This window comes from Mobula hypostoma, chromosome 11, assembly GCF_963921235.1.
Source record: "Mobula hypostoma chromosome 11, sMobHyp1.1, whole genome shotgun sequence".
Classification (NCBI taxonomy): Eukaryota; Metazoa; Chordata; class Chondrichthyes; order Myliobatiformes; family Myliobatidae; genus Mobula; species Mobula hypostoma.
Genome location: NC_086107.1, coordinates 113,448,102 through 113,550,954, shown reverse-complemented (window position 1 = coordinate 113,550,954; position 102,853 = coordinate 113,448,102). Strand labels below are relative to the sequence as shown.

The following is a 102,853-nucleotide window of genomic DNA, read 5'->3' as shown; positions in this document are numbered from 1 at the left end:
TTTCCCCTTCCCCTCACCTCACTCATTCGTAAGGCCGGTGATGTTGTGGGGATGGAACTGAACTCTCTGGCGGTGGTGTCTGAAAAGAGGATGCTGTCCAAGTTGCATGCCATCTTGGACAATGTCTCCCATCCACTACATAATGTACTGGGTGGGCACAGGAGTACATTCAGCCAGAGACTCATTCCACCGAGATGCAACACTAAGCGTCATAAGAAGTCATTCCTGCCTGTGGCCATCAAACTTTACACTCCTCCCTTGGAGGGTCAGACAACCTGAGCCAATAGGCTGGTCCCGGACTTATTTCCTGGCATAATTTACATGTTACTATTTAATTATGTATGGTTTTAGTACTATTTAATTATTTATGGTGCAACTGTAACGAAAACCAATTTCCCTCGGGATCAATAAAGTATGACTATGACTGTCCATCCCATCTCCTATCAAATTCCTTCTTGTACGGCATTTTATTTCTTCTACTTATCACCTCCCCTTGTCACCTCATCTCCCCTTTCTCTCTCACCTACCTTCCCCCTCAACAGGTCTTGCCTATCACCTTTCTCCCTACCTTCTTAATTGGCATTCTGCCCCCCTTGTTTCCAGTCTTGATGAAGGGTCTTGAATTATTCACTGTTTATTCCCCTCCATAGATGCTGCCTGACCTGCCGATTTCTCCAGCATTTTGTGTGTGTTACCCTCATAGGTCACCACAGGTATCTAATGCTAACTGAATCTGGTGGTTTTATCAATCGTTTATCACTGTAATTTTTGTTTTCTCTTGCCTCAGTTTGAGACGACCACAGAACATGTCTTTTCTTTCGTTCTCTTGGCTTGTCTTTCTTGATCGTTTTCCTCTCTTGTCACACTGAGTAAGCTACAAGTTTTATGCCTCTTTCTCGAACCTTCAGGTCCAATTTCTCGTTGTTGGACGAGTTTGGGTCGCACCCGTTACACTTCTGCAGAGTGATACACCAGCTTCAGGTCCAATTTCTCGTTGTTGGACGAGATTACATTACACTACTGCGGAGTGATACACCAGCTGCTGGGAGAACCCAGCGGGTCAAGCAGCATCTACGTGAGGAAAGGAACCATTGATGTTTCTGCTTGAAACTGTGTACCAAGACCCAAAATATTCCCCTGCCCAAACACAAAGCTCCTCCAGCAGATTGTTCTTTGCTGCAGATTCCAGCATCTGACATGTCTCGTGCCTTGAACTTACTGCGGAGAGCATAAACAGAGATCACTGTGTGTTCCATTCTCTCTGAAACATGTAATTCCCTGGTTAATATTCCAATGCGATGCTGTGAGGTAGTTTATATTAGCAGTTTTCCGTAAAAGCTGTGTGCCATGCTGGGAAGAATGTTTCGGCTTCGGCTAAAGATAAGGAGCCATGTTGTCCAACTTAGAACATGAGTCAGCCAATCAGGATCCTCCCCTCTTGGAAGTTTCTCTGAGACAGCGAAGCGCTAGATTGCTCAGTCAATCTCCAAACTGCAAATTGCAGGCTCCAACAGTTTCAGAAACACATTGCAAATGAAAAGAAGACATCGAAGAAGTGAAAAAGAGAGTTTTGTGGACTACCTGGAGATGTCGCCTGAGGAAGCGTTATTCACCGGCACCATCTTGACCGGCTATCTCAGACAAATCTCGGGATTGTATAATGCATACATTCTTTGTCAATAAATGTACTTTGAATCTTTGAACCTTTGAAAAACCAGCACACAAATATGGTCACAGATTCTGGTGCCAACATAGCATGTTCACCATGTTCACAGAACAAAACTCCCCTTCCTCCCTCCCAACCACCCACACAGTCCTTCAGCCCCACGACAGGCCGCAGATCCTCGAGTCTCCAGTGGACATTGGACTCATAGACCCAAGGCCTCGGTCAACAGGCTTCACCTTCTGGTCTTTTTATTTCATTTATTTAAAGATACAGAACAGGCCCTTCTGGCCCTATAAGCCGTGCCGCCCAGCAAATCCCAACTACCCTGATTTTACCCTAACCTAACAATGGGACAAGTTACAATGACCTGTTAACCTACATCTTTGGACTGTGGGAGGACACACACGCATTCCACAGGGAGGACGTACAGAGACTCCTTACAGATTCAAAGATTTGAAGTACATTTCTTATCGAAGTATGTATGTAGTATACAACCCTGAGATTTGTCGTCCTCACAGACAGTCACAAAATAAGAACCATGGAACCTGCCCAAAGAAAAACATCAACCACCAAAACCTCCTCCTCCCCATCACGAGCAAATTGCGACGAAAAAGAGCGAAAACACAGAATATAAAACACAAAATCAAAAGGCAAAGAGCCCCGTGGAAGGGTTTCAGCCTAAAATATCGACTGTGCTCTTGCCAGATGCTGCCTGGCCTGCTGAGTTCCTCCAGCATTTTGTGTGTGTCGCTGGGATTTCCAGCGTCTGCAGATTTTCTCTTGTTTGTGGAGGCCTAGTTCAGCTCCGTGTTCATTATCTGCGCAGGCTGCCTCGATTCAAATATCGCCCAAAGGTAGTAACAAGAAAGAGAGACCAGAACTAGAGCACATCATAAATCTGAATTAGAGTCCAAATCTACAATCTACTTTAACTAACTCTTGCTCTGGCACCAGAACTGAACTCTGAACTCTGAACTCTGATGCCCCGAACTGTAAACACGCTAGTGTAGCACCCATCACCTCTGATCAAATTTCGGGCTTTGATTTTCGGTATTAACCCCCACACTAGGCCATTTTATTGTTTCTATATAATACTTTGAACTAAGTTGTCCTTTATAATTATTTCATGAAGATATTGTATTATTGTAACTAAATTCTTGTAGGGTGTGGCATGGTGGTGCGGGATGTTGGGGTCAGTGTTCTGAGCTGGGAGAGAGGAAATGTTCGAAACTGGAGATGGGATGTTATGTTGAAGTTGTACAAGACATTGGTGAGGCCTAATTTGGGGTATTGTGTACAGTTTTGGTCACCTACCTACAGGAAAGATGTAAACAAGGTTGAAAGAGTACATCGAAAATTACAAGGATGTTGCTGGGCCTAGAGGACCTGAGTTATAAGGAAAGACTGAACAGGTTAGGACTTTATTCTTTGGAATGTAGAAGACTGAGAGGAGATTTGATAGAGATATACAAGATTATGAGGGACAAATCTAGATAAGGTAAATGAGATTTTCACTGCGGTTGGGTGGGTCTACAACTAGAGGTCATGGGTTAAGAGTGAAAGGTGAGAAGTTTAAGGGGAACATGAGGGAAACTTCTTCACTCAGAGGTTCATGAGAGTGTGGAATGAGCTGCCAGCACAAGTGGTGGATGTGAGCTCGATTTCAACATTTAAGAGAAGTTTGGATAGGTACATGGATGGTAGGGGTATGGAGGGCTCTGGTCCCAGTGCAGTTTAAATGGATCAGTGTGGATTTGATGGGCCAAAGGGCATGTTTCTGTCCTGTACTTTTCTATGATTCTAGACAGTTTGTTATTTCATCAGTTAAGAAGGCTGATGACTGGTTGTACTTCCACATCTTTCCTGACAGTGGTGGTGTTGAGCTGTTAAAGCAACAAACAATCTGCCTGAGGAACTCAGTCAGGGCAACTGCATCTGTGGGAGAACAGGAATTGTTGATATTTCAGGTCAATGCAGAGTTTCAACCCAAAACATCAACAATTAGATTAGATTATGAGGACACGTAGTCCTCTTTTATTGTCATTTAGTAATGCATGCATTAAGAAATGATACAATATTTCCTCCGGTGTGATATCACAAAACACAGGACAGACCAAGACTGAAAAAACTGACAAAAACCACATAATTATAACATATAGTTACAACAGTGCAACAATACCATAACTTGATGAAGAAGTCCATGAGCACAGTAAAGTTCAAAGTCTCTCAAATGTCCCACATCTCATGCAGACGGGAGAAGGAAGAAAAACTCTCCCTGCCATACCTGACCACGGTCCGACTCTGAGTCATCCGAAAACTTTGAGCCTCTGATCAGTTCTCCAACACCGAGTACCAAGCGCCATCTCTGTCTGAATGATTCGACCTCAATCTCGGTAGCCAACAGCAGGCAAAGCCTGGGATTTTGAGGCCTTCCCTCTGGAAGATTCCCAACCGCGCAGTAATGACAGCAGCGAACCGATGTTTCAGAAATTTCTCCAGATGTTCCTCTGTGCTTTCACGTCCGTCTCCATCAAATCAGAATTGTCCACGGCCCCTATTTAATGGATACGATATCATTTTTCACCGGAGAGCTGCGCACGCGCCAACCTGCCAAGATTCCTTTCCCCCCACAGATGCTGCTCAACCTGCTAAATTCCTCCACCAGATTATAAACACAAGGGATTCTGCAGACCCTGGAATTCTTGAGTAACACAGACAAAATGCTGGAGGAACTCAGCAAGTCAGGTGGCATGTATGGTAGAGGTTCCTAACCTGGGGTCCGTAGACCCCTCAGTTAATGGTAGGAGTCCTTAGCATAAAAAAGATTGGGAACCCCTGATCTATGAAAATGAATGAACAGTTGATGTTCTGGGCCAAGACCCTTCGTCAGGATTGGAAAGGAAGGACGAAGAAGTCGGAATGGAGGGAGGGGAAGTGTGCAGGTTGGTGGGTGATAGGTGAAACAGGTGAGGGGGAAGGTAAGTGGATGGGGGAGAGGGGATAGAGTAAGCTGGGAGGAGATAGGTGGAAGATGTATAGGGCTGAAGAAGAAGGAATTGGATAGATAGATAGATAGTCATACTTTATTGATCCCGAAGGAAATTGGTTTTCGTTACAGTTGCATAAATGATTAAACAGTAATAAAACCATAAATAATTAAATAGTTAAATGTAAATTATGCCAGGAAATAAGTCCAGGACCAGCCTATTAGCTCAGGGTGTCTGACCCTCCAAGGGAGGAGTTGTAAAGTTTGATGGCCACAGGCAGGAATGACTTCCTATGACACTCAGTGTTGCATCTCGGTGGAATGAGTCTCTGGCTGAATGTACTCCTGTGCCCACCCAGTACATTATGTAGTGGATGGGAGACATTGTCCAAGATGGCATGCAACTTAGACAGCATCCTCTTTTCAGACACCACCGTCAGAGAGTCCAGTTCCATCCCCACAACATCACCGGCCTTACGAATAAGTTTGTTGATTCTGTTGGTGTCTGCTACCCTCAGCCCGCTGTCCCAGCACACAACAGCAAACATGATAGCACTGGCCACCACAGACTCGTAGAACATCCTCAGCATCGTCCGACAGATGTTAAAGGTCCTCAGTCTCCTCAGGAAATAGAGGCAGCTCTGACCCTTCTTGTAGACAGCCTCAGTGTTCTTTGACCAGTCCAGTTTATTGTCAATTCGTATCCCCAGGTATTTGTAATCCTCCACCATGTCCACACTGACCCCCTGGATGGAAACAGGAGTCACCGGTACCTTAGCTCTCCTCAGGTCTACCACCAGCTCCTTAGTCTTTTTCACATTAAGCTGCAGATAATTCTGCTCACACCATGTGACAAAGTTTCCTACCGTAGCCCTGTACTCAGCCTCATCTCCCTTGCTGATGCATCCAACTATGGCAGAGTCATCAGAAAACTTATGAAGATGACAAGACTCTGTGCAGTAGTTGAAGTCCGAGGTGTAAATGGTGAAGAGAAAGGGAGAGGACAATGGACCATGGAAGAAAGGAAGGAGAAGAGGAACCAAAGGGAAGTGGTGGGCTAGTGAGAAGAAGAGAAGAGGTGAGAGGTAACCAGAATGGGGAATGGGAAAAAAAAGGCGGCGGGAGGGGCAGCCATTATTGGAAGTTAGAGTAATTGATGTTCATGCCATCAGGTTGGAGGCTACCCAGACTGAATATAGGGTGTTGTTCCTCCAACTTGAGTTTAGCCTCATCATGATAGTAGAGGAGGCCATGGACAGACATGTCAGAATGGGAATGGGAAGTCGAATTGAAATGGGTGGACACTGAATGATCATCACCCATTACCATCAGGTGGAGGTATAGAAGCCAGAAGTCCTTCACCAACAGGTTCAGCAACAGCTACCTTCCTGCAATCATCAGCTTCTTGAAATGGCATGCACAAACATGAGCCTACCACAGTAACGCAATACTACAGACCATCTCTTCCACCATCATGGACTTGTCTCTGATTGGCTCTTTATTTTTGCATTAATGTCTGGTTTTAGCCGTCTTCTTTTTCTCTTCACTGTCTTGTTGGGGCCCCATGGAAGTGTGGCAGTTAGCGCAATGCTATTACAGCTTGGGATGTTCCAGAGTTCAGAGTTCAGAGGTCAATTCCAGCGTCCTCTATAAGAAGACTTTATGTCCTCCCCGTGGAATGCGTGAGTTTCCTCCCTCAGTTCAAACACATCCCGGGCAGGTTAGCTAGTTATTGTAAATTGTCCCATGATCCGGGTGGGCTAAAATCGGGGCTGTGGGCTTGCTAGGGTGGTGCAGCTTGAAGGGCCCAGAGGTTTTACTTTGTGCTGCATTGCTCAAAAAATGAAAAAATAATTTAGGCATAATTTAGATTATAGAGTCATAGAGTCATAATTTCGATTATAGAGTTATAGAGTTATAATTTAGATTATAGAGCCATAGAGTCCTACAGCCTAGAAACAGACCATTCGACCCAACAAGTCCATGCCGAATGAGATGTCTCAATCAGTCTAGTCTTCTGGACCCTACTGGAGGCAACTGCTGAAATTGCCAGGGCCTCAGCAGAGATATGTAAAACATCCTTAGCGACAGGAGAGGTACCAGAGGACTGGAGGATAACCAAGTTGTTCTGCTGTTTAAAAAGACTTTAAACATGAACCTGGAAATTATAGGCTGGTGAGGCTGACGTCAGTTGTGGGAAGGTTCCTGGACAGACTTGGACCGATTACAGGTAGTCAGCTTGACTTTGTGCACGATAGCTCATGTCTAATCAATCTTATGGAGTTTTTCAGAGACATTATCAGGAAAGTGGATGGAGGCAAGGCAGTGTATGTTGTCTACATGGACATCAATATGGTCCCTGCTGTGTGGGAGGCTGGTCAGGAAGTTTCAGGATGAGGGAGTAAATTGGATTAGACATTGGCTTTGTGGGAGAAGCCAGAGAGTGGTAGTGGAGGGTTGCCTCTCTGACTGGAGGCCTGTGACTAGTGAAGTGCCACAGGAATCGGCGCTGGGTCCGATGTTATTTGCCATCCATATCAACGATCTGAATGATTGTAGGGTGACATCAAGATTGGGGACAGTGAGGAAGATTATTGTAGTTTGCAGAAGGAATGGCAGATGGATTTAAGGCAGACAAGTGGAAGGTTTTGTACTTTGATAGGACCAACCAGGGTAGGTCTTACACAGTGAACAGAAAGGCACTGAGAAGTGTGGTAGAACAAAGGTATCTGGGAATACTGGTACATAATTCATTGAAATTGACGTCACAGGTAAAGAAAGCTTTTGGCACATTGGTCTTCATAAATCAATGTATTGAGTACAGGAAACAACAGGAATTCTGCAGATGCTGGAAATTCAAGCAACACACATCAAAGTTGCTGGTGAACACAGCAGGCCAGGCAGCATCTGTAGGAAGAGGTACAGTCGACGTTTCAGGCCGAGACACTTCGTCAGGACTAGTCGAAGGGTCTCGGCCTGAAACGTCGACTGCACCTCTTCCTAGAGATGCTGCCTGGCCTGCTGTGTTCACCAACAACTTTGATGTGTGTTGTTTATTGTGTACAGGAGATGGGATCTTATATTGAAGTTGTATAAGACATTGGTGAGGCCTCATTTGGATTCTTGTGTGCAGGTTTGGTCACCTACCTACAGGAAAGATGTAAACAAGATTGAAAGAGTACAGAGAAAATTCACAAGGATGTTGCTGGATCTGGAGGACCTGAGTTATAAGGTAAGATTGAATAGGTTAGGACTGTATTCCTTGGAATGTAGAAGATTGAGGGGAATTCTGATAGAGGTATACAAAATTATGAGGGGTATAGTTTGGCTAAACTTCAAGCAGGCTTTTCCCATTGAGTTTGGGTGGGGCTACAACCAGAGGTCATGAGTTAAGGGTGAAAGGTGAGAAATTTGAGGGGAACATAGGGAAAACTTCTTCACCCAAAGGGTCATGATACTGTGGAATGAGATGCCAACACAAATGGTGCATTCAAACTCGTTTTCAACATTTAAGAGAAGTTTGGATAGAGACTTGGATTGTGGGGATATGGAGGGCTATGGTCTCAGTGCAGGTTAATGGGAATAGGAAGTTTAAATGGTTTAGGCATGGATTAGATGGGCCAAAGGGCCTGATTCTGTGCTGTACTTCACTATGACTCAACTTGCCAAAATTTGGCCCATAACCTTCCAAGTCAGGGGTTCCCAACCTGGATCCCTTGCTTACTGGCATTGGTCCATGGCACAAAAAAGGTTGGGAACCCTTCTTGTAAACCTTTCCGACATACGTCTCTGTCCAGCTGTCTTTTATAAGTTGTTATTGTACCTACCTCAACCACTTCCTCTGGCAGCTCATTGCACATTGACACCACCCATAGTGTGTAAAAAATATTTGTCCCCGGGGTTTCTATTGAGTCGCTCCCTGGTCAATGGCACCGTATTAGCATTACGCTAATTGTGCCATCACTTTTTTGATGTTCCTAACGCGGGAGATGAAAAATGAGAGTGGATCTTATAGAAATGTATAAAATTATGGAAGAGAATGGAGGCAGCAAGGTTGTTTTTTTTCTGATTGGTGAGACGAAATTAGGGGACACAGCCTCAGGATTTGGGGGAATAGATTTAGGATGGAAATGAGAAGGATATTTTTCCAGAGAATAGTTAAACTGTGGAATTCTCTGCCCAGGAAAAGGTAGAGGCTGCCTGATCAGATATATTTCAAAAGTTCAAAGTGCATTTTATTACCAAGGTACACATATGTCACCACATACAACCCCGAGTTTCATTTTCCTGTGGGCATACTCAGCAGATCTATGGAATAGTAACTATAACAGGATCAATGAAAGATCAACCAGAGTGCAGAAGACAACAAACTGTGCAAATGCAAATATAAATAAATAGCAATAAATAACGAGAATATGAGATAATGAGATAAAGTGTCCTTAAAGTGAGATCATTGGTTGTGGAAACACTTCAATGATGGGCGAGTGGGTGTAATTATCCCTTTTGTTCAAGAGCCTGATGGTTGAGGAGAAGTAACTCATTATTATATTTAAGACACAGTTAGGTTTTTACATAGCAGGGGGATTTATGGATTATAGGAAAAAGCAGGTACATGCCCTGATCAGCCATGATCTTATTGAATGATGGACCAGGCTCAACGGGCAAGATGGCCAACACCCGCTCCTATTTCTTGTGTCCTTCTAACAGGTTCTGTGTGCCTATGATGAAGATCTAACAGATGCTGTGAATCTAACAAATTGCTGGAAATACTCAGTTGTTCTGGCAGCTTCTGTGGAGAGAGAATATCACCCTGTATACCGTATGATAGCAACACAGTCCTCATAAGGACTGGAGAGGAAGGGGAGAAGAAGCCTATCTTGTTATACTGGCTTCTGCCTCTTTCCTTTTCAGCCCATCGACTGTTTAGTCTCCCCCATAGACATTGCCTGACCTGCTGAGTTCCTCCATTTGTTAGTGTGTGTTCTGTCAAAAGGAAATGCTACCTTTCACCTTCCTGATCAGCGCAGTACCACCTACAAATGATTTTTAGCCACTCCATCCACAATGCTTTTACTACACATCTCTGTCATACGGGAGGTGGCTTCTCTGAGAGACACCACAGACTGAGGTTATGCGCTCTCTGCCTGACATCCTGTGAGGCTTCTGTCTGAGTTGCCTCAGGTCTCAGGCAGTACTCAGTTCATCCTCTGCCTCCTGTCACACGCCTCGCTGCTGGGTCCGCTGACGAGTTCCAGGAGGTGACTATGCATTTCTCCTTTTGTTTGCTTAAGACGGGCTGCATTTCTGAAGGCTGCTTGCCGTGTCGCAGAGGTGTAGCTGGAGAGTCAGATGCCGAGCTGACAGCCACTGAAGCTTGCTTGCTTGTCGGTGTGGGTCATTAATAACTGCGTGGGTATAATTCGTAGATGTGTTTCTAATGAAGGTAGAGGTTACAGTTGGTCCTCAGCTACAGGCTCAAGACCTATCAGATGTTTATGTTATTCCTCTCATATACTGTTAATTTTTTTTTAACTTATAGCATCATTTATGTCCTGTCCTGCACTGTTACTGCAACACATCAGACACTTACAATTGATTAATCGTTGATTATTAGGTGCACCTGTACACACTCACTCACACTCACACTCACTCACACTCACACACACACCCTCACACAAAGACGTGTACAAACACGTGCAGGTCTGAGGTGTGGGATGCACAGACTGTCCCAGGACTGGAGTAGGATGTGTCTGACAACTGATCTAGCACGTCGTTGCTGAGCTGGTGTGCTCCTACTGGCATTCACGTAGCGCAGTGCCCTCGTACTCTGTTGGAAGGGGATCCTTCTCCAGATGCCTTTGCTCAGTCCTCGACCAGGAGTATCTGGGCATCTGGGGTAGAGTGCCTCCTCTGGGCGCCCAACGTCGATGGTGGGGGTGATGCCAAAGATCTGAAGTAAAATCAGAAAATGCTGCAGACACTCCCCATAGATGCTGCCTGACCTGCTGAGTTCCTCCAGCATTTTATGTGTCCCTTTGGATAGATAGACAGACTGGCAGGCAGGTATAAAGATAGATAGATGGATAGACAGATGCGAGATTCTGCAGATGCAGATGCAGAGAAAGAGGAACATGCAAAGAACACGGGATGTACTCAGCAGGTCAGTCCTGATGAAGGGTCTCAGGTAAAATGTCGACTCCTTAGTTCTCTCCATAGATCCTGCCTGACCTGCTCAGTCCCTCCACCATTTTGTGTATGCTCCTTTAGCTGGATAGATAGATAAACAGACAACACTCACAACACGCTGGAGGAACTCAGCAGGTCGGGCAGCATCCGTGGAAAAGATCGGTCGACGTTTCAGGCCAGAACCCTTCGTCAGGATGAAGTATTTTGTGTTTAGATAAACAGACAGGCAGGCATATAGACATGAAGACAGACAGACAGACGGATGGATGGATAGATAGATAGATAGACAGAGACAGACAGACAGACACAAGCGCTTCTGCAGATGCTGGGAATCCAGAGAAGCACCCACAAAATGCTGGAGGAACTCAACAGGTCAGGAGCTGATGAAGGGTCTCAGCTGAAATATCAACAGTTTATTCCTCTCCAAAGATGCTGCCTGACCTGCTGAGTTCCTCCAGCATTTTTTCGTGTGTTTCTTTAGACCAGGGGTTCCCAACCTGTGGTCCACTGGTCCCTTGCTTAATGACATTGGTTCAAAGCATAAAAAAGGTTGGGAACCCCTGTTTTTCATGGATAGATGGACAGAGAGATGGGCATGCAGGCAGATATAGAGACAGAGAGATACTGTAAGTATCTGGTGCAATAGAGGAATAGTGAGATAGTGTTCATGGGCTGTTCAGAAATCTGATGGCGGAGGGTAAGAAGCTATTCCTAAAACACCGGTTCTTCAGGCGTTTGTTCCCAGCATCTCCTGGATCATTTGACCTTGTCCCAAATCCCCTTTGACCTCCAGCTGGGGACAGGCTGACAAGCTTATCCTCGAAGGGCAATCAGATTCAGATCCGGACCAGTTTAGTGTCCGGTACACTGCGGTGCGGTGAAATTCCTTGCTCGCATGAAACTCGCAGAGTGCGCTGTGTGCACGATGATAGTAAATACGGTGACAAGTGCAGAAGAGCAGAACCGTGTGAAAATTGTACTAAAGACCGAAGAGTTGCAGAGTCAAAATGGAAACATGACAGTAGCGGAAAGACAAGAAGGAGTAGATTGACGAGACCAAGGGCCACTGGGAAGGGGACGTGGAAAAGGCAAATGGATCAGGAGCCCAATAGCAATCAGGGAGAAGCTGTTCCTTATCAATCCATCCCAGTACTGATTGGTCTTCCGAGGGAAACTTCCGATCAATCAGCGCGCCGCATTTTCTGGACGTATTTCAGCTGACTACGCAAACTGAAACTGACACAGGAGTTTGCAGTGTTGTGAAATATTAAAACATAGTTATAAAAAAACCCCGTTGGAAGCAAATGCAACCACAACAATGTCCTGACGAACCACAGTGCACACCAGAAGATCCGGTAAATTAGTAATTTTTCTTCTAAATTGAATGAAAGGGGTTATAACTTTTTAACAGCTTGTTGGCTGGATGTAATTCTGACCCAGATTTAGCTTCTTCTCTCGGCTGCCTGGATCCTGACTTTAACCTGACGCCAAACTAGAGCATAGAACAGAGCCCACTACAGCAAAGTGCAGGCCCTTCGGCCCATCATGTTGTGCCAGCTTTATAACCTACTCCAAGACCAGTCGAACCCTTCCCTGCTACATAACCCTCCATTTTTCTTTCATCCATCTGATTGAACATCCTGAGCAACACACACAAAATACTGGAGGAACTCAGCAGGTCAGGCAGCATCTACGGAAATGAATATACACTTTCAGGTCGAGACCTTCACTGAGACTGAAAGGGAAGGGAGGAAGATGCCTGAATAAAATAAGGTGGGGGGTGGGGAAGGAGGCTACCTATAAGGTGATAGGTGAAGCCAGGTGTGTGGGAAAGGTAAAGGGCTGGAGGACGAGGAATCCGATTGGAGAGGAGCGTGGATTACGGGAGAAAGGGAAGGAGGACAGGGACCAGAGGGAGATGATAGCAGGTGAGAATACAAGGAGGCTAAGTAGATGGAATATGAGGTATTCTGATGAAGGGTCTCGGCCCGAAACGTCCACTGTACTTCTTCCTAGAGATGCTGCCTGGCCTGCTGCATTCACCAGCAATTTTTATGTGTGTTGCTTGAAATTCCAGCCTCTGCAGACTTCATCATGTTTGCGTTTTCATATTCTGCTTGACATGTTGAGTTCCTCCATGTTGTGTGTAGCTCTGGATTTTCAGAATCTCTTGCGATAATGAGATCCAGAAAGCCATCCTGGGCTTCTCTAAGGGGTAATTCATTGGAAAGGAGCTGGGAGAGAGTCTCACATTTACGCTTTGCACTTCTGGCCTCAAATACTCGATATTCATTCAAAGTTCAAAGTAAATTTAAAATCAAAGTGAATATATGTCACCATATACAACCCTGAGATTTATTTTCTTGTTCAATACGCAGTAGCTCTATTGAATAATAACCATAACAGAATCAATGAAAATTGATCGCTCAATTAGAGTGCAAAAGACAACAAACTGCGCAAAAACAAATATATATTGCTTATTTATTTATTATTAGTATGAGATGAAGTGTCCTTGAAAGTGAGTCCATTGGTTGTGGGAACATTTCAATGATGGGGCAAGTGAAGTTAAGTGAAGTTATCCCCTTTGGTTCAAGAGCCTGATGGTTGACGGGTAGTTGCTGTTCCTGAACCTGGTGGTGTGAGTCCTGAGGCTCCTGTACCTTCTTCCTGATGGCAGCAGCGAGAAGAGAGCATGGCCTGGGTGGTGGGGGTCTCTGATGATAGACGCAGCTTTCCTGCGACAGCGTTTCATGTAGATGTGCTGAATGGTGAGGAGGGCTTTACAATGATGGCTAGGCCATATCCACTATTTTTTTGCAGGATATTCTGTTCAAGGACATTGTTATTTCCAAGCCAGACTGTGGTGCAGGCAGTCAATATACTCTCCAGTACACATATATAGACGTTTGTCAAAGTGCCCTTCCTTACTTAGAGACCCAAGGGCACAGCTACCCAATTCCCTGAAAGTGGAGACTCAGGTATATAGAGGGTGAAGAAGTCATGTTACAGGTTCTCCAGTCATGGTAAGACAGCACTTTGTGAGCATCTCCGGTGACCCGGGAAAAGCCAGGATGTCACTAAACGGAAGAGTCACAGAAAAGATTCTCGAGCTGTTACTGGCAGTAGAGATCTTGAGTTTGAATGAAAACCTGGATAGGTCGGAGTGTAGGAGGCTGAGGGATGAACGTATAGAGGTGTATAAATTCATAGGGGAGGGCATAGATAATCACAGTCTTTATCCCAGGGTGGGGGAGGGGTGGGAGTCTAAAACTAGAAGACACTGGTATAAGGTGAGAAGGGAAAGAAAGATTTCAAGGAGACCTGAGAGGCAGGTTTTTCAAAGTTCAGAGTTCAAAGTAAATTTTATTCATGTCACCAAAAATACATTCATGTCACCATATACAACCCTGAGACTCATTTTCCTGTGGGCTTACTCAGCAAATCTGTAGAATATTAACTGTAACAGGATCAATGAAAGATCAACCAGAGTGCAGAAGACAACAAACTGTGCAAATGCAAATAGAAATAAATAGAAATAAATAATGAGAACGAGATAATGAGATAAAGAGTCCCTAAAGTGAGTTCACTGTTTGTGGGAACGTCTCAATGATGGGGCAAGTGAGTGTAGTTATCCCCTTTTGTTCAAGAGCCTGATGGTTGAGGGGTAGTAACTGTTCTTGAACCTGGTGGTGCGAGTCCTGAGGCTCCTGTACCTTCTACCCAATGGCAGCAGTGAGAAAAGAGCATGGCCTGGGTGTGGGAATCTCTGATGATGGACGCTGCTTTCCTATGACAGCATTTCATGTAGATGTGCTCAATGGTTGGGAGGGCTTTACCCATGATGTACTGGGCTGAATCCACTACCTTTTGTAGGATTTTTCGTTGAAAAGCACGGGTGTTTCCATCCCAGCCATGAGGAGGCCACTAAACAAAAGAGAACTAATCTTAAACGTGACAAAGCAACAAGGTAACTGAAGGCTCGGAGTAAGACTGGCTGGTTCGATGAGGGAAAGTGGGTTGTGGATGACAGCTGGGTTTAAATAGGCTGCAGGTGATGAGCTGGAAACGAGTGGCAGGTAGCTCCAGTTAGCTGGGCGGAGACTGGGAGATGCCTACCTGTGCAGGCTTGACAGGTGTGTAAAATCATAGGGGCGTAGACAGGTTGAAAACACAGTGTCATTTTCCAAGGGTTGGGGAATCCAGAACCAGAGGGTTTGAAATGAGGGGGAAAAGACCAGAGGGGCAATTTTCATACAAAGGGTGGTCTGCAGATGAAACAAGGAAGATGTTGAGGCAGGTACGTTAACAACACTTAAAAGACATTTGGAGAGGTACATGATAGGAAAGAGCAAAAAAAGGTTATGGATCAAAGACAGGCAAATAGGACCAGCTTTAGCGGTCATCTTGGCCAGCATGGGTGAGTTGGGCCAAATAGCCTGTTCTTGTGCTGCAAGGCTCTAGTTCTAGCACTCTAATTGCCAACATTTTGGGTCGAAACCCTACATGAGCACCAAGAGTGGAGATGGGTGACGATCAGTATGAAGAGGAAGAGGGGGCTGTGATGAGGCAGGAGGTGATTGGTGGACTGAGGAGGGGTGAAAGGTGTTGGGCAGGTCGGGGAAGGGAGAGCAGTGAGTCAGCAGACAGAAAGGGACATGGGAGGCAGATGGAGCAAGTTGGAATGGAGGGGGCAGGACGGAGGTTGGAGACAACTGCTGCGGGGGGGGAGAGAAGTTCAAAATGCAAAGTAAATTTATTATCAAAGTAGATATAGTGTATATCTCCATACACAATCCTGAGATTTCTTTTCTTGCAGGTGTTCACAATACATACAAGAAACACAGCAGAATCAACAAAACACTGCACCCATCAGGATGGACAAACAACCCGCGTGTAAAATACAACAAACCGTGCAAATACAAAGCTAGAAAAACTCAAAATAAAAACAAATAATAATAATCAATATGTAATAGGCAAATGTGTTTACGAGTCCTTGAAAATGTGCCTATTGCTTGTGGGAACAGTTCAGCGGCTGTGAAGGCCAAGTCATGAAGTGTATTTAAAGTGGAGGTTGATGGATTCTCAATTAGTCAGGGCATCAAAGGTTATGGGATTGAGAGGGATAGTAAATCAGCCATGATGGAATGGCAGAGCAGATGCGATAGGCTGTTCCTATGCCTTGTGGTCTTACCATCTTCAGTGATGTGACAAATGTAGCTGAGTGAGGTTATCTCCTCTGGTTCAGGAGCCGGATGGTTGAAGGGTAATAACTGTTCCTGAAACTAATGGTGTTGGGACATTAGGGTCCTGCACCTTTGTCCTGATGATAGCAGTGAGGAGAGAGCATGGCCTGGGTGGTGGGGGTCTCTGATGATGATGAGCCTCTAGGTTGTGGGCACGTGGCCAAGTGGTTAAGGCATTGGGCTCGCGATCTGAAGGTCGTGAGTTCGATCCTCAGCCAAGGCAGTGTGTTGTGTGAAAGGAAAATCATGTCTGACGAATCTCATAGAATTTTTTGAGGATGTAACCAGTAGAGTGGATAGGGGAGAACCAGTGGATGTGGTATATTTGGATTTTCAAAAGGCTTTTGACAAGGTCCCACACAAGAGATTAGTGTGCAAATTTAAAGCACATGGTATTGGGGATAAGGTATTGATGTGGATGGAGAATTGGTTAGCAGACAGGAAGCAAAGAGTGGGAATAAACGGGACCTTTTCAGAATGGCAGGCGGTGACTAGTGGGGTACCGCAAGGCTCAGTGCTGGGACCCCAGTTGTTTATAATATATATTAATGACTTGGATGAGGGAATTAAATGCAGCATCTCCAAGTTTGCGGATGACACGAAGCTGGGTGGCAGTGTTAGCTGTGAGGAGGATGCTAAGAGGATGCAGAGTGACTTGGATAGGTTGGGTGAGCGGGCAAATTCATGGCAGATGCAATTTAATGTGGATAAATGTGAAGTTATCCACTTTGGTGGCAAAAATAGGAAAACAGATTATTATCTGAATGGTGGCCGATTAGGAAAAGGGGAGGTGCAACGAGACCTGGGTGTCATTATACACCAGTCATTGAAAGTGGGCATGCAGGTACAGCAGGCGGCGAAAAAGGCGAATGGTATGCTGGCATTTATAGCGAGAGGATTTGAGCACAGGAGCAGGGAAGTACTACTGCAGTTGTACAAGGCCTTGGTGAGACCACACCTGGAGTATTGTGTGCAGTTTTGGTCCCCTAATCTGAGGAAAGACATCCTTGCCATAGAGGGAGTACAAAGAAGGTTCACCAGATTGATTCCTGGGATGGCAGGACTTTCATATGAAGAAAGACGGGATGAATTGGGCTTGTACTCGTTGGAATTTAGAAGATTGAGGGGGGATCTGATTGAAACGTATAAAATCCTAAAGGGATTGGACAGGCTAGATGCAGGGAGATTGTTCCCGATGTTGGGGAAGTCCAGAACAAGGGGTCACAGTTTGAGGATAAAGGGGAAGCCTTTTAGGACCGAGATTAGGAAAAACTTCTTCACACAGAGAGTGGTGAATCTGTGGAATTCTCTGCCACAGGAAACAGTTGAGGCCAGTTCATTAGTTATATTTAAGAGGGAGTTAGATATGGCCCTTGTGGCTACGGGGATCAGGGGGTATGGAGGGAAGGCTGGTGCAGGGTTCTGAGTTGGATGATCAGCCATGATCATAATAAATGGCGGTGCAGGCTCGAAGGGCCGAATGGCCTACTCCTGCATCTATTTTCTATGTTTCTATGTTGTGTCCTTGAGCAAGGCAATTAACCACACAGTGCTCTGCGACGACACTGGTGCCAAGCTGTATTGGCCTTTGCCCTTCCCTTGGACAACATCAGTGTCGTGGAGAGGGGAGACTTGCAGCAGGGGCCAACTGCAGGTCTTCCATACAACCTTGCCCAGGCCTGCGCCCTGGAGAGTGAAGACTTTCCAGGCACAGATCCATGGTCTCGCAAGACTAACAGTTGCCTTAAGGTTGTGAGAACAGTTCAGAGTTGAGGGAAGTTATCCCCTCTGGTTCAGGAAGAAGCCTGATGGTTGAGGTGTAATATCTGTTCTTGACCCTGAGGCTTCTGTACCTCCTTGCTGATGGCAACTGTGAGAAGAGAGCACAGCCTGGATGGTGGGGGAAGCAGGAATACCAGGACCTACCAGAGTCTGATTCCAATAAAGCATAATCTAGCCAGGATAGAGCAGAAGTGGTAGGGAGAAAGAACTGCCAAAATGCTAAGATCTCCAAGGGTCTAATGCTGGGGGAGATCCCAGAGGCTGGGATGGTGGGAGAGGGCATCCATGGAGCAACCAGACAGAAGGGTGACATTTTATAACTGAAGACAGTAGAATACAACAGAGATATCAGTAAGATTGAAGGAGTACAGAGAAAATTTACAAAGATGATGCCGGGACTTGAGGGTCTGAGTTATAGAGAAAGGTTGTATAGGTAAGAGTTTTATTTCCCGGAGGGTAGGAGAGTGAGGGGAGATCTGATAGAGGCATACAAAATTATGAGGGGTATAGACAGGGTAAATGCTAGCAGCTTTTTTTTTAAAACTGAGGTTGGATGAGACGAAAGCTAGAGGTCATAGATTATGTGTGAAAGGTGAAATGTTTAAGGGGAACCTGAGGAGGAACTTCTCTCAGAGGGTGGTGCGAGTGTGGAACGAGCTGCCAGTGGCAGTGATGGATGCGGGTTCCATTTCCATATTTAGGAAAGATTTGGATAGCTACATGGATGGGAAGGGCATGGAGGGCTATGGACTGGGTGCGGATCGACAGGACTAGGCCGAGTAACAAGCTTGGCATGGACTAGATGGGCTGAAGGGCCTGTTTCTGTGCTGCGGTGTTCTATGAATCTTTGACTCCAATACAGAGTCGTTTTCCCTAAGCAAGAACTGGAGGGTAGAGGTTGAAGGTGAGAGAGGGGAGACCTGAGGAGGAATTTGTTCACACACAGGGTGGTGGGTAAACGGAGCTGGCGGCCAGAGGATGTGGCTGAAGTAGAGATAACAACAACATTTAAAAGACACTTGGATTAGAGGTACAACATGGTTACAGGCCCTTCTGGCCCGACGAGCCCGTGCTGACCGATCACACCCATGTGACCAACTAATCTACCAACCGCTACGTCTTTGGACTGTGGCAGGAAACCGGAGCACCCATAGGAGCCCCACGCGGTCACAGGGAGAACGTACAAACTCCTCGCAGGCAGCAGCGGGAATTGAACCCGAGCCGCTGGGGCCGTAATGCGTTGTACTGACCGCTATGATGCTTGGAGGAACCTCAGCCAAATGCGGGCGAGGGGAACTAGCCGAGGAGGGGAGGTTGGAGGTCGGAGATGGTTGCTGGGAGGCCACGGTAGCGTAGCGGTCAATGTGACATTACTACAGCTCTGGGCATTGGAGTTCGGAGTTCAGTCCTACATTAACTGTATGGAATGTCTGGGCCTCCTCCGGGTGTTCCCATCTCCTCCCACGGTCCAAAGACAGTTAGCAGGCTAATTGGTCATTCTAAATTGTCCATGATTAGGCTAGGGTTAAAGAGAGGGCTGCCAGGTTGTTTGGCTTGAAGGACTGCACCGTATCTCAAGAAATAAATAAGCAAACACAAAGGGTTGGCATGGTTGAGATGGGCCGAAGAGTCCATCTCCACTCGATATTGCTCTTATGGTACTCAACCATGGTTCTGCTCCTACCCAGGGCAGGAGGGTGGAGCTGGTTCTGGCGTGGTACTCGCTCTGGGATGGGGCAAAAGATTCCTCTGCTGAAGGGTCAGTCAGCGTCTGTGGAGGGGGAAGCGGACGGGCCGGTTCGTTTCTGGGACACAGAAGCATTCTGTGAGGGGTGGGGAGGATGGGGATTTGATGGGGGGGGTGCAGAGAGCCGGGGAGCCAGTCCTTGCACTGACCCGCCCCTGTTACCCCGAATCACAGTATCTCATCGGCCCCTTTTCCACGCGGATGTGAGACCCCGCTCTCGGTACCCCGATTCGGAGCAGAGTCGAGATACCGAGCGTCTGTTGCTGTAGCCCTTCTGGCGAGACTGAATCCTCTGTAATGATCGGGTTTTTTTTTCTGACCTTTCTGAGTGGAAATTACTCGGTGATTCTAATAGCGTTAGCCACATCCTTCCCCTTGAATTGCGTAAATTCTGACGCAACCGGTACCTGGTTCCCTAAAAGCTGCGAATATGAACTCCGCGGTAACGATGGACATGGAATTTGTCACTCATAGTTCCGACCGCAGATTTCACTGAAAAACCAGGTTAGCTATCAGGTTAGGTGGCAGCCTGCGGGATTTAGACGGCACTCGAGATCCCGAGAATGTCATTCCGCAATTTCTCTCCCCTTCGCGTTTAACTCGTTGCCTGCGGAGACCCCCCTTCACCTGGCCTGCTGAGTTCCTCCAGCATTTTGCCCGTGTTGCTCTGGATTTCCAGCGTCTGCAGGCTTTTCCTGTGTTTATGGTCTGCGAATAATTGTCCCATGTTGCCGCCCACCGTAGTCACGGTGCTATCTTGCACCGGCCAGCCTCCTGGGTCAGAGTTAGTCCAATCGAAGACGTGCACCCAACGTAAGAATTAGGGTAAGGACTAGACCAGGACCCCCCCCCCCAGACTCTTTCCCCATTCCGAACTTCTCTGCACTGATTCAGAGCATCAGAAACACAATTCCCCGGTCTCGGCTCCAAAATCTTTTATTTTAGTTTAGTTTAGTTTTACTTAGCCGGTACAGCACCGAATAAGCCCTTTAAGCCGAGACGCCCAGCAACCCCCAACAACCCCGATTTGGCCCCAACCTAATCACGGGACACTTTACAATGACCAATTACCCTATTAAGCAGTACAGCTTTGGAGTGTGGGAGGAAAACGGAGTATCCGGAGGAAATCCGCACATTCCACAAGGAGGACGTGCATATGGACTGTTTATTGATGATGCCTGGCCTGCTGATTTCCCCCAGCATTTGTGTGTGTGTCTGTGTGTTTGTGTGGCTGTGTGTGTGAGTGAGTGTCTGTGCGTGTGTGAGTGAGTGTGTGTGTGAGTGAGAGTGTGTCTGTGTGTATGTGTGAGTGAGTGTGTCTGTGTGTCAGATGCTCTGGTTTCCCCCCACAGTCCAAAATAATCAACCACTGTGAAGTCGTAACACGAGCTTCTGCAGCGTCTCGGCCTGACACGTTGACTGTTTATTTCCCTCATAAACACCAGGGACTCTGCGGGTGCTGAAACCCAGGGCAACACGCATACGCACACACACAATGCTGAAGGAACTCGGCAGCTCAGGCAGTGTCTATGGAAAGGAATAAACAGTTAAAGTTTCAGGCTGAGAAACATCAGGTCATCTCAGCCCAAAAAGTCAGCTGTTTATTCCATGTTTTCATTTCCATAGATGCCACCTGACCTGTTGGGTTCCTCCTGCATTTTGCATGTTGTGTAGGTTATAAATTAGGTTGGAGGCAGCAGAGCCTGTTGTGATGGGTGTGTGTGTGTGAGAGAGAATAGGGTGCAGGGGAGTAGGATGATGAGAATCCTCAGTGAGCCGGTATAGATTTGAAAGACCGAATGGCCTCTTCCAGGTCTCAAAGAAATGTGAGGCTATGCCATTCCCAATTTAAGAGCTGTGTCAACTCCCCCACAACACCAGGTGTAACTCACAGTCTAATGGAGCAGAGAGTACATCCCACCTTCACCAACTCCCCACCTTCCAGCTATGTCCATTGGTCAGCTGTGCAGACTGAACACTGTTCTGAGCAGGAAATACTCACACAGCCTGAAAACCGTGTGACACCTTAAATGTTTTTTTTGTAATATGCATAGTATGAACACACTTTTGATTATAATGATTAATTGAAGGCTAAAATGAAATACATTACAAAAATCTTTCATGTTTCATAAACCTTTAAACTTAGTATTGGCAGTCAGCAGACTGGCAGTCTATTAACAATGAGCTACCGAATTCCATTCTGTGTTTATTGTTGAAATTTTTAACAGTGCTGTAAATTGAAACTTTGATAATGTAAGTATGTTGAAGCTCTAAATTTTTTGAAAGTAAAGGTTATGGTATGTTTATTATTTATACAATTTATGGATTATATTCATTAATTCATAATCAATTAGAGGGTATTTCACAATTAACATATGAAAGAAAATTTTAGCTGTGTGGCAGCATATGCTATGTGTGCGGGAGCATTTCAGCTACCAGGCAGCTCAGAGGGAACAGTGGTGACCAAGTATAGGAGGTGAACCTACAGCCCTTATACCCATTCTGTCATCCAACCAAATCTCTAGCTGATCTTCACACCAGGTCTCACCAACTGCTGATAAGATGCCACAAAATCAGTGATGTTAACAGAAGGTAGTTTTAGCGAGCAAAGGCTGTTCTCTTTGGAGTGAAGGAAGATGAGAGGTGGCTTGGGGTACGTGGTGTGTTGGCCTTCATTAGTTGGGGGATTGAGTGCAAGAGCCCCAAGGTAATGCTACAGCTCTATAAAACCCTGGTTAGAGCACACCTGGAACTTTGTGTACAGTTCCAGTCACCTCATTATAGGAAAGATGTGGGAGATTTAAAGATGGTGCAGAGGAGATTTACCAGGATTCTCCCTGGATTAGAAACTTTCTGTTCTACGGGAAGGCTGCGTGAGCTAGGGCTGTTCTGTTTGGAGCAAAGGAGGATGAGAGGTGTCTTGATAGAGGTGTGCAAGATGCTAGGAGGCACAGAAAAAGTGGACAGCCAGAGACTTTTTCCCAGGGTGGTAATGCCTAATACCAGAGGACGTCCTTTTAAGGTGAGCGGAGGAAAATTTAGGGGAGATGTCAGAGGCAGATTTTTAACACAGACAGTGGTAAATGCTTAGAATGCACTCCCAGGGGTGGTGGTGGAGTCTGATACTTTTGGGAGCAGGTGGTGGATGGTCGTATGAGCAGCTGGTGCAGATCGCAAGTCCTGGCTATGCAACCACTGACACCAATCAGACAATCTCTGAAGAGTATTGATAATGGCTCGGGTCACCCATCTTGTTAAGACACTGCCCAGAAGAAGGCAATGGCAAGCCACTTCTGTAGAAAACTTATGGTCAGGGAAAGACCATGATTGCCTACATCATATGACACGGCATATGGATGAAGAAAAAATTGAGGGCTATGGGGGAGGAAAGGGTTAGTAGGCTAAATATTCAGCACAACTTTGTGGGCCAAAGAGCCTGTATTGTTCTGCAATGTTCAATGTTCTAGGAACATCAAAAGCATGAGTACCAAATGACAGACAATATGGAGTCAAGTTAAGTAGTCAAGTTTAGAATGGGGAAAGTGGTATTCCTTAGAGATAAGGGTACTTTTCTGATCAATATTAGTGATTATATTTTTTCTGTCTTTTTTTCCTCTTCCATGTCTTGTATTATTAATGTACCATTTATACTCAGTGCCCTTATTATGAGGAACCTCCTGTATCTAATGAAGTGGCCATTAAGTGTATGTTTGTGGTCTTTTCCTGCTGTAGCCTGTCCACCAAGATTCGATTCGGCGTGTTGTGCATTCAGAGATGCTCTTCTGCACACCACTGTTGTAACGTGTGGTTATGTGAGTTACTGACGCCTTCCCGTCAGCTTGAACCAGTCTGGCCATTCTCCTCTGACCTCTCTCATTAACAAGGGGTTTTCACCCACAGAACTGTTGCTCACTGGATTTTTTTTGTTTCTCGCACCATTCTCTGTAAACTCTAGAGACTGCTGTGCATGAAAATCCCAGGAGATCAGCAGTTTCTGAGATACTCAAACCACCCCATCTGGCACCAACAATCATTCCACGGTCAAAATCACTTAGATAACGTTTCTTTCCCATTCTGATGTTTGGCCTGAACAACAACTGAACCTCTTCACCAATTCTGAATGCCTTTATGCATTGAGTTACTGGCACATGATTGGCTGATTAGGTATTTTCAGTAATGAGCTGGCATACAGGTGTACCTAATAAAGCGGCCACTGAGTGCAGATTATGTGTGTTACCTGCACATAATATCTTTGACGAGGTACTGCACATGAGGCTGCTTAACAAGATAAGAGCCCATTGTATTACAGGAACAAATCCAGCATGGATAGAGGATTGACTGACTGGCAGAGGCAAAGAGTGGGAATAAATTGGGCCTTTTCTGGTTGGCTGCTGGTGACTAGTGGTGTTCCGCAGGGGTCTGTGTTGGGTTATACAGTATGTCAATTATTTGAATGACGGAATAATGGCTTTGTGGCCATATTTGCGGATGATGCAAAGGTAAATGGAGGGACGAATCGTATTGAGGAAGCATGGAGACTTCAGAAAGACAAATTGGGGCAATGGACAAAGAAGTGACAGATGGAATATAGTATAGGAAAGTGTATGGTCATGCACATTGGTAGAAGGAATAAAGGCATAGACTATTTTCTAAACGGGGAGAAAATTTAGGGAATTCCCTAGAGGTTAATTTGTAGTTGAGTCAGTGGTAAGAGAGGTTAATGCAACGTTGGCATTCATTTTGAGAGGACTAGAACCTTAGAGTTGTATTCTGTATACATTGATAATAAATGTACTTTGAATCTTTGAAGAGCAAGGATGAAAGCTTTATAAGGCGTTGGTCAGACCGCACTTGTCGAATTGTTGGTGAACAATTAGTTTTTGTTGCACTGCAGATGGTAGTCTCTCTCTGGGGGCTTTGCTATTGCTTGCTTGTTTGGTGGGCGGTGGGAATACTGATGCTTCTTGCTGAAGTAAATGACAGGGGAGGGGGGAAGGCAGATCCTTTGCTGCTGTTTCTGCGTGGGGGGGCTTTGGGGTTCTGAAGTTTCACATTCATTCACTCTTAGGGAGTACTCTTCTGTTTTCATGGATGGCTGTGAAAGGTTGTACACTGTATCCTCTCTCTGATATTAAATGGAACCATTGAAGGAGAGGGAAGGGAGGGGTGGGGCAGCCAGTTTGTATGCGTGCAAAGGTCCCACAAGCCGAAACAAGTTCTTTTAGCTTTAGCAGTCTTGGGCTGGGGAGAGGAAGAGGTGACCACTGTCCAATCTGCAGCCTGCTCTCCTGGAAACCCCGGCCATCAGCGTGGTCTTGCAGATAGATACGAACGCTTAGCAAGTGGAGTGTGTGCAGGACATGGGTCACCGGTAAAAATAGAAGCCACATTCGTACCCCTAGGGCAAGCACAACTGAGAAACGTAAAGGTCAACTACCCACAGAAGGTGGGAAGCGTCCGTGTGCCACACTCTCACTGGCTTGCGATGCCATACGCTTAGACAATACATTTTCCATGACCGTTTGTCGGCTTATCAATAAGAGGCAGGGAACTTGCTGCAATATGCAGGAGGAACTCAGTGGGACAGGCAGCAACTGTGAAGAGAAATGGACAGTCAACATTTTGGGCCAAGATCCTTCATCAGGACTGATAGATGGAGGTGGAGGCATAGTGGAGGACCAAGAGGTGGTTATCCGGGTGACTGACAGATGGAGGAGCTCAGCAGGTCAGGCAGCATCTGTGGAGAGGAATAGTCAGTCGACGTTTCAGGCTGAGACCTTTTTCAACAGGGTCTTCATAATTCTGATTTATGTTTCTTCAGAAGTCCTCATGAAGGGTCCCGACTGTTTATTTCCCTCCTTAGATGCTGCCTGACCCTGAGTTCCTCCAGCATTTTATCAGAATCAGAACGAGAATTGGGTTTAATATCACTGGCATATGTCGTGAGATTTGTGAAGTTTACAGCAGCAGTACAATGCAATGGTGATAAACATAGGAAAAAAAACTGAATTACAGTAATTATATATATGTCTATGAAGTAGTTAAGTTAAAATAAGTACTGTAAACAAACAGAAATACAAAAAAGTAGTGGGGTAGTGTCCATGGGTTCAATGTCCATTCAGAAATTGGATGGCAGAGGGGAAGAAGCTGTTCCTGAATCGTTGTGCATGTGTGTGTGTTTAGGCTTCTGTGCCTCCTCCCTGATGGTGGCAATGAGAAGAGGACACGTCCTGGGTGTTGGGGGTCGTTAATGACAGACACTGCCTCCCAGAGGCACTGCTCCTTGAAGGTATGGAGGCTGGTGCCCATGACGGAGCAGACTAATTATCTTGTCAGCTCCTTCATCCCGTGCAGTAGCTCCCCCCACCCCCCACCATCTCTGCTGGTGATGCAGCCAGTCAGAATGCTCTCCACGGTACGTGTGCAGAAGTTTTCGAGTGTCGCTCAACATTTCCAGCCTCTCTCGAGGCGGGGCTGGGAGGTGGTAGGTGGAGGTGAAGTCTCGTTGGAGAGGGCAATGGAGCACAGAATCAAATAAGGGAGGGAGGGAGGTAGATGAGAACAGTGGGAGGATGGGGGGGCCAAGTAGGAGGAGTCTCTGGGCGATAGGCAGGTGAAGTGGGGGAAGAAACGGGGTGAGGGGGTCTGTAGGAGGAACAGGGTAGATCTGGAGGAGAGAGTAAAGGAACAGAGGCAATTACCTGAAGCTAGACAATGTAGTGTTCACGCCGTCGGGTTGTAATCACCCAAGCAGAGTACGAGGTGTTTCTCTAGTGAGTAGAATGCGCTGCCGGTAACGGTGGTGGAGGCGGATACAATAGGGTCTTTTAAGAGACTTTTGGATAGGTACATGGAGCTTAGAAAACTAGAGGGCTATGGGTAACACTAGTAATTTCTAAAGTAGGGATATGTTTGGCACAACTTTGTGGGCCGAAGGGCCCGTATTGTGTTGTAGATTTTCTATATTTCTATGTTTCTAGTCTGCATCTTACTTCCTGCTCCAACGCACTTCCTACTTCATCTTCACCCCACTCCCCAACAAAGCTCGAAGCTGGACCAAGCTTTTGTGGAGAGTGTAACAGGAGTTAGCAAGTAGCAAACCCATCAATGGGATGTAAACAGGGTGCCTTGCTAGCCTGGCAGCTAGTGCAATGTGACTACAACCCGGGGCATCAGAGTTCGGAGTTCAACTCCTGTGTCCTTCACAAGGAGTCTGTACGTCCTCCCCGTGTCCACGGGTGATCCATTTCCTCCCACAGTCAAAGGACGTACTGGTTAGTAGCTTAATTGGTCATCGTAAATGTTCCCGGAGATTTCTGCGTGGTGCAGTTTGAAAGGCGAGAAGGACCTATTCCACACTGTATTGCAATAAATAAATAAGGCATACTCTGTAATCCAGGCAGCATCCTGGTGAATCTCCTCTGCACCCTCTCTAATCCAGGCAGCATCCTGGTGGATCTCCTCTGCACCCTCTCTAACCCAGGCAGCATCCTGGTAAATCTCCTCTGCACCCTCTCTAATCCAGGCAGCATCCTGGGAAATCTCCTCTGCACCCTCTCTAATCCTGGCAGCATCCTGGTAAATCTCCTCTGCACCCTCTCTAATCCAGGCAGCATCCTGGGAAATCTCCTCTGCACACTCTCTGATCCAGACAGCATCCTGGTGAATCTCCTCTGCACCCTCTCTGATCCAGGCAGCATCCTGGTAAATCTCCTCTGCACCCTCTCTAACCCAGGCAGCATCCTGGGAAATCTCCTCTGCACACTCTCTGATCCAGACAGCATCCTGGTGAATCTCCTCTGCACCCTCTCTGATCCAGGCAGCATCCTGGTAAATCTCCTCTGCACCCTCTCTAATCCAGGCAGTATCCTGGTAAATCTCCTCTGCACCCTCTCTAATCCAGGCAGCATCCTGGTAAATCTCCTCTGCACACTCTCTGATCCAGACAGCATCCTGGTGAATCTCTTCTGCACCCTCTCTGATCCAGGCAGCATCCTGGTAAATCTCCTCTGCACCCTCTCTAATCCAGGCAGCATCCTGGTAAATCTCCTCTGCACACTCTCTGATCCAGACAGCATCCTGGTAAATCTCCTCTGCACACTCTCTGATCCAGACAGCATCCTGGTGAATCTCCTCTGCACCCTCTCTGATCCAGGCAGCATCCTGGTAAATCTCCTCTGCACCCTCTCTAATCCAGGCAGTATCCTGGTAAATCTCCTCTGCACCCTCTCTAATCCAGGCAGCATCCTGGTGAATCTCCTCTGCACCCTCTCTAATCCAGGCAGCATCCTGGTAAATCTCCTCTGCACCCTCTCTAAACCAGGCAGCATCCTGGTAAATATCCTCTGCACCCTCTCTAATCCAGGCAGCATCCTGGTGAATCTCCTCTGCACCCTCTCTAATCCAGGCAGCATCCTGATGAATCTCCTCTGCACCCTCTCTAATCCAGGCAGCATCCTGGTAAATCTCCTCTGCACCCTCTCTCTAATCCAGGCAGCATCCTGATAAATCTTCTCTGCATCCTCTCTCTAATCCAGGCAGCATCCTGGTGAATCTCCTCTGCACCCTCTCTAACCCAGGCAGCATCCTGGTGAATCTCCTCTGCACCCTCTCTCTAATCCAGGCAGCATCCTGGTGAATCTCCTCTGCACCTCCTCTGAAGCTTCTGCATCTTTCCGATAACGAGGTGACCAGAAATGAACACAGTACTCCAAAAGTGGTCTAACCACAATTTTATAGAATGTAACATCACCACACGGTTCTTGAACTCAATTCCCCGAATAATGAAGGCCAACACACCATACGCCTTCTTCACCGCCCTGTCAGTTTGTGCCGCAACTCCGAGGGAACTATTGACGTGGACCCCAAGATCTGTCTGTTCCTGCACACAGCAGGGCATTCTGCCATTGACCCTGTATTCTGCCTTCAAATTTACCCTTCCTTCAGATAATTTTCCCTGAGCAACCTGGATTACAGAGTGAAATGTTACTGCCATTTCTCTTGCCTCTTCTTTTTGCACCTTCGTTGTTTATCTATTTATTGAGATACAGTGCGGGACCAGCCCTGCAAGCCACACAGGCCAGAATCCTCCGATTTAGCCCTAGCCTAATCGTGGGACAATTTACAATGATCAATTAGCCTTCTAACTGGAACGTCTCTGGAAATCAGAGAGCCCGGAGGAAACTCACCTGGTCACAGGGAGAAGACACAAACTCCTTACAGGAACCAGGGAGCTTTCACTCTCTGACTGTTCCCACTCACTCACTAACCAGATAGCCTTGCTTACAGCTCATCCCCATCAACACCTCTGCTTTTACACGATGAGAGGCATATGCCTTCTTCACACACACCCCACCTCAGGCTTAACAGGCTTCTAAACACAAAGGATTCTGCAGATGCCGGAAATCCAGAGCAACACACACGAAACGCTGGAGGAACTCAGCAGGTCAGGCAGCTTCTGTGGAAATGAATACTCAGTCGACCTTTCATGCCGAGACCCCTCATCAGAACTGGAAAGGAAAGGGTAAGACATCTGAATAGAAAGGCGGCGGGAGGGGAAGGAGGATAGTTAGAAGGTGATAGGTGAAACCGGGCGGGTTGGAAAGATAGAGAGAGGGCTGGAGAAAAAGGAATCTGATAAGAGCGGAGAATGGACCATAGGAGAAAGGGAAGGGGAAGAGAACCCCTGAGTACGTGATAGGCAGGAGAGTAGGTGTGAGAGGCCAGAGTGGGGAAGTGGAGGAGAAGTTTTTTAATAGGATGGAGAAATCCATATTCATGCCATCAAGTTGGAAGCTACCCAGACAAAATATACAGTGTTGCTCCTCCACCCAGAGGGTGGGCTCATCTTGGCAGAAGAGGAGGCCATAGACCGACATGTCGGAACAAGAACGGGAATCGGAATTAAAACACTTGACCACTGGGAAGTCCCACTTCTGGCGGATGGAGCGGACGGGTTTACAAGCTTCTTTTGTCTCAGGATTGTTGGCTCTGTTTCTCTTAGTCAGTGAGTGATGCTGCAGAGATGTACAGCTTGGAAACAGGCCACTCTGTCCTCCATGGATATACTGACCAGTGGGTCCCCTTCTGCATAAACTACATCCCCCAGCACTTGGCCTTTACCCCTCTACACAGAAGTGATAGAACTGTGCATTGGAAGACATTTTAAAGTTAATGACTCTGCTCACCTGTTCCCTTCGGCAGTGTGTTCCAGCTACTCTGAGTGGGAAAAGGTCGGCCTCCGATCCCCTCTTCCTCCAGCCTAAATCTGTGTCTTCTTATTTTGTCTGACTTTAATATAGATTCATCCAACAGGGAAAGGACCTTCAGCCCGTACATGTGCATGCTGACCAAGATAGTCCATCAAGCTAATTCCACCCCCCAACACTTGGCCCACGTCCCTCTAATCCAGGGATTCCCAACTCTACAATGCTGAGGGTCCTTGCCTCCGAGAGGATCACAGCCTTGTTGCTGGGTTTGAAGGCTTGCACGTCTCAATGACCCGGAGAACAATGTTGGCTGGAGTCAGGGCTTTGTGCTTTGGCTCTTGGTAGGGTCACCCATGCCAAACAGGTCAAAGGGTAGAGGCCGGACTAAGAGTGGTCCACCAGTCCTCCAGGTTCAGGGGTTCATCTCAGGGTTAACAACCCTGACTGGCTGAACAAAATTGTTAAGGAAACGGCAAAGAAGAATCCTTCCGTATATGTGTGTGGCGATGTTGACAGACGGAGCTGGGGGGCCTACGTTGCTGGCCTATAAGCCAGTGGCGTAACGGGCAGTAAGTAGGTTAAGTAAAGGGGTCCATGGACCCCAGGTTGGGATTCCCTGCTTGAATCTCATCTCATCCATATATCTGTCCACATGCCTCTTCAATGTGTCTTATGGACCAGCCTCCACCGTTTCCACTGACAGCTGGATTCACGTATATAGGAATTCCATAACATTGCAATAATGGCCAGTGACACAGTTCCAAAATATATGAAAATGACCAGATTATCACACAGAGCCATTGATAGAGGGGGATAGGGTAAAGAAACAGGCCATTCAGCCCATTGAGTCTGCGCCAATCTTCAAGCATCCAGTTACAGCAAGTCCACAAATTATCAGCACACATTCCATTTAACATTTATTGAAGGAACGTTGACATTTTATTGAAGGAATTTTCAGTGAGCAAATTCAAAAAATGCCTGCTGCAAGATTCTTCAACACCATGATGGACTTATCCAATCTCGTTCCCTCTGTCTACACCGTCCATGCCATCTACAGCATCGCCACCGCCTACACCATCCTCACCGCCTACACAGTCCTCACTGCCTACACCGTCCTCGCTGCCTACACCGTCCTCGCTGCCTGCACCATCCTCATGTCTATACCGTCCCCACCTTGTCCTCAGTGACTGTGCCTGAGAATTTGCTTCCGTGTTTCCCAATCTCCAGAAGTATTTAATTAGTTACAAAGTTCTCTGGCTTTTCTTGAGGCTGAGTTGTTGGTGTAGAAATATGAGCCTTTAGTCTGTGGCTTCTCTGAACTGCAATTGAGTGAAAAGCTGATAAAGACCAACCACTTCCTGCTTGTTTAGTAGTACTGTATTTGGGTTACAAATCTTTCTATCCGTGTGTAGAAGAACCTGCACCTCAACATGGAGATATCAGATAATGTTTCATATTTATATCAGCTTACCCATATTGGTGTGCTTTTTCATCTTTGACTCTGGGTCTAAACATAGCCCAAGTGAGCACAAGTGCAAGCAGGGGCCGAACATTTTCATCTTCACACTTCAGAATAATCATACGCTGAGTTCCAGGTGGTACACATAGGAGGCAGGCGTGCAGTGTGCCCTAGCAACAGCTATATGGGACCCCACTACTGTACCCATATTCAGCCTGGGTCCGCACTAGTGGGGCTACACAAAGAGTGACCTATTTCCCTCTGTCCTTTCTCTCTCTTCTTTCTCCTCCTGATCTCCCCTCTCTTCTTTCTTTCCTCTCTTCTTTCTTTCCTCTCTTCTCTGATCCCCCTCAGCCCCTTCGCTCATCTCTCTCTCCTCCACATCACCCTTTCTATTCTCCCCCAGCCTCTCCATCCACTTACTCCTCCCACTGGCTCCCCCTCCCCACCTCCTTCCTTTTAGTCCATGCGTCTATCTGATAACACCATCTTCAACTCTTTATCACCGTCATCTATCACCTCCCGCTTCTGAGAACCTTCCCACTATCCCCCTCCCTCATAGTTTTTTTTAATATGTAGAGATGCTCGGGATATATCAGTAGCATTCAAATCATTAGAATGGTTCGACAGTCAGTTAAGCGGGAGAGGCCGTCAGAGGAGCTTTCTGATTGTTTTGTGGGCAGGACTTGTTCAACCTGACCTTGGAAAAGTAAGGCACTGCCACCCCACAGAGAATAAAAACAAAGAGGGGTGTGAAAACATAAGGTAAAAGAGCAGCTGTCTACCTGCTCACTGATTCGATCGGATTATGGCTGATTTTCTATCTCAGCACCACTGCCTGTAGGGACCCATATTCCTTGATTCCCTGAATATTTATTGAAATACAGCGTGCAGTAGGCCTTTCCGGCCCTTCAAGCCTCGTTGCCCATCAACCCCCCGATTTAACTGTAACGCCCCGAGCTGTAATGACGTCACACTAACCGCTACGCTACTGTGGTACCCAAGGGAAAGGAAGGTCTCTGATGGGATTCTGTAGACCAATTGATGCAGGAGCAGTCGAAGGATAGGAAATAATAGTAAGAGATGTGTAAGGGGTACTGAAGGTGGAAGGAGGCAAATGAAATCCAAACCTACCAGAACAGTGGACCCAGTGGACACCACACCACCAGGCTCAGGAACAGTTATTACCCCTCAACCATCAGGTTCCTGAACCAGAGGGGATAACGTCACTCACCCCATCATTTAACTGTTCCCACAACCTATGGTCTCACTTTCAAGGACTGTTCATCTCATATTCCATATCCCTCCATACCCCTCCTATCCAGACTCCTCTTAAATGGATACGATTGGTCTTGCATCTGCCGCTTTTGTCGGCAGCTTGTTTTCCTCTGAGTGGAGACGTTTCACCTCAGATTCCCCTTCAATACTTCACCTTTCACCCCAAGCCTATGGCCTTGATTTCTAGTCTCGCCCAACCTGAAGGGAAAAGACCTGTATGTGTTCTCCTTATTGATAGTCCTGGTAATTTTGTAGGCCTCCATAGAGAGGCAGAGAGAGAAACAGGTCACAAATGCTATCAAGATCTCTTCTCGTTCTCCTGCACCCCAGGTAATAAAGTCCTGACCTATTCAACCTTTCCCTGTAATTGAACTCCTCAAGTGCCAGCAGCACCCTTGTAAATTTTCTCTGCACTCTTTCAACTTTATTTACATCTTTCCTGCAGGTAGGTGAACAGAACTGCACATGATACTCCAAATTCAGCCTATTTGATGTGGAAGATTGAGGGGAGATTTGATAGAGGCATTCAAAATTATGAGGGATATAGATAGGGTAAATGCAAGCAGCCTTTTTTTCCATGAGGTTGAGTGGGACTACGATAAAGTCACAGGTTAAGGGTGAAAGGTGAAAGAACATGAGGGGAAACTTCTTCACCCAGAGGGTGATGAGAGTGTGGAACGAGCTGCCAGTGCAAGTGGTGCATGCGAGCTCGATTTCAACGTTGAGAGAAGCTTAGGTAGGTATGTGGATGGAAGGGTATGCATGGCTATGGTCCTGGTGCAGGTCAATGGGACTAAGCTGTTTAAATGGTTCAGAATGGGATAGATGGGCCAAAGGGCCTGTTTCTGTGCTGTATTTTTCTATGACTCCATGATTCTATCATCTTCTAGCTACCCTCCTTCCCCTCTCCCCACATTCTTATTCTGGCATCTTCTCCCTTCCTTTCAAGTCCCGATGAAGGGTCTCGGCCCAAATCATTGACTTCTTACTCATTTCCATCGACGCTGCCTGACCTGCTGTGTTCCTCCAGCACTTTGTGTGCGTTGCTCTGGATTTCCAGCATCTGCAGAATCCCTCGGAAATGTGTTAAGTTTGAGGTTGGGTGTGTGTGTGAACAGGGCGAGTGTCTCTCATCGTGCAAAAACAGGGGTGATGCGGAGGATAAACAGTGAATAAGGTTTTCTGTTTACTGAGAGAGTGGGAGCCCACTGCTGTCTATGAGGAGTTTGTACGTTCTCCCTGTGACCGCGTGGGTTTCCTCCGGGTGCTCCCGTTTCCTCCCACAGTCCAAAGACTTCGGGGTTGGTGGGTCCATTGGTCACTGTAATTAGAGGAGAGTTAATTTGGAGTTTGCTGGGCTCGAAGGGCCAGAAGAGCTTATTCCGCACTCTCTTCCAATAAATAAATAAAAATCTATAACTTTAGGACCTGTTGAAATTCACGAGATGACTGATTCAGGCAAGCAGCTTCAAACGTCTCTCAGCAGTCTGAATTTACAGCTGTCCTCTCTTTACCGTCCTGCTCAAGTAGTTTCTTTCTGTGGCTGGGCCGGCTTTCCGCTATTGAGTTGTGTTCAGGAGATCGTAGAACGTCATTCGGTCCCCCCGCCCCATTTGATCATTCAAGAGGATGGGTACTCAGGGGTGCATTTCCAGGGTGGAAATGTCAAATAGCTGCAAGGTGAGAGGGGGGGAGGTTTAAAGGTGCTCTATGAGGCAAGTTGTTACACGCAGAGGGTGGTGGGTGCTCCCAGCCCTTTGAACTCCACCGCCCCAGCAACCTCTGACAAACCCAGCTAACCCTAACCTCATCCCGGGGCAATTTACAATCACCGATGAACCTGCCCGGTATATCTTTGGACTGTGGGAGGAATTCGGGGTGGGGGTTGTGGGGGAACCTGGAGAAAATCGACGCGTTCCACGGGGAAGATGGAGAGCGACTACTCACAGTACGGCACCGGGACTGAACTCTGAACGCTGGAACGCGCCAAGCTGTGGCTAACAGGAGGGAGCATAGTTTTAAGGTGCCTGGAAATAGGTACCGAGGGGATATCAGGGTTAAGTTTTCCACACAGAGAGTGGTGGGTGTGTGGAATGCACTGCCAGCGGCGGTGGTGGAAGCGGATACAACAGGGTCTTTTAACAGCATCTTAGATAGGTTCATATTTTAGGCATCCGTTAGTCTTGTGAGACCATGGATCTGTGCCTGGAAAGTCTTCGCTCTCCAGGGCGCAGGCCTGGGCAAGGTTGTACGGAAGACCAGCAGGTGCCCATGCTGCAAATCTCCCCTCTCCACGACACCGATGTTGTCCAAGGGAAGGGCAAGGGCCGATACAGCTTGGCACCAGTGTCGTCGCAGAGCACTGTGTGATTAAGTGCCTTGCTCAAGGACACAACACGTTGCCTCTGCTGGGGCTCGAGCTCACGAAGGCTAGTCGAATGCCTTAACCACCTGGCCACGTGCCCACACGTGATAAGTAAATGGAGCTTAGAAAAATAGAGGGAAATTCTAGGCAGTTTCTAGAGTAGGATACATAGTCGGCAGAACATTGTGGGCTAAAGGGCCTGTAATGTGCTGTAAATTGCTATGTTCTATGTTAACCGCCACACTACTGTTGTGTCCTGTTAATTATTAATACAACCCTATTAACCAGTATCTGGGCTATCATTGAAGATCTTGCATGGAACTTCCCACCAGATGAAGTTCTTTATTTTTATTTATCCTATCCGGTTCTTTGATCAGCTTAACTGCATCAGGCAAATCGCAGCTTAATCTTCTGCATTCTTGTGAATCGCTTTATCTCTTCTGGATCTGTGCTTAGAACCAGAGTTGATAGTAATGGCTGCTGTTTGGAAACACCCAATGTTTCTGAAAGAAAAAAACGAAGGAAAACGGTTCAAAATTTCTCAGAAGTAACTTTGAGAGTAGAGTTCCAAGACCACTGATTTCATCAAGATTTGACAGAGCGCAGCAGGTTGATTACCAAATAGTGAGCACAAGAGACGCTGTAGATGCTGGAGATCTTGAGCAACGCACACAAGATTCTGAAGGAACTCAGCAGGTCAGGCAGCAAATATGGAAATGATGAATCGATTCAGAATCAGGTTGGATGTCACTGGCATATGTTATGACATTCGTTGTTTTGTGGCAGCAGTACAGTGCAATACATAATTATAGAGAAAATACTGTCAGTTACAGTAATAGTTAAATTAAATAAGCAGAGCAAAAGAAAAAGTGGTGAAATAATGTCAAATACGTGAGAAACCTGCAGGTGCTGGAAATCCGATGTAACTCACACAGAATGCTGGAGGAACTGAGAAGGCCAGGCAGCATCTGTGGAGAAGAATGAAGCATCCATGGTCAACAGTTGACGTTTCAGGCTGAGATCCTTCATCAGCACTGGAAAGGAAGGGGGAAGATTCCAGAATAAAAAAACATGGGGGGAAGAGGAAGGATGACAAGCTGCAAGGCGATAGGTGAAGCCAGGTGGGCGGGAAAGCTCAAGGGCTGGAGAAGGAGGGATTTGATAGGGGAGGAGGGTGGACCACAGGAGAAAGGGAAGGAGGAGGGATCGCAGGGGGAGGTGATAGGCAGGTGAGGTGAAGAGGTAAGAGGCCAGCGCGGGGAATAGATGAAGAGGCAGTTGTGGGGGCTAAGTCATTGAGTAAATTTAAGGCAGGGGTTGAGAGATTCTTAATTAGTCAGGCATGAAGGGATAGGGAAGAAGGCAGGTGATTGGAACTGAGATGAAATGGCAGAGCAGGCTCGATGGGCCAAATGGCTTAATTGTGCTCCTTTTTCTTATGGTATTATAAGGGGGAAAGGAAAAGGAAAAAGGAGAAAAAGAGAGATAGAAATTACTGGATGGAAAAATCAACAAGCATGTCATCAGATTGGAGGCCACGTAGACAGAATATGAGATGTTGCTCCTCCATCCTGAGACTGGCCTCATCTTGGCAGAGGATAGACATATTGGAATGGGAACGGGCATAGGAATTACCCAACTACTGGAGACACAAGCGACTGCAGCTACTGGATTCCAAAGCAACAAGCAAGATGTTGCAGCATTTTGATTGTTGACTTGGTTCCTGGTGGAGCTCTCCCAGGCCTGGCCTGCGGATTTCTACTCCAGCTGGGAAACGTGCATTCAAATGGGCTTGCAAGGAGAACATGCTCTCAGTGACGGCAGCCATGAGAACAACCGAGAACAGGAGACCAATCTGGTGTGGACAGTCTGTGATTCCAGGTCAACCTCTCTGGCTGATGTTTAGCAGGATCAGCGATGGCACTCGCAGTGCTCTTCCAGTGATTTTAGGTGACATTAATGTCCTTGGAGAAATCCATAAAAATCCTGGAAATTTCAGCTGGATTTTAACACCCACCCAGAGGAGTATAGAACATAGATCATTGCAGCACAGAACAGTCCCTTCAGCCCATGATGTTGTCCCAACCTTTTAATCAACTCTAAGATCAATCTAACACTTCCTTCTCACATATCCTCCACTTATCGTTCATTCATGTGTTTCTTAAATGTCCCTAATGTATCTGCTTCTACCTGCACTCCCTGACCCACACACCCACTACTTTCTGTGTAAAAAACCCACCTCTGACATACCCTCCTCTACTTTCCTGCAGTCACCTTAAAATTATGTCCCCTGGTATTAGCCATTTCCACCCTGGGAAAAAGTCTCCGGCTGTCAACTCGGTCTATTCTTCTTATCATCCTGTACACCTCTATCAAGTCTCCTCTCATACGCCTTTACTCTAAAGAGAAAAACCCTAGCTCGCTCAACCTATCCTCATAAGATGTGCCTTCAAGATCTCATAATAATCTCACACTCTGTGCTTTTGCGAAATCATTTGCTAACTGAGTTGGTGCACTTGAATAACATCCATGGAGCAGGTAATTTCTGGGTACTCCACTTTGGTTTCACTCCACCCCTGGGTCCCCTCCTATACCTTTCAGATGAAAATCTCTAATGTTGCTACTGAGTTTTGTCTACTAATGATGGTTTATTATTTTCATTCTGAGAATGACTGGTAATAGATAAGATACCAGAGTTGATAAATAAACCAGTGTACATGGATGACATTATCAGTTTCTGAGGCTTCAGATCATAAATTGATTCCAATTCATGACTAACCAAAAGACCGAGATAAAAACAGCGCTCTCATTTTTCTTATTCACAGCCGTTCGGTCTTCTGCTGCTCTTCGTATCTTTAGTCCAAAAGTGATTTTCAGCCAATTAAGTTCTTCCGAAGTGCTGTTGTAACGAAAGTTTTTTTTTAACCGCTGTATCGCAGTTCACATGACCGTAATAATCCAATTACTGATGACAGCAGCCAGCGTGTAGTGAGCTGACAGAAAGCAGCAGAGTGGTAATGCCCAGATGAGCCCTGATCAGTCCACACTGAATGAGCAGTGCAGAAATCAGCGGAGGAATTCAGCCGGTCAGGCGGTGTCTATGGAGGGAACTGGAACATCGTCACTTCTGGCCAAGACCCTCCATCAAGACTGTCTACCATCCTGTTAAAGTGTCCCGACCCGAAACATCGCGATCCCTCATGTCGGGCAACACCTGAGGAGGGAGGAGAGTCTTGAAGAAGGATCTTGGTGCCAAACGTTGACTGTCCGCTCATTTCCACAGGTGCTGTCTGATCTCCTGAGTTCCTCCAGCATCTCATGTGTGTTACTAAGGAGAGTAAACGTTTCACACTGACGTCATTTCATCAGAATTAAGCAGAACGGTAAAGAAGAGTGTTGGACGTTAAATTTAACTTGATGACTCCAACCCCATCACCCAGGTTATGCTCTCTTCTTGCTGCTGCCATTGGGAAGAAGGTCCAGGAGTCTCAAGACCCACACCACCAGGTTCAGGAACAACCTGTTACCCCTCAAACATTAGGCTCTTGAGTGGTTATCTCCTCTCATCAGATGCGATAACTTTACTCAACCTCACTCACCCAATCACCGAACTGTTCCCACAACCTATGGACTCACCTTCAAGGACCCTTCATCTCATGTTCTCAGTATTTGTTGTTGTTTTAAAATTTATTTTATTGTTATTATTTTGATAATTTTTTTCTCATTTTGCTGTCTTTTGCAATTTGTTTTCCGTCTGCCCTGTTGGGTGTGGTCTTTCATTGATTCTATTGTGTTTCTTGTATTTACTGAGAATGCTCATTTTCACAATTTTAATGTGAGAATGAATCTCGTGGTTGTATATGGTGACATATATGTATTTTGATACATATCTTTTTTTTCAAGTTGAGTATGCATCTTTACTCACTAATTTGAATTATGTTACTTGCTATTTTGAATGTTTGTGCCTTGGCCTGAGAGAAAGGCTGAATTGTTCAGCTGTATCTAAGTATGGAGGAATGATAAACAAACTTGCTTTGATTATAAATTTACATTGAACTTTGGAATTCCTTCCCTTCACATTTTTGTCCCATTTGCTCCTCTAAATAGCATCTTTGAATGATTAATCACCCTCTCTTATGTCCAGGAGACACAAGAGAAACTGCAGAACAAAGCAGACAGCTGGAGGAACTTGGCAGGTCAGGTGGAGGGAGATGAAACCCTTTATCTTATTCCAGATCAGCAGAGGTACATTTCCATGAGTAGGTGCTGCCCGGCCCACTGAGCTCCTCCAGCATTTTGTTTCAAGATTCAAAGTTCAAAGTAGGTTTATTCTCAAACTACAAACATGTCACCACATACAACCCTGAGGTTTTTTTCCTTGCGGGCATACACAGCAGATGCAAGAATCAGTGAAAGACTGCACCCAACAGGACAGACAGCCGACGTGCGTAAGACAACAAACTGTGCAAATACAAAAAGAAGAACAAAGGAAATAATAATAATAATAAATAAGCAATAACTATCTAGAACATGAGGTAAAGAGTCCTCGAAAGTGAGCCCATAGGCTGTGGGAAGAGTTCAGTGACGGGGCGAGTGAAGGTAAGTGAAGTTATCCCCTTTGGTTCGAGATTTAGGTTATTTATCGTCATTTTTCAGTACAAAGGCGGAAAGGAGAACAAAATGATTGTCACGCCAGATCCAATCCCCTATAAAAACACAATTTAAAAAACAATAAATATAAATATAAGAGTAATTTTATAAAACACAATATATAAGTAACTGTGATATACAGTAGGCAGCTATCGATCCTGGGGATCATGGGTTTGCGCCTCTGGTGGACTGTGTCCTCTCCAGGGCACAAGCCTGGGCAGGAAGATTTGAAGAACCGGCTGTTGCCCGTGCAGCGGGTTCCCCCTCTCCACGTCACTGATGTAGTCCAAGGGAAGGACAAGCGCCGATATAGCTTGGCACCAGTGTCATCGCAGAGGTTGCCAGAGTGAAGCTGTAAACAACATCAAACTGCCTTAGGGACCCTGGCTCCGGACTTCTTCCTTGGGGTTTCCTCCGAAGCCTTTCCCATGGGTGGGTATGGCCGCAAAGCAGCAGAGGTTTAAAATCAGAGTTTTCCTTCTCCTAGGCGGGCTGCTGTCCGAGGCCAACGAGCCCCACCTGCTGGAAGCAAATGATTTTGAGGCACCAGTGGTCCGCCTTTACCCCTTCTCTTGTCAGTAGAAACAGTTCCGCTGGGCCCAGTAGCTCGTCGTCGTGGCTATCCGTCGAGGTTGAGGATGATGGTCTTCGTTCTGTTGATCTACTTATGGACTCTCAAGTGGTTTATGAGTCCAATCTTGGCTTTGGAAGTTCTTCCGCATTCAGGACAGGTAGTTCCAGATGGCAGATCGGGCTTTGGTTGTTGCTGCCTCTCTTTCCATTTTCTTCTCTTTTCTTCTAATTCTGCACATCTGTTGGCTTCGAAAGTTGCTGTTCCTTCTCAGATGATGGCTTGCCAGAGCTTTCTGTCCTTGGCATTGGTTTCCCAATTGTTGATGTCGATGTTACATTTCTTCATGTTGGCTTTTAAGATGTCTTTGAATCTCTTCTGTTGTCTGCCTCTTTTACGTTTGCCTTCTTTAAGCTGGGAGTAGAAGATTTGTTTCGGCAGATGTTCGTCTTTCATCCGAACAACATGACCGCCCCATCTTAGTTGGTTCTTGATGACATAGGCTTCAATGCTTGTTGATTTTGCTTCATTTAGCACACTGACGTTGGTTCTTCTATCTTCCCAGCTGATATTTAAGATGTTTCGAAGGCACTTGAAAAGTTCCATCAACGCCCAGTAGCTAAGCCACATGTGAAGGCCAAGATTTGGACTTGGTTGTCAGAGGCTGTTAGAGTTGCACACCATCTGGAGAACTTTATACCTATTGGGTTATATTGGATAGTGGGAATATAGCTTATTCCCACTACTACCCCCAGCTATGACAACTTTAGGAACCTGTGATATACATAGGCATATTGTATATACATAAAATGATGCTAGATGATGTGTATGTAGTGGTGCTGAGATGTTGAACAGCTTGTGGGAAGCAGCTATCGATGGGAATGGGACAAACAATCCATGAGCAGGGTGGGTGGGATCCTTCATGATGTTACTGGCCTTCCTCTGGCACCTTTCTGTACACACGTCCCTGATGGTGGGTAGGCTGGTGCCCATGATGTGTTGGGCAGTTCTAGCTACCTGCTGTAGAGCCTTCTTGTCCGCTGCAGTGCATTTTTCGTGCCACACTGTGATGCTGTGATACTTCCCATCTGTAAAAGGTCGTATCGGTGTGCATAGTCCAGCTCTCCCCAGAAAGCAGAGGCATTGCTGAACTTTCCTGACTGTGGAGGATGTGACCTGGGACCATGAGAGGTTGCGTGAGATGCACACTCCCGGGACTTTGAAACTGCTCGCAGTTTCCACTCCTTTCTGATGTGAAGAGGGATGTTGAGTGGCGCAAGTTCTCCTGGCCAATAACCATCTCCTTTGAGTCCTGATGAAGGATCTTGGCCTGAAATGCCAACTGTTTACCCTTTTCCAGAGATGCTGCCCGGCCTGCTGAGTTCCTCTAGCATTTTGTGTGCATTGCTTGGATTTCCAGCGTCTGCAGATCCTCTCATGCTTGCAACCATCTCCTTTATCTTGCTGACGTTGAGGAAGAGGTTATTTGCGTGGCACCAGGCCTTCAGCCCTTCCATTTCCTCGACTTGTTGCCTTGCTCCAATTACAGCATCTGTTGTCGCTCGTGTCGGCTATTATCCTCTTGCAGGCATGTACAATGATCCTTGAATGTGGGAAAGAGCACCAAGACTTGTCACAGCTAGTACAGGTCAAGTTGTGAAATGCCTTTCTGCACATTCCTAAACTCAATCCAGACCATGAATGCCGAGGAAGTGTTCATGGAGTCAATGTCCAGTCAGTAATCTGATGGCAGAGGGGGAAGAAACTGTTCTTGAAACGTTGAGTGTGTGTCTTCAGGCTCCTGTACCTCCTCCCTGATGGTAGCAATGAGAAGAGAGGATGCAGCGTTAAATACCAGATGAGAGCATGTGATGGGCATCCTTCATCATAGATGCTGCCTTTTCGAGACATTGCCCTTTGAAGGGGACCTGGTAAGGTGAGGCTAGTACCCATGATGGAACTGGCTGAGTTTAAAACTTTCTGCAGCTTTTTCTGATCCTGTGTAGTGCCCCTAGCCCACCACCCACCCCCCACCATACCAGATGGTGATGCAACGAGTTAGAATGTTCTCCAAGGTACATCTGTAGAAATTTGTGAGCAACTTTGGTGACAAACCAAATCTCCTCAAACTCCTAATGAAATAAAACTGCTGCTGTGCCTTCTTTGTAGTTGCATCAACGTGTTGAGCCCGGGGCGGGGGGTGGGGGGGATCCTCAGCGACGTTGATACCCAGGAACTTGAATTTAGATTAGATTATTTGTGTGTGTTGCTGAATTTGTGTGACATTCAGAGTTGGTTAAAGGAAGATATAGTTAATGTGTGTGACAAATGAGGTGGCGTTAGCGTATTTAGCAGTGCGTGTTATTAGTCATACTGCTGGTTTGTATTGTGTGGTTACGCACAACAGAAATAAACTCAGCCGGCCAGAGCTGATTCACACATTTTGTAATCAGGGAAGGAAATTTGCATTGTGCAAATCCAAAAGAGCTCGCTGCTGGGGTTTGGCTGGGATGGCGAGGCTGCGTTAAGAACCTTGCTTTTAGCTTGCGGCCTATCGCAATGTGTTGTCCACTTGTCCATCTTGAAGTGTGTAGGCGTATGTGTGAGCTTCACCAGGCTGGTCACCAGACAAGCCACAGTCCTGTTTTTGAGTTGTCAGGCACACACTTGTCCTTTTAACCCATTCCTTACAATCGTGGCGGAAAGAGACTGTCGAGCTGGCCCCGTGGATTTGCCCCTGATTCTCTGGGAATTAATCGCTGGATCACCTCCACATGCCTCGTCCAGGGGGGATAAATTGTAGCATCATTAACAAACGCTCACGAATTTTTTTTTCCATAAACAAAAATTCTTCAGCATCACACACAAAGTGGAAGAGGAACTCGGCAAGTCTGGAAATTCTAAATTGGCCCACCTTGGAGGAAAGGTTAACATGGGCGGGGGGTGAGGAGAGGATGCAGAGGAGAGAATTGGAGGCACAAGAACCAAGGTTATTTGTGACATAAAGGAGGTTGTACATAGAGCTGTATAGCACAGAAATGAACCATTCAGCCCATCACATTCATGCTAAGCCCTTTTGTTCTTCTACATTTGCCCACATTTCAACAGCATTTCTTTACGGCTTTTATATTTAAACGTCTATTTAAATGCCTCTGAAATGCAATGGTTGTAACTCAGCAGGACTAGATCAGGGAAAGGCTTGAAAACAAGGGTAAAAATCTTAAGGTGTTGCTGGTCTGGGGGCCAGAGAAATTAACAATAAGTACCAGCTCCACCACCGAATTTTGCAATTGAATTCCCCTTGGGTGCCTGGTGCATTGGAAGAGTTAATCAGTCTGCAGAGGGAGAACTTGATAAAAATGTGATCCTTTAATGGGGGTGAGTTAAATAGTTTGTGGTCTGCGGTAGCCTGCTGGTAAGAAAACAGGAAATAATAAGTGTTGATTGGAAGTGGCATAAGAAAGTTAACTAGTGCCTCACCTTTCCTTTGCAGTTCCCTCCTCTCTCAAATCTTCTCTTTGGCTCATAATCCTCAGCATGAAGCAACAGAAATTAATTCCACACCCATGAATGCAACAGTGCACTTGAGAATTCTCACCCCCCTTTTTATCCTCATGGGCTGGACGCATCGTGGGTCTCACCCCCTGAGATCCTGGGTCACATCCTGGGTCTCGCCCCCTGAGATCCTGGGTCACATCGTGGGTCTCGCCCCCTGAGATCCTGGGTCACATCGTGGGTCTCGCCCCCTGAGATCCTGGGTCACATCCTGGGTCTCACCCCAAAGATCCTGGGTCACATCCTGGGTCTCGCCCCCTGAGATCCTGGGTCACATCCTGGGTCTCACCCCCTGAGATCCTGGGTCACATCGTGGGTCTCACCCCCTGAGATCCTGGGTCACATCCTGGGTCTCACCCCCTGAGATCCTGGGTCACATCATGGGTCTCGCCCCCTGAGATCCTGGGTCACATCGTGGGTCTCGCCCCCTGAGATCCTGGGTCACATCCTGGGTCTCACCCCAAAGATCCTGGGTCACATCCTGGGTCTCGCCCCCTGAGATCCTGGGTCACATCCTGGGTCTCACCCCCTGAGATCCTGGGTCACATCGTGGGTCTCACCCCCTGAGATCCTGGGTCACATCCTGGGTCTCACCCCCTGAGATCCTGGGTCACATCATGGGTCTTGCCCCCTGAGATCCTGGGTCACATCGTGGGTCTCGCCCCCTGAGATCCTGGGTCACATCCTGGGTCTCACCCCAAAGATCCTGGGTCACATCCTGGGTCTCACCCCCTGAGATCCTGGGTCACATCGTGGGTCTCACCCCCTGAGATCCTGGGTCACATCGTGGGTCTCACCCCCTGATATCCTGGGTCACATCGTGGGTCTCACCCCCTGAGATCCCGGGTCATATCCTGGGTCTTGCCCCCTGAGATCCTGGGTCTCACCCCCTGAGATCCTGGGTGACGCCCCAGAACTCTCAACCCTCACCTTTCCACCCTGATTGGCTGGACGCATCCTGGGTCTCCCCTCTGAGATCCCGGACCACACCCTGGGTCTCACCCTCTGAGATTCTGGTCTCCCCCTCCACCCCCCAAATTGTCATCCCTTTCCATCCTGATTGGCTGGACGCATCCTGGGTCTCCTTCATAGAGTTTGATTGAAATCTCCAGATTATAGACTATTAATTGGTTCCCTAGCATGATAAGATGGACTCTTGACCTCACGATCTACCTGACTATGTTCTTGCACCTTATTGTTTACCTGCACTGCACTTTCTCTCAAACTCTACTCTGCGTTGTTATTGTGTTACCACGGTAGCATAGTGGTTAGCATAGCCCTGTAACTACTTGGGGTATCGGAGTTAGGAGTTCGATTCTGGGGTCCTCTGTGAGGATTCTCTGAACGTCCCTCCTGTGGAATGCATGGCTTTTCCCAGTTGCCCCAGTTTCTTTCCGTGTTCCTAAGAGGTACCGGATTGGCTAATTGGTCATTGTAAATTGTCCCATGATCAGGTCAGGGTTAAATCGGAGTTGTCGGGGGTCGTTGGAGTGCTGTGGCTTGAAGTGCTGGAAGGGCCTATTCCATGCTGTATCACCAAATAAATAAATAAATAAGGAATAATGATCTGATCTGGATGAACGGTATTGCAAGCTTTTCACTGTATCCCAGTACACGCAACAATAATAAACCAATTCTATTTTCTATTTATGATTTATAATTTAAATTTTTAATATTTACTATCGATTTGTAATCCAGGGAGCACGAAGCACAGAATCAAATATCGCTGTGATGATTTACGCTCTAGTATCAATTGTTTGGCGACAATAAAGTGAAGTAATTCCAGTTCTTGCTTTGTCAACCTAACACAGGATGAGCAGCAAGGGTAGCTCTACTCTGACCCCAGAAACTGAGGCAACAGCTAGTTTCATTCTCTGGGTGATAACACCATAGAGCAGCTGGCCATTCAGTCCATCAACAATAGACAATAGACAATAGACATTAGGTGCAGGAGTAGGCCATTCGGCCCTTCGAGCCAGCACCGCCATTCACTCTGATCATGGCTGATCATCCACAATCAGTATCCAGTTCCTGCCTTATCTCCATAACCTTTGATTCCGCTATCTTTAAGAGCTCTATCGATCTCTTTCTTGAAAGCATCCAGAGACTTGGCCTCCACAGCCTTCTGGGGCAGAGCATTCCATATATCCACCACTCTCTGGGTGAAAAAGTTTTTCCTCAACTCTGTTCTAAATGGCCTACCCCTTATTCTTAAACTGTGGCCTCTGGTTCTGGACTCACCCATCAGTGGGAACATGCTTCCTGCCTCCAGCGTGTCCAATCCCTTAATAATCATATATGTTTCAATAAGATCCCCTCTCAGCCTTCTAAATTCCAGAGTATACAAGCCCAGACACTCCAATCTTTTGACATATGACAGTCCCGCCATCCCAGGAATTAACCTTGTGAACCTACGCTGCACTCTCTCAATAGCAAGAATGTCCTTCCTCAAATCTGGAGACCTCTCTGTGGGAGTAACCACTCAGTCCCATTTCCCAACACTTCAGCTCTTACCCGATCAAGATCCTATCCCAGTCCTTCCCTGCTCTCTTCGCCCTCTAATAAATTGCAGATTGAGAGCCCACACTGTTTTATCACTTCCCCCCCAGTTCCTTCACCAGCAACCTCCACCTTCTGAGTCCTTGCACCGATGGGGACTCTCCCACTTTGCCCAAAACTTGGATGACGTCCGATCAACTTGCTGCACAAGTTACGAAGGCGAACAGCGTGTTGCTTGTTTAATGATATTTCCTGCACACAAATGTAAGGAGGGCGTTACTCCGGATCTGATGCAACACAAAAAAAACACAAAAGAAAAAGAACACAATAATAATAATAATAAAAAACACACGATTAATATAAATAAGATCGCTTCTATGCATAGATTGTCCATAAAGTGACACTGGGCTGTACATAAGGTGACTGATGGGAAATAATAAAGTGGTGGTGGAGTCAGTGGGTGGAGGTGTTGATCAGCCTTACTGCTTGGGGGAAGGAACTGTTTTTGAGTCTGGTGGTCCTGGCGTGGGTGCTACATAGCCTCCTCCCTGATGGGAGTGGGACAGACAGTCCATGAGCAGGGTGGGTGGGCCCCTTCATGATGTTACTGGCTCCTTTTCTAGCTCCTTTCTCTATATACTGTATGTTGATGGGGGGGGGGTTAGGTGGTAGACTAGTGGGGTGATGCACTGGGCAGTCTTGACTACCCTTTGTAGAGCCCTGATTAGTCAGGGAACTGAGTTCAAGAGCCACGAGGTAAGGTTGCAACTATAAATGTCTGGTTAGACCACACTTGGAATATTATGTTCCGTTCTGACACCTCATTATAGAAAGGATGAGGAAATAACAGATAGGGTAGACATAGGAGAGTTGGTGGATGTTGTTTACTTGGATTTCCAGAAGGCTTTTGACAAGGTACCGCACGTGAGACTGCTAAACAACGATAGGAGCCCATGGTATTACAGGAAAGATACTAGCATGGATAGAAGATTGGCTGACTGGCAGGAGGCAAAGAGTGGGGATAAAGGGGACCTTTTCTGTTCTTATGAAGAAAGCATGTCTTATGAGGAACGAGAGCTAGGCTTTTCTTTTTGGAGCAGCGGAAGATGAAAGGTGACTAGGTAGAGCTGTACAAGGTGATAAGGCCCCCCCCCCCCCGGGCCAAAATGGCTAATACAAAGGGGCACAATTTTAGTGTGATTGGAGGTAAATACAGTGGGGATATCAGAGGTAGTTTTTTTTTTGCACAGAGAGTGGTGGGTGCATGGAACACCCTGCCAGGGGAGGGGGTAGAGGCAGATACATTAAGGATGTTTAAGAGAGATATGCACATGGATAATAGAGAAATGGAGGGCTATGTAGGAGGGGAGGGTTAGATTGATTTTGGAGTGGGCTAAATGGACAACACAACACTGTGGTCTGAACGGGTTGTACTATTCTATGTAGCTGACAGAGGACTGTGCTCGTGCCCAAGTGCTGAGGGAGAATCACTGATCCGGTCATCTCTCCTTCTTGATACTTGTTCCTAACCTAATCACAGGACAATTTACAGTGACTATTAACCTACTAACCGGTGCGTCTTTGTACTATAGGAGGAAACCGGAGCACCCAGAGGAAACCCGCATACTTTCAGGAAGGAACGTACAAACTTGCTTACAGATGACGCTGGAATTGAACTCTGAACGCCGACGCGCCAGGTGACACCAGAACTGAACGCCAAACACCGACTGTGATAGAGTGGCACTAACCACGACGTTATCCGCGGCGCCTTATTTATTAAGCAAGTACGTATATGCTGCCCTTGAGTTTCACTTCCTTGCTGCTGTTTACAAGTAAATAAAGAAATGCGACAGAATTTATGAAAATCTGTACCTAAACAAAGACTGACAAAAAACCAATGTGCAAAAGAAGTCAAACTTTACAAATAAAAAAAATACTGAGATTAATTCTAGAATCCCTGAAAGTGAGTCTGTGGATTGTGGAACGGTTCTGATTTGAGGTGAGTGAAGTTATCCACACCGGTTCAGAAGCTGGGTGGTTGGGGGGTGGGGGGGGCAAAATGGGGTTAATAATGGGGAACGTGATACTGAACTAAATGATCAGCCATTTAATGGTGTAGCAGGGAGCACAGGGCCAAATGTCCTATTCCAGATCCCATTTCTAACTCATACCCTTAAAAAACAAAGCCTTCCTAACTGCACAAGAAGATCACATTTTGTTTTCTAACCTTAATCCAGTTTTTATTTTGCAAGAGTTTGCCCAACAGCTCTTGGTCAGATGTGGTGAGACACATTTCCTTTGCAGCCGTACGAGAATATATTTCAGCCTCAGGCTCAGCAAAGCACCTCACCATCACACACCAAGGCAGCTAAAGGTTGATGTCAGCTTTAGTCACAACGGCAGAGCCCGAGTGAAGCTTCGCGCTCAACTGGTTCTTTGCAAGAGCGCGGCAGTGTAGGAGGGCACATGACATCAATGCTGGGAGACGAAGGTCGTTGTAGCGCCTTTCACTTTCTCTATTTTGTAAACAAATGGCAAGAGATGGCATCTCTGCTGTCTGGTTGATAAACTACTAAGCACTTCAGTGAAAGACACACCAAATGTTTGAGGGAATTCAGCAAGTGGGTCACAATCTGTGGAAGGGAATAAGTGGTCGACGCCATGGGCCGAGACCTTCACGAGTCCCGATGAAGGGTTTCGGCCTGAAATGCTGACTTCTTTCTCCACTCCATAGGCCAGGAGCTCCTAACCTGGGGTTCACAGACCCCTCGGTTAATGGTAGGGGCCGTGGATACTGCCTGGCCTGCTGAGCTCCTCCGGCATTTTGTGTTTGTGTTATTCTGGGTTTCCAGCATCCGCAGAATCTCTTGTGTTTATGGGCTGTCTAGCAGGCTCTGTCAGGCAGGGAATGTGGTGCTTTGACAAGCTAACTGGGAAATGATAACGCTGGTGCCACATGTGAGCAAATCCCCTTTCACAAAATAACAGGCCAAACTATTAAGTCAGGGGCACTTCTACACTGGTGTTCTAACAAACACCAATAACTACTACTCCACTAATACTGCCTGACTGCAGTAACTACCACTCTACTGGTACCATCTCACACCAATAACTACCACTCCACTAACACTACCACGCTATTAGTTCTGTCCCACACCAATAACTATCATCACAGCGATGATGTTCTCAGGAGCGGCGATGACTGGTCCTTCATTTGGGAATGATCTGAGAACTGCTGGAGGCTTTAGAACATGGAAACTACAACAGTACTGCTCAGTACAGGCCCTTCAGCCCAGAATGTTGTGCAGACCTTTTAACCGACTCCAAAATCAACCTCACCCTCCCCTCCCACATAACCCTCCATTATCACTCATCCATGTGTCTATCTGAACTGTCCTTAATGTATCTGCCTCTACCATCCCTGGCAGGGTTTTCCACACACCCGCGTCTCTCTGTTTAAAACAAAATTACCTCTGGTATCACACCTCCCCCCTACACTTTCCTCCAAACACCTTCAAATTATGCCCCCTTGTATTAGCCATTTCCACCCAGGGGCAAAAGGCTCTGGCTGTCCACTCGAACTACGCCTTTTATCATAGAACATAAAGACCGTTGAAACCTAGCTTTGTCTAAGCTGTGTCAACACCTCACAGTGGTGTTTACACATCGCACAGGAGTCAGTGTTCAGCTTCCTGTGCTGTTAGATGCTTTGATGAAATGCCACACTTAGAAGTCAATGGCCAGTCTATTTTGATAAATAGTTCCTGTTTATCATTTTATTCTTTGTTCTCCTCAAGCTTGTACCATGAAAGCACGGTGCAAAGTGACTGATGGGACTTCAGCGGTTCTGGATGGGGGCCAACAGTTTTCAGTTACTGCACGTCAGAAGCTGATCTCAAGCAATGACATTCAGCTGGGGCGAGCGCTGGAGGATTGACAAGGAAGGCCAGGGTAGAGGAGGCTGAGTGATTCTAAGTTGCAGGGATGCCCCTGATGGTGGGACCACCGTGATGAGGTGGATGACGGGATTCGGAAGAGCTCCAACAAGAAGCAGGAGGGAGAGTGGGCCACCGTTCTGTTTAGCCCCGGGTCTTCACTCCTGAGGAGGCTACAGACATTTGTGGAGAATTCTCAGAGTTGGGGGAGCAGAGAGGAGACAAAAAGCAGATGAGGAATTTAGGAAAAGGGGAAGATAGGGAGCAGGATGAAGTTTCAGTGCATGTCACTTGGATGTCAGTTTTGGAGGAAAGAAGCTGAGGGTGGGGCTGGAAGATGGAGGCAGAGGACTACTTGTGGTTCGGGATGGGTGGGACAGGCAGGTTAAGGTCCTAAAGAAGACAACAGGGACTAGGATGGAACAGGAGGAAGTCAGTTACCTCGCAAGGCCATTCCTGTTCAATAATGGTGACCTGTGGCCAAGTAAAAGCCATCATGCATTTTAATAAGGAACACAGAACAGTTACAGCACAGGACGGGTCCCTTGGTACGTGCTGTTGTACCAACCTTTTAATCTACTTCATCATCGATCTAACCCTTCCCTCCTGCATAACTCTCCACGTTTCTTTCATCTACGTATATTCCAAGTGTGGCCTAACCAGAGTTTTATAGAGCTGCAATATTACTTCATGACTCTTAGCTCAATCCACCGACTAATGAAGGCCATCTTCCTTCTTCAGTGCCCTTCAAAACTGGTGCAGAGACTTTGAGGCGTCCATTTTGTCTTCTTGCTCACAGATTTTCTATTTTATCTTTAAAACTTCTGCTAGATCAAAAAGCTGTTCTTCTAAATTCCGTGCAATAATGCTCTACTTTATCTGATCTTCCCTCATAACTTAGGCACGTGGTAAACCTACACACTTCTCGCTGCAAGGCTAACAGTGTTCCAAGTTCAACCTCACATCCACTCACAATTCCCTCTGGAGCAGGGGTTTCCCTTTCTCCTGCCACGGGCTAACACCATTAAGCAAGGAGTCCGTGAACCCCAGGTTCCGAATCCCCGCTCTTGAGCTTTATATTGCCAGGGAATAACCCCAAACCCCTTGTTCTCCATTCCACTGGATACCGAGAAAAAGCTCAAAGTTCAAAAGCTCAAAGTAAATTTATTATGAAGGTGCTGTACGTATATGTCAGCATGTACTACTTTGAGGTTCATTTCCTTACAGGCAGTCACAGTAGAATAGAGAAATTGAATTGAATTGAATTAAATTGAACTGAATTGAATTTGAATTGACTTTATTTCTTACATCCTTCACCTGCATGAGGAGTGAAAATCTTTACGTTATGTCTCCGTCTAAATGTGCAATGTGCAATCGTAGTAATGTATAATAATTTATAATAAATAGAACAGTGAATGTAACATAGAGATACACTCAAGTCAGCGTGAGTTGACCGGTCTGGTTGAGCAAGCTGTCCCGCAGTGGCAGAAAAACATAGTCTTGATTATGGATGCTGCTTTCTTGAGGAAACACTTCTTGTGGATGTGCTCAACGGTGGGGAGGGCTCTGCTTGGGGTGGACTGGGCTGTATTCACCACTTTCTGTAGACCTTTCCATTGTTGGGTATTGGTGTTTCCATACCAGGTCATGATACAACCAGTGAGGATACTCTCCACCGCGCATCTATAGAAGTTTGTCAAAGTTTCATCTCTCCAAGTCATTGTAATAATGCACCGTTATAGACCTCACGTCTCTTTAAAGCTTCACTGCTCATTATCTCAGCTCAATGACTTATTTCCATCATAATAACAAGTTCTCCACATATTCCCATTTGCAAGACGTGGAGATGAATTGTCACTCTGTTTTCCCTCTCATCACTGTTTGCCTGGTCAAGGCCTTTTCAGTCTCTGTCTGGTCCAGCTTTGAGTATCTAACACCCAGGAAGGAAATGTGGTTCAAGTTCAGGGGAGTGATAATGAGTCTCTTTCCTTCATGTTTTCCAGAAGTACCAGAAGATGAAAAGAACCAGCCTAATTATCTTTGCTGTCTCCTTCTGGTCCTTGAACCTTGGATATAAATGCGGTATGTATCCATTTTTTAATTGTCAGATTGGTCAATTAATTCCACCAGGAAATGTCGTTGTTGGGGTCACTTCATGATGTGGGAGAAGGGCTTTGGAATTCTGAGTTGTATTGACGGATCTCACATAACTGGTCTCCATTTTTTCTTTTCATCAGGAAACAAAGATTTGCAGTGCCTGGTGGATTACAACAACCTGATGACCTGCTGCTGGTCACAGAATGTTTCCCAAGGCAGTTCTCGGTGTGAAGTGCGAGTGGATGAATTCAAGCAGAATGAGTATGTCTGGTTTGTAAAATGGTTGCAGCTCACATGGCTAGTCAGGGCATCAAGGATTTCAGGGAGAAGGGGCTGAAAAGGATAGTAAATCAATCATGACAGAATGGTAGGTCAGAGTCGATGGCCCAAATGGTCTAATTCTTCTCTTATGTCTTATTGTCTTATGGTTTTATGATCTAATGGTCTTATAGTCTTACAGTTTAATGTACATGCCATGGTCTTATGCTCTAATGTTCTTGTGGATTTATGTCTCATGGTCTTATGTCTTATGGTCTTACGATCTTATCGTCTAATGGCTAATGGTCTTATGGTCTGATGGTTGAATGGTTTTATGGTCTGGTGGTCTGATGGTCTGATGGTTTAATGGTCTAATGATCTGATGGTCTGATGGTCTAATAGTCTTATGGTCTTATGGTCTGATGGTTGAATGGTTTTATGGTCTGGTGGTCTGATGGTCTGATGGTCTGGTGGTCTGATGGTCTGATGGTTTAATGGTCTAATGGTCTTATGGTCTGATGGTTTAATGGTCTGGTGGTCTGATGGTCTGATGGTCTGGTGGTCTGATGGTCTGATGGTCTGATGGCCTGATGGTCTGGTGGTCTGATGGTCTGATGGTTTAATGGTCTAATGGTCTGATTGTCTGGTGGTCTGATGGTCTGATGGTCTGATGGTCTGATGGTCTGATGGTTTAATGGTCCATTTCTAATCCTATGTCTGATGTTCTTACGGATCCAGTCACTGTTCCCTCTACACTGCATGGGTGCATGGTTTCTCTGTAACTGAAATGTGCCCACGCATATAGCCTTTGTTGCCCCACAGCTTGGAAAAAGACAGACAAGAAAAGGTTTACAAAGCGTGAGAGATTTTCAGGCCGTGAAAACATGAAAGATTTTCATGTCGCACAGTTTTCAGGCCATGTAAACATTTCCTGCTCAGAGCAATGATTGGTCTATGCAGCTATAAAAAAAAATTCGACAGCGTTGGTCAGTCTATCCGCAGAACTGTTTGTGTTGTTCACTGGCCAGTAAATGTAAATGTCTGCTCCCCTGTTCCTACCAGCGTCAGCTGCTATACCCAACTTTCACTCTCCCACCACCATTTCCCAGGCAACCTCAGGTTTAGTCATTGATTCTGCTTTAAATGTATCCAGATTGTGTGTGAGTGTGTGTGTGTGTGTGTGAGTGTGTGTGTGTGTGTGTGTGTGTGTGTGTGTGTGTGGTATGTGTGTGTGTGTATGTGTCTGTGTGTGTGTGTGTATGTGTGTGTGTGTGTGTGAGTGTGTGTGTGTGTGTATGTGTGTGTGTGTGTGTGTGTATGTGTGTGTGTGTATGTGTGTGTGAGTGTGTGTGTGTGTGAGTGTGTGTGTGTTTGTGTGTGTGTGTGAGTGTGTGTGTGTGTGAGTGTGTGTGTGTGTTTGTGTGTGTGTGTGAGTGTGTGTGTGTGTGTGTGTGTGTGTGGGGTGGGGGGCAGGAGGACAACATTGAATCTGTCTTGCAGGGTGTGAGGAATAGGCAGATACAGTGGAAAATATCTGAGAGACATGAAGTTATCATTGGGGTACAGAGACTGGCCTATGACATCATTAACACCTTCAGGAGATGCCCTCAGCCCTTCCCAACTGGAGAAAGTTCATCAAAGTTGCTGGTGAACGCAGCAGGCCAGGCAGCATCTCTAGGAAGAGGTACAGTCAACGTTTCAGGCCGAGACCCTTCGTCAGGACTGAAGAGGTACGTCAACTGTACCTCTTCCTAGAGATGCTGCCTGGCCTGCTGCGTTCACCAGCAACTTTGATGTGTGTTGCTTGAATTTCCAGCATCTGCAGAATTCCTCGTGTTGGAGAAAGTTCAATAGGATTGGCACACGGGCCAATTGAAACCACTTTTGAGGGGATGTGGGTAATGGTAGGCTTCTCCCAATGGCCATACAGATTTCCTCTACACCCGCTGAACATTTGCGAGGAATCCGGAGCACAAGGCATTCGGGCCCCATATCTAAGAAAGGTTGTGCTGGTATTGGAGGGTGTCCAGAGGAGGTTTACAAGAATAATCCTGGGGCTAAAAGTGTTAACAAATGAGGGGTATTGAGGTCTGTAGGTGCTCAGAAAGATGAGCGGGGGAATCTCATTGAAACTTATCAAATATTGAAAGGCCTATGGTGGATTTGGAGGCGGCTTCCAATAGTGGGAGAGTCTAGGACCAGAGGACACAGAATACAAGGACATCCCCTTTAGGACAGAGATGAGGAGGAAGTTCTTTAGCCAGAGGGTGGTGAATTTGTGGAATTCATTGGCACAGACGGCTGTGGAGGCCAAGTCATTGGGTATATTTAAAGCGAAGGTAGATAGGTTCTTGGTTATTTAGGGCGAGAAAGGTTATGGGGAGAAGGCAGGAGAATGGGATTGAGAGCCATGATGAAATGGCAGGGCAGATTGGATGGGCCGAATGGCCTAATTCTGCTCTGTTGTCTTATAGTAGGTTAATTTGCTACTGAGTGTGCTTCTTGTTCTGTGGCTGTCTGTAAGCAAACAAATGTCAAGGTTGTATAATTTATACATACTTTGATAATAAATGTACTTTGAACTTTGAACTTTGATCTGAGTGAGTGGGTGAATGGGAGATTCCAAGCTGAGCTGAGGGGAATGGTGGAAAGAATAAAGTGAGATTACTGTAACAGGGTGTCTAATGGTCATGTGCATTCAGTAGACCATAGTGTAAAATAACAGGACAAGGCTTTGCCGCTGTGCTACTGACCCTTCTCCCCGCTAGCCTTCAGGTCACCTTTGGGAAGATGTAGCCCCCCACCCCGATCAGGGTCACAAGAAACCATGGGAGCAGCTGGTGCATATCACAAATCCTGGTTATGGGACCACTGACACCAGGCAAACAGGCCCTCTAAAGAGTATTGATAATGGCTGGGGTCTTCTGTCTTGTAAAGGCACCGTCCAGAAGAAGGCAATGGCAAACTACTTCTGTAGAAAAATCTGCCAAGAATAACCATAGTCTTGGAAAGAGCAATGATTGTCCACGTCATAAGACACAGCACACAAGAAAAAATGAACAAATCCACCCCAGGCATTCTCTCTTCTACCCTCTCCCTTCAGGCAGAAGATAAAAAAGTCTGAATGCACATCCCACCAGGCGCAAGGGTAGCTTCTACTGTTGCAAGACTATTAAATCAATCCCTAGGAGGATAAATTGGACTCTAAACCTTTCACAATCTACCTCGTTTTGATCTTATGATCAATGCTTATATTTTGTATTTTAAAGTATAGATTTCTGACTGAGCAACCTTGCAACAATAATTTCCTTCAGGATAAATAAAGTATGTCATCTTATCTTGCACCTTATTGCTTACTTGTTCTGCACTTTCTCTGTAATTGTTACACTTTATTCTATATTCTGTTGTTGTCTTTCTTGCGCTACCTCAATCCATCGTACAGGCATGGACAGAGTGGATGTGGCAAAGTTGTTTCCCGTGATGGGGGAGTCTAGTACGAGAGGGCATGACTTGAGGATTGAAGGGCGCCCATTCAGAACAGAAATGTGAAGAAATTTTTTTAGCCAGAGGGTGGTGATCTATGGAATTTGTTGCCACGTGCAGCAGTGGAGGCCAAGTTATTGGGTGTATTTAAGGCAGAGATTGATAGGTATCTGAGTAGCCAGGGCATCAAAGGTTATGGTGAGAAGGCGGGGGAGTGGGACTAAATGGGAGAATGGATCAGCTCATGATAAAATGGCGGAGCAGACTCGATGGGCCGAATGGCCGACTTCTGCTCCTTTGTCTTATGATCTCAAAACATTGTATCATTTCTTAATGCATGCATTACTAAATGACAATAAAAGAGGACTGCATGTCCTCATAATCTAATCTAATCTCATCTGTGTGTAAAGCTTTTCACATTATCTCAATACACTTGACACTGATAAACTAATTCCCAATCCATTCAAATTGCAAGACTCGTGCTAACGTCGGCTTTTCAATCTAATAGTTCATTCACAATTTAAACTGGGTGTTGTTAGATTCTGGTGCCTACATCCAAGGTTCTTTTATAAATCAGAAACGAGGCACAAAAGCTGTTGCTTCACGATTATTTTATTAAGAGTTGATGGAACAGAGGAAAATAATAGGAGTCTACTAGTTCAGCGTTCAAAGTAAGTTTATTATCAAAGTACATACACGTCACCATATACAACCCTGAGATTCGTTTTCTTGTGGGCATTCTCTGTAAATCTAAGAATCATAACAGAATCAATGAAAGACCACACCCAACAAGACGGACAAACAACCAATGTGCAAATGACAACAAATGTGTAAATACAAAAGAGAAAGAAATCAGTAAGGAAGCAATAAATATCGAGAACATGGTATGGAGAAGAGAGAGAAACTAAAGATAGTGCCTAGCATAAAACAGTTACTTTTATACCGCCGAGTTAAGGAAAAATTCCATTCAAATCTATAGATAAGAACTAACCAATAAGAAAGCACTTATTCAATACTGCAGTGAAAGTTAACCAATGAGAAAGCACTTATTTAAATAATCCATCAAAGAAACTTGTAGAGATTTCCAGTATTATACTTTGTATAGCCTTTAGAACAGGGGTTCCCAACCTGGGGTACTCAGGCCCCTCGGTTAATGGTAAGGCTCCATGGCATAAAAAAAGTGGGAGCCCTGTACTAGAGGCATATTAAACTGTTACACATAGAACATAGAACATAGAATAGTACAGCACAGTACAGGCCCTTTGGCCCACAATGTTGTGACAACCCTCAAACCCTGCCTCCCATATAAGCCCCCACCTTAAATCCCTCCATATACCTGTCTAGTAGTCTCTAAAACTTCACTAGTGTATCTGCCTCCACCACTGACTCTGGCAGTGCATCCCACGCACCAACCACTCCCTGAGTAAAAAATCTTCCTCTAATATCCCCCTTGAACTTCCCACCCCTTAAAGCCATGTCCTCTTGTATTGAGCAGTGGTGCCCTGGGGAAGAGGTGCCGGCTATCCACTCTATCTATTCCTCTTATTATCTTGTACACCTCTATCATGTCTCCTCTCATCCTCCTTCTCTCCAAAGAGTAAAGCCCTAGCTCCCTTAATCTCTGATCATAATGCATACTTTCTAAACCAGGCAGCATCCTGGTAAATTTTCTCTGTACCTTTTCCAATGCTTCCACATCCTTCCTATAGTGAGGTGACCAGAACTGGACACAGTACTCCAAGTGTGGCCTAACCAGAGTTTTATAGAGCTGCATCATTACATTGCGACTCTTAAACTCTATCCCTCGACTTATGAAAGCTAACACCCCATAAACTTTCTTAACTACCCTAACTACGTACAAGAACTATTTAAAATACAAATATAATTAATTGTTAAACTGCAAAGGAAATAATAATTAAACAGTCTAATCTAAGAATTAAGTAGTCGTGTTAAGAGATGCTCAGACCTGTTGCCTTGATCATTTAACCCATGCCTCCTGATTACTAATTCAGTAACAGGAGAAACCCCACTAGATTTCTCCTCACCCTGCACTATCACTGGGTCTGTCTCCTGGAACGGCATCCCCAGCACCGCGGGGGGCACCTCCCACAGCAGGACTGCTGCCGTTCAAAAAGGCTGATCACCGCCACCTTCTCAAGGCGTTTACCAACTGGCAGTGAAGCAGTTAGCCTAACGGCGATACAGTGCCAACCATGAGATCGGGGTTCAATTCCCTCTGCTATCTATAAAGAGTTTGTACGTCCTCCCTGTGACTGTGTGCGTGCTCTGGTTTCCTCCCACAAGCCAAAGACGAGGGGTGATAGGCAGATGGAGGAGGGAAGAGCATTCCTGTTTACACCAAGCACAAGAGATGCTGCAGATGCTTGGAAATCTAGAGCAACACACACACACAAAGTGCTGGAGGAACTCAGCAAGTCAGGCAGCGTCTGTGGAGGGGAATGAAGGGTCTTGGCCCAAAGTGTCAACTTCAATATGAGTTTGAGGAGAATTAGTCTGCCACCAAAGACACTCACAAATTTCTACACCTATAAAATTGTAGCCGTTTTAGGCCCCTTACCTAAGAAAAAAATGAGCTTGCATTGGACAGGGTCCAGAGGAGGTTCATGAGAATGATTCTGGGAGTGACAGGGTTTCCGAATTATAGGAAAGATGTCAATGAAATTGAGAGAGTACAGAGGAGGTTTACTAAAATGTTGCCTGGGTTTCATCTCCTAAGTTACAGAGAAAGGTTGAACAAGTTAGGTCTTTATTCTTTGGAGCGTAGAAGGTTGAGGGGGGACTTGATAGAGGTGTTTAAAATTATGAGGGGGATATATAGAGTTGACGTAGATAGGCTTTTTCCATTGAGAGTGGGGGAGATTCAAACAAGAGGACATGAGTTGAGAGTTAAAGGGCAAAAGTTTAGGTTTGAGGGTTGGCACAACATTGTGGGCTGAAGGGCCTGTACTGTGCTGTACTATTCTATGTTCTATGTTCTATGTTTAGGGATAACATGAGGGGGAACTTCTTTACTGTGAGAGTGGTGGCTGTGTGGAACGAGCTTCCAGCAGAAGTGGTTGAGGCAGGTTCGATGTTGTCGTTTAAAGTTAAATTGGATAGATATATGGACAGGAAGGGAATGGAGGGTTATGGGCTGAGTGCAGGTCAGTGGGACTAGGTGAGAGTAGGAGTTCGGCACAGACTAGAAGGGCCGACATGGCCTGTTTCTGTGCCGTAATTGTTATATGGTTTATATCATTATATGGTTTATAAGGGTTGACATATTAGGAGTATATGATGGCTCTGGGCCTGTACTTGCTGGAGTTTAGAAGAATGAGGGGGGCATCTCACTGAGTCCTATTGAATATTGAAAGGCCTAGATAGAATGGATGTAGAGAGGATGTTTCCTATAGTGGGGAAGCCTTGGGCTAGAGTACACAGCCTCTCAATAGGGGAATGTCCTTTTAGAATAGAAATTAGGAGAAATGTATTTAGCCAGAGAGTGGTGAATCTGTGGAATTCATTGCCACAGATGGTTGTGGAGGCCAGGTCATTGGCCTAATTCCACTCCAATGTCATATGATCTTATGATAATCTAAAGGCATGACTCATGTCAAGAGGGCTCTTTTAGCTCCTGATTCTCATGCTGTTCTGCTTTCTGTGTCTTAAAGGAAAGGTTTCCCGAAAAACTGCAGCCCGGAAAATGCGCAGGAGAAGAGCTGCACGATTACCTTTAAGTACTTCGCTGCGGCTCAGAAATTCAACATCACACTGCTGTGCAACAGGGACGGATCGAAGATCGAAGCTGCGAAGATTCACGCCTTCGTTCCTAAGTATAATAGTAAGTGGAAGGCAGCCAGTTGAGCAGCATCAGAATCGGGTTCATTATCACTGACGTATGGTGTGAAACTTGCTTTGTGGCAACAGTACAGCACAATGTATTTAAAAATGACTATAGGTTACAATAAGAAATATAAGACTATAATACATAGCAACCAAATTAGGCCATTCAGCCCATCGAGTCTGCTTTGTCATTTCTACCATTCCATCATGGCTGATTTATTATCCCTCTCAACCCCATTCTTCTGTCTTCTCCTCGTAACCTTTGACACCCTGACTAACTAGGAACCTATCAACCTCTGTTTTAAATATATCCAAATGACTTGGCCTCCACAGCCGTCCAGCTAAAGAAATCCTTCCTCATCTCTGTTCTAAAGGGGCATCTTTGTATTTTGAGGCTGTGCCCGCTGGTCCTAGACTACCCCATTATAGGAAACTTCCTCTCCACATCCACTCTATCTGGGTCCTCTGGTCCTAGACTCCTCCACTACAGGAAACATCCTCTCCACATCCACTCTATCTGTGTCCTCTGGTCCTTGACTCCCCCACTATAGGAAACATTCTCTCCACATCCACTCTACCTGTGCCCACTGGTCCTAGACTCCCCCACTACAGGAAACATCCTCTCTACATCCACTCTATCTGTGTCCTCTGGTCCTAGACTCCCCCCACTATAGGAAACATCCTCTCCACATCCACTCTATCTGTGTCCTCTGGTCCTAGACTCCCCCACTATAGGAAACATGATCTCCACATCCACTCTATCTGTGTGCTCTGGTCCTAGACTCACCCACAATAGGAAACATGATCTCCACATCCACTCCATCTGTGCCTACTGGTCCTAGACTCCCCCACTACAGGAAATATCCTCTCCACATCCAGTCTATCTGTGTCCTCTGGTCCTAGACTCCCCCCACTATAGGAAACATCCTCTCCACATCCACTCTATCTGTGCCCACTGCTCCTAGACTCCCCCACTACAGGAAACATCCTCTCCACATCCACTCTATCTGTGTCCTCTGGTCCAAGACTCCCCCACTAGAGGAAACGTCCTCTCCACATCCACTCTACCTGTACCCACTGGTCCTAGACTCCCCACTACAGGAAACATCCTCTCCACATCAACTCTATCTGTGTCCTCTGGTCCTAGACTCCCCCCACTATAGGAAACATCCTCTCTACATCCACTCTATCTGTGTCCTCTGGTCCTAGACTCCCCATTATAGGAAACAACCTCTCCACATCCACTCTATCGGTACCTTCTGGCCTAGACTCCCCCACTATAGGAAACATCCTCTCCACATCCACTCTATCTGTGCCCACTGGTCCTAGAATCCCCTACTACAGGAAACATCCTCTCCACATCCACTCTATCTGTGTCCTCTGGTCCTAGACTCCCCCACTATAGGAAACGTCCTCTCCACACCCACTCTATCTGTCCCCTCTGGTCCTAGACTCCCCCACGACAGGAAACATCCTCTCCGCATCCACTCTATCTGTGCCCTCCGGTCCTAGACTCCCCAACTACAGGAAACATCCTCTCCACATCCACTCTATCTGTGTCCTCTGGTCCTAAACTCCCCTCTATCGGAAACATCCTCTCCACATCCACTCTATCTGTGCCCTCTGGTCCTAGACACCCCCACTATAGGAAACATCCTCTCCACATCCACTCTATCTGTGTCCTCTGGTCCTAGACACTCCCACTATAGGAAACATCCTCTCCACATCCACTCTATCTGTGTCCTCTGGTCCTAGACTCCCCCCACTATAGGAAACATCCTCTCCACATCCACTCTATCTGTGCCCACTGCTCCTAGACTCCCCCACTACAGGAAACATCCTCTCCACATCCACTCTATCTGTGTCCTCTGGTCCAAGACTCCCCCACTAGAGGAAACGTCCTCTCCACATCCACTCTACCTGTACCCACTGGTCCTAGACTCCCCACTACAGGAAACATCCTCTCCACATCAACTCTATCTGTGTCCTCTGGTCCTAGACTCCCCCCACTATAGGAAACATCCTCTCTACATCCACTCTATCTGTGTCCTCTGGTCCTAGACTCCCCATTATAGGAAACAACCTCTCCACATCCACTCTATCGGTACCTTCTGGCCTAGACTCCCCCACTATAGGAAACATCCTCTCCACATCCACTCTATCTGTGCCCACTGGTCCTAGAATCCCCTACTACAGGAAACATCCTCTCCACATCCACTCTATCTGTGTCCTCTGGTCCTAGACTCCCCCACTATAGGAAACGTCCTCTCCACACCCACTCTATCTGTCCCCTCTGGTCCTAGACTCCCCCACGACAGGAAACATCCTCTCCATATCCACTCTATCTGTGTCCTCTGGTCCTAGACTCCCCCACTATAGAAAACATCCTCTCCACATCCACTCTACCTGTGCCCACTGGTTCTAGACTCCCCCACTACAGGAAACATCCTCTCCACATCCACTCTATCTGTGTCCTCTGGGCCTAGACTCCCCCCACTATAGGAAACATCCTCTCCACATCCACTCATATCTGTGTCCTCTGGTCCTAGACTCCGCCACCAGAGGAAACATCCTCTCCACATCCACTCTATCTGTACCCTCTGGTCCTAGACTCCCCCCACTATAGGAAACATCCTCTCCACCTCCACTCTATCTGTGCCCTCTGGTCCTAGACATCCCCACTATAGGAAACATCCTCTCCACATCCACTCTATCGGTACCCTCTGGTCCTAGAATCCCCCCACTATGGGAAACATCCTCTCCGCATCCACTCTATCTGTGCCCTCCGGTCCTAGACTCCCCAACTACAGGAAACATCCTCTCCACATCCACTCTATCTGTGTCCTCTGGTCCTAGACTCCCCCACTATAGGAAATATCCTCTCCACATCCCCTCTACCTGTGCCCACTGGTCCTAGACTCCCCCACTACAGGAAACATCCTCTCCACATCCACTCTATCTATGTCCTCTGGTCCAAGACTCCCCCCACTATAGGAAACATCCTCTCCACATCCACTCATATCTGTGTTCTCTGGTCCTAGACTCCCCCACCAGAGGAAACATCCTCTCCACTTCCACTCTATCTGTACCCTCTGGTCCTAGACTCCCCCCACTATAGGAAACATCCTCTCTACATCCACTCTATCTGTGTCCTCTGGTCCTAGACTCCCCCACTATAGGAAACATCCTCTCCACATCCACTCTACCTGTGCCCTCTGGTCCTAGACTCCCCCACTACAGGAAACATCCTCTCCACATCCACTCTATCTGTGTCCTCTGGTCCTAGACTCCCCCCACTATAGGAAACATCCTCTCCACATCCACTCATATCTGTGTCCTCTGGTCCTAGACTCCCCCACCAGAGGAAACATCCTCTCCACATCCACTCTATCTGTACCCTCTGGTCCTAGACTCCCCCCACTATAGGAAACATCCTCTCTACATCCACTCTATCTGTGTCCTCTGGTCCTAGACTCCCCATTATAGGAAACATCCTCTCCACATCCACTCTATCGGTACCTTCTGGTCCTAGACTCCCCCAGTATAGGAAACATCCTCTCCACATCCACTCTATCTGTGTCCTCTGGTCCTAGACTCCCCTGTATAGGAAACATCCTCTCCACATCCACTCTATCGGTACCCTCTGATCCTAGAATCCCCCCACTATGGGAAACATCCGCTCCGCATCCACTCTATCTGTGCCCTCCGGTCCTAGACTCCCCCCACTACAGGAAACATCCTCTCCACATCCACTCTATCTGTGCCCTCTGGTCCTAGACACCCCCACTACAGGAAACATCCTCTCCACACCCACTCTATCTGTGCCCTCTGGTCCTAGACTCCCCCACTATAGGAAACATCCTCTCCACATCCACTCTATCTGTGTCCTCTGGTCCTGGACTCCCCTACTATAGGAAACATCCTCTCCACATCCACTCTATCTTTGCCCACTGGTCCCAGACTCCCCCACTACAGGAAACATCCTCTCCACATCCACTCTATCTGTGTCCTCTGGTCCTAGACTCCCCCACTATAGGAAACATCCTCTCCACATCCACTCTACCTGTGCCCACTGGTCCTAGACTCCCCCACTACAGGAAACATCCTCTCCACATCCACTCTATCTGTGTCCTCTGGTCCTAGACTCCCCCCAGTATAGGAAACATCCTCTCCACATCCACTCATATCTGTGTCCTCTGGTCCTAGACTCCCCCACCAGAGGAAACATCCTCTCCACATCCACTCTATCTGTACCCTCTGGTCCTAGACTCCCCCCACTATAGGAAACATCCTCTCTACATCCACTCTATCTGTGTCCTCTGGTCCTAGACTCCCCATTATAGGAAACATCCTCTCCACATCCACTCTATTGGTACCTTCTGGTCCTAGACTCCCCCACTATAGGAAACATCCTCTCCACATCCACTCTATCTGTGTCCTCTGGTCCTAGACTCCCCTGTATAGGAAACATCCTCTCCACATCCACTCTATCGGTACCCTCTGGTCCTAGAATCCCCCCACAATGGGAAACATCCTCTCCACATCCACTCTATCTGTGCCCTCCGGTCCTAGACTCCCCAACTACAGGAAACATCCTCTCCACATCCACTCTATCTGTGCCCTCTGGTCCTAGACACACCCACTATAGGAAACATCCTCTCCAAACCCACTCTATCTGTGCCCTCTGGTCCTAGAGTCCCCCACTATAGGAAACATCCTCTCCACATCCACTCTATCTGTACCCTCTGGTCCTAGACTCCCCCCACTATAGGAAACATCCTCTCTACATCCACTCTATCTGTGTCCTCTGGTCCTAGACTCCCCATTATAGGAAACATCCTCTCCACATCCACTCTATCGGTACCTTCTGGTCCTAGACTACCCCACTATAGGAAACATCCTCTCCAAACCCACTCTATCTGTGCCCTCTGGTCCTAGAGTCCCCCACTATAGGAAACATCCTCTCCACATCCACTCTATCTGTACCCTCTGGTCCTAGACTCCCCCCACTATAGGAAACATCCTCTCTACATCCACTCTATCTGTGTCCTCTGGTCCTAGACTCCCCATTATAGGAAACATCCTCTCCACATCCACTCTATCGGTACCTTCTGGTCCTAGACTACCCCACTATAGGAAACATCCTCTCCACATCCACTCTATCTGTGTCCTCTGGTCCTAGACTCCCCTGTATAGGAAACATCCTCTCCACATCCACTCTATCGGTACCCTCTGGTCCTAGAATCCCCCCACAATGGGAAACATCCTCTCCGCATCCACTCTATCTGTGCCCTCCGGTCCTAGACTCCCCAACTACAGGAAACATCCTCTCCACATCCACTCTATCTGTGTCCTCTGGTCCTAGACTCCCCCCACTATAGGAAACATCCTCTCCACATCCACTCTATCTGTGCCCACTGCTCCTAGACTCCCCCACTACAGGAAACATCCTCTCCACATCCACTCTATCTGTGTCCTCTGGTCCTAGACTCCCCCACTAGAGGAAACGTCCTCTCCACATCCACTCTACCTGTACCCACTGGTCCTAGACTCCCCACTACAGGAAACATCCTCTCCACATCAACTCTATCTGTGTCCTCTGGTCCTAGACTCCCCCCACTATAGGAAACATCCTCTCTACATCCACTCTATCTGTGTCCTCTGGTCCTAGACTCCCCATTATAGGAAACAACCTCTCCACATCCACTCTATCGGTACCTTCTGGCCTAGACTCCCCCACTATAGGAAACATCCTCTCCACATCCACTCTATCTGTGCCCACTGGTCCTAGAATCCCCTACTACAGGAAACATCCTCTCCACATCCACTCTATCTGTGTCCTCTGGTCCTAGACTCCCCCACTATAGGAAACGTCCTCTCCACACCCACTCTATCTGTCCCCTCTGGTCCTAGACTCCCCCACGACAGGAAACATCCTCTCCATATCCACTCTATCTGTGTCCTCTGGTCCTAGACTCCCCCACTATAGAAAACATCCTCTCCACATCCACTCTACCTGTGCCCACTGGTTCTAGACTCCCCCACTACAGGAAACATCCTCTCCACATCCACTCTATCTGTGTCCTCTGGTCCTAGACTCCCCCCAGTATAGGAAACATCCTCTCCACATCCACTCATATCTGTGTCCTCTGGTCCTAGACTCCCCCACCAGAGGAAACATCCTCTCCACATCCACTCTATCTGTACCCTCTGGTCCTAGACTCCCCCCACTATAGGAAACATCCTCTCTACATCCACTCTATCTGTGTCCTCTGGTCCTAGACTCCCCCAGTATAGGAAACATCCTCTCCACATCCACTCTATCTGTGTCCTCTGGTCCTAGACTCCCCTGTATAGGAAACATCCTCTCCACATCCACTCTATCGGTACCCTCTGATCCTAGAATCCCCCCACTATGGGAAACATCCTCTCCGCATCCACTCTATCTGTGCCCTCCGGTCCTAGACTCCCCCCACTACAGGAAACATCCTCTCCACATCCACTCTATCTGTGCCCTCTGGTCCTAGACACCCCCACTACAGGAAACATCCTCTCCACACCCACTCTATCTGTGCCCTCTGGTCCTAGACTCCCCCACTATAGAAAACATCCTCTCCACATCCACTCTATCTGTGTCCTCTGGTCCTAGACTCCCCTACTATAGGAAACATCCTCTCCACATCCACTCTATCTTTGCCCACTGGTCCCAGACTCCCCCACTACAGGAAACATCCTCTCCACATCCACTCTATCTGTGTCCTCTGGTCCTAGACTCCCCCACTATAGGAAACATCCTCTCCACATCCACTCTACCTGTGCCCACTGGTCCTAGACTCCCCCACTACAGGAAACATCCTCTCCACATCCACTCTATCTGTGTCCTCTGGTCCTAGACTCCCCCCACTATAGGAAACATCCTCTCCACATCCACTCATATCTGCGTCCTCTGGTCCTAGACTCCCCCACCAGAGGAAACATCCTCTCCACATCCACTCTATCTGTACCCTCTGGTCCTAGACTCCCCCCACTATAGGAAACATCCTCTCTACATCCACTCTATCTGTGTCCTCTGGTCCTAGACTCCCCATTATAGGAAACATCCTCTCCACATCCACTCTATCGGTACCTTCTGGTCCTAGACTCCCCCACTATAGGAAACATGCTCTCCACATCCACTCTATCTGTGTCCTCTGGTCCTAGACTCCCCTGTATAGGAAACATCCTCTCCACATCCACTCTATCGGTACCCTCTGGTCCTAGAATCCCCCCACAATGGGAAACATCCTCTCCGCATCCACTCTATCTGTGCCCTCCAGTCCTAGACTCCCCAACTACAGGAAACATCCTCTCCACATCCACTCTATCTGTGCCCTCTGGTCCTAGAGTCCCCCACTATAGGAAACATCCTCTCCACATCCACTCTATCTGTACCCTCTGGTCCTAGACTCCCCCCACTATAGGAAACATCCTCTCTACATCCACTCTATCTGTGTCCTCTGGTCCTAGACTCCCCATTATAGGAAACATCCTCTCCACATCCACTCTATCGGTACCTTCTGGTCCTAGACTACCCCACTATAGGAAACATCCTCTCCACATCCACTCTATCTGTGTCCTCTGGTCCTAGACTCCCCTGTATAGGAAACATCCTCTCCACATCCACTCTATCGGTACCCTCTGGTCCTAGAATCCCCCCACAATGGGAAACATCCTCTCCGCATCCACTCTATCTGTGCCCTCCGGTCCTAGACTCCCCAACTACAGGAAACATCCTCTCCACATCCACTCTATCTGTGTCCTCTGGTCCTAGACTCCCCCACCAGAGGAAACGTCCTCTCCACATCCACTCTATCTGTGCCCTCTGGTCCTAGACACCCCCACTATAGGAAACATCCTCTCCACATCCACTCTATCTGTGCCCTCTGGTCCTAGACATCCCCACTATAGGAAACATCCTCTCCACATCCACTCTATCTGTGTCCTCTGGTCCTAGACTCCCCCACTATAGGAAACATCCTCTCCACATCCACTCTATCTGTGCCCTCTGGTCCTAAACTCCCCCCACTATAGGAAACATCCTCTCCACATCCACTCTATCTGTGTCCTCTGGTCCTAGACTCCCCCACTATAGGAAACATCCTCTCCACATCCATTCCGTCTGTGCCCTCTGGTCCTAGACACCCCCACTACAGGAAACATCCTCTCCACACCCACTCTATCTGTGTCCTCTGGTCCTAGACTCCCCCACTATAGGAAACATCCTCTCCACATGCACTCTATCTGTGCCCTCTGGTCCTAGACTCCCACCACTGTAGGGAACATCTTCTCCACATCCACTCCATCTGTACCCTCTGGTTCTAGACTCCCACCACTATAGGAAACATCCTGTCCACACCCACTCTATCTGTGTCCTCTGGTCCTAGACTCCCGTCACTGTAGGGAACATCCTCTCCACACCCACTCTATGTAGGTCCTTCAATATTCGACAGGTTTCAGTGAGACTTTTCCCCCCCCCACCCCCCCCCACCATTATTCTAAACTTCAGTGAGTACAGGCCCAGAACCATCAAATGCTCCTCATGTGTTAATCCTCTCATTCTTCTTCTCTTTCTTCTTCTCCGTCTTGGTTACGGCGGTTGGCACCCTTTCATTGCTGGAGTCATTCTCAGGAATCTCCCCTGGATCCTCTCCATTGATAAAGGGCCCAAATCTGCTCGTGGTCCTGCAGATTTAGTGCCTTGCAAAGGTCTGCAGAACATATATATGGCTTGGCTGCCTCAGACTTTTGCACAGTACTGTATTTGTCAACGTGAAGTTTGTAAATCTGGCAGTAGCAAAGGATGTTGAGAATAGCAAGGGTGGAGTGCCAGGGGAGGGGTGTGGGACAGGTGGCAGAGAAGGAGTGCCAGGGACATTGGGTGGCATGGGTGCAGTCACACTCAGCCCTGAGACACCAGCCAAGGTCATTTGATTCCAAACAATTGGTTTATTGATCATTACAGAATGTCTCTCTGCTGCTTCCCGCTCTCTCCCCTTTTCCTTAACCATGATTCCCCTCCCCCACCTCCTTCCCACCCTCAGTCCCACAATAGAGACCCATATCAGAATCAGGTTTATCATCACTCACATATGTCTTGAAATTTGTTTTGTTTGCAGCAGTACAGTGTAATACATAAAATTACTACAGTACAAAAGCCGTAGGTACCCTAGCTTTACAGGTGGCTAAGACTTTTGCACAGTACTGTAGTTACCAGGATTAAGACTAAATGGGCAGCAGCTATGAACAGGCCTGGATTCCTTCTTTTCCCAATCCACAGATTCCAGTGGAAAGTGGGGTGGGAAGGTAGAGAAAGCATCGAATATTCCAACACTCGCAGGCCTTGCTTTCCACTGAGAAATTTTCAGAATCATAATCAGGTTTAACGTCACCGGCATGTCATGAAATTTGTTGCTTATGGCAACAGTACAATGCAATACAAAATAATTAAAAATGATAAACTGCAATAAGTATATATATAAGTGGTGCAGAAAGAGATGGCAGCACTGGGAAGAGGGCATGTGATGGATGCCATCTTTCTGAGGCGTCACCTTTCGATGGTGTCTTCAACGTTGGCTGAGCTTACAACTTCCTGCTGCTTTTTCTGATCCTGCCTAGTGGCCCCTCCGTACCAGACGGCGATGAAAACAATTAGAAAGCTCTCAAGGGTACACCTGTAGAAATTTGCAAGTGCCTTTTGGTGACAAACCAAATCTCCTCAAACTCCTAATGAAGTATAGCCACTGTCCTGCCTTCTTTGTAATGGCATCTTCTGATTGCTGTCTGGGCAGAAACAAGCTGAACCCTTCACTGGCCTGCTGCTAATTCCCCTCCTTGTCTCGATCTTCGATGGGTGTAACTGTTTACCATCTAAAACTCTTTCGAAAGTCTAATACGATTCATTTAACCTTTTATTTCCCGTGGGGGAAAAGCCCTGATTTTCAGAGTGGCGTGTGATGTTCTCTCTGTGGCTCAACCACCATCTGCCACAGCTCTAACTTCACTTCCTTGCTTTTATATTCAGTAGATCTGTGTAAAGAAAAAAATAGAAATGATTCTGACTTTCACGACCTTTTCAGTCTTTTGCTCCACAGCTAAAGGGCGAAGCGCGTTCATTTATTTAGGCGTTTTTATTTAGGCAGTGGTCGGAATCGAACCCGGGTCACTGGCTCTGTAAAGCATTGTATGCCACTGTAAATTAGATCGTCCCCACCCTCTGATACCAGCTGCGATAGATCGGAGGGTCTGCACCACCCCCTGGTCTGGAGGCTGCCATGCATGGAACGGGGAAGAGGGATCGTAAGAGATGGCAGAGGGTTGTAGACTCTCCCAGCTCCCATCCATCCCTGCCATCAAGAACGTCTTCAGGGGGTGGTGACTCAAGAGCACGGCACCCATCACTAAGGACCTCACCATATGGGTCATGCCCTCTTTTCAAAGTTCAAAGTAAAGTTATTATCAAGGGGTGTGTCTATGTTACCATATATAGTCCTGCCTTGAGATTCAATTTCTGGCAGGCATTTACAGGAAAATAAAGAAAATACCATCAAATTTAAGAAAATTTGTACGCAAATTCCAAATAAATTTTGTTACATAATATAAATGTCATTGCTACCATCAGGGACCTGAATACCCACACTCAATAATTCAGAAACAGCTTCTTCCCCTCCGCCATCAGGTTTCTGAATGGTCCGTGAACCCGTGAACACTACCTAGTTATTGTTTTCTGCATTATTTATTTATTTGTGAAATCTACATTAATGTTGTATTCTTGCACTGTACCGCTGCCGCAAATTCCACATCATCTGCCCTCAGAGGCCACTATTTGCAGCCTCCTGGACCTAATAAAGTGGCCACTGAGTGTATGTTCGTGGTCTTCTGCTGCTGTAGTCCGTCCTCTTCAAGGTTCGACGTGATGTGTGTTCAGAGATGCTCTTCTGCACACCACTGTTGTAACGTGCGGTTATTTGAGTTACTGTTGCCTTCCTGTCAGCTTGAACCAGTCTGACCGTTCTCCTCTGACCTCTCTCATTAGCAAGGGGTTTTTGCCCAGACTGTTGCTCACCGGATTATTTTTCTCGTTTATCACACCATTCTCCGTAAACGCTAGAGCAGCCTCTTTCAACCTTTTTCAACCCTTTTTGCTCTTGAAATAGTTTTCAATTTGCGTAAAAATTATTGTATCTACATGTCTATGAAGGTGCTCAGTCATCCAGGTTATTGTATATCAAGCAGTAGTAAATCTAAAGATACTACACCAAAACTTAAACAGAGCAATATTGTATGTGCTATCCAATGCAATGAGAACTGTGCAGATCTTTATATCGGTGAGACAAAACAATCATTTCACAAACGGATGGCCCAACATAGGGCTAATACCTCAGATCAAGACTCTACTCCTAAAGGACAAGGGACACTCCTTTGATGATAACAATGTGCACATTTTGGACAGGGAGGGCAGGCAATTGGAAAGACGGGTTAAAGAAGCCATCTTGGTCAAACTGGAAAACGCATCCCTGAACAGAGGGGATGGGATACGACACCTCCTGTCAGCTACGTACAATGCAGTCCTAACATCTCCACCCCGGCGTTTCCTCGACTTGTCACACCGCCATTCATGCAAAGATAAAACTGATTAGATTAGATTAGAGTATGAGGACACGCAGTCCTCTTTTATTGTCATTTAGTAGTGCATGCATTAAGAAATGATACAATGTTTTTCCAGAATGATATCACGGAAACACATAACAAACTGACTTAAAAACTAACAAAAACCACATAATTATAACATATAGTTACAACAGTGCAAAGCAATACCGTAATTTGATAAGAACAGACCATGGCACAGTAAAAGTCTCAAAGTCTCTCAAAAGTCCCATCATCTCACGCAGACGGTGAACCTCCAGCGCCGCCAACTTGCCGATGCAGCATCCTGGAAGCATCTGACCACAGTCCGACTCCGAGTCTGTCCGAAAAACTCTGAGCCTCCGACCAGCTCTCCGACACCGAGCATCAAGCACCATCTCTGCTGGGCGTTTCGACCACGGCCCTGGCAACAGGCAATAGGCAAAGCCGAGGATTTAGGGCCTTCCCCTCCAGAGATTCTCGATCGCACAGTAGCAGCAGCAGCGAAGCGGGCATTTCAGAAGTTTCTCCAGGTGTTCCTCCATGCTTCTCACGGCTGTCTCCATCAAATCAGGATTGTGCACGGCCCCCTAGTTAACACACACGATATCATTCAGAACGGCCGCGCGCGCTGCATCGCGCCACCATCTTCTCCTCCCTCCCTCTTATGCCTCTGTGACTCTTAATGACCCTCATGTGATGGCTGTACCTTTAAACAACTCAGAGTTTATAAGCCGGAAGACTACCCACCATGTATCAGAACAGAAGAGGCCTCTCGGATGGGTGGCGAAACGTCTTCTAGACAGCACAGCAAGTCCAGCTGCCTTGATTTACAACTGTCTGATATTATATCTACAGCACACAGTACTTTAGCATGATCTATAAGCTGTAGATATAATAATCCAACAATAATTGTCAATGCTCTTTTGAGTAGAGTATGAATTTTTAGCCAATCTTCATTGAAAATAAAAGGTAGTTAAGCTTAGCTTACCTTTCTTAAAATTAATCACTTTCTTTCCCTTTCATAAACTTTATAAACTCATAAGGCAAACATAATAAATTTCTGTTAAATAACTGGGTTAAGCCAAAATGGGATTTATTTTTTCTAAAGGTGGGCTCAGCAGATTTAATGTAAATTGATTTTAATTAATGTTATTTACAATGTGAAGATTAATTGTTGATGTTAAATAGTAAAGTTTCTAAAAACCACAGGCCAAAGCAATATGAATAAAAATATAACCTAAGACACAATTTTATACAAGACTTTGAAAAAAGATTTTCTTACTAAGTGACATGATCAGGCTCAAATATAGGCCTAGCATGTGAAACCTTTGCTTGTTTTTTGCTGCACCGATACTCAATTCTGAGTCAAACTTGAGGTAAGTGCACACGGATTTCACCTTCAGCTGAAATGAGGCTATTTCTAGCCTTACTCTTGACGCTTGTTAAACAAGAAAAGCTTGCTCACACATATAAGAAGTTGAAAACTGCAGCAAAATGTTCATTGTTTTCCTGTGAATGACAGGATACTCTTGTTTCACAAAAACCCGGAACTTGTCCGGGGGCAGGTCATTAAATCTCATCTTGAGCACAGGATCGGACTGCAGCTCACAAAGTTCTTCCTCTTATCTCAAAGTCAAGTTCTCCAGCAGGGCAGAAGATTCAGAGAAAGCGTTCCTCACCCAGTCATACATTTGTGTTGAAAGGGAGGAAAATATTGTTCAATTTTGTTTTCAATAAGACTCGAGACTTTCTGATATAACCATATAACAATTACAGCACAGAAACAGGCCATCTTGGCCCTTCTAGTCCATGCCAAACTCTTACCCTATCCTATTCCCACTGAGACCTGGACTCAGCCCATAACCCTCCATTCCTTTCCTGTCCATATATCTATCCAATTTAACTTAAACGACAAGATAGAACCTGATATAGATATAGATACAACATTGATAAATTTCCTCACTCTCAAGCCCAAACAACAGCAGAAACATCTCCGGATTTCCTTTTGCAACGTGATTTTTCCAAAGATTCAGTTTCCTTTTAAATCCAAGAATCTTGTCACTTGAAGTCAAAGCATTTTCTCTGGGGTCTTGCAGAGACTTGTTCAACTGGTTCATATGATGAAAACTGTCTGTCAAGTAGGCTAGTTTCTGCAGCCATTTGTCACCTTCAAAGCACTCAGCAAAATCTGGCCTGCTATTTTCTTGCAAGTACCCCTGCAATTTACCTTTCAGCTTAAACACCCTGTTGAGAATTCTTCCTCTGCTAAGCTGCTGGATTTCTGTATGTAGCACGAGATTGGTGTGCTCTTTGTCCAGGTTTTCACAGTAGTTCTGAGTGAACTGGTCTTTGTTTAATAAAGTTAAACATTTTTGTAGCATCATCCAGAACTTTTTTTATTTCATCTCCAAGAGTTTTACACATCAGCACCTCTCTGTAAAGGAAGCAGTCTGTTACTAGCTCTTCCTTCAGTTGGTCCTGACGAAGGGTCTCGGCCCGAAACGTCGACGGTACCTCTTCCTAGAGATGCTGCCTGGCCTGCTGCGTTCACCAGCAACTTTGATGTGTGTTGTGACAACATCAGGGTTTTCTTTTTTTTACAAGAGGAATAAAACCTCTCGTGGAGCCAACCATTGACGGGGCGCCATCAGTACACATGCCAACACAGTTCCTCCAAGACAGACCTTTTGCTTCCAGATATGAAGAGAAAACATTAAATATATCTCAGCCTTTGCTTGTTTCAGGCAGCTCTCTGCAACAGAAAAAAAAGCTTTCTTTGAATTTCACCATCAGTTACAAATCTTACAAATGTTACAACATGACATTTACTGGAGAAATCTGTTGACTCATCAACCTGGATGGAGAAGATCCCCGCTCTGGTCTTCTGCCTGCTCTGGATCTCTTTATTGCCAACTGCCAACGGGACATCAACCGTCTCGACTTCACCGCACCTTGTCCCCATTCCAACCTCACTCCTTCGGAACGCTCTGCTCTCCACTCCCTCCGCACTAATCCTAACCTTATTATTAAACCCGCTGATAAGGGGGGTGCTGTTGTAGTCTGGCGTACTGACCTCTACCTTGCCGAGGCACAGCGACAACTCGCAGATACCTCCTCTTATTTACCCCTCGATCGTGACCCCACTAAGGAGCACCAGGCCATTGTCTCCCACACTATCACTGGCTTTATCCGCTCAGGGGATCTCCCATCCACTGCTACCAACCTTATAGTTCCCACACCCCGCACTTCCTGTTTCTACCTCCTTCCCAAGATCCACAAACCTGCCTGTCCTGGCCGACCTATTGTCTCAGCTTGCTCCTGCCCCACCGAACTCGTTTCTGCATACCTCGACACTGTTTTATCACCCCTTGTTCAATCCCTTCCGACCTATGTTCGTGACACTTCTCACGCTCTTAAACTTTTCGATGATTTTAAGTTCCCTGGCCCCCACCGCTTTATTTTCACCATGGATGCCCAGTCCTTATATACTTCCATCCCCCATCAGGAAGGTCTCAAAGCTCTACGCTCCTTTTTGGATTCCAGACCTAATCAGTTCCCCTCTACCACCACTCTGCTCCGTCTAGCGGAATTAGTCCTTACTCTTAATCATTTCTCCTTTTGCTCCTCCCATTTCCTCCAAACTAAAGGTGTAGCTATGGGCACCCGTATGGGTCCTAGCTATGCCTGCCTTTTTGTTGGGTTTGTGGAACAATCTATGTTCCGTGCCTATTCTGGTATCTGTCCCCGACTTTTCCTTCGCTACATCGACGACTGCATTGGCGCTGCTTCCTGCACGCATGCAGAACTCGTTGACTTTATTAACTTTGCCTCCAACTTTCACCCTGCCCTCAAGTTTACCTGGTCCATTTCCGACACCTCCCTCCCCTTTCTAGATCTTTCTGTCTCTGTCTCTGGAGACAGCTTATCCACTGATGTTTACTATAAGCCTACTGACTCTCACAACTATCTGGACTATTCCTCTTCTCACCCTGTCTCTTGCAAAAACGCCATCCCCTTCTCGCAATTCCTCCGTCTCCGCCGCATCTGCTCTCAGGATGAGGCTTTTCATTCTAGGACGAGGGAGATGTCTTTATTTTTTAAAGAAAGGGGCTTCCCTTCCTCCACTATCAACTCTGCTCTTAAACGCATCTCCCCCATTTCACGTACATCTGCTCTCACTCCATCCTCCCACCACCCCACTAGGAATAGGGTTCCCCTGGTCCTCACCTACCACCCCACCAGCCTCCGGGTCCAACATATTACTCTCCGTAACTTCCGCCACCTCCAACGGGATCCCACCACTAAGCACATCTTTCCCTCCCCCCCCTGCATTCCGCAGGGATCGCTCCCTACACAACTCCCTTGTCCATTCGTCCCCCCCATCCCTCCCCACTGATCTCCCTCCTGGCACTTATCCGTGTAAGCGGAACAAGTGCTACACATGCCCTTACACTTCCTCCCTTACCACCATTCAGGGCCCCAAACAGTCCTTCCAGGTGAGGCATCACTTCACCTGTGAGTCGACTGGGGTGATATACTGCGTCCGGTGCTCCCGATGTGGCCTTTTATATATTGGTGAGACCCGACGCAGACTGGGAGACCGCTTTGCTGAACATCTACGCTCTGTCCGCCAGAGAAAGCAGGATCTCCCAGTGGCCACACATTTTAATTCCACATCCCATTCCCATTCTGACATGTCTATCCACGGCCTCCTCTACTGTAAAGATGAAGCCACACTCAGGTTGGAGGAACAACACCTTATATTCCGTCTGGGTAGCCTCCAACCTGATGGCATGAACATCGACTTCTCTAACTTCCGCTAAGGCCCCACCTCCCCCTCGTACCCCATCTGTTACTCATTTTTATGCACACATTCTTTCTCTCACTCTCCTTTTTCTCCCTCTGTCCCTCTGAATATACCTCTTGCCCATCCTCTGGGTCACCACCCCCCCCCCTTGTCTTTCTTCCCGGACCTCCTGTCCCATGATCCTCTCGTATCCCCTTTTGCCTATCACCTGTCCAGCTCTCGGCTCTATCCCTCCCCCTCCTGTCTTCTCCTATCATTTTGCATCTCCCCCTCCCCCTCCAGCTTTCAAATCCCTTACTCACTCTTCCTTCAGTTAGTCCTGACGAAGGGTCTCGGCCTGAAACGTCGACTGTACCTCTTCCTATAGATGCTGCTTGGCCTGCTGCGTTCGCCAGCAACTTTGATGTATGTTGGTTGGAAAGATGTTGTTTTCCAGTTTATCACACAAAACCTCTTCAGCATCATGTGACATATCATCAAAACGTCGACTTATCATACTGTTTGAGAGCGAAAGCTTTTCAATTTCACGTACTGCATCTTGTCCTAGTATTTTACCCACTATAATTTTACCTGCTAGTGTTATTAGGTTCTCACCAACTGTGTGAATTTTGTTGTTCTGGGACAGAGCCGTCTCTATTTCCTGAGGAGACTGAGGTCCTTTAACATCTGTTGGATGATGCTGAGGATGTTCTACGAGTCTGTGGTGGCCAGTGCGATCATGTTTGCTGTTGTGTGCTGGGGCAGCAGGCTGAGGGTAGCAGACACCAACAGAATGAACAAACTCATTCGTAAGGCCAGTGATGTTGTGGGGATGGAACTGGACTCTCTGATGGTGGTGTCTGAAAAGAGGATGCTGTCCAAGTTGCATGCCATCTTGGACAATGTCTCCCATCCACTACATAATGTATTGATTGGGCACAGGAGTACATTCAGCCAGAGACTCATTCCACCGAGATGCAACACAGAGCGTCATAGGAAGTCATTCCTGCCTGTGGCCATCAAACTTTACAACTCCTCCCTTGGAGGGTCAGATACCCTGAGCCAATAGGCTGGTCCTGGACTTATTTCCTGACATAATTTACATAACATTATTTAATTATTTATGGTTTTATATTGCTATATCTATACTCTATTCTTGGTTGGTGCAACTGTAACGAAAATCAATTTCCCTCGGGATCAATAAAGTATGACTATGACTATGACTAAGTTCTGCTACAAAATAACTTGCTTCTTGATTTCTTCTACTAACTGTGACTTTATTAACAAAAGCTTTACTCTGTTTGTTTTGAGATTCCAATAGCTGTTTAAAATAATCAGGACTTTTACATGTCATATGGCTGTGATTTCTAGTTAAGTGTCCTTTCAATTTTGCTGGAGTCATTGCTACATTTGTAAGTTGTTTGCCACAGACTAGGCATCATGGAATAGGAGAAATGGGATCACCAGTCCATGTAAAACTCATGGATAAGTAGCTTTCACTGCAAAGATGGACCTTTTTGTGTCTGCTTTTGCACTAGTGCAGTGAAATGATTGTAATCCACCATTAACCTTATCAGAATTGTCCATAGGCCAGGCCTAGAATCCTTCTCTTTTATCTCACACCTCCTCTTCAAAAATCATCATATTCGACTGTCTTTAGAATGAAAATTTCCTTCCAATTTTCTACTACACCAGTAAAGTTTGTTTGTCAGTTGGTAAGGGGAAGTTGGGGGAGGTAATTCAGGAGGGAGACGACTCAACCAAATAACCACAGTCCTACTGCACACTGCCGTACTGGTCTGAGAGACCTTTAATGAGATTGCTAACAGGGCTATTCTGTCACTGCCCAGCACTCCAGGCGCTAATATTGTGCATTGCGCTATTCAAAAAATGAATTTTTTTTTTAAAAGCACAATCTCTCACAGAAGGCCGGTTGAGAAACCCAGCTGGGCATGTTGTGCATAAAAACCCCAGGAGATCTGCATTTTCTGAGATCCCCGAACCTCCCATCTGGCACATTTCTTCCCCATTCTGATGTTTGGTCTGAACAACAACTGAACCTCCTGACCATGTCTGCATGCTTTTATGCATTGAGTTGCTGCCACATGATTGGCTGATTAGATATTTGCATTAACGAGCAGGTGAACAGGTGTACCTAATAAAGTGGCCACTGGGTGTATGTTATATGTTCTAAATGATGGAGGAGGTCTTGAGATTTGATTAGCTGCCTTAATCCTCATTTTCCAATGTAATGGGAATTGTGGGGGGATCTCATTGAAACCTATTGACTATTGAAAAGCCTAAACAGGGTGGACGTGGAAAGGATGTTTCCTTTAGTATGAGAGTCTAGGACCAGAGGGCTCAGCCTCTGAATAGAAGGACCTCTCTTTAGAACAGAGATGCAGAGGAATTTCTTTAGCCAGAGGGTGGTGAATCTGTGGAATTTGTTGCTGCGGACGACTGTGGAGGCCAAATCATTGGATATATTTAAAGCGGAGGACAATAAGTTCTTGGTTAGTGAGGGAGTCAGAGGTTACGGGAGAAGTCAGAAAATGAGGTTGAGAGGGAATTAAGCCATAATTGAATGGCAGAGCAGACTCAATGGGCTGAATGGCCTAATTCTGCTCCTATATCTTATGGTCTTATTGAATGGTCTGCACTGTACGTCATGAGTACAGTGCAAATGATGAAGCAGTGCCTGTGATGTTTGCTTTGGTAATCTGAGAGCAGGCATTTCAGGAAGGTAATTTTGATGTTTCTTTACCAGCAGAAATGGACCACTTAGTTGGAGTCTGGATTACTGGAACTAAGAAAGTTTTCTTAAAGAAATAAGTAACACAGTACTCTAATCGTAAGGATATAAATGCAACAGGTTAGCAATGATAAAACACACATGTACACAGAACTAGGATAATAGGAATCAATCAAGCTCTATTGCAGTCTAGGGGTAAAATGATCAGTCTCAAGGGACGCAGAGTTTGGTTCAGCTGAGCATAGTTCGCAGTAATCGCTGTTGTGCCGTTGAAGAGAGAGAGAGAGCGAATGCAAATTTCAATTCAAACAGACCTTTGATGTTCCTCGCAGTTAGCTTTCGGGCGAGCCCTTTTTAATGTCTTCTGAGGTCACTGACTGTGACCCCTCCGTTCCGGATACGATCGTTCTTCTGCGGTGTACCCAGCACCCAGGCAAGGGCGGACACACACACCAGGTTCCCGCTGATCGTACCTTTTCACCCTGTGCGTCTATGGTCGGTCCCGCGACCAGACCTCCAAACTCCCACCAACTTGTTGGGGGGGGGGGGCACATCGCACTTCCAGGGTCTCGTTATCTCGTGATCTCGTGGTGTCTGTCTTGCCTTAGTGAACCTGTTCTTTTTATCCCCCTGCTGGGGTATCGCCTGTCCATCAAACTTCAAACAGTTCAGGTTCAAACCAATCGGTCTGTCAATACACGGACTGGTGTCTCTTTCCGTTATCTCTTTCTCCTCTCTCATTAACATTTTTGAATGCTGCACCATTGTCTCACTTATCTCTCTCATTAGCATCAATCTTCTGATAACTTGGTTTTTCGTCACACTTTTTGTTGTTCATAGTCCAGCTCCAGCCTCCGTCCAACTTGAACGTGGTCAATGATACTGACACCATGATTGAACTGTCCTGGCAGACTAAACACGAACTTCTTTTCGCCGATAAAATGGAATTCGAGATTCGATACAAGCTCGAGACTGAGCCCTGGAAAGTAAGTTCGACTGATGCACCGTATCTCACTGGCGCCATGGTAGCCTAGCGGTTAGATGCTTGGGGTGTCAGACTTTGGAGTTTAATCCCGGTGACCTCTGTAAGGAGTCTCTGTACGTCCTCCCTGTGGAATGTGTTGGTTTTCTCCAGGTCCTCTGGTTTCCTCCCACAGTCCAAAGCTGTACCATTTAGTAGGTTACTTGGTCATGGTAAGTTGCTTCATGGTTAGGCTAGGGTTAATTCTAGATGCTGGGGGGTGTAGCTCAAAGGGCTGGAAGGCCTACTTCTGCACGATATCTCTAAATAAATAAATATCTTTGTTCTATTGTATTAAAGATCTGGGCCCAGAATTCTGTAGCACCCAGATTCCAAGATGCCCATCTGAATTAGGGAACATGTCTTATGAGGAAAGGTTGAGTCTGGGGTGGCGGGGGGGGGGGGTGGGGTGACAGCAGGTGGAATTGGGATGGGGGCGGGGTGGTGAATTCAAACTTTTAACATTGGGTCATTGTGAGGTGAGAAGTTGGAGAGGTTGGAGGGATGACTATAAGCAGTTTGAGTCAATGATCAAGGTGACCTTGCTGATATGGTTGCAACCTGGTTAAGGATGGGGAGGTGAGAGTTGGATGTACTGACATACTTTGATGACTGAGAAAAGGAGGCCATGTCTGCTCCCAGTAGAGTTCCCATTGGTCCTAATTCCCAGTAGAGTTCCCATTGGTCCTAATTCCCAGTAGAGTTCGATTGGTCCTATTTCCCAGTAGAGCTCCCATTGGTCCTAATTCCCTGTAGAGTTCCCATTGGTCCTAATTCCTAATAGAGTTGCCATTGGTCCTAATTCCCAGTGAAGTTCCCATTGGTCCTGATTGCCAGTAGCCCTTCCAGTCACACACTCTCTCTTTCTTTCTCTCGCTCTCAGACTCCATTCTTCTGCCACTCACTCTCATCAGAAGTCATTTACCGTCCACTCCTTCACGTGATCTCCTGAGAGAGAAGGAAACTACTAGAGGAGAAAACTGTGAGGAGCAAATAAAAACATCACGCAAGGTCCCTGTCCCACAATCTCGGGAGGAGGAACCTATACCTGACGTACTGTGCCCCAAATCTGTTGTAGTGTCTCCTCAGAAACCATCTCTGTCTCAGGCGAGAACTCCAAGCCTGTCAATGCATTCGTCACCTTGTCATCATCAATTAACTGGACCCTGAAAACTTGCATTCATTCCTCGATCACACATTATTAATTGCATTCAAGGAGAACAGCCCGGCCCCAGTAACCACACTGAGTAGGTTAGTGCTATTTTTATACAGAAGTGACATGCAGTTACGGATATTGACCATTTGGCAATCTTGTGTATGTTCGAATTCCTTATTTGCATGATCAGCCGCCAATCACAATAGCAGTGCTAAAAGTCAACAGAAACTATAGGATAACCGATGATACTTTGAAGTTAATAAAGTAATTGTCCCTTCTTTGGTGTATGCCTTGCATCCTTCCATTAACTCCTCATCTTGTCTCTCTTTTGTGCAGCAGTGGCTCCCGTCCCCTGCTGTACAAAAGGAAGTGAGGCCCTTCAAAGATCTTTCTTACCAGGATTGACTGCAGACTATCTGCAAACCTTTCTTGCCTGGATATTGCCTAATTCCTTCCTTTGCCACCACTTCCACAACCTCGCTAATGCTGGAACCCGCCATTTCGGCCCGATGGGAGGGCGGGGTTGTCTTGTATTCTGTAACCACTGCAGTGGCTTGTCATTCTGCCTGAAATCGTCTCCACTTTTACTGACTCTGTCAAACGTTCCGATTCCAGAATGCCAAGAAGCATCTGATCCAGCAAAACGAAAGAAGAATACAAATCGACCTGTCCAATTTGAAGGCCGACTCCTCCTACGTGACCCAGATTCGAGTGAGAATTCTGGACAGTAAGAATTACAAGAGCATCTGGAGCAAATGGAGCCAGGCACTGAAATGGAAAACTCAGAAATCCAAAGCTGCAACTGGTAAAGTGGGAATTACCTAAATCAGCAATAGTCTGTAGAGTAGGCATATGGCATGCCACCCGAGTGCATTAGCCCAGATCTTACCAGGGAATGAACAACCAGCTCACAACACACACAGTTAGTGACCGTGCAGTTGGCCACTGAGTTCGAAGTCACCTCTAGCAAAATATACATTTCAAAAAAATGGTGGGACTGAAGACCAAAAGTCCATAAGACATAGGAGCAGAATCAGGCCATTCGGCCCATCGAGTCTGCTCCACCATTACATGAAGGCTGATTTATCATCCCTCTCAACCTCAATCCTGCCTTCTCCCTGTAACCTTTGATGCCCTGATTAAGTAAGAAACCATCATATAGGCATCCGTTAGTCTCATGAGACCATGGATTTGCGCCTTGGAAAGTTTCCAGAGCGCAGGCCTGGGCAAGGTTGTATGGAAGACCAGCAGTCTCTCCTCTCCACGCCACCAACATTGTCCAAGGGAACACGCAGCTTGGCACCGGTTTCGTCACAGAGCACTGTGTGGTTAAGTGCCTTGCTCAAAGACACAACACACTGCCTCAGCCAAGGCTCGAACTGGCGACCTTCAAATCACTAGACGAACACCTTAACCACTTGGCCACGCGCCAACACAAGAAACCATCAAACTCTGCTTTAAATATACTCAATGACTTGGGCTCTACAGCCGTGAATTCCAATGCGACGTTGTAATCAATATGATTCAATGTTATAGTCATTATGATCCATTTTTATAACGCTGTTCACATTGTAAATGCATGCTGATTTTAATGTAATTATGTACATTTTATTCCAAATCCATACTTCTAACTTAATTTTATATAATTCTTTTCTCTTCATAATGGTGCCTTCTTGTTACGTGTGGAGTCAACACACCACAGCGAATTATTAATTCATGTAAACTCATCTGGTGAATAAATTTGATCCTGGATCTGTCTATCATCTTCACCACCATTCAGCCATTGGCGCCGTTTCAGCTCCCGCTCGTTATAGCAGGCCAACCGCCTTTTCCACTCTTAGTCCCCAAGCAGGGTTTCTCATGTTCTCGGTATTTATTGATTCTTTATTTTCATTGATTCGTCGTTCTACTGTGAATGCCCTCAAGAAAATGTATCTCAGGGTTGTATACGGTGACACACATGTTCTTTGTTGATAAATTTACTTTGAAATTTGAAATACCGACAGTTCCCTTCCCTCACGGACACTGTTTAGCGTCTGAGCTCCTCCAGCAGATTATCAGCCGCGTTAACATTTCAAAGTTCGAAGTTCAAAGCGAAAAGAGAACAAAAAACTACACTGAGGTAGTGATCAAGGGGTTGTCCACTCAGAAATCTGATAGCGCAGGGGAAGAGGCTGTTCCTAAAACGTTGTAACTTCAAAACATTAAACTAATTCAAATGAAGATGCAGGGAGCCTGAGATATGGGTGTAGATCGTGTTTACCTAAAGTGAGTTCAGCATGTATCACGTAGAGGTGTGATGGCATATGCAGTTAATGCATTTTTACATATAAACCGTAATGAATTATTCAAATGGACAAGAATGCTTAATCAAACTATTCAAGATTACGCAAATATTATTGAAATATTAAATACACAATAGTTGAGCGTGTCTTCAGGCTCCTCTGGGGCAGAGGAGGGGGCCTCCCTGGTGGTAGCATTGAGAAGAGGGCATGTCCTGGGTGGTGAGAGTGCTTAATGATGGATGCTGCCTTTTTGAAGGCAAAATCTCATCTTGCATTTGTGGGACTTCAGTCTCGGTTGGATGGTTCAAGATCCAAGTACAGTTATTATCAAAGAATGTATAAATTATACAACCCTGAGACTTGCTTGCTCACTGGAAAAGCATTGTTAACGTACTCAGTTAAAGCTAGTTTATCTCCTGGGCACATGGACCGACCTGCTGTTTCACCGAACAACAGGAATTCTGCAGATGCTGGAAATTCAAGCAACATACATCAAAGTTGCTGGTGAACGCAGCAGGCCAGGCAGCATCTATAGGAAGAGGCGCAGTCGACGTTTCAGGCCGAGACCCTTCGTCAGGACTAACTGAAGGAAGAGTGAGTAAGGGATTTGTTTCACCGAACTGTTTTTGCTACCTTCTTCCAGGTAAATTCACTGGAGACCTGTGGATCGCCCTCTTACTGAGTGGAATCCTGTTTGCCGTTGCCATTCTGCTCATTGGGAAGCTGGTCATAAGAAGGTAAGATGACCCCAGAACACCTGGTAGAAGTGAAATTAGGTGCTGATGTTTTGATACTGAAGAGATTTTCTGTTTACTTCTGGATTTCAAATGCTAAGAGCAACTCCCTCTCTGCCTGAGGTGTGTTGTCTACGTTTACAAATGTCCAGTTGGTTTAACCTCCAGGTGAAAATTAGACCAGAACACCAGAAGATATAGGAGCAAAATTAGGCCATTTGGCCCATCGAGTCTGCTCTGCCATTTCATCATGGCTGATCCATTTCCCTCTCAGCCCCAATCTCCTGCCTTCTGCCCGTATCCCTTCAAGACCTGACTAACCAAGAATCTATCAACCTCTGCCTTAAATATTTGTAAAGACTTGGCTGTGTCTGTGGCAATGAATTCCACAGATTCTCCACTCTCTGGTGAAATAAATTCCTCCTCATCTCCGTTCTAAAAGGAGGCCCCTTATTCTGAGGCTGTGTCCTCCAGTCATAAATACTTCCACCATGGGAAACATCCGCTCCACATCCCCTCTATCAAGGCCTTTCACCATTGGATAGGTTTCAATGAGGTCACCCCAAATTGTGCAACTTGTAAGATGCTTTTGTTCGTGGTAACAATGGGGAGGTAGAGAGGAAGGTGCATCGACCCCACACAGTCAGGAGATCTGTTAATGTGCACAATATCACTAGCACATGCTGTGCAATTTGTTGTTTTGTGGCAGCAGTACATTGCAATAGATAATAATTGAAACTATAATCTACAATATGAACTATAAATACATAGAGTGGAATTTGATTAATTGGGGCACATCCAGACCAGTACATTTTGGTCCAATTAAATGGTCGCCCCAATTAGCTGAAGTTTCATGGAAATAGTTAAAAAGACAAATTATGTATTTAAGTGAAATACAGAACAAATTAGAGCACTATCAATACTACTACAGTGCTATAAAACTGTATATTAGTTCCTAATAGTTATCGACAGAGGAATTCATCTATGCCGCATTCTTTTGATTGTAAATGAATAAAATCAACGCAGACACCTGGTGCAAATAATGGACAGTAATACAACCCTTTCGACGTTTGCAGCTACCAAATCTTCATTTTCATTGCAACATTCAAGATGATTGTTGATACCTTCAAGTTCTTCACCGTTCCTTACTTGTTGAAGTAGTGAAATAGCCTGAAAGCTTGAAACTCCAGTGAGCAAAACGGTTCTGAATTGTCTTCCTGCTGATTTCTCACCAACTATCAGTGACAAAATTACAAACACAAGGAATTCTGCAGATGCTGGAATTTCAAGCAACACACATAAAAGTTGCTGGTGAACGCAGCAGGCCAGGCAGCATCTCTAGGAAGAGGTACAGTCGACGTTTCGGGCCGAGACCCTTCGTCAGGACTAACTGAAAGAAGAGCTAGTAAGAGATATGAATCTCAAATTTTCAAATCTCTTACTAGCTCTTCTTTCAGTTAGTCCTGACGAAGGGTCTCGGCCCGAAACGTCGACTGTACCTCTTCCTGGAGATGCTGCCTGGCCTGCTGCATTCACCAGTGACAAAAATTGCTGCCTTTTGAACACAAACACACGCAATCGATGCTATTTAAAAGCCGGTCACTCGAAGCACGTTGTTTGTATAATGGCTACACAAGCACATACAACTGACACTAATTAGAAACATTTTCGCAACAGTCTCCTGCCCCAATTAAACAGCATAGTGTCCAAAATAAACAAAGGAAATACTAGCTATTTCCTCGATTCGTTTTTGTTCTGTTTTTAAAAGTTTACTTACTTATTTAGAGATGCAGCATGAAACGGCCCTTTGAGTTGCACCGCCCAGCAACCCCTGTCAGACTTGATGTAACCTTGACTTTTCAGAGTTGTTCCAAATAAGTGCTGCCCCAATTAACCAATGGCCCAATTAAGTGGAATCCACTGTATATAAAAAAAATAAATTCAATAAATAGTACAAAAAGAGAGGAAAAATAGTGAGGAAGTTTTCATGGTTTCATTGTCTATTCAGAAATCGGATGATGGAGGGGAAGAAGCTGTTCCTGAAACATTAAGTGTGTGTCTTCAGGCTCCTGTACCTCCTCCTTGATGGTAGTAATGAGAAGAGGGCATGTCCTGGCTGATGGGGGTCTTTAATGATGGATACCACTTTTTGAAGGTGTCCTGCATGCTGGGGAGCCTGGTGCCCATGATGGGGCTGGCTGGGTTTACAGCTTTCTACAACTTTTTCTGATCCTGTGCAGAAGGCCCCTCCACACCAGACAGTGTTGTGACCAGTTAGAATGCTCTCCACAGGGCACCTGTCGAAATCTGTGAGCTTCTTTGGTGACAAACCAAATCTCCTCAAATTCCTAATGAAATATAGCTGCTGTGGTGCCTTCTTTGTGATTGCATCAATATGTTGGGTACTCAGAGGTGTTGGCACCCTGGAACTCGAAGCTGCTCATCCTTTTCACTGCTGCCTCCGCAGACTCTTCGATGGGGACTGGTGTTAGTTCCCTTCCCTCCCCCACCCTGAGGTTCACAATCGATTCCTTGGTGTCACTGACACTGTGTGTAAGGTTGTTGTTGTGACACCAGTAAGCCAGCTGATCTAACCCCTCCTGTACGCTTCCCCGTCACCACCTGAAATTCTGCCAGCGACAAGAGACAGTTGTGGCATCAGCAGATTGATAGATGTTGCTTGAGCTGTGCCCGGCCACACACCCATGGGTGTGGAGAGAGTGGAGCAGCGGGCTGAAATGCACATCCATGATGCGCCAGTGTTGACCGTCTGCAAGGAGGAGACATTGTTTCCGATCCGCCCAGACTGTGGACTCCCACTGAGGAAGCTGAGGACCTAGTAGCAGAGGGAGCTACAGAGGCCCAGGCTTTGGAGCTGGTTGATTAGATTCGAGGGAACGATTGTGTTGTGTTGACCATAATAAATGAAACCGGTCAGCACTTGTGATAGAACATGCAAGTTCTTCAGCTTTTCTTAACAAGCCCATCGAGTTATACTGCCTGAAAACAGGCCCTACTTATCACGCTGATTAAGTTAGCCACCTGAGCCGGTTTCAGTTGCCTGTATGTGGCTCATATCCCTCTGACGCTTTCCTAGCTGTGTACCTGTCCAAATGTCTTTTAAACATTAGTGTTGTACCCACCTCTACCCCTTCCTCTGGTAACTTGTACCTTATATCCACCATCCTCTGTGTCCCTCAGCTCCTTTTCAGGCCCTTCCCCTTCTCACCTTAAATCTATACCCTCTAGTTTTAGGCTAGTGGAGGGTTATGTAGGAGGGAAGGGTTAAATTGGCCTTGTGGTAGGTTAAAAGGTCAGCACAACATCACAGCCGAATGGCCTGCACGTTGCAGAGATGTTCTATGTTCTATAACTCAGCAGGTCCGGCAGCATCTATGGAAGAGAATAAGTAGCTGAAGGGTCCCAGCCCAAAATGTCAACAGTTTATTCCTTTCCATAGATGGTTCCTGAACAGCTGCGTTCCTCCAGCATTCTGTATGTGTTGCTTCTTCCTCTACATCCCCTTTCCTTTGTGCTCGATGCTGTTTTCCACCACCTCTCCACCCTTCTCCGTTGCTCATCCCTTTCACCCATTGTCCTAATGAGGAATTTGATTGTCTTTAGATCCAGAAAGAAGACTCCCCGTTGGCTGTCCATACCCGACCCTGGCAAATTCTTTTATGAGCTGAATTCTACCTATGGCGGCAACTTCCAGGTGAGTCAGAACTGTTGCTTCAGTGCCGCAACCAATACTGAATGTTGCAAGGCCTAGATAGGGTGGATGTGGAGAGGATGTTTCCTATCGTGGGAGAGTCTAGGACCAGAGGGCACAGCCTCAGAATAGAGCGATTCTATTCTGTCCCTTTAGAACAAGGATGAGGGATTTTAGCCACAAGGTGGTTCAGGGTTAGGACTCCTCGTTTAATGGTATTGGTCCATGGCATTAAAAAAAGTTGGCAACCCTGGGTGGTGAACCTGTGGAATCCATTGCCATAGATGGCCATGGAGTCCAAATTATTGGGTATATTTAAACAGGAGGACAATAAGTTATTAATTACTCAAGGCATCAAAGGTTATGGAGGGAAGGCTGGAGATTTGGGTTGAGAGGGATAATAAATCAGCTGTGATGGAATGGTGGAGCAGAATTGATGGGCTGAATGGTCTAGTTCTGCTCTTATGTCTTATGGTGATATGGCCTAATGATGTTTCACCCCCTCCCCTTGTGCTGAATCCCTGAACCTTTGCAATCACTTCATTACACACGTCCCTTTTTATAATCCAGCAGTCCAGTTTCCGTAGAGGAACATTCTCCATTGTATAAACTTCCAGAGAGTTCTTCTGCGCCTCTTTTGATAACCCTCAGCTGCAATGCTGGTTTGAGTTTCTTCAACAATCTGTTATTGGTGGGATTAGAGTTGGGACAGATCAGCCACAATTTTCAATTTGAAAGTCAGGTTCAAGGAGGCAGACACAGTACGTTTCTCGGGAGATGCAGCCTTCTCTGTGGGTAACTTGCATTTAGATTAATGGCTGCCGTGAAGTTGATTACAATCTCACGAAGGCCAGTCCCTCCCACTTCAGCACAGGCTCCTGCTCCCGCACCTCATAACTTTCTTAACCATGCGCAAGATAACTTCTCCTTTGAAACTTCGACAGCAGAATTTAGTGTCCCCCCGCTCCGTTTCTCTCTCCTCCTGTTCCTCCCACCCTCACCCCCTAGCCCCCAACTCCATCTCTCCCCTCCTCCGCCCACTCTGTTTGAAGTCAGCCACACTCCCAGAGCAGGCATTAACCTGCACAGTACCCACAAACTATCCCCAGAGAAGTGTCTTGTCACGGCCCTCTTGAATCTGTTTTACAGCTCAAAAGGATTGTGGCCGGAATCTGTGCCCCAAATCCTACATCCTCTGGGTATCAGAGATCAATTGATCACCAGTTGCCACTGAGAGCACCATCTATCTCAGTTAAAGCTTGCCTTTGCTTAACATTCTCCACCACGAGAAGCCTGCTGACAGAGACTGAGAAAATGTAACTGAAATCTGACCTTTGCAACTGGGCTGCTGTTCGAGAGGTGCATTGAGTCATTTGTAGAGGGAGAAACGTTAAGAAGATTAAAACCACAGCAGTTTCACAAAGGATATATCATTTTGATGAGCTAGTATATGATGTCTCCTTTCAAAGTATTAATTAGTGTATTTTTTTTTCTCTTTTTCTGCCATTTGTGGTTTCGTGTCAAAGTTATGTAAAGTCACAGCTGCGCATCTCTATCTGTGAACGTACTTGTGTGCGTGTGCGTGTGTGTGCGTATACACCTGCGTGGCGGTGCTGTACGTGTGCTCAGAATGTTTTGAGTGTGTAAGCGCACATGTGTTCAATATCAGACAATGTATACAGTACACAACCTGAAATCCTTATCTTCACAGACATCCACGAAACAGAGGAAATCCCCAAAGAACACACGACAGAAACATCAGAACCCCAAAGTCCCCCCTCTCACCCCTCCCAATCACAAGCAGCAGTAAAAGCATCAACCTTCCTCCCTCTTACTACCCCCACTTATTCCAGCAGGAAGCATCAGCCACTTCCCCCACCACATTCAAGCCTCAAAGAGACCAAAACCTAGAGTCCATCAGAAACTACAGCCCATTCCAACACTTTGACGTGCCTCAGGCTGTCTCTCTAACTAACAAGGGAAAAAGAGGTGTCGTCCCTCCCCCAGCGAGAGGGGAGACCAACAAACAAGCTGTTGTTTCGATATTACCGTCTGCAGTGACTCTTTTATTCTGAGTTTCTTCGACTCGAGAATAAGGCCACAAACTCTCTCTCGCCATAAGTGTGTGCGTGTGTACACGTGTGTGTGTGCGTGTGTACACGTGTGTGTGTGCGTGCCTGTCTGAGTTCTACTTTAAAATAAGAGAGGTCTATTTGTTGGTCTCACTCCCATCCACGTGAAGGTTGTGACCCTGGGGTTTGTTCCTGGGAAGTAATGAAACAGTCAGATGTTCTTGCTCTTTGAGACCATAGGCCTGTATTTCTCTCGTGGGTCTTCTCTACAAGCCCCTGGCTCGATCTGCAGTGCTGAGGGGCCTGGAAACCACGGGTTCTTGTAGAATGTGCAACCATGTGCGAACTTCAACCAAAGTGTCCACGCTCCAGCAGGGGGACATGACCAACAACTGTTCTCCTGGAGGCTGGTTGTTTCTCTCCTCTGCAGGGACCATTCCCTCCTCATCCACTTCAAGCCCCATCCTAGCTTGTTCTTCATCTCCCCACAGCCACGTCCCCTCAACCCTCCATCCAACACTCCTCACACACCTCTCATCTCCTCCGCACACCCTCATTCCCTCTCTCATCCCTCCTAACACCCTAATCTCCCTCCTCCCTCCCACTATCACCTTCTCCACACCCTCATCCCTCCATCACCCCTCATCCCCTCCACACACTCTCATTCCCTCTCTCATCCCTCCTAACACCCTAATCTCCCTCCTCCCTCCCACTATCACCTTCTCCACACCCCCGTCCCTCCATCACCCCTCATCCCCTCTGCACACCCTCATTCCCTCTCTCATCCCTCCTAACACCCTAATCTTCCTCCTCCCTCCCACTATCACCTTCTCCACACCCTCATCCCTCCATCACCCCTCATCCCCTACCCACACCCTCATTCCTCCTATTCCCCCACATCTGTCCCAACATTCTAATCCCCCTTCCCTCCCTTTATCACTCTCTCCACACCCTCATCCCCTCATCCTTCCATCCCCCTCCTTCCTCCCTCATCCCCTCCTCACTCCCTCTATCAGCAGTCACCTTCCCTCATTCCCCCTCCTCCCTCCCTTAATCGCTCTCCACGTGACCCCATTGCACCCCACCCTCTCTCCATCAGCCACCCCCACTCACTCCACCACTCCACCACTCTCCCCACTCCCTGTCTCCTTCCCTGCCCATTATGGGGGAATCTGGCCTCTCAGAGTCTGGATACAAGGGGTCAGCCATTCAGGACTAAATTGAAAATAAATTTCTACACCCAGAGGAGATAGACAGTATAGTCACTGTCTTGCCTTCTTTACAACTGCATCAATATGTTGGGACCAGGTTAGATCCTCAGAGATCCTGACACCCGGGAACTTGAAGCTGCTCACTCTGTCCGCTTCTGATCCCTCTGAGGATTAGTATGTGTTCCTTCGTCTTGCCCTGCCCGAAGTCCACAATGCATTGAGTGCCAGGTTGTTGCTGTGGCACCTCTCCACTCCTGTACGCCCTCTCAGGTTACCAAAAGCACATAGCACGTAGCACAAATACCACGTGCGCTTACGATTTCACTGGAGAGCTGAGGTGGCTCAGTTTCTGTGCATGGTCAAGGCAGAGCACAATAGATTTTTGGATGTTAAGGAAAGTGGTGAAGAGTTTATAGGCCATTCAGGAGTAGCAGAACAGGCACAAGGGTTTGAATAGCCTACTCCTGCCATATATGTCAGGTGATTGTGTTGGATAGATAGATAGATAGCAGACATATTTTATTGATCCTGAGGGAAATTGGGTTTCGTTACAGCTGCACCAACCAAGAACAGAGTACAAACATAGCAATACGAAACCACGAACAATCAAATAATAATATGTAAACCATGCCAGACGGAAATAAGTCCAGGACCAGCCTATGGGCTCAGGGTGTCTGAACCTCCAAGGGAGGAGTAGTAAAGTTTGATGGCCACAGGCAGGAATGACTTCCTATGACGCTCAGTGCTGCATCCCGGTGGAATGAGTCTCTGGCTGAATGAAATAAGGATTGAATGGGTTGGTGGGAAAATTGGGAGGAGCAGGGCTCAGTTTGCCGTTGCTTGGTATGTTCTGTTGTCCGCTGGGGAGGTCATGGTTCACCATCTGACCGTGCGCGGGTCCACTGGAGGCTGAAGGAGATGGCCTGTCTTACGGTTAGAGGGCAGCGCGTGTGCACGGGTGGGTGGGAGGAAAGAACAGGACTTGTTTCGCTGCTCGTTGTTTTGTGCTTGTCATGTTCCGTGTTGTCCTGCTCAACATTGTGGGCATTCTACATTGGCACCAGAAGGTGTGACACCACTTGTGGGCATAGGAGCAGAATCAGACCATTTGGCCCATCGAGTCTGCCCCACCATTCCGTCATGGCTGATTTATTATCCCTCTCAATCCTTCCTCCACCCCCATAACTTTTGATGCCATTATTAATCAAGAACCCATCAACTTCCACTTTAAATATACTGGCCTCCCCCAGCACATCCATGGATGTGCTGGTTGTTAATGCAAATAAGACATTTCACTGTATGTTTCAGTGTACATATGGGAAGGACGTTGAGGCTTTGGAGAGGGCGCAGAAGAGGTTTACCGGGACGCTGCCTGGTTTAGAGGGGATGTGCTATCATGAGAGGCTGGGCAAACTTGGGTTGTTTGCTCCGGAGTGTCGGAGACTGAGGGGAGATCCGATCAAGGTTTATAAGATTATGAGAGGCACAGATCGAGTAGACAGGGAGTATCTTTTTCCCAGGTTAGAAATGTCTAATACCAGAGGGCATGCATTGATGGTGAGACGGGGTGGCTTCAAAGGGGATGTGAGGGGTAAGTGTTTTATTCAGAGAGTGGTGGATGTCTGGAATAACTGCCTGACATGGTGGGAGAGGCAAATACATTAGAGGCTTTTAAAAGATGTTTGGACAGACACATGGATGTGAGGAAGATGGAGGGACATGGATATTGTGTAGGTAGGAGGGATTAGTGCCTGAATTACTTTCCAGCTGGTTTGGCACAACATTGTGAGCCGAAGGTCCTGTGCTTGTGCCGTGCTCTTCTATGTTCTATGTGATAAACAACTCTAAATCTGAATCTAAAATTATAATTTTTCTTGTAGCTTAAATTTCTGTACGCTTGTTTCTACGTTTGTATAATCAGCTATTTGTAAATATTCGGTGGATTTTCAGTGAACTGTAGATAGCTGGTTCCGTTTTTTTCCAAACTTCTTTGACTGTAAGCTTGAGGTGTCACGGTGATGTTCATCAAAGTTGTTCTTATCATCTCATAGTCTGTTCTTTTCAGAGAATTCCCTTATCTATCCAGCTTCAACTAGTTTTTAGAATCAGGTTTTACGTCACTGTCATGCAATTTGTTGTGCAACACATGAACATCACTATAAATTACAAGAAGAACATATAAAAAACAAAGAAGTCGTGCAGAAAGAGAGCGAGTGAGTGAGGTAGTGTCCATGGGTTCACGGGCCGTTCAGAAGTCTGACCACAGAGGCGGAAAGAGGACGTTGAGTTATGAGTTATTAGATGTGCCTGTACCTCCTTCCTGTTGTAGCAATGAGAAGAGGGCGTGTGCTGGGGTGGTGGGGGACGTAATGGTGGGTGCTGCATTTTTCAAGCATTGCCTTTGGAAGATCTCCTCGGTGATCTGGAGGCTCGTGCCCAGGATGGAGCCGGTAGAGTTTACAACCCTCCACAGCTTTTCCTGTCCCTGCACGTTGGTGACTCGGTACCAACGGGTCAGAATGCTTGCGGTCTAAAGACCAACCACGAGGCAAATCCCTCGCTACAGAGAAGTGTGTTGGTTACGGTTGGAGTTAGTTCCCTGTGGCTGCACTGTCTTTTTTTTATCTCTTTGTTCTGAACATCTAATAACTCATAACCACAAGATTTATTCCTCATTCTTGACTTCCGAAGAATGTTTCGGACAATATTATCTTCAATACTGGAAGATTGGGTGGGGAGAGTGGTGGAATGGGCTTCTGAGAGAGAATAGCTTCCAGGCAAAAGTGAGGGAATGCCCACTATGGGTAAATCCCTCCCCACTATTGGGCACATCTACATGGAGCATTGTTGTCAGAAAGCAGTGTCCATCATCAGGACACCCAGCATCGAGGCCATGCTCTCTTCTCGCTGCTGCCATCAGGAAGGAGGTACAGGAGCATCAGACTCACACCACCAGGTTCAAGAATGGTTACTACCCCTCAACCATCAGGCTCTCCCATCACTGAACTGTTCCCACAACCTCTGAACTCACTTTCAAAGACTTGTCATCTCATTATCTTGGTATTTAGATTATGAGAACACTCAGTCCTCTTTTATTGTCATTTAGAAATGCATACACGCATTAAGAAATGATACAATGTTTCTCCGGAGTGATATCACAGAAAACAGGACAAACCAAAGACTAACACTGACAGAACCACATAATTATAACATATAGTTACAGCAGTGCAAAGCAATATCATAATTTGATGAAGAACAAACCATGGTCACAGTAAAAAAAGTCTCAAAAGTCCCCGAGTCGATCGACTCCGGGGTCCCCAATAGCAGGCGGCAAAAGGGAGAAACTCCCTGCCATAAACCTCCAGGCACCGTCAACTTGCCGATGCCTTGGAAGCAGCCAACCCGGAGTCTACCCGTCCGAAAACTCTGAGCTTCCAACCAGCCTCTCCAATACAGCCTCCCGAGCGCCTTTGACCTCGCCCCGGCCGCTGAAACACGCAAAGCCGAGGATTTCGGGGCCTTCTGCTCCGGAGATTCTGGTTACCACACAGTAACAGCGGCAGCGAAGCGGGCATTTCAGAAGTTTTCCAGATGTTCCTCCGTGCTCTCACATCCGTCTCCATCAAATCAGAATTGTGCACGGTCCCCTACTTGACAGATAACAGATATTCATCACCGGAGAGGCCGCACGTGCTGCCCTTGCGCTGCCATCTTCTCCTCCTTATTGCTTATTTATTATTACTACGATTTCTTTCTTCTTCAGTATTTGTACAATTTGTTGTCTTTCACATGTTGGTGCGTGTTCTCCTTTCTGGGTGCAGTCTTTCATTGATTCTATTATGGTTCTTGGATTTTCTGACGATGCTTGCAAGAAAACAAATCTCAAAGTTGTATATGGTGTCATAGATGTACCTTGATAATGCATTTACTTTGAACTTTGATAGGATTGATCTAAAAGGCAGCAGCAAAGTCAATGGGCCAAATGGCCTCCTATGTCACCATAATAATCCAGTCTCTATTAGACTGCTGTTTATGAGATCTTACTCAGTACTGACTGGGGTAGTATACTTCCTACCGTATCACTCAAATACAGTGCATTGATTGTAAAGATGTTTAGAAGTTATACCAAACCAAATGTTCTCCTTGGTGGGAAGTTTACCTTTTTGATGTTTAAAATTTGTCTCTTTTTTCTCTTTTTGTCCCTTCAGAAATGGATTGGGACTAAGTTCCCAGCTTCCTTCAGCAGCACGGAAGAGCTGGGCACAGAAATCTCCTCGGTGGAAATTTCAGAAATCAAAGACTCGCAGTTGTTCATCAAGCAGAACTTCATGTCAGACAGCAGCGGCTTCAAGAGTATCAGTGACTCTTCCATATCCAGCTTTGCCAACCAGGGCTACTTCTGGTGCAATTATCCCAGCTCGTATGAAGCGTATCCTTGCAAAGTTTATTTTAGCTATGACCGAGATGAGCTGGGAGCCGGGAGCGAGAAAAGTGAATCATACCTCTACCTCAGCTCCTCCGATGATTCCCTCTATGACAGCAGTCTGCAATACTCCCCCTGCACCTTTTCCACAGACAAGCAGAGGATGGAGCTGGATTGTGGAGAGTCCCCGTCTCATGTCACCGGAGATAGCTCTGAGGAGGGAATAGACAGGCCACCAAGAGAACATGGAGACCCAACATGTCTACCACATCCTGATCACCTGGCAAGCCACGAACACTCAGTGAGTGAGTCCCACATCTCTCCCAATGCTGTCTCCCAATTCCCCGCCTTTGGGTCCTCAGATTGTTTCTTTGGGCCTCATGCTTTGTTGGCAGATATGAAGGACGAGGCAGCAAGCATGTTTGTCTCCAATGGGTCAGTGTTTGAAAAGGTTCCAGACGTGTCTTCTTCTCAGCATGGTTTTAACCAGCAGAACCCCAGTGTCTTTAAGACTATGTCTCTGAATCTGGTGCAGCCTACTGATGCGTACCTCTCCCTCAAAGAAGTTCAAAGCAAATACAGTAACCAGTCAATATAGGGATGGAATCGTGCCATCTGCTCCTGTAAGTCTGATGTTAAGATCAATCACCAAAGGAGTTTCAACTTCAGGTTTCCTTTTAAAAGACTTGCCTCCACTTTCGAAAAGAGGTCTTTTAACATGTTTCCTTCTGAACTTCCCTCTTGTGTTGGTTCCTGTACCTGAGTTGAAGAGGACAATACAGGCTCCACCAGAACGTCAACCAGCAGAAGATTTATTTAAAGTGGACAATGTTAATCTTCTTTATTCCCTCTGAAGAATCTGGTGCAGGGAGCCAAAAAGAAAGACAGGTTATTTGTTACTGCTTACTAATGTAATCTGACAGGAAAATTAGAGAAGTTCTCTGGAGACCATTAGAGCAACAGGAAATTGGACAGACAATACAAAACCTGATCTTCAGTGATGAAGGATATAACTGCCAGCAAGAAGCCGGTTTGAAATTGGAAACAAAGCTGATGTAAATGTAGCAATTTCTCCAGCCTCAGGGTCCTCTGCCACCCTGTAGTCAGTGCTTTCCATGGGGAATATGGCGATGAATGGACCATCCTACAAACACAAAGCTCCTGCAAAGGAGGCAAGGTGACTTCTACTGACAGCTTGACGGTTAAATTTTGATGAATATGTATGTGTCATATTTTCCATAGTACAAGTACCTCGAATGTTGATTTATAATACATTGTATTTTAACAGTATTCAGTTGAAAAACTTGTTTTTTCTTCAATGAAGTGCAATGATGACCATTTTTCTGCATTGCATCTTGCATCTGATGCGAACTCTGCATTAGGGTCCACAATGCCTTATTCCTGTTCAATATGCTTTTTGAGGAATCCCAGGACTTTTCATATTCCATATGTCTTGTCTGTCTGAGACTCTCAGGCCTTGCAACTGTCTCTCGACCTCTGGATCATCCTGGACTTCACTCAAGTTTCCAAAACAGAATTTGACCCAGGATCTACCAGCCCAGGAGTGAGAGGGTGACCTTAAACGCCATTCATCCTGACGTACAGGCCTCTGACAAGGGACTGAATCCCCAGAGGATAGTTGGCTGCTTAGCAACTAGGCTTCGTGGCAAGGAGCAGAGGTCAGACAGTCCCGGGAACAACCCCTCCCTCATTAGGAGACAGTCACCGGAAGACAGGTTCACCTCAAAGCTCATCTATAGAATCGAAAGGACGAGTTGGGTCATTACTGAACTTATTCTTACCAGTTATATTTTACGTTATTTGCTCATTGCAATGGGACAATTTTGAAGCAGGGGGCATTATGTGATGGTGGATTTCTATTTGGCAGTGAAAATGGAAGAGAGTTTTGACTTTCACGCTCAGCCAGGAATAATGAGGAGAGGTGACAGTCCAATCACTTGTGCTTCAGTAAGAAAAAGGCCGAACTCAAGAGGCAGATCGGCCAACTCCTCTCTTTAGATTGCTGCTCAGGATAAAAAAAACTTGCTGCCACATCCTCTCTCAACAGAGGATGATGAGGTGACTTCACTAACTGACTTCAAAGCACAAACGGAAAAGTGAAAGACAGAGAGAAACAGTAAAAGATCCTGAAGGGGGTGGGGGTGGGGAGGTAGAAAGGACATCAGACCCCCTTCATCAGATCTAGTGATTCCTCAGTCAAGTTGAATTTTGTGCTATTTTCTCAGCCTGCTCACCAACAAATTACTGACAAATTAGGTACAGAGTGTATCTAATAAAATGGCCACTGAGTGTAAGTTCATGGTCTTCTGCTGCTGTAGCCCATCTGCTTCAAGGTTCAACGTGTTGTGTGTTCAGAGGTTCTCTTCTGCACATCACTGTTGTGTGGTTATTTGAGTTCATGTCAGCTTGAACCAGTCTGGCCATTCTCCTCTGACCTCTCTCATTAACAAGACATTTTTGCCCAAAAAACTGCTGCTCACCGGGTGTTGTTTGGTTTTTCACACCATTCTCTGTAAACTTCAGAGACTATTGTGTGTGGAAATCCCAGGAGATCAGCAGTTTCTGAGATACTCAAACCATCCTGTCTGGCACCAACAATCTACCCATGGTCAAAGTCACTTAGCATTTCTTCCCCATTCTTATACTTTATACTTTATTATCGCCAAACAATTGGTACTAGAACGTACAATCATCACAGCGATATTTGGTGTTTGGCCCGAACGACAGCTGAACCTCTTGACCATATCTGCATGCTTTTATGCATTGAGTTGATTGGCTGATGAGATATTTGCATTAACAAGCAGCTGTACAGGTGCACCAAATGAAATGGCCACTGGGTTTATGTCTATGATCTTCCGCTGCTCTACCTCTTGACCATGTCTGCATGCTTTTTATGCGTTGAGCTCCTGCCACATGATTGGCTGATTGGATAATTGTATTAACGAGCAGCTGTGCACAAATACCTAATAAAGTGGTCAAGGAGTGTGTGCACATTTCATATCCTCCAGAGAACAAGTATATATAATGTTGATTGTACTTTAACATCATTCAATTGAAAAACTGGTTTTTCTGCAATGAAATGTGATAATGATCATTTCCTTTGTCAATTTGTGCATCTGGTGCAATCTCTGCTTTGGGATGCACAGCATCTTATTCCCGTTCAATGTACCATCTGTTGGATTACAGGGAATTGGGAACACCACCTCAGAGAACTGTGGGTCAACATGGTTTTCATGGTAAGTCCTATCATCACCCTATAGCCTTCCATTACTTGCCCACCTATATGGTTGCTCTCTGTTCCCAGGCTCATTCCCTCCCCCAAACTCCCCAACTCCTGACCCCTTGAATCTTCTTGACCTTTGATTGTGATCTCCATTCCCAAGTTGTACTTCCCCCCCCCCCAATACCACCAGGTCTCAACCACAGTTTCCTCTCCTCCAGTCTTCCACCACCCCATTCCCAATTCTCCACCCCCAAACCACAATGTGCCAATCTTCCTCAGTTCTGAGGATAGCCACACACCCCATTTTCCCCCTGGGCCCAGGTATTGGCATGTTCTTCCTTGCTCGTCTCCAACCCTACCCCGATCTCAGGTCCCTGACTAGTGGCCTTCCCCTCTCCCCAAGCCTGGACCACATCCAAATCTGAGCTCAGTCCTGGCTGGTGCTCTGATTCTTCCAAATACGTGCCCTTGAGGTCCTCAATGGAGGAACCAACAAGGACTATTGTTCATAGAACGTAGAATACTACAGAATAGTAAAGGCCCTTCAGCCCACAATATTGTGCCAACCCTATAACGTACTTCAAGATCAAACTAATCCTTCCCTCCTACATAGCTCTCTGTTTTTCTATCATTATAAAATAAAAATAAAATCTAATAAAATTAAAAAATATTCATTATTTAAAATTCTTGGACTATGTCAAGCCCAGATCATCAAGCGTTGGGAACGGGTGGGGTGAGGTGAAATGTGGGATTGTGTTGAGGGTGGAGTTGTTGAGGAGGGTGAGGTGGTGCAAGGTTAGGTAAGGGCTAGGCAAGTGAAGGAGTGAATTGAGGGTGAGGTGACAGTCAGATTGAGATGAGCAGATACATTGAATGAAAAGTCCCTCTAACCCAGCCCAAAGTGGCTAACCTACTTGCTTCATCCAACAGGTCTTGAATCAGAATCAGGTTTATTATCGGGAACATAACTTGTGAAATTTGTTGGTTTGTGGCAGCAGTGTGTGCTGTGATATGCATATAAAGTTACAATGAGAAATAAAACAATAAAGAGCAACGAAGATTAAGAAAATAAATAAGAAACAATGGTGAGACCCATCGTAAATTGGGGAACCGCTTTCTCAAGCACCCCCGTTGCATCTGCCACAAGCGGGACTTCCCAATGGCCAGACATTTTAATTCCCATTCCCATTCCCATTCCCATTCCCCTTCCACTATGTCGGTCCATGACCTACTATTGTGCTGGGATGAGGCCACTCTCAGGGTGGAGAAGCAACATCTTATATTCCATTTCAACCTGACGGAATGAATATTGATTTCTTCTACTGGTAAAAAAAAATTTTCTTTCCTTTTTCCCTCTTCTTCTAATCCCCACTCTGGCCTTTTACCTCTGTTCACCTGCCTATCACTTCCCCCTGGGTCCCCTCTTCCTTCCCTTTCTCTGATGGTCCACTCTCCTCTCCTATCAGATTCCTTCCTCTCCAGCCCTTTATCTTCCTCACCCACCTGTCTTCACCTATCACCCCTAGTTAGCCTCCTTCTCCTCCCCCAACCTTTTTATCCTGGAATCCTCCCCGCTTCCTTCTCAGTCCTGAAGAAGGGTTTCGGCTCGAAACCTCAACTGTTTATTAATTTCCATAGATGCTGCCTGGCCTGTTGCGTTCCTCCAGCATTATGAGTGTGCTGCTCTGGACTTACAGAACCTGCAGACTTTCTTCTGTTTAAGAAATAAAAAAACAAAAAAAAAAAATAAGCAGAGGGAAAAGCGAGCAAGGATAGTGAGGTAGTGTTCACGGGTGCAGGGACTGTTGGGAAACCTGATGGCGGAGGGGAAGAAGTTACTCCTAAAACATTGAGTGTGCCTTCAGGCTCCTGTACCTCCTCTCTGGTGATAGTGATTAGAAGAGGACATGTTATGTCCTTGATGGTGAGGCTCCTTCATAATGGACATGGCCCTCTTGAGGTGTTGGTCTTTGAAAGTGTCTGGTGATGGAGCTGAGGTTCAGATTAAAGGAGTGAATGTTGTTTTGTTTATTAAAATGCAAGATCTGCATCAGTGTCTGTTAATTTATCTCTTCACATGTATTATCAGGTCAACCATGTAACCTTATGATATTTTAATGGGATTTGGTTTGTCATGTTTTACCATGTAAAGTTTGTATCATTACTCATTTTCAATAAACCTTAAGGGTTTTGATTTGAAGTTGAAATTAGCTTTGTTTTTCACACGCACATTGAAACATCGAAACATTCAGTGAAATGTTCGGTTTTGAGTCAACGACCAACACAGTCCGAGGATGTGCTGGGGGCAGCCCACGTGTGTCGCTGTGCTTCCGGCGCCAACTCAGCGTGCCCACAGCGTACGAACACTCACTAACCCTAACCCACCTGCGTAGCACTACCCATATAGCCTTAGAGTAGAGTCATAGAAAAGTAACAGGCCCTTTGGCCCATCAAGTCTGCGCCTAACTATTTAAACTACCTACTCCCATTGACTGCACTGGCACCACAGCACCCCCATACCACTCCTATCCAGATACCTAACCAAAATTGTCTTAAACGTTGAGCTTACTTGAACCACTTGTGCTGGCAGCTTATTCCACATCCTCACAACCCTCTGAGTGAAGTTTCCCCTCATGTTCCCCTTAAACTTTTCACCTTTCACCCTTAACCCATGACCTCTAGTTGTAGTCCCACCCAGCCTCAATGGAAAAAGCCTGCTTGCATTTACCTTATCTATACCCCTCATAATTTTGTATAACTCTATCAAATCTCCTCTCAATATTCTATGTTTCGAGGAATAAATTCCTAGCCCTTTTCAATCTATCCTTATAACTCAGGACTTCCAGACCCAGCAACTGCCTTGTAAATTTACTCTGTACTCTTTCAACGTTATTTACATTTTTCCTGTAGAAGGTGACTAAATTTGCACTCAATACTCCTACGATACTGATGTAGGAAGAAACCAAAGGACCCAGATGAAATCCACGTGAAAACTGGGAGAATGCACAAAGTCCTTACAGCCGGTGGCAGACACTGAACCCTGATTGGGGATTATTGGCTCGGTAAAGCATTATGTTAACCATTACATTACCATGCCATGTGACTCTGTGCATTCTTGGCCAACTCTACCACAGCTCAGGGTTCACAGGGGCACAGCTGAGGGGGCTCGAGGAACTGCTCATCTGCAGTTTCTGGCGAGGGCTTTTTGTCTCCATCTGCAAGTAGTGATTCCTGGTACGACTCAGATTAAGGTTTATTTATCACATGCCCATCGAAACGCACAGTGAAATGCATTGTTTGCATTAACAACCAACACACCCGAGTGACGCGCTGAGGCCAGACTGCAAGTGTCACCACACATACTGGTGCCAGCAATAGCCTGTCCAGAATATTTGACACAACAACTTCCTCAATGCTGAACACCACACTCAAACCCTTTCTTCAGCATCCCCCATGTGGGAGAAGCCGAAACAAACAAGTGCCAAACTATGGGAGAGGTGGTACTGAGGGAGGGTCACACTGTGGGAGGGGTGGTACTGAGGGAGGGTCACACTGTGGGAGGGGTGGTACTGAGGGAGGGTCACACTATGGGAGGGATGGTACTGAGGGAGGGTCACACTGTAGGAGGGGTGGTACTGAGGGAGGGTCACACTATGGGAGGGATGGTACTGAGGGAGGGTCACACTGTGGGAGGGATGGTACTGAGGGAGGGTCACACTGTAGGAGGGGTGGTACTGAGGGAGGGTCACACTATGGGAGGGATGGTACTGAGGGAGGGTCACACTGTAGGAGGGGTGGTACTGAGGGAGGGTCACACTATGGGAGGGATGGTACTGAGGGAGGGTCACACTGTGGGAGGGGTGGTACTGAGTGAGGGTCACATTGTGCGAGGGGTCATACTGAGGGAGGGTCACACTGTAGGGGGGTGGTACTGAGGGAGGGTCACACTGTGGGAGGGGTAGTACTGAGGGAGTGTCACACT

General features: G+C 46.4%; 1 protein-coding gene across 3 annotated transcripts; it reads left to right on the top strand.

Annotated features, from left to right (window-relative positions):
* The first annotated feature begins 9,757 nt into the window (after positions 1-9,757).
* Positions 9,758-101,006, top strand: LOC134354133 (interleukin-2 receptor subunit beta-like). 3 transcript variants are annotated; one of them, XM_063062932.1, is made up of 10 exons: positions 9,758-9,910; positions 47,788-47,979; positions 52,134-52,212; positions 52,368-52,488; positions 59,640-59,809; positions 79,854-79,999; positions 81,806-81,995; positions 84,119-84,212; positions 87,834-87,924; positions 95,413-101,006. In XM_063062932.1, the coding sequence occupies exons 3-10, from the start codon at positions 52,146-52,148 to the stop codon at positions 96,223-96,225; spliced, it is 1,692 nt and encodes a 563-aa protein (XP_062919002.1). In that variant the 5' UTR covers positions 9,758-9,910; positions 47,788-47,979; positions 52,134-52,145; the 3' UTR covers positions 96,226-101,006. The 3 variants fall into 3 exon arrangements, with proteins under 3 accessions (XP_062919002.1, XP_062919003.1, XP_062919004.1); XM_063062933.1 differs by lacking the exons at positions 9,758-9,910; positions 47,788-47,979 and adding an exon at positions 48,071-48,194; XM_063062934.1 differs by lacking the exons at positions 9,758-9,910; positions 47,788-47,979; positions 79,854-79,999.
* The last annotated feature ends 1,847 nt before the right edge of the window (positions 101,007-102,853 follow it).

Coding starts and splice junctions, on each gene's coding strand:
- LOC134354133 (XM_063062932.1), top strand. CDS start 52,146: ATGAAAAGAACCAGCCTAATTATCTTTGCTGTCTCCTTCTGGTCCTTG. Junction 59,810..79,853: donor CTTCGTTCCTAAGTATAATA/GTAAGTGGAAGG, acceptor TGTTGTTCATAG/TCCAGCTCCAGCCTCCGTCC. Junction 80,000..81,805: donor TCGAGACTGAGCCCTGGAAA/GTAAGTTCGACT, acceptor TTCCGATTCCAG/AATGCCAAGAAGCATCTGAT.